Raw genomic sequence first — 144,179 nt, forward strand, 5'->3', positions numbered from 1 at the left:
AATGGAGAAGAAGAGGAATAGGAAAAACTAAACTAATTGCATCATTACTGATAAAATTAGTAGACATCATCTAAAATGATTGAGGATTTTGCAAGTTCTATTTATAAAAATAAAAAACAATCCTTAGAGATTAACCAAGATGGCGGAGTAGAAGGACGTGCTGTCACTCCCTCTTGCGAGAGCACCAGAATCACAACTGACTGCTGGACCATCATTGACAGGAAGACCCTGGACTTCACCAAGGAGGATACCCCACGTCCAAGGACAGAGGAGAAGCCACAGTGAGACGGTAGGAGGGGCGCAAGCAGAGTAAAATCAAACCCCGTAACTGCTGGGTGGGTGACTCACAGACTGGCGAACACTTATACCACAGAAGTCCACCCACTGGAGTAAAGGTTCTGAGCCCCACGTCAGGCTTCCCAACCTGGGGGTCAGGCAACGGGAGGAGGAATTCCTAGAGAATCAGACTTTGAAGCCTAGTGGGAATTGGATTGCAGGACTTTGACGGGACTGGGGGAAACAGAGACCCCACTCTTGGAGGGCACACACAAAGTAATGTGTGCATCAGGACCCAGGGGAAGGAGCAGTGAGCCTGGGGGAGACTGAACCAGACCTACCTGCTGGTGTTGGGGGGTCTCCTGCAGAGGCGAGTGGTGGCTCTGTTTCACCGTGGGGATAAGGACACTGGCAGCAGAGGTTCTGGGAAGTTCTCCTTGGCGTGAGCCCTCCCAGAGTCTGCCATTAACCCCACCAAAGAGCACGGGTAGGCTCCAGTGTTGGGTTGCCTCAGGCAAAACAGCCAACAGGGAGGGAACCCAGCCCCACCCATCAACAGTCAAGTGGATTAAGGTTTTACTGAGCTCTGACCGCCACAGCAACAGGGAGGGAACCCAGCCCCACCCATCAACAGTCAAGTGGATTAAGGTTTTACTGAGCTCTGACCGCCACAGCAACAGTCAGCTCTACCCACCACCAGAGCCTCCCATCAAGCCTCTTAGATAGCCTCAACCACCAGAGGGCAGACAACAGAAGCAAGAAAAACTATAATCCTGCAGCCTGTGGACCAAAAACCACAGTTACAGAAAGATAGAGAAGATGAAAAGGCAGAGGGCTATGTACCAGATGAAGGAACAAGAAAAAACCCCAGAAAAACAACTAAATGAAGTGGAGATAGGCAACCTTCCAGAAAAAGAATTCAGAATAATGATAGTGAAGATGATCCAGGACCTTGGAATAAGAATGGAGGCAAAGATTGAGAAGATGCAAGAAATGATTAACAAAGACCTAGAAGAATTAAAGAACAAACAAACAGAGATGACCAATACAATAACTGAAATGAAAACTACACTAGAAGGAATCAATAGCAGAATAACTGAGGCAGAAGAACGGATAAGTGACCTGGAAGACAGAATGATGGAATTCACTGCTGCGGAACAGACTAAAGAAAAAAGAATGAAAAGAAATGAAGACAGCCTAAGAGACCTCTGGGATAACATTAAACGCAACAACATTCGCATTATAGGGGTCCCAGAAGGAGAAGAGAGAGAGAAAGGACCAGAGAAAATATTTGAAGAGATTATAGTCGAAAACTTCCCTAACATGGGAAAGGAAATAGCCACCCAAGTCCAGGAAGCGCAGAGAGTCCCATACAGGATAAACCCAAGGAGAAACACGCCGAGACACATAGTAATCAAAGTGGCAAAAATTAAAGACAAAGAAAAATTATTGAAAGCAGCAAGGGAAAAACGACAAATAACATACAAGGGAACTCCCATAAGGTTAACAGCTGATTTCTCAGCAGAAACTCTGCAAGCCAGAAGGGAGTGGCATGATATACTTAAAGTGATGAAAGGGAAGAACCTACAACCAAGATTACTCTACCCGGCAAGGATCTCATTTAGATTTGATGGAGAAATCAAAAGCTTTACAGACAAGCAAAAGCTAAGAGAATTCAGCACCACCAAACCAGCTCTACAACAAATGCTAAAGGAACTTCTCTAAGTGGGAAACACAAGAGAAGAAAAGGACCTACAAAAACAAACACAAAACAATTAAGAAAATGGTCATAGGAACATACATATCGATAATTACCTTAAACGTGAATGGATTAAATGCCCCAACCAAAAGACATAGACTGGCTGAATGGATACAAAAACAAGACCCATATATATGCTGTCTACAAGAGACCCACTTTAGACCTAGGGACACATACAGACTGAAAGTGATGGGATGGAAAAAGATATTCCATGCAAATGGAAATCAAAAGAAAGCTGGAGTAGCTATACTCATATCAGATAAAATAGACTTTAAATTAAAGAATGTTACAAGAGACAAGGAAGGACACTACATAATGATCCAGGGATCAATCCAAGAAGAAGATATAACAATTATAAATATATATGCACCCAACATAGGAGCACCTCAATACATAAGGCAACTGCTAACAGCTATAAAAGAGGAAATCGACAGTAACACAATAATAGTGGGGGACTTTAACACCTCACTTACACCAATGGACAGATCATCCAAAATGAAAATAAATAAGGAAGCAGAAGCTTTAAATGACACAATAGACCAGATAGATTTAATTGATATATATAGGACATTCCATCCAAAAACAGCAGATTACACGTTCTTCTCAAGTGCGCACGGAACATTCTCCAAGATAGATCACATCTTGGGTCACAAATCAAGCCTCAGTAAATTTAAGAAAATTGAAATCATATCAAGCATCTTTTCTGACCACAACGCTATGAGATTAGAAATGAATTACAGGGAAAAAAACGTAAAAAGGACAAACACATGGAGGCTAAACAATACGTTACTAAATAACCAAGAGATCACTGAAGAAATCAAAGAGGAAATCAAAAAATACCTAGAGACAAATGACAATGAAAACACGACGACCCAAAACCTATGGGATGCAGCAAAAGCAGTTCTAAGAGGGAAGTTTATAGCTATACAAGCCTACCTAAAGAAACAAGAAAAAGCTCAAGTAAACAATCTAACCTTACACTTAAAGAAACTAGAGAAAGAAGAACAAACAAAACCCAAAGTTAGCAGAAGGAAAGAAATCATAAAGATCAGAGCAGAAATAAATGAAATAGAAACAAAGAAAACAATAGCAAAGATCAATAAAACTAAAAGTTGGTTCTTTGAGAAGATAAACAAAATTGATAAGCCATTAGCCAGACTCATCAAGAAAAAGAGGGAGAGGACTCAAATCAATAAAATCAGAAATGAAAAAGGAGAAGTTACAACAGACACTGCAGAAATACAAAGCATCCTAAGAGACTACTACAAGCAACTTTATGCCAATAAAATGGACAACCTGGAAGAAATGGACAAATTCTTAGAAAGGTATAACCTTCCAAGACTGAACCAGGAAGAAATAGAAAATATGAACAGACCAATCACAAGTAATGAAATTGAAACTGATTAAAAATCTTCCAACAAACAAAAGTCCAGGACCAGATGGCTTCACAGGTGAATTCTATCAAACATTTAGAGAAGAGCTAACACCCATCCTTCTCAAACTCTTCCAAAAAATTGCAGAGGAAGGAACACTCCCAAACTCATTCTATGAGGCCACCATCACCCTGATACCAAAATCAGACAAAGACACTACAAAAAAAGAAAATTACAGACCAATATCACTGATGAATATAGATGCAAAAATCCTCAACAAAATACTAGCAAACAGAATCCAACAACACATTAAAAGGATCATACACCACGATCAAGTGGGATTTATCCCAGGGATGCAAGGATTCTTCAATATACGCAAATCAATCAATGTGATACACCATATTAACAAATTGAAGAATAAAAACCATATGATCATCTCAATAGATGCAGAAAAAGCTTTTGACAAAATTCAACACCCATTTCTGATAAAAACTCTCCAGAAAGTGGGCATAGAGGGAACCTACCTCAACATAATAAAGGCCATATATGACAAACCCACAGCAAACATCATTCTCAATGGTGAAAAACTGAAAGCATTTCCTCTAAGATCAGGAACGAGACAAGGATGTCCACTCTCACCACTATTATTCAACATAGTTTTGGAAGTCCTAGCCACGGCAATCAGAGAAGAAAAAGAAATAAAAGGAATACAAATTGGAAAAGAAGAAATAAAACTGTCACTGTTTGCGGATGACATGATACTATACATAGAGAATCCTAAAACTGCCACCAGAAAACTGCTAGAGCTAATTAATGAATATGGTAAAGTTGCAGGATACAAAATTAATGCACAGAAATCTCTTGCATTCCTATACACTAATGATGAAAAATCTGAAAGAGAAATTATGGAAACACTCCCATTTACCATTGCAACAAAAAGAATAAAATACCTAGGAATAAACCTACCTAGGGAGACAAAAGACCTGTATGCAGAAAACTATAAGACACTGATGAAAGAAATTAAAGATGATACAAATAGATGGAGAGATATACCATGTTCTTGGATTGGAAGAATCAACATTGTGAAAATGAGTATACTACCCAAAGCAATCTACAGATTCAATGCAATCCCTATCAAATTACCAATGGCATTTTTTACGGAGCTAGAACAAATCATCTTAAAATTTGTATGGAGACACAAAAGACCCCGAATAGCCAAAGCAGTCTTGAGGGAAAAAAATGGAGCTGGAGGAATCAGACTCCCTGACTTCAGACTCTACTACAAAGCTACAGTAATCAAGACAATATGGTACTGGCACAAAAACAGAAACATAGATCAATGGAACAAGATAGAAAGCCCAGAGATTAACCCATGCACCTATGGTCAACTAATCTATGACAAAGGAGGCAAAGATATACAATGGAGAAAAGACAGTCTCTTCAATAAGTGGTGCTGGGAAAACTGGACAGCTACATGTAAAAGAATGAAATTAGAATACTCCCTAACACCATACACAAAAATAAACTCAAAATGGATTAGAGACCTAAATATAAGACTGGACACTATAAAACTCTTAGAGGAAAACATAGGAAGAACACTCTTTGACATAAATCACAGCAAGATCTTTTTTGATCCACCTCCTAGAGTAATGGAAATAAAAACAAAAATAAACAAGTGGGACCTAATGAAACTTCAAAGCTTTTGCACAGCAAAGGAAACCATAAACAAGACGAAAAGACAACCCTCAGAATGGGAGAAAATATTTGCAAATGAATCAACGGACAAAGGATTAATCTCCAAAATATATAAACAGCTCATTCAGCTCAATATCAAAGAAACAAACACCCCAATCCAAAAATGGGCAGAAGACCTAAATAGACATTTCTCCAAAGAAGACATACAGACGGCCACGAAGCACATGAAAAGATGCTCAACATCACTAATTATTAGAGAAATGCAAATCAAAACTACAATGAGGTATCACCTCACTCCTGTTAGAATGGGCATCATCAGAAAATCTACAAACAACAAATGCTGGAGAGGGTGTGGTGAAAAGGGAACCCTCTTGCACTGTTGGTGGGAATGTAAATTGATACAGCCACTATGGAGAACAATATGGAGGTTCCTTAAAAAACTAAAAATAGAATTACCATATGACCCAGCAATCCCACTCCTGGGCATATACCCAGAGAAAACCGTAATTCAAAAAGACACATGCACCCGAATGTTCATTGCAGCACTATTTACAATAGCCAGGTCATGGAAGCAACCTAAATGCCCATCAACAGACGAATGGATAAAGAAGAAGTGGTACATATATACAATGGAATATTACTCAGCCATAAAAAGGAACGAAATTGAGTCATTTGTTGAGACGTGGATGGATCTAGAGACTGTCATACAGAGTGAAGTAAGTCAGAAAGAGAAAAACAAATATCGTATATTAATGCATGTATGCGGAACCTAGAAAAATGGTACAGATGAGCCAGTTTGCAGGGCAGAAGTTGAGACACAGATGTAGAGAATGGACATATGGACACCAAGGGGGGAAAACTGCGGTGGGGTGGGGATGGTGGTGTGCTGAATTGGGCGATTGGGATTGACATGTATACACTGATGTGTATAAAACTGATGCCTAATAAGAACCTGCAGTATAAAAAAACAAACAAAACAACTAATACTAAACTTTCATTGGGTTATTTGTATGGAAACATGTTAATATAAATGTTTCAGACATTACATGAAATTTCTAAAAATCTTATATTTGTATTTGTATGGAAATATGTATGGAAATATGTTAATATAAATGTTTCAGACATTACATGAAATTTCTAAAAATCATATTTGTATTTGTATGGAAATATGTATGGAAATATGTTAATATAAATGTTTCAGACATTACATGAAATTTCTAAAAATCTTATATTTGTACTTGTATGGAAATATGTATGGAAATATGTTAATATAAATGTTTCAGACATTACATGAAATTTCTAAAAATCTTATATGTTCTGGTATAATGTTATAAGTAATAATCCTATTTATTACTTTAAAATGTATATCTCAGAAATAACTAATTTTCTTGTCAACTGCATTATTATGAACTGTCATCAAATCTTTAACCGTGGTCATTTTTAAGTCTTTTGTCATTTACAGACAGTTCTGGGTGTACTCTGATGATTTTGCAAATATGTTCCTATAAAAGGGTTTCATCTTCAAGAAATACATGGAAAAGACTCTGACAAGTACAGGTTTCTGGTAACGGACTGTACTGCTGAACTGAATGAATAAGCATTTTCAGAACTCTAATGAAAAACTGATGAACTCATAAAAGTGCTAACAAAAGATCAAGATGAAAAAAAAAAAATTAATTACATGGGACTGAGTGAACTGATGAGGATGAGTATAATTTTTGTGACTTTCTGTCTGAATTTAAAAAAAAAAAAAAAAATTCCACAAGGACTCAGAGGCAAAGAATATACAAATCAATTTTCACTGCAAAGTAAAGGAGCTGTTACAGTGGAGGATTACTGGACTGAATGTCAATACTATGACATAGTATGAGTGTGTTTCATGTTTGGTAATTGCAATCATTGTTGCTTTTGTTGTGGTCATCCATGTACAATGCTTGGTGTCAGTCGATTTATCTCTTGTAAAAATAAAATACAGTGTGTGTGTGTGTGTGAAAAAAATAAATAAATAAATAAATGAAGAAGGGGAAAAAAAAAAAAACAATCCTTAGTAATCATGAAAAAAATATGTATGAAAGAATCACGAAAGATGGACCACAAGTAGAGTATTAACAAAAAAACCATAAAAAAGTAAGTATAACCTAAAATGATATGAGAAGAGCAAATATATTTGTCTTATTAAAAATGGTAGCATTCAGATATTGAAAGAAAAGTATATAGTAAAAAAGCTATGAGGAGATTAAGAGACTGATGTTGCAAATGTCTAGGTGTTGAATCTGAGATCCTACCAATGACTTATTTATTTTTAAGAAACAGAGGTATGTAAATACTAAAAATAGGTATTAAATTCAAGTGCCTCTGTCTTTTTTCAACTAAGTTTTAAGTAAATATTTATTAACCAAATATTTCTTAACTAAATCTTAAGTAAATATCTATTAATTCTCAATATTTTGGTTCCAATGGTTTTACATTTTTTCTGCTCTGGGATTGGGAGTAGAGAATTATGCTTATATCACTCTGAATTCTGTTAGAAGGATTTCCTAAAATAACTGATATGAAAATGGTCATTAAATTATTAAATCCTATACCAGAATTATGTGGTGGTTTTCAATAATATAGGTATCTAATCTATTTTTATCATTCTTATATACATAAATATGCATAATCTAAATGAAAGAAAAGGTAATTCTACAAATATAATCAGGTATTAGAATGGATAACTGAGAAAAGATACAGCACATTTAGCATTGGTAATTTTTAAAAATATAGTAGAAAAAGTCCAACTCAATTGCATGCTTTGAACTTCTCTGATTTTATATTTAGCAGTAATAGGACTGTAGTCTTGAATAAGGAATTTTTTTTAAGAATACAATTTCCTCTACTAAAGAATACTTCTCTGAAGAGTATTCAACAAGAATTTTGGCTGATCTAATTAAAGCTATAATAATCCAGTCACACTTCTCATATAGTGCCCCTTATTAGCCTTTCAGGGAATTTCCTTTGTAATATTGTAAGCCATGGCCAGTGTGGGTTAAGGAAAATTAGATTCATTATGGCAGTGATGACAAATTATCTTCTGCAAGAATAGTTTAACACAATGGGTCAAAAGAGAAGAAACTAAACAAAAGAAAGGAATGTCATGAGAAAGAATAAAGAATAAAATTGCATATTAAAAAAAACAAAGCAATAGAAGAAATTATAAAAACTGAATAAAAAGGTAATACAAAACTGTAGGCATAAGGAGTTTTTCTTATCATTAGAGGTTATTACATTCTCACTGCTTTTATGATCATATGTGGCATATCCCAGTTTTTAAGGGCCTTCAACATATTTAGCAAAAGCAATATATACAAAATTACAGGAAACTCTTAGCTTTGAAATAATGGCTTATAGGAAATAATGAACTACTAATTTTCTTTGGCTAGAGTTGATAGCAGTTAGTATGGGTTAAAAGTTCAGTCTGACCCAGTATTTGATTTGCTCAAAGTTATACTTCATTAAGTAGTATATAAGCACTTTCCTATCTCACTATGATATATTTTACCAATATGAAAAACTGGAAATGGATTTTAATACTTTTGAAATTTCTGTGTTATTCTCACACAAATGATTTTGTTAAATCCAGCATAGGATAAAATCATCCCAGGCATACTTAATATGAAATGGATTTCAACTGATATTTGGATTCAGTGCAAAGTGACATTATAGTGTTAGGTAGAATGGTTTAAATGATTAAGGTAATAAATTGTGTATTGTCTTTATGACGACTTGTAAAATGAGCACATTCAATAATGTGGATTTTACTGCAAAAATGTCTCTGGATCTTCTCAAACTTCATTTGACTTTTGTAAAAATTACTGTGATATACAGATATATAGTACAGATGCAATTATATCTATCATAGATATAAGGAAACTAAATCTCTGAGAAAGTGAAAGAAATTTCTAGTATGCTATATCTGTTTAATAATTTGGCAAAGATTTAAGGTAAACTTTTATAAAAAACAGTTCTGTGCTTTTGCAAGACTATATAAAATATACAGTATATATTAATATGTGATATATGTATAAATGTATTCTATAATATGGACTATAGAACACATTAAATAAGATTTAGACATTGGCTATCCTACGTGTTAAATTTTTAGAAAAAAAATCCAAAACTGGCAACATCTTTGTCTAATATTATTAATTACTTTAAACCAAATGTGAAAGATCACCAATATCCAGCCTCATCCACCAGAACACAGGCACCAGTCCCCTCCACCAGGAAGCCTACATAACCCACTGAACCAAACTTAGCCACTTGGGGCAGACACCAAACACAACGGGAACTACAAACCTGCAGGCTGAGAAAAGGAGACCCCAAACACAATAAGTTAAGCAAAATGAGAAGACAGAGAAACACACAGCGGATGAAGGAGGAAGGTAAAAACCCACCAGACCAAACAAATGAAGATGAAATAGACAGTATACCTGAAAAAGAATTCAGAGTAATAATAGTAAAATGACTCAAATCTTGGACATAGAAAGCAGAAAATACAAGACACATTTAACAAGTACATAGAAGAACTAAAGAGCAAACAAACAATGATGAACAGCACAATAAATGAAATTTAAAAATCTCTGGAAGGAATCAGTAGCAGAATAACTGAGGCAGAAGAACGGATAAGTGACCTGGAAGATAAAACAGTGGAAATAACTACTGCAGAGCAGAATAAAGAAAAAAGAATGAAAAGAATTGAGGACAGTCTCAGAGACCTCTGGGACAACATTAAATGCACCAACATTCGAATTATAGGGGTCCCAGAAGAAGAAGAGGAAAATAAAGGGACTGAGAAAATATTTGAAGAGATTATAGTTGAAAACTTCCCTTATATGGGAAAGGAAATAGTCAATCAAGTCCAGGTAGCACAGAGAGTCCCATACAGGATAAATCCAAGGAGAAACACACCAAGACACATATTATCAAACTAACAAAGATTAAATACAAAGAAAAAAATATTAAGAGCAGCAAGGGAAAAACAACAAATAACATACAAAGGAATCCCCATAAGGTTAACAGGTGATCTTTCAGCAGAAACTCTGCAAGCCAGAAGGGTGTGACAGGACATATTTAATGTGATGAAAGGGAAAAATCTACAACCAAGATTACTCTACCCAGCAAGGATCTCATTCAGATTTGGCGGAGAAATTAAAAACTTTACAGACAAGCAAAAGCTAAGAGAATTCAGCACCACAAATCCAGCTTTACAACAAATTCTGAAGGAACTTCTCTAGGCAGGAAACACAAGAGAAGGAAAAGACCTACAATAACAAACCCAAAACAATTAAGAAAATGGTAATAGGAATATACATATTGATAACTACCTTAAATGTAAATATATTACATGCTCCAACCAAAAGACATAGACTAGATGAATGGTTACAAAAACAAGACCCGTATATATGTTGTCTACAAGAGACCCACTTCAGACCTAGGGACACGTACAGACTGAAAGTGAGGGGATGGAAAAATATATTCCATGCAAATGGAAATCAAAAGAAAGCTGGAGTAGCAATTCTCATATCAGACAAATAGACTTTAAAATAAAGACTATTACAAGAGAGAAAGAAGGACACTACATAATGATCAAGGGATCGATCCAAGAAGAAGATATAACAATTGTAAATATTTATGCACCCAACATAGGAACACCTCAATACATAAGGCAAATGCTAACAGTCATAAAAGGGGAAATCAACAGTAACACAACCATAGAAGGGGACTTTAACACCCCACTTTCACCAATGGACAGATCACCCAAAATGAAAATAAAAAAGGAAACACAAGCTTTAAATAATACATTAAACAAGATGGACTTAATTGATATTTATAGGATATTCCGTCCAAGAACAACAGAATACACTTTCTTTTCAAGTGGTCATGGAACATTCTCTAGGATAGATCGTATCTTGGGTCAAAAATCAGGCCTTGGTAAATTTAAGAAAATTGAAATCATATCAAGTATCTTTTCCAACCACAACACTATGAGACTAGATATCAGTTCCAGGAAAAATTCTGTAAAAACTACAAACACATGGAGGCTAAACAATTCACTACTAAATAACCAAGAGATCATTGAAGAAATCAAAGATGAAATCAAAAAATACCTAGAAACAAATGACAATGAAAACACGACAACCCAAAATGTATGGCATGCAGCAAAAGCAGTTCTAAGAGGGAAGTTTATAGCAATACAATCCTACCTCAAGAAACAAGAAACATCTCAAATAAACAACCTAACCTTACACCTAAAGCAATTAGAGAAATAAGGGGGAAAAAACCCCAAAGCTAGCAGAAGGAAAGAAACCATAAAGATCAGATCAGAAATAAATGAAAAAGAAATGAAGGAAACAATAGGAAAGATCAATAAAACTAAAAACTGGTTCTTTGAGAAGATAAACAAAATTGATAAACTCATTCAGAAAAGAACGGAGAAGACTCAAATCAATACAATTAGAAATGAAAAAGGAGAAGTAACAACTGACACTACAGAAACACAAAGGATCATGAGAGATTACTACAAGCAACACTATGCCAATAAAATGGACAACCTGGAAGAAACAGACACATTCTTAGAAAAGCACAACCTTCTGAGACTGAACCAGGAAGAAATAGAAAATATAAACAGACCAATCACAAGCACTAAATTGAGACTGTGATTAAAAATCTTCCAACAAACAAAATCCGAGAACCAGATGGCTTCACAGGCCAATTCTCCCAAACATTTAGAGAAGAGATAACACCCATCTTTCTCAAACTCTTGCAAAATATTGCAGAGGGAGGAACACTCCCAAACTTATTCTAGGAGGCCAACATCACCCTGATACCAAAACCAGACAAAGATGTCACAAAGAAAGAACACTACAGGCCAATATCACTGATGAACATAGATGCAAAAACCCTCAACAAAATACTAGCAAGCAGAATCCAACAGCACATTAAAAGGATCATACACCATGAGCAAGTGGGGTTTATCCCAGGAATGCAAGGATTCTTCAATATATGCAAATCAATCACTGTGATAAACCATATTAAGAAATTGACAGAGAAAAACCATATGATCATCTCAATAGATGCAGAAAAAGCTTTCAACAAAATTCATCACCCGTTTATGATAAAAACCCTCCAGAAAGTAGGCATAGAAGAACTTACCTCAACAAAATAAAGGCCATATATGACAAACCCACAGCGAAAATCATTCTCAATGGTGAAAAACTGAAACCATTTCCTCTAAGATCAGGAACAATACAAGACTGTCCACTCTTACCACTATTATTCAACATAGTTTTGGAAGTTTTAGCCACAGCAATCAGAGAAGAAAAAGAAATAAAAGGAATCCAAATCGGAAAAGAAGAAGTAAAGCTGTCACTGTTTGCAGATGACATGATACTATACATAGTGATTCCCAAAGATGCTACTAGAAAACTACGAAAGCTAATCAATGAATTTGGTAAAGTAGCAGGATAGAAAATTAATGCACAGAAATATCTTGTATTCCTATATACTAATGATGAAAAATCTGAAGAGAAATTAAGGAAACACTCCCATTTACCATTGCAACATAAAGAATAAACTACCTAGGAATAAAGTTCCCTAAGGAGACAAAAGACCTGTATGCAGAAAAGTATAAGACACTGATGAAAGAAATTAAACATGATGCAAACAGATGGAGAGATATACCATGTTCTTGGACTGGAAGAATCAACATTGTGAAAATGACTGTACTATCCAAAGCAATCTACAGATTCAATGCAATCCCTATCAAACTACCAATGGCATTTTTCACAGAACTAGAACAAAAAATTTCACAATTTGTATGGAAACACAAAAGACCCTGAATAGCCAAAGCAATCTTGAGAAAGAAAACCAGAGCTGGAGGAATCAGGCTCCCAGACTTCACACTATACTACAAAAGCTACAGAAATCAAGACAGTGTGGTACTGGCAAAAAAACAGAAATATAGACAAATGGAACAGGATAGAAAGCCGAGAGATAAGCCCATACACTTATGGTCACCTTATCTTTGATAAAGGAGGCTAGAATATACAATGGAGAAAAGACAGCTTCTTCAAGAAGTGGTGCTATGAAAACTGGACAGCTACATGTAAAAGAATGAAATTAGGACACTCCCTAACACCATACACAAAAATAAACTCAAAATGGATTAAAGACCTAAATGTAAGGCCAGACCCTATCAAACTCTTAGAGGAAAACATAGGCAGAACACTTCATGACATAAATCACAGCAAGATCCTTTTTGACCCACCTCCTAGAGAAATGGAAATAAAAACAGAAATAAACAAATGGTACCCAAGAAGCTTAAAAGCTTTTGCACAGCTAAGGAAACCATAAACAAGATGAAAAGACAACCCGCAGAATGGGAGAAAATATTTGCAAATGTAGCAACTGACAAAGGATTAATCTCCAAAATTTACAAGCAGCTCATTCAGCTCAATATTAAAAAAACAAAGAACCCAATCCAAAAATGGGCAGAAGACCTAAATAGACATTTCTCCAAAGAAGATATACAGATTGCCAACAAACACATGAAAGGATACTCAGCATCACTAATCATTAGAGAAATGCAAATCAAAACTACAATGAGGTATCACCTCACACCAGTAAGAATAGCCATCATCAAAAAATGTACAAACAATAAATGCTGGAGAGGGTGTGGAGAAAAGGGGACCCTCCTACACTGTTGGTGGGAATGTAAATTGATACAGCCACTATGGAGAACAGTATGGAGGTTCCTTAAAAAACTAAAAAGAGAACTACTATATGACCCAACAATCCCACTGCTGGGCATATACCCTGAGAAAAACATTATTCAAAAATAGTCATGTACCACAATATTCATTGCAGCTCTATTTACAATAGCCAGGACATGGAAGCAACCTAAGTGTCCATCAACAGATGAATGGATAAAGAAGATGTGGCACATATATACAATGGAATATTACTGAGCCATAAAAAGAAACGAAATTGAGTTATTTGTAGTGAGGTGGGTGGACCTAGAGTCTGTCATACAGAGTGAAGTAAGTCAGAAAGAGAAAAACAAATACCGTATACTAACACATATATATGGACTCTTAAAAAAAATTGGTTCTGAAGAACCTTGGGGCAGGATAGCAATAAAGACACAGATGTAGAGAATGGACTTGAGGACATAGGGAGGGGGAAGGGTAAGCTGGGATGAAGTGAGAGAGTGGCATGGACATTTATACTACCAAATGTAAAATAGATAGCTAGTGGGAAGCAGCCACATTGCACAGGGAGATCAGCTCAGTGCTTTGTGACCACCTAGAGTAGTGGAATAGGGAGGGTGGGAGAGAGAAGCAAGAGGGAGGAGATATGGGGATATATGTATATGTAGAGCTGATTCACTTTGTTATACAGCAGAAACTAACACACCATTGTAAAGCAATTATACTCCCATAAAGATGTTAAAAAAATAAAATAAAATAATAGTTCTCACATCTTTACTTATGAAAGGAACATTTCCAGCTCAAGATATGATATAAAGTTTATTTTTTATTTTTTTTCAATTAAATAGAAACTATGTTATATTTAAATAAATAAATAAATACAAATTAATTGTAATAAGTCAAGATGGTCAAATGTAATAGGTCAAGATGTGTACCTTGGTAAACTCAGCAGCAGGACCTTACATTATGATGTCTCTTATTATTAAAGGAATAATATTTGTTATTGGCAATTTTATAATTTATTCAACAAATACTACCATGAGCATTACATTGAGGTGTTACTGTAAAGAGACACAAAGATGAAAACAAATGCATGTTAGTATGAATGAGTTTTCGAGTCAGAAAGATCAATTATATACCTGTATACCTAAAATTCAAGGTCTACTTTATATGATTTATGAGGGAAATAAAGTAACTATATAAATCATGAAGATAGAATTGTTATAACAGAAGGCTTTGTAAAATATGTAGGTTTTGTATGTGCCTCATGAGAATGGATAGGTTTTAAATATGTGGAAAAAAGAGAAAGGAATTTCTGTCTGAGAAACTAGTATGGACAAGAAACAGGAAGTAGAAAAGACTGAAAATGTTGGTTCATGTATAGAGAAAATTCTGAGCAGAGGGTATTATTCAGAGGAATAGGAGATAGTGTTGGAGAGTTGCAGCTAGGTTGTGGATGGTATGAAATTAATGATAAATAGTTTCGTATTTATATATTGAAGATTTTAGGTAAGGGAATTGAATGATATCAGCTTTTGCTCTGGAAGGTAGCTATGCCTTTTTTAATTTAATATATTGGAAATGAGACAGATTGTTATATGGAATTCATTTAGGGAGAGTAGAACAAATGAGAATCAGTGCTGACCTAACTTGGGTTGGCATTAGAAGGAATGAGAATGTTGGAAGAAATATAAATGATTCCATATGGTGGAATAAACAGGAATTAGCAGATTATTTGAATGGCAAGACACATCAAAGAAAATAAAGAAATCAAGAACACATACTAGTTTATATTTTAAACCTGAGTGGCCTTATTTTCAAGAAATCACCAAGAGACAATACTGAATAGTAAGCACTTTCTGATTGTTTACTATGTGGCAGTCAGTAGCTTAAGCCCCTCATGCACATTATTTCATTTAATCCTGAAAGAAACCTCCAAAACTTGTGATGAACACATATTTTTTTTTTAATGAGAAATTTTTAAATGCAGTATTTTTTTGAAACTTGCCCAAGATTAAATAGCTTGCAGATTATTGGGATTGGGATTGAAACCCAAAGAGTAAGACTCCAAAGACCATACTCACACTGATTTTTATTGTTGTATAGAAGACGTACAACATGCTTAGGGAGTAAAGAGGACATACAACCAGGATATGGGGAGCCAAGAGGCAAATCTTAGAAGTAATAGAATGCATTGTGTATTTGAGAAATAAAAGACGCTATGTAAGGCCTAAGAGTGGGATGCCAGGTCAATTATGACAGATAATGGTGTAAATAAAACCAGATAATTTAAATACTCTTAAGACACAAGAAAATTGGGCTAAGAGTAGTAGAACGTTCGTTACAAGTTTTAAGTTTTAAGTTTTAAGTAGGGAAGTAATATTAAATTTGGGATTTAAAAACGTAACTCTGGCTGAAGTTAGGTAAACTGAGGGTGGGAAGAAGGAGCAAGAAAGGAGGTAGGGATAAAATTATGTTCCTTTTCTTGTTATGCAATCAGAAGTTGCATAAGCCATGCAAAATAGAGCAATGTTAGACTCCTGGAAGCAGGACCAGCAGGACTTAGACCTGAACTGAATGCAGGTAAGAGCAGAGGAGGGATAGAGAACAAATTTTATGCTCAGGATTCAGGATTGGGCAAGTAGAAGAATACAGGAGAAGGAGCAGGCGATGTGACTGATGAGGCTGCAGGATCACACATATGAACCAAAACACAGCATGCAAAGGAGGAGGCTCTTGGAGACAATAATGGTAAGTTTTGCTCTAGACATACTAATTTAAGATGCTGGTAGGACATTTGGGTAGAAATATTTGTCAGGCATTCAGAATTGAAGGATCTTCCTCAAGAGAAAAAGAAAGGCTTTGTATGTAGATTTAAGTTTTTTAGTGGATTTTTTCCCCCAGATTCTTTCCATGTGGTTCAGATGGCACCTACTAGACTATGAAATGGATATGTGTCATGAGCTAATCAGTGAGTATACATCATTCTACTCAGCCCTTACCACTCTAGGACTGTTGCAAGGATGAACATATGACCCAAGCTACGTCTGCTAAACACACTACATTTAAGCAGAGGCTTTTATCGGATACATCAGGAAAGTGTATATTCTTTCACTGCCATTTCAAAGTCATACGATGTAAACCTGGTGGCACCGCTGGTCTTATATTTTAATGCATTGCTAAACACTTTATGAAAATGAAATACAGAGCAGAGCCTAAAGAAGAAAACCCTTGATAGAACCATAGAACAACTGATTCCAACCATGGCTGAATCCATAAAGTTACCAAGAGTCTTCTTAATTACATGAGCCAATTGTTTTCTTTTATATTTAAGCTCATTTGAATTGTGTTACTGTGACTTGCACCTGACACAGTACTGACAAATATAGGAGTCATTCACATAAGGTTATATTTAGAAACCATACAATTTTCAAAGAAAGGGGGAGTTCTACCTTTGATAAAGGCATCAGAGGAATCAATAAAATTGTGAAGTAAAATACTAGAAAAACACTGAGATAATAGTCTTAGTTGATGATGACAAGGAATGTCAAATTGCAAAGATATATGATACAACTCATTAGAAAGTCAAGTGGTAATCTTTTATTTTTTAAAAGGAAAATACTATTTAAAGAAGTCTGATTGGTAAGTAGACATAGTTAGCTAAGTAGACAAATACCAAAGGAAGGGTTTTTTTAATAATGGAAATAATCTGAGCATATTTATAACTTACAGAAAATAATCTATTACAGAGGGAGAGAAGGAAGAAGCCATAGAGAAAATAAATCATAGTGAATTCTATAACCAGATAGGAAATGTGAGTGCAAAAGGAGAAATGTGATACATGTATTATTAATTTTGAAATAGTATACCCTAAATTATTTATTGGCTCATTAATCGAAGTTGGTGACCTATTTGCATTCCATGTCATACCTTTTACATAATAAACCTATAAGACTCAAATATTTGTTGATTTGCCATATCAAATCTCAATTATATTTAATAACTTCTGTAATAGTGCTTTTTTAAAGCAATGAATGAGATTAGATGCCATCTGCCAAGTAAAATTTGTGTTCCTAGAAGACAGGCATTACCATTGCTTCTATCAAATTAATATATATTCTCATTAAATGTTATTTCTTATAATTAACCTAAAAGAATTTATGTGAAAACTAAAGGTAAAATAAAACTTGATTTAACCATAAGAAATTATATTTTTATGTTTTCTTTATTATCTTGATTAATGTAGATACAGTTGTCATGATAATAAGATGATTTAGTTTAAAAATTAACACTTTTTCTAACTACTTTCTTAAACACTTTTTCAAAAACTGACATAAAAATTCATGATTTTCACCTGCCGGTTTCTTCCTGCGTGATCCAACATTTACATTTGTCTTACTTCTGTATTTTATTTTACATTTAGATTTCTATAGTTTAGGATTTTGGTGCCTATTGGGATTCATCAGTACTTTTGGATTTTACACATCTAACATTATCCAGATTTTTCTTTTATTCATATCCATCTGGCCAAATGATTATAACCATTTCTCTCCAATGTAGACTACACAGTGGGTTTTACCCTTACCTCTGGGTGTCATTAATATAATGCACACAATAGGAAAAGAGTCTGCAGATTAGTTCAGTTTAAGTAGTAATGAAATGTGGTAGCAAGAAATAAACCAAATAATTAATTCTTAATATGGCCAAAATTTCTATATTAGTTTACAATTTTGGTCATTACTTCTTTTTTTATAACTTCTATCAGGATTGACAGTGATTTTGGTAATTGACATATACATGCAATATCTAGGGGGTGGTGGAGAGGGAGAACAATTATATAGGAGAAAGAATAAAACCCAAGGAATTATAATAAAACTGAATAAAAGATGGAATTAGTGGAGTTGTCTTACCGCAATAGCTATTTACTCTTTTTCTTTTTTAATTTGATGTAGTCTTTACTGTTGGTTCAATTAGGTTTTATTCTAACTCAAATCCTTAGGTACACATTGCTGGAAAACAAACTCCTACTTTGACCATCACCTATCTTGTTTAGAGGAAACAGTGTACTCTAACTTCAAGTTTCTTGTTTCCTTTTTAGTCTTAAGAGCTTTACATGTTTGTCAGTTGATGCCACTGAAATGGAGCAGGACCCTATGGTCCTTCCCCTCATGTCCTCAGCCTGACTTTGTCTGTGGAAAAACTTGAACCAAGGAATAAGTTTAATCAGAGAAGTGAGAAAATGCAGAAGCAAAGAAGTCAAACAGGACAAAACAATAATAGTTTAGTCAGTAAGCAAAGTCAAGGACCTTTAGTTCCTTCTCAAGGGCTATAGATAATATTCTGAGCCATATCCTGTGAGCTGTCTTGTAGAGACTGATACCCCCATCAGGTGGGAGAAGTTAACTACATGATGACTAGACTGTAGCCATGGCATAAGCTTCCACAGTTCTGAGAACTGGCCTCAAGGAAATAGGAACAAACTGACCCTGGAACTGAAGATTAACTGTACTTAAAATAATCAAGATGACACTAATCAGACCACCGCATGACCAATTTCAAGATGACGGTCAGAGTTGACTGTGCTGTTTCTGCATGTGGCCCCCTCCCTCTGTCTATAAAAGCTCTTGCCCCCTGATTGTCAGTGGCGGAGAGTCGGCCTTTGGACAGGAGTCCACCCCAGCCCCCCAACCTTGGCGGTTGCCGGCATCTGAAATAAAGCAAGCTTTCCTTTCCACCAAACTTGCCTCTTTATTGGCTTTTGAGCTGCGAGCAGCCGGACCCCACTTTCACTAACACCATCAATATGTTAAAATCAAAAACAAATGTAGACCAACCTTGAAAATTCCCTGAGCAGACAAAACCAGTTTAATCACACAAGCAAAGCTTAATTTAGCTTATTTTGTAAGACTAACTTCACCTGTGTCATTTCTTGCTTAGGCCTCTGGAAATCATAAGCAAAACTTTGACTGTCTCCCAAAATTGATATAAGGCAACCATTAACCAATTCCCTATCATTTAAGAAAATTCTAATATTATAACCTATCACTGTAAAGAAAAAACAGTCACTACCTTCTCACTATATAAGCTGCTTTATAACAAGATAACCCTGAGCCTCATTCCATGTTTTGGTTGAGTGCTCCTGGTTCTCAAACTGTCTTTTTGGTACGTGCACAATAAACTTTTACAAATAATTACTACTTCCATGAATTGGTTTTACTTCTGTTATTTCTGAACTTTCGACAAATATAAAACACAAATGCATGAAACATACCTGGATTTGTGTGAATATCCAGCACATGAACGTAAAGTCCAGTATTCGAAATCCTTCTTAACAGAACTCTCTTCAGGCTGGTCATCTTGGCTTCGGCTTTCAGGCTGCCAGCGGGGGAGAAAGGTGAGGAGGCCACCTCACGCCAGCTCCCCGTAGCTGTGTTTGCCCACAAGAGTGACTCCTGAGCACCCTGGACACCGCCACCTTGGGTCCCAGCCATTACTCTTATTAAGGCTGCCTGGAAACTCCACTCAGTCTTAATTATCTCACCTGTCTAACGGTATTCTTACATTTAGCTGTCTTAAAGCTGAAGATCACTTCTGTAATACTCTCTAATTTTCAATTTTATTTATATTCTGGGTGAAAATATAATACATTATTTGGGGAGTTATTTTCAAATTTATAGAACAATTTGACGATGTAGCCTATATATCCTATGTATATAGTGTATATGTATATATATATACATATACATACTTTTTAAAAAATTTTTATTTATTTATCCATTTATGGCTGTGTTGGGTCTTCGTTTCTGTGCGAGGGCTTTCTCTAGTTGCGGCAAGTGGGGGCCACTCTTCATCGCGGTGCACGGACCTCTCACTGTCATGGCCTCTCTTGTTGCGGAGCACAGGCTCCAGACGCGCAGGCTCAGCAATTGTGGCTCACGGGCCTAGCTGCTCCGCGGCATGTGGGATCCTCCCAGACCAGGGCTCGAACCCGTGTTCCCTGCATTGGCAGGCAGATTCTCAACCACTGCACCACCAGGGAAGCCCCATATATATACTTTTGAAAATGTATGGGTCATTCATGCACTTAAATTTTGGCATGAAATACCATGCCCTCAGGTGTTAAGCATTTCTACAATTGCATACTAGGTTTCTAACCGTCTTCAGTGATGTTTCTCTTGGCAAAGTGAAGTGGAATTGTTAAGGGAGTACCTGTGGAAACTTTTTGATACACATAACTGCTATGGATATTTTAGGTTAAAAGGCTCAGTTTTCCCCCAGGCAGCAGTATTTTCTCTTTGTATATCATTTTCCTCTTACCTGTTTATTCTGACAGTTTCTTTCTTTGTCTTTCACTGCCTCTGATGACAGTTAAGATCAATGTTGATGAGAAATTTAGTGCATAAAATCATCAGTAGTCTGCTTCTACACAGAGCACCCATTCTTTGTTTGTTAAGGGTGGTATAAAAACTTGCTTATTTGTGGGTGTTTATTCAGTTTGGGTTTTTTGTAAAGTAGGTACCAAGAAATGCTGAAAGCAATCTTGTTAAACTTGAAAAAATTAGAGAGAAAATAACCACTTCCCATGTTTTTAGCCATTTATCATCCTAAATACTGATATGTACTTTCTCTTATTTACTCACACAAATGTCTAATTAATCAAATACAGTTTCATGGTAATTGTGTATTTCAACATTTCACCTCTCTTTACTTAATAATCTATCAGCATTAAAATTAAGTGGTTAATTGTCAAATATTTATGTCTGCCTCTCTCACCGTTAATGATCAGCAGCTTCACAGTTTTACACAGATAACTGCAAACAGTAACCTAAGCAAATATGACATGCAGATTTCAAAATATATAAAGATTTTAAAATTATTATCTTCTATTTTTATTTTAAAACTTGGCTAATTCTTACATAATTTTTCTAAAATATAACTGCCTAAATCTAAAAAAATATGAAATGTTAGTTCTTCCTTTTTTACACCTAACCAAAATATAGTCCAGTGCATTGGATACATGCAAGTTTTATTTCAATAAAAATTTTTTAAAATATCATATGTATGTACATATATTTATCTGATAAATTCTTCATTTTAACAGGCTTAATCAATTTTCACAAGTGTATCCTAGGGGTAAAGTAGAGAGAGGATTATGAGAAAAATGCTTCCAAAAATAACAAAAATATTTCTTCTATAAATAACTATACATAGAAGTAAAAACAGATTAAATAATATTTATAATGCCATTATTCTGAGTTATTTTCATAAGTAGATATATGTTCTACATGTATACAACTTTTTCCAAATTTGTAATCATCATATATATAAAATGTATAAATAACTTGCATTCTTATTTTTGAAATTATAAATATATCACCAATATTCCTGTTTCAAAGAGACTTTTTATAATTATCATGTTCAATATGTATAATAAGTCATTTTGTTGATATACCATTATTTATTTTTTATAATGCTACTGAAGGCTCAAATTTTTGAGACCAAAATTGCTATATAAAAAACATGAAATTTGCTAAGAGAGTAGATCTCAAATGTTCTCACAACACACACACACACACACACACACACACACACTAAAGTAACTATGTGAGGTGATGAATATATAAATTAACTTGATCATGGTAATCATATCACAATGTATACATATATCAAAACATCACATTGTATACCTTAAGTATATACAATATTTATTTGTCAATTATACCTCAATAAACCTGGAAAAATATTAGAATCTTTCTGTTTCTTCCTAAGTACTGTAAAATTGACTTCTATAAGACCAAGGCCAATAGAAATGAATAAGTACACCAATTTTTGTTACGTTAAAAAAAATGTATTGTTGGGCCTTTGATTGTAATCGCTTTATACTTATAAGTTAATTAGTAAGAATTGATTTCATAAGATATTTAATTTCCCCATTCAAGCATATGATCCATTGCTCCAATTATTCAAATAATAAAATATTTTAATGTACTTTTTTTATTAAAGATTCTCTGCCTGTATCATATTTATTACCAAATTAATGATTTTTTTAAATGTTGATCACTCACTATGTTTTCCAACTGGATCACAACTTGCAAAGGATATTTAATCCAAGACAATTTGATTAAAAATTGTTTTTATTAAGGGACAGTCAAATACTGATACATACAAATATAAATATCTCTTTTCTCAATTGTTAACTATATCATATCTCTTATTATAATGAGCTTTATATAATAATTGATGGTTTTAAATTCTGATTTTTTATTACAAATCACAATTCCTCATTTTCTCTTTTAAAAGCTGATTAATATATGTATTTACATCTTCCTGTACGTATGCCTTAATATACTTCCAGAATTTTAAGACTTTACATATTTTTAGAATCTATTTTAGATAGTCATATTCATTTTTTATTTAGTCTGTCATTCTAAATCATGCCTTTACATTATATTATCTTCTACATTGTACGTCCTGTAATTCGATTCCCTTACTATGGTATCCAAAGCCCCCTTTATATTTCAGTCCCTAAATCTTTATTGCAGACCCAAATCCCATGGTTTCTGGAGATTTCATCACTGCCAATTCTGGGTGACATAGTTAATTCCAGATTGTTCCCAGGCTGCATCACATTTTAGGAGTACAGTTTTGAAAGAAGATTTAGCACTGAGGCAACAATGTAAAGGGAGTTTCATGCATCCCTCAAATATCATCTATTCAAGCTTGTTTGGCTGTAATACCCATTCTTCACATCTAATATTTTGTCATCATTCCTCCACCTGAGCATCCATTAAATGTCTATATTTCACTCTGCAACTTATTTATATTTTCTATGTGGGTACCTGCTGTGGTGTCCCTTTAATCTGATAGCATTTCGATTCCACTTTTGGTCTAACAGTTGATCAGTGAGAAAGTGTCAATTCTCATTCATCACTCTAAGGTCATAGGAAACTTTGTAAGGCTCACTCAGGTTTACTTGCATAGACACTCCCCACCCAGTTATCGTTATTTTATGGTTACTTTGCTGATATATCATGGCAGAAATTGCGTGGTTTATCAATATCTGGCACTACACCTGTATATGAAACATTTAGTATTCAATTCCCAAGCATATCTCATTATCCAGATGTTGGTGCAGGCTGCATTTTCTCTTCTCCAAAACCGAGGTCACTTCAAGCCATATTGCTTTATTACCAGAGTTTCTCATACCTCAATCCATTACAATTTCTGGGAAAGTAAGAAATTTTTCCACTAACCGATAATGTGATGTTTGTATCTATGAGAGATAGTACCTCAGAAGGCCCAGGTTCTTACAACTCAGAAAGCTCCTATCTTAAAATATTTTTTTTCCTGTCACAAATTTCCCAAGTTTACTTTAAAAAGAAAATAGTCGAGTATCAATTTTTGTTTGTTTTTTACACAATTCTTTTTCAACTACTTTATAGTTAGACCAGTGAATGTCGACTTCTTGGTTGCTAAGGGGCAGTACATACAGTCTGAAAATACTAAGGAAGAGGCACTTATTAATATTAACATATTTTAAGATCTAGGTAGACTATTTTAGATCTATGATTGATTATTAAATCTGGCCTACTTGGTCTTTCTTTTTCTTTAAGGACTTCCCTCATAAAGAAGGATTTTTCTAAAGTGATTTAAACTTACTTAAATTACCTGGATAACAAGCCACCTGGGGACAAAGCTATCTATCTCTTCTTAGTGGGAAGACTTGCACACAAACCCATTTTCTGTAGGAATGTTCTCCCAGTCTTCGCCTCCTCCTCAAATCACAAAAAGGTCTACAGAAATTCTCACATGTCTCAATATCACCTAAGAGTGTTTGGGAGCTAGATTTGTTAAACCATCGCTGTAAACAGCTGACCTTTAAACCCATACAAATTAGCACCCCAGTAATCTATTTGTATCCCCACTTAACACGATTGCTTTTGAACTTACTGTATAAGATAGAAGAGAGGGGGCAATATCTCTTCCCCTGAGTACAAATCCATAGTTTAGTAAGTCTGTAGCTCTTCTGTGGAAATAATGTTTAATTGGGCAACACATGCTTCGCTTTCCTTTTCCCAGAAATTCCAGTGTGAATTTTCTTAATTCACACTGTATCATGGAATTTGTTCTAAATACTGTTGTCTGATAGGTGTAATCACAAAGGAACTCAATTTGCATAATGTACACTATTTTTTATGACTGCCATATTCTCTCACACATATTCTATTTCTTTTTAGTTCTTCAGATATTCTTAAAGTGTATAAAATACTTCACAAATTTAGATCCTTTCATCATTAATTATGTTGTTTCAAAGGTGTATATATGTATATACATATATATATTTGTATATGTGTATAGAAGGACACAAACTATTCAATCCCATAATTAAGTTTCTTTTTTCTCCCTTGAATATATTTCATATCCATTAGTCCTAAGAGTTTAATGTTTACTGCAAAAGAGTAATTTAGGTATTTTTGACTTCTGATCTGATCTTTTCTGTACTCTTTTTCTCTTTTGAATTGTAGAATTTTTCATTAAGGTCAGATAATTTTTTTTGTTTACTTTCTCTCTATTTTGCAGACAGGGGCTAATACAAGATAGATTTTAAAATTTTACATTGTGGTAGGACCATTCTTTCAGTTTGTTCTAGAAGTGATATTATATCAAAGTCTGGAGATTAGTTTGAAGAGTTCTTTCTCTTTGCAACTGCCCCTACCTCCCCCCCCCCACCAAATGATTACTTGTTAGTGCACATTTTACTTAGGAGCTAAACATCATGTTCTCTTTAACCATTTACCCCTTCCAATTCATATGCTACTATAAATCTGGAGCTGAATCTCAGCTGCCCTAGTGTGGTCTGTGGTCTGTGTCTTATGTTGCTTGGTTTCAAGTTTTAAGCTTGAGTTCAAACTGCTGGAGGAATCTCCTCTACTCTAGTACTATTTTCTTAGCCTTCAATCTGTATTTAGAGCTGAATGCAAATTTGGTTCCTAATACAATCCTTACATAAATTTCCATTCATTAATATTGATTTGGAACTGTAATCATATTAGTCTCCCATTTATTGAATCATGGAGCAAGAAGTTTATGTGACTTATAAACAATAGAAATTTATTTCTCACAGTTCTGGAGGCTGGGAAGTCCAAGACCAAGGCACAACAGTTTCCATGGCTGGTGAGGACCCACTTCCTGGCTTATAGATGACTGTCTTCTCCCTGTGTCCTTACATGGTAGAAGGGGCAAGCTAGCTCTGTGTGAGGTTTTTTGTTTGTTTGTTTTTGTTTTTAAATAAGGGACTAACCCTATTCATGAATGCTACCCTCTTGACCTAGTTACTTCCCAAAGGCCCTGCCTCCAAATACCATCACATTGGGGATTCAGTTACAATAAATGAATTTTGGGGGTCACAAACATTCAGTCTATAGCATATGGTGCCCACAATTTTAAAAAAAGAAAGGAAAATGATCCACACAGAGAGAAAAAGAGTTTGACATTTTACAGCAAAGTCGAGAATGTAAGAAACCCAGAGTCACAAACAACTACAGAAGATGGAAAAGGAACTAACAGATTGGTAAAAATGCTTTCAGTCCAAAGATCAGAATCTTTAGAACCAAAAATAAAGACAGAATAGATGTAGAAAGTACACCAGCTTTGTACTTTTACATCTCTAGGTTCAAATAAGACTTTTATATTGAATGGTAGTGTGTTGTTTGGTCTTGGATAAAATTAGTTAACCCTTTTAAGGTTTAACATTTTTTATATCATTTGTTACAACCTAATCATTTGTTACAACCTAATGAGGAATAAGCCTATTGTCTGACAAAATCAGATTTATTGACTTGCTGCAATGAGGGTGGAAATTCCAGAGGACTTTCTTTAAATTTGTGTGGATTCCTTGTGATTCTGGTGGAGCTATCAATCATGTAGTCCTGCTTTCCCTTTCAAAGTGGTGAGCACCTCACCCTGGCCAACCATTTAGTGTTCTTTTCAGAAATTTGAATAGACCCTAGGTTAAAGAGTGCTGCTTTCCTTTCTCTGAGATACCTGGATATAAAGATCATATAAACTTGAAGGTTGAGTGGCCAACCTTGGATCACATGGAGAAAAAGTTTTTCAGAATGAAGATAGTAGAGAAAAGATAAGAGCCAAGACAAGAAAAGATAATCAGCCATGCTTAAAGGGGGCCTGATCTCTTTGTTTTGTAGCTACAAGAAGCAATCTATTCTTTCCTTTTCTTTTTTAAATTGGGATTTTCAAGAGACTGAAAATGATATAATGTTTTAAGGAGGAAGATGCATTTGAGGTGCACTTTTGAGAATAAATAACTTTCCAGAATGGGGTAAAGTCATTGTATGCTGAAATATAGTCATGTATAATGGAATTATCATTAATGTGGACAGCTGTGTGGAAGACGAGGTCAGGAATATAAGCTGAGGAAAGATCATGAAGGAGTTTGAACTTTATTCTATAAGCAGTGAGTAATATCAAAATTTTAAAGCTAAATCATGTACACAAAAGATACTGAACATCTAAGTATGAACAACTAGCTGCCCTTACAACTAAATACTTGGAAATGCCTAGAGCAAGAGAAAAAAATTAGGACATCGATTGAGATATTTGTTCACTTGTGTTGTAAAGACACAATTTTTTATTTTTAATAACTTGGTGGAGATCATTAAAACCTTCTAGTGCTCTTAAGTGTATGATAATGTGTTTTAATTTTCATTAGTATATTTGACACATCTTTCTTGTCACCATGGGGACACAGGCTTGAGTAACTTTCTTAAGTTGATTCATATTACCAACATAAAGGACTCTCTTAAGTTTTTGCATTATCAGACTTGGTGTTAGAAGTACAAAGAAGATTATATGTTCATTTTTTTGTTTGTTTTTTCTCTTATTCAAGTATCAAGTTTCAGTTGTTAGCTATTATGGATTCATATTCAAAGCTGATGTCTGGTAGTGACTTCCATCCCCATATGTAGGTATAGTAAACTGACTTCTTGATTGTTAATAGTGAGCTGCTTGCCCTAATACAAATTCCATTGTGTCTATTAGTTCCTCATAAATTATGTGAGAGAGTATATACAACCAAGAGGTGAAATAAAAGAAAGTGAAAATAATCCTCAGTTTAAAATGAGATAACCTGAAACAGAAAGAGACCCTAGATTTTTAGTCAGCGCTGAAAATTATTTGTGACACGTTCTGTCCATCTTCCTTAAACTCCATAAAAAGAACTAGTTATACATAATCTAGCTTTCTATCTGATATGTGGTCAAGGCATTTGTGTTGAGAGTCCCTAAGACAACCCCAGATTTGGAGATTTGCTAGAAGGACTTATGGAACTCAGCTTGTAATTGTACTCTGGCTAATATTTATTACAGTGAATGAAAACAAAGTAAAAGAAGCAAAGGGAAAAGGCATGTGGGTAAAGTTCAGATGAAACCAGCTTCCAAGACTCCTCTTCCATGGAACCACACAGGACATGCTCAATTCTTCCAGCAACAAACTGTGAAAATATGCTTAAAGTGTTCTCTATCAAGGAAGCCCGTTTGAGACTTTCCATTGGTGGATGGCCATGTATCAAAATTCCAGACTCCTAAAAGGATAGCGGGTGTTCTGCATACACTACATTTTTTGCATAAACTTTGAGGCACAAAGATCTACTCATCGTTTATGGAAACTTACTGATAACCAGTCACATTCCCAGATACCCAACAAAGACCAACCTTGTGAGCAGTCCTTCTAAGGATAGCTTTCTCAGACCTGCGATGTTAACAGTTTTCTGCATTAAACTCTTGTGCTTTTCTGGTGAAAGATACTGCAAATGTATCAAAATGTTAATATAGGGAATTAGGAAGAATGAGTAATATGGTCTTGAATGCTAATATCCTTAATAATTTATGTTGTAAACACTAAAGAGATAATTACTTGTCTTCATAATGGATAAATAATGGAGCCCTCAGAAAAACAGATTTTAAATTTGCATTATTAGGTTTACCCTAGACTGGTAATAAGTTAAAATTATATATCCCCATATATCCCCATATATCCTCCCTCTTGCGTCTCCCTCCCTCCCACCCTCCCTACCCCACCCTCCCTACCCCACCCCTCTAGGTGGTCACAAAGCACTGAGCTGATCTCCCTGTGCTATACAGCTGCTTCCCACTAGCTATCTATTTTACATTTGGTAGTGTATATATGTCCATGCCAGTCTCTCACTTCATCCCAAGTTATGCTTCCCCCTCCCTGTGTCCTCAAGTCCATTCTCTACGTCTGCATCTTTATTCCTGTCCTGACCCTAGGTTCCTCAGGACCATTTTATTTTATTTTATTTTTTAAATTCCATATATATGAGTTAGCATCCAGTATTTGTTTTTCTCTTTGTGACTTACTTCACTCTGTGTGACAGACTCTAGGTCCATCCACCTCACTACAAATAACTCAACTTCGTTTCTTTTTATGGCAGAGTAATATTCCATTGTATATATGTGCCACTCTTCTTTATCCATTCATCTGTCGATGGACACTTAGGTTGCTTCCATGTCCTGGATATTGTAAATAGTGCTGCAATGAACATTGTGGTACATGACTCTTTTTGAATTATATTTTCTAAGGGTATATACCCAGTAGTGGGATTGCTGGGTCATACATTAGTTCTATTTTTAGTTTTTTAAGGAACCTCCATACCCTTGTCCATAGTGGTTGTATCAATTTACATTCCCAGCAACAGTGCAAGAGGGTTCCCTTTTCTCCACACGCTCTCCAGCATTTATTGTTTGTAGATTTTTTGATGATAGCCATTCTGACTGGTGGGAGGTGATACCTCATTGTAGTATTGATTTGCATTTCCCTAATGATAAGCGATGTTGAGCATCCTTTCATGTGTTTGTTGGCAATCTGTATGCCTTCTTTGGAGAAATAACTATTTAGGTCTTCTGCCCATTTTTGAATTGGGTTGTTTGTTTTATTGATATTGAGCTGCATGAGCTGCTTTCAAATTTTCGAGTTCAATCTTTGTCAGTTGCTTCATTTGCAAATGTTTTCGCCCATTCTGGGGGTTGTCTTTTCATCTTGTCTATGATTTCCTTTGTGCAAAACATTTTAAGTTTCATTAGGTCCCATTTGTTTATTTTTGTTTTTATTTCCATTTCTCTAGGAGGTGGGTCAAAAAGGATCTTGCTGTGATTTATGTCATAGAGTGTTCTGCCTATGTTTGCCTCTAAGAGTTTTATAGTGCCTGGCCTTACGTTTAGGTCTTTAATCCATTTTCAGTTTATTTTTGCGTATGGTGTTAGGAAGTGTTCTAATTTCATTCTTGTACATGTGGCTGTAGAGATTTCCCAGCACCACTTATTGAAGAGGTTGTCTTTTCTCATTGTATATACTTGCCTCCTTTGTCAAAGATAAGGTGCACTGATAAAACTATCAGTGAAAAACTAAATAAATATAGAGATATACCATATTTTTATATTAGTAAAAGCCAGTTCTCTTTGAATTTATCTGCCAATTCCTTGCAGCCACAATCTAAGTCTCATAAAATTTTGTAGAAATTGATGTTTATTTGAAAATTGACATCAAAAAGCAAAGGGCCTAGAATAGCTAAGACAAAAGAAGAAAAAATTTGGCGAGTAACATTACTTGATTTCATGTTTTAAAAAAGAGCCACAGTAATCAAGACAATGTGATATTAGCACAAGCACATAGATCAATGGAGAAGTCCAGAAAGAGAAATATAATATATGTCAACTGATTTGCAACAAAAATTCCAAGTTATTTCAATAGAGAAAGAATAGTCTTTTCTACTAGCGTTGCTGGAACATTCATATATGAAAGAAAAAATCAAAACCAAAACCAAAAACAAAAAATCTTAAACTCATATTTCTCATCATATATGATGAAGATTTAGTATTTCCCCTAACCTTCTAACCAACTTTTTCAAATGAACAAATATACCGTCTGTCCCAAGTACTGTTAGTTCACCATATGCCTAAACTCAGGGATCTCTAAAGGTTACCTTTAATCCCAATTTTATGTATGTACATATGTATGTATGTATGTATTTGCACTTGTGTACCCTTATATTTGACAAATTGACTATTTAAGCTTTCTTCTAATTTATTCATAAAGTAGTCAATATAGAAACTATGGCATTCTCCTTTGGTATATATTACAGTGAACACATAGTGTTATTTTTTTTAATGCCATGCTGAAAATATTTAGAACTCTTAAGAAAAGTAGTATTATACTATCTAACTTTTCTGTGTTTAAATATACAATTTATATGGGTTAGGATTTTACTCATATAAATCTCATTCCAAATGGATTTTGATATATTGCTGTAAACTAAAGATTACTTTGCACCATCATAACTCTCAGGCTATTGACTTTAGAGGAACTGTTATATTCCACAATTTTTATGTTTCTAAGAGTTAGTAAGTATATGGTTCTGTGATAAGTGCTCTGTTGTTGTCCACATTTTAACTACTAAATTAGTTTCCTGACTGTCAAAGAAGATCTAATGAACCATTTATAATTTATCTTTTATGGATTTCAAAGAGTCTTATTAGAATTCTGAATAAGGTGGAGAATGTGAATCGAAGTCTCAGGAAAAACAACCAAGTTTAATAAGATATACCCTATATTTAAAATGTTAAGCAATATACACTTACTTATATATTTTAAATTTTAATTAATGCATTAAAGTGCCTTCATCATACAAATATTAAATATTAATATTGACAAAATAATAAGCAAGTTGACTCAATATTTACCTTTAAATATATAAATTTTCCAACTGGTTAAAAAAATCAATACATTCTCTCTAGAAGAACAACAAGAATTGTGTACAAGGTTAGCTTAAAGTACTTCTATATATGGATCAGAATAATGAACAGAAATAACATTATTTTAAAGGAATTCTGCCATAATTACCATATTATATTGCCTAACATTTTCAAGTATCAAAATGAGAGCAATTTACAGTGGATAATGTGGAAATGTAGTGATTATCCAACAAACGCTTATCAAGAGTATATTGTAAAATATATGGTGTATTGAAAAAAATGGGCGTAAACAAAACCTAACTCCCAAATATTTTAGTAGAATTAGACAGACAGAAAATACCAAATAATCTCCAGACTGCAATAAATTATAAAATCATAAACAGATCATTGTAAAATAAAAGGATGGAAATATTAATTCTAATTTGCTCTATTAAGGAAGGATCCTTTGTTTGCCAACTCACATCCATTAGAATGGCTAATATCTTTAAAAGGAAAAAAAAAATCAGAAAATAACAAGCGTTGGAGAGGATGTGGAGAAATTAGAACCCTTGTACATTGCTGGTGGGAATGTAAAATGGTGCAGCCACTGTAGAAAAGAGTGTGATGGTTCCTCAAAAAATTAAACATAGAATTACTATGTGATCCAGCGATTCCACTTCTATGTTTATACCCAAAAGGAATTGAAAACAGAGACACAAACAGATATTTGTATACCAAATCATCATTATTCACAATAGCCAAAAGGTTGAAAAACACATGTCCATCAACTACTGAATGGATAAACAAAATGTGACATATAAAAGCAATGTATTATTACTCAGCATTAAAAAGGAATGAAGTTCTGAAACATGCTACAAGACATATGAACCTTAAAAACATTATGGTAAGTGAAATAAACTACACAAAAAATGACAAATATTGTATGATTTCATTTATATGAGGTACCTAGAATATTCAAATTCATAGAAATGGAGAGTAGAATAGTGGTTACCAGTGGATGGAGAAGGAAGAATGTGGAGTTATTGTTTAATGGGTACAGATTTTCAGTTTGGTATGATGAAGAAGATAGCAGTGGAACAACAATGTGAATGGACTTAATGCCAATAAATTATAAACTAAAATGCCTAAAATGGTAAATTTTTTAATGTATATTTTATCACACACACACACACACACAAAGGTAATCCAAAAGAAGAAGGGGGAGGATCCATGTAGGATATCAGATTGGTGATGGGTGTAGAACTTGAGCTAGCATTGAAAGAAGGGATGACTGGTGAAGAAAATTCTGGCAGAAAGAAAACAGCTGAGCAAAAGTTCAGACTTATGAAGTCCAGGGAACAATAAAATTTTCACTGTGGCTCTAGCATAATATCTACACATGGGTGTGAACTGAACTCTGCCAAAACTCTTGAAGCCAGGTAACTATATTCATGAATGTTTATCTAAGGGTTTGGGCATTATGTATTATGAACTAAAGAGTGGTTGGCTATTTACAGACACCTGCAAAAATAACAAAGGCAGAGACAACTGATAAAAGAAAAGGTGTGATAGGATATATATAACATCAGAATTTGCCGGTGTGTGTGTGTGTGTGTGTGTTTAAGAAAACATACCAGATTAATTGACTAAGATATTGTTTATTCTTCAAATACACGGGAGCAATGATAAAGAAAATTTGGGACTGAATCTTAAGACAAATGTTGCAAAGGCTACATACAGCTTCATAATTTCTACTCTTTAGTCCTAATCACTAAATTAAATTCAAAAATGTTTACTGAGCACACTGTAACATAAAATGTGCTCAATAAAAATATAAATGTATAAGCATAGAATATTGAAGACAAGTAGATGCCCTTCATTCACAAAGTATTTTTTTGTGCAGTCTCCAAATGAAGGTATCCACCCCAGAGTGTGTATATGTCATCAATCAACATGTAAAAAGAATGTATTGGAACATTTATATAGATATTATTTCTTTCTTTATAATTTATACTTTCATGAGTGAGTTTTATAGCTAAATAATATAATAATACAGTCACATATTTGTGAATAAATATACATAGGAAGAGATAGTATACTAAAGTTGTTTAGTATGCTAATAAAAATTTCACAGACAACTAGTTTTTCATTTCTCTCAAGGGCCAGAATTTACTCAGCTTTATTCTCAAGCCTTAAGCCAAGAATAGATAAATATAGGGACAAAAAGAAACATTTTTGCCCTGCAGTTTTCTTCCATGACTCAAATTATGCACACATTTGATGAAAGGAAAATATGTCCTAGTCCAGGAGTCTGAAAGATAATTTTTTAAAATCTTTTAGAATTTTATATCATAGGACAAGTTCTCTTCTCCAGTATTTAAGTGAAAACATACATAGCATGGCTATCCTCAAGAAATATGATGCTTGTAGAAAATATTAATTTCTCTGGTATTTACTGAATTGGTTTTAAAAATAAGAGAGATAGTAACCATATTGATATTCTTGCTAAAATTAAACATACAATCTTTCCCAAGCAACATTTGGAAGAATTCTTGCATACTTTACTGTGTATTCACACATTTAATTTTTAAATCAAATGCTAATTCCCTTCTACCGTTAAGATATGTTATTTAAAATTTTAAAACAAAACAAATATAGTATGTAAGTTAATAAGCAAGTGTAAAACATGACCACAAACTACAAAGATATACGGTGTTTTAAATTTGAAAAATACTTAAATGACTATATTATCTAAGGAGAGTAATTTGAGAAAATCTTTTTTTTTTTTTTTTAACCATGCCAAGCAACTTTCAGGACTTTAGTTCCCCTGACCAAGGATCGAACTTCTGCCCTCTCCCCCCTGCAGTGGAAGCGTGGAATCCTAACCACTGAACCACCAGGGAATTCCCGAGAAAATCTTTTGAACAGGTTTCAACTCTCTTTAATACCTTCAACCTAAATTACAATACCCTCTACAGCAAAATCTAGACACTCTCTGGATAACTCTGGCCATGCTCATGGCTAACTATCCCTTCCAAATGTGCCTTCATTCAGAACTGCTAAACACAATTCCTTAACTCCCATTAAGACATCTTGGTGCTGTGTACCATTTATTCGCTGACTACAATCTGACTTTGTAGGTGATGCGTAATTAATGATTAATCCACCTAAAGATGGTATCCCTTTATTTAAATGTGTTTATCTTTCTCAAAATGAATATTTTCATCGTACAAGTACCTAATAAAGATCATTATTCAACTTCCAAAAATCACAATGTGTGAAAATTTCACTCAGCCTTTTAGAAAACTTGAATCAATCCTCTTCAATTCAGAATCCTGAGTAAACTATCTTTTGCATCACTCATTTCTACATTTCAGAGAATCAAGCCCCGGTACCCAGATGATATTGTTCTTCATATTTAGCACAATAATGGGACTACAAATTACATGTTTTTATATTACTTCATTAGTTAAGTTACTTGAAGCTTTTGCAAGTTTAATAACCTTTATGGATTCTAATCTTGTGCATAGTTCCCTCTCAATAAATTACACTATAAGAATATGATGACTTTAAAATCTTATACTATCTGAGATACTTAACAGATTTTACATAAACCAGTTATTTGGATCTCTAAGTGAAACATGAATTTACCAGGCTGTAGTGTTATTCTCAGCAGTTTGGCTTATTTGTCTTATTTGGATCAAAGGCAAATGGGCCTCCTGAAAAGGAATAAGAACACAAAATTGATTCAGAGATATCTTACCAATAAGGTTTAAAGAACAAAGAATAAATGGACAGTTAATAGTTTAATTTGATATATCCTCTCCCAAAACTCTTCAAAATATGCTGTTATAAAATTACAAGTGGGCTTCCCTGGTGGCGCAGTGGTTGAGAATCTGCCTGCCAATACAGGGGACAGGGGTCCGAGCCCTGGTCTGGGAAGATCCCACATGCTGCGGAGCAACTGGGCCCGTGAGCCACAATTACTGAGCCTGCGCGTCTGAAGCCTGTGCTCCGCAACAAGTGAGGTCGCGATAGTGAGAGCCCCGCGCACCACGATGAAGAGTGGCCCCCGCTTGCCACAACTAGAGAAAGCTCTCGCACAGAAACGAAGACCCAACACAGCCATAAATAAATAAAACTAAATAAATTTTTTTTAAAAATTACAAGTTAAAATTAGCCATTAAAAATATTATATTTTTGATGACAGTATATTATTTATTCCATAGAGTAAGGGTTAAGTTGGGTAATATTAAATTGGATACTTTATTTGTGAATCTAGGGTACATAAAGAGATTATAAATAGATATATGGATAGATGTATAGATGCAGCTGTTGAGCTCTAATGCTAAAAGTGTTCAATATCTGGTATTGAAATGTCAGTTTTTTTACTATATTGATTGATATTTTAATTATCCTTTTTATGTTATTTTGCATAGAAATTTACATATGTAAGGAGTCTTAAAAATCTACAAATATAACTTTTTAATTTTACAAATGATTCAACTGACATCTGAATAACTTGTCAAAGTACATACAGCTATCAAGTATAAAAATACATAATTTTTATTTTCTATCGTCTCAGTATTTCTTTTGCTTTTATTTAAAAACTATCATAAATATAACTAGTTTACTTTTAAAAGGAAAATCTGTTGCATCTAATATTTAATAAACCTGAATTATCCTGAGCATTCCAATCTGTGCTTTTTCAATGAATTCTTATTATTCAAATAATTACATATGAATGGGAATTTTTAAGGGCACCAGGGTATGAATCTCCCTAAAATGTCTTAATAATGTAAGTTCATTTTATTTGCCAGCTATAAAATTATATAACAAACCAATAAAAATTAAACCTCTTTACCATGATGCCCTTTTTGAAGGCAAATTAGGGAATTTATATTCTTGTAATAAAAATTAAGAAGTACATATTCTTACAATTAAAAATCTATAAATATTTTAGTATATTTTAATAATGACATTAAGCAAACTTAACTGAAACTGTTGAATGAATAAAATAAGGGAGAACTTTTTCTCCTATGTCATACCTCAAGCCAACATTTTATCTACATAACATACCATTGTATTAGTAGTCATATTATTCCCTATTATTTACTTTTCATCGAATTTTACTGTGTTCTAGCAGAAAGCAAATTAAACTAGTGCTCACCCACTGGTTTAATAACTATCCCAGCAGTTTGACAGTAAGTAGGAGAACCACAAATGAAGAAATTACTCATAGGCCACATTCTGGATCATATCTTCTTTTAGTCCTAAAAGACTATATAGATTATGCATTCAAACCTTTCAGAGTACAGTTGAGTGAACTAAAGATTATAGTGGCTAATGACTTTCTATGGAAGTGTTAGAAGAAATACTGTAGCCCAAGTCCTCTTGTTTTTGATTCAGAACTTTAACATGCCTTAAGTGGAAGAATGTATTTTCCAAATTTGGCCACCACTACAGCGTATCCCATCCAACACACTCTTCCACTCTGCTCTTCTCATCAAAATCTGGAGCCTAATCCTTTCTTGTTGAATCTTGGCTGGCTTTATGACTGCTTCTAATCAAAAAGAAAATGGCATGACTTCATAGGCTGGGTCAGAAAAGGTGTAGAGCTGCCACCTGGCTCTGCTGGAAGTTTGGTTCTAGAACACACTCTCTCATGATTTTTCCACTCAGATACTGATGCCATATGGTGAGAAGCCCAAGTCACAAGAAGAGGCCACCTATAGATGCTCTCTTTGACAATCACAACTATTCCAAACCATCAGCTAACCCAGCCCAGGCACTAAGTCAGTGAAGAAGTTACCTGGGAAGTAAATCTTTTGGACCAAATTGTTATAGCTTTCAGCCATTCAAGTCTTCAAAGACAAGGGGCTGGATATTGTGGAGCAAAGAGAAACCATCACCACTGAGCCTTTTATGAATTTCTGTCCAATAGAATATGAAGCATTATAAAATTTTTGTGATTTAACACCAATAAGTTTTGGAGTGATCATTATGCAGCAAGTGGACTACTATTCCAAGGAAGACACATGTTGGAGGTAAAAGTTAGAAGAGGAAACCAAGGCCTCAACCTGTAGAACACACATGTTATATGAAATGGAAACCTGAAGTGGTATCTTGGGTGATATAAAGAATAATTTCCTGGCATCCCACTTCTAACAGGAAATGGTTATTTGAAAATGAGTGTATTTTTAAACTACAGTTATTTTTGTTTTTCCCTGACTTACATCTTGGAAATCTGTATGTTGAGTACATAATTCAACTACCCAAAAATTTAAGAATTCAGCTATATTAAGCTAATATTGAAAGAGGGGTTTTTATTCACCAAGTACTCTTTGGGCCCTCAGCAGTGAAAGCACGGAGACACTGGACCGCCAGGAAATTCCCCAGTTAACCTGTTCATGTAGATTTGTAGACAGATGAAAGACTTCCAAAACAGCTGAGCTTGGTTGGGTAGCATGGACTTCATAGAGCCTCATATTGAAATAACACTAACGATAAAAGCTAGAATTTATTCTCTTCCCTAGGCTTATCTTCATGGTAGACTATGTATATATGTGTGTCAGAAATATGTATACGTATATTTTGAATGCTGCCTAGGACCTCATCTGACTATAATCCAGGTATCTCTGAGGTCTACAGTTTTATCAAAGGCTCAAATTGGGAAAGACCCACGTCTAAGATCCCTCAGGTTGTTGGCAGAATTCATCTCCTTGTGGTTTTAGGACCAAGAGCCCCATTTTTTTGCTGGTTGGCAGCCAGCAGTTGCCTCTACCAGTTCTTTGCCACATGGCCATTTGCAACACCCACTCACCCTTGCCATGTAACATAGCCTTATCTTGAGAGTGATATCACATCACCTTCCCCATGTTCTACTGGCTCAGAATCAAGTCACAGGTCCTGCCCAAACTTACCCCAAGAAGGAATTACACAAGATTTTGCAGATTTGGTGGGGTCATCCTAAGGCTTGTCCACTGTAAATGCCTTTGGAAGAACGCATTCAATCACAGGACAAACATGATTACAGACACAGAAATATATAGTGCCTGCTTTGAAAAGAAGAGGCGCTTGAGTTTATATAAAGAATTCAAAGATTTTTTACTTAGTGGATATTTAATTATTAATACTATCTAATATTCGAGTAGTCTTCATATGTCAGATATTATCCGAAGTCACAGTATCTGTATGCAATATGTTTTATTATCATTATTTTATATATGAAGAAAATGAGGCAGTGAGGTATCACCAACTTACTTAAACTCACATAGTTAATAAGCTGTAAATTGAGACTTGAAGGAAGGCAATTTTTCCACAACTCTTCACTGTTTGTTCTTATAATATCTGATGAAGATAATCTCCATTAATTTAGGCTGAATGGATTATAGGCTCTAAAACAACACCTAAAATATGAAACATATTTTGTATGTTCAATAAATACATATTATTTTTCCTTTATGTATGCACAGGCTACTGAAATCAGTTATCAATACCTATGTACTGATTAATATGAAAATAAAATACCATTTCTATGGAAACTTAGGTTTCTGGACTGACTTAAAGTCCATTTTACGTCAAGCACTACCTCACAATGAATGATGTAGAGAATCTAATGTTATATTAAAACCCGTCTTGTACAATTTGCCACAAGCTGACCTTTATCCCTCTATTGATGGAATCAGTATTACAGACTACCTGCTTCCTACACAATGTTTGAAAATTAATTACAACATATTCCTTGACATTTTTACTTTGTGCCTGTGTATACTACCTGTCTGTTCTGTTTCAATCCCGTTTCTTTTAAACATCACATTTCTTATCAGTTGTTCTCTATGTGCTCTATCCTAGGTTGTCTTGCCTCCTTTAATAAAATTGCCTTTGATGCATTGAGTTATTTCAGCTACTAGGTTTATTAGCTAAGAACTCAATCTCTCTCCCCCTTTCTTTCCCTCTGCCTCTCCTTTTCTTTCTCCCTTTCCCCTTCCCTCCATTTCCTCCACCTCCTTCTCCCTCTTCCTCTCTCTGCTGCTCTTGCTCTCACTCTCCTATGCCTCTCAGCTTCCTATTGAGAACTATGCTTCACAAAAAAAAAATCATATATAAAGAATTGTAGATGACATGCACAGTTAAAAAAACATGCTCCATTAGATGGAAATATATATGTATATATAACTGTCAGTCATAATTAATATTACCATAGACAAATTAACTCACTTGAATTCAAACTAAAGTTACTATAATAGTTGAATTCATGTTATTTTAGTTTAAGACTGGCAAGAAACTCAGTTTTTTGTTTTGCATTTTTGGCTTAGAATCAGCTGACTTGTGAAACACTGTGGCAGAAAAACCCCTTATGCATTGACTTCAGAGGAAACCAAAAATATTTTATTATACTTTTCTATCCAAAGACACTTCCTGAATTGTGACATCAGGTCTGGTTTTACTAATTTCATATTTTTTAATTGTTTTCCATATGTTGGGAGGAAGAAACCAAAATAATTTGGTAGAGCATTTAGCAAACATAAAATTAAGTGATGATTCATGCCACATGCAACTTCCTGTGGCTCCCTGAGAAAGTTTTGCACTTTCTATTCATGTTTACAATATATGTTCTAACTTGACATGTGATAAGAACTAGCTGAGTTTCCAACAAAGATTGCATTAGGTGTGAGGCCTAACTAAGACAATGAAGAAATTCAGTGTCCCAGGATTTCAGAAAAAAAGAAAATTAGAAACACAGAAACACTCATGAAAATACGTGGGTTTATTCTAATAGTTATATGGTATCACTTTGAAAAGTTAGTTGAATATACCTTTTCACACATGGATCAGCATAATATTGATTGGCTCTAAGTATTTTAACCTTATCTAATCTTCTCAGGAGTGCAATAGGTAAAGCACTCTGCCACATATTTGAAACAGGTGTTATGTTTTCAAGTTCCTTAACACTACAGCACTCCCAATTAACTTTTCAATTGCCATAAAACTGTTTCTAAACTCTAATCCTTTAAATAAAATTTTTATTTCCACAAATATACTTAATTTGTAATTAATATTTTACCTCTTTGTGTCTAAATTATTTGGAAGTTTTATTTCTTTGTTAGCATCATTGATTATTCTCTTCAACAGACCCACCTAGTTGAAGATACTTGTACATTTTGTTGCATTGTAGGTATATTAAGAACAGATTAGGTGCTTTTAGTTTTCAATTAAATCAATATTTTTACCACCTATCAAGTTTTAGTTTTAATGTATACATTTAAAGTGAGAATAAGGTTAACATTTAGGGAAAGTAGGACACACGATGAATTGTTTTTGAATGAGGGAGCAAATAAATGGAGGGAAGAAAGAATAAATGAAAACAGTGAAAAGTGTTCATTTTTATTAAAAATGACAGAAAACTTAATTGAAATAAAGTAACATATATTATACATTTATTCATTTATACAACAAATGTACATGAAGTGGCTTCTGTAAGAAATGAAACATATATAGATTATATTCTAGTTGTAAGAGTCAGACAATAAACATATTTAAATTTAATGGATTCCATTTATGATATTCTGGAAAAGACAAAACTATAGTGATGGAAAAAAGATCAGTAGTTGTCAAAATTTAGGGTTGTGTGTAGTGTGGTATTGGTTATATGTGGCTCTGCACACACTAAAATTCATAGAAATGCACATCCAAAATTAAAGTCGATTTTACTGAATATTAAAATAAAATAAAACCCAAAGATATAGAGTTTTCACTAAGTAGACTGCTTAAAATTTAATAAACTGACAATATCAAGTCTTGTTAATAATGTGCAAAAATTGAACCATTCACTTACTGCTGGTAGAAACTAGATGTGTATGACAACTTTAGAAAACTCTTTGGCATATCTACTACACATGTATACCTTATAAACCAAAAATTCCTATCCCATAAATATACCCAACAAAAAATGCATTCATAAGGCACTAAAAACTGTGTAATGTATATCTGAGTAGTATTCGTCATAATGCATTTGTGTGTGTGTGATATTTTCAAGGACAAAAAGAATCCCAAGGTAATTTTTTTAAATGAGTTCATAATTTGAATTTAATGTTAATTTCTGAAACATTTTCAAAGTCATTTTCACACTTAAAAGCATATAATGTAAAACAAAAATGTTTATGATTGTTAGAATCCAAGATTTTAAGCATAAAAGAAATTAAAATATAGGTAATACAGTCTTCTTAAATTAAAATTGGAAATATGAGTACCAATTTAAGATGCATTTTTTAAAAATCTATTTTAAAAAAACTATTTCTGATGTCTACTGAAATATGGAAACAATGACTAATACAGTATTGACAAGCATCCTTAGTTACCGGACTATATTCTCTGAACACCATTTTCCTCTAAGGGTATCAGGGCTAATTTAATGTCTGAGGTAGCTGTACCAGTAAGATGAAGCAACATCCTGTTACGCAAGACAGAAATGAACCTAGAAGGGTACCACACATAAATTAAGTTCCATTTATTTATTGCCTGTTAAATAAATGAATGAGTGGTCATTTAAAATAACATCCTAAATCATCATTATAAGAAAGTGTGATATTTTTAATATGCCTAGTATTGCATTGTATCTTCAAAGAGACAAAGTTATTGTCTCCTTTGTAAATTGTCCGTAAAATCACTGTCTATTGATAAAAAAGTGAAGGCAGCATCTTCTAAAGAATCCCTTATCCCTAGACATGATAAAATAGAAGATAGAAACATATTTATTGAGACTTGAATAAACTCTGTTAGAGTAAGCTAAAGGGAAAAATCTAAAAGTTGTGAAGTTATTAAAACATGCATCATAAATTTATTCTTCTGTGTGTTATTGTCTTAATATATTATCAAACCATAATATATTTTTTATCTAAAGAGCAATAAATAGTGTAAAGACAACATGAAATTACTTTTGTCAAGTGTGATCATTTTTTAATGCTAAGGACAACTAACTCAGATAGTACTACAATTTAATCTTATTATATGACCATGGATTTTTTTAACAAAGATTTTCCTTATTGAACAGAAACTGGACTTTACAATGTTAAATATGTTTTATCATATTAATAATCATCATTTCAATCATATTTCAGTAGAACATTCAATAAAACATTTGCAATATTAGGGAGGGGGAACTTTCATATTCTGGCTCTATTTTCCTTGCTGGGGGGTGTGTTTTTCTGAGTGGCCTTGTTGGCCACTTCCCATACTCCACTGCTGTTCTTCCCCATCACAGGAAGATGGGCTTATCTGAGAATGGAGTAATGAGGAGAAGCTGATTATGTTTAGCTCAGCCCCTCCCATCTTCATTCTCTCATGTCTGCCTGTCTGCACAGAGGATCATTCTTATCCTCTCTAGGCCATGGATTAGATTTAGTAAGACAGGTTCCCATTAAGGAAACTGTCTTACTAAACCTCTTGGATTCTAGTGATTTCTGTGCCTACTGGGTATGCTTATTCAGGAGTGTAATGTAAACAAGCCATTTTATTATTAACTCTATAGCCATGTATGCACATCTAGACTTTGTCAGCATATTATTATAAAAATTATTTTTTTTCATCTGCTTGAAGTCTGTGACCCTCTGTTAATAGAGGCTCAACACAGATAAGGGAAAAAATTCATTTCTTATTTGTTTTAATCCTAGATTCAGTTGCACTTGCCTGTGAATCTATAGGCAGAGACACAGAATGATATTAGGAAGTGAAATATACATGCAATGTGACCAGGTACATGCCTTTAAAGTTGAGAGGAACTTGGTTCAGCTCAATGCATGCAGAATTTATAGGGAATTATATTGTACCATTTGGACACTTTTACAAAATTGTGCAGTTGGATTTTAACAATGCAGCCTTAGTAGGTTGACTTTTATAGTAAAATTACTACAGCTTGACTGTGAGCTAGAGTGCTCCCTCCTTCTTAGTTCAGCACTGGGGTGACCAAAGTGAGGGACCTAGAAGAAAATAAGAATCTTCAAATATTCTTGAAGAAAATCTTATTTAAATTAAAGCCTAAGTTTCTCAAAAAGTCAGAAATATCTCCAAAAAATTACAACTGAGACTATTTCTAGGTGAATTTTTATTTCAATGTCGTCAACAATGTGTCACAAATATACTCTTTATGGGCACTTTCTCACATTTAAATTTACATTCCAAAGCTCTGGTCTCCAAGTATCTGGTATAGACTGACAGGCATTCTGGCAAAGCTGAAGCCAAGTGATTTTCCCCATTGATTCTGTTTAACCAAGATACCATTAAGACTTCTAATTTCTTGGGCAATGCTGGGTCCCGGGTTATTAAAGTATAATTTTGCCAGGAATAGTTTTGCTATAAGAACTAATGATACTAAATCACTTGAGTATGAGCCTTTCCTTTTTTATTCATTTGTTGGGCTCTTCGATAGACCCAGGAAATACTTATGGCTGAGTATGACACTAAGCTCTCAAAGAGACTTCAATTTTTTTTTGATATACAATACTATAACTTTGAAGGGACCCGAATTCAACCCAGGTATCCAACATGTCTCAAGATTAGACTGAGTATAGAAAAAAAGAATTTGGGGGGACTTTAATAACTTTATGATCAGATTCTTTATATTTTGACTTATGTTGGAATAGTTATTTAACTTTAGACTTTGTTTCATGAAGGATTTTGAACTTAACCTACCTCAAGGAACTTTAATATTTGATCAATAGTTACTTTTTTCCCTGACATTGGTAATGGCGGAAATTCAAACTGAGGACATATCATGGTTGACATTTTATTTTGGGAGTGTCTGTATGTTATCATTTAATATCATTGTAAAACTTTGATAATGTACATGGATTAAAGTTTGAACATTTTTGTTCTGAGGTTTAAAGTTGCCTTGGAGATACCTGAATTAATGTACTCTGTGACTTTTTAAAAAATGTAGTTTTCTGTGGAAAAAAATTTAACTCTCTCTTCAGTGATATTAGAACGATCAGCAAATGATTGGGACACATGAAGTTACAAGCAAGAGAGATTGCCGTTGAGCAATTGCAATCTCTCTTTTGCTGGACTACATTATTGTAAAATTATGCATTACCCTCTTGTTAGGCTTTTTCCTTTTGGAACTCTCTCTGCCATGTCCCTCTCTGCTAGACCTCTCCATGCTATTAGACCATACTACCATTTCTCAGCCTTGGCTAGGTGAATCTCTTTAAACCTGTGATTCACAACCAGAGACTATATTTTGTCCCCAGGGAACATTTGGTAATGTCTGGAGACATTTTTATTTTTTACAACTTGGGTGTTGGTACTGGTATCTGGTGGGTAAAGAGACCAAAGACGCTGCTAAACAATAATGCACAAGACAATGTTAACTGCCCCCTGCCAAAAAAAAAAAAAATTATCTGATCTCAAATGTTAGTAATGGTGAATTGGAGAAACTCTGCTTTAGACAATGAAATGTGTAAAGGGACATGAACCATTTCTGAGCAGAAGCCTTAAGAACTGGTGTATGTTTCTACCATCACTCCTTTTTCCTCTGTGATGAGATGAGTGAAGGGGCTCAGATAGGAGCTGCTCCCATATCCTAGATCCCCAAATGAAGAAGACAGGGAGCAGGGTCACACAGTCAAGCCACAATGGAAGTATAATGTGACCAAGAAATAAATCTTCTTGTTGTTGTAAGCCACTAAAATTTAGGAATCCTTTGTTACCTTATATTAACATAAGCTGATTAACTACCTATTGTTTTTCAGTGATAAGACGAACAGTTTAATGTCCGTTATAGTGACTTCTGTATGTTTCTTAATTGGTTCCAACAAAAAATCATTATATTTATTGCTCTGCTTGAAATTTTAAGAATACATGCTAAAATAAGGTTGCCGATTCAGAAAAATGTGTACATTTGTATCAGAAGGGTTTTTATGTCCCTATGATGCCAGAAAGTTTTAAATACGCTAAAATTCACCTCCTATTGAAAGGCTAAAGCATGTCAATGGCCAGCTTAACTGAGTAAATTATCTTAAATTTAATGTAGTTTTAAAAATGGTTTAACTCAAATCCCAAGTAATCTGTAACTTGTGAAATAGTTCATGGATACTGGTTCTCAACAGACTTGAGAAAATGAAGATTTGAAAATCATTTTATTTAGGATCCAGTAGACAGCACCCTCGTAGTTTCCTTTCATGAAACCAACACTTATGGGAATGACTGGCAAATTCAGTTCAGTGGCAAAATGTACAGAATTTATCTAAGCAAAAACTCCTGCTCTAGAGTCAATGATTTTGAATTTCAATTAGGGGGAGCAAAAGAGCTTGAACATCTGTGAGATGTTCTTGAGATGTTCTTGTTCTTCAGATGGCTTGAGCCATGTGTGAGAAAATAGTTTCAGTGTCTCTTAAAGTCTGTCTTCTAATCTTCAGTGACCATGTTTTTCTTATCATTTATCAAAATGTATGGTGAACAGACATGAACACATGTGTTTGTGTTATATTCTGCTTGGTCTCCTTGGTGCATCGTTCTTCACCAGACTGCACCTTCCTTTTGGAAGGGAGTTTTGCCTTATGAGTATCCAATTCAGAATACTTGGCACATAGTGAGGCTCAATGTTTGATGATTGAATTAGTGAACACCTATACATGAATAGATGACTTTAATTTATGCTTATTCTCACAAATGAAGTTTTAAAAAATGAGATAAACATGAAAGTTAGAGATTTAGAGCCAATCTAATGTTTCTATTTTTATAATATCTTTGCATATTTATTTCTCTAAATCCACACTTTACAAGAAAGAGAAAATATATATTTTATTGTAACACCATTTTTTTAGACCAGGAGTTGACATCCATTTTTACAAGATTATGAGTGGCTCGTGGCTACTGAATTTTTTAGAATGGATTTCAAGCACATCTATGAAGTAAGCCAAAGAAAGTAGAAGTATAAAGAAAGCGATCAGATGTTGGAAACTACAGTGCTTTTTCCTGGAAAATTCTTTCAAAGAGAGAACCTGTAGCCTATAACCTCTCTTGTCCTCATGACAAGGTACACCATGCTGATGTTTAAAGTTTCAGTCTAGGCTCTTGGCCATATTATGAATGTGAAATATCTTTTTGAACTGTGTGTTATATTCCTTGGTTTCAGTTGGAGAATAGTATCTATTTTATATTTTTGTATTTTAATATAAGAGAATTTGAAGTTACTCTAATAAAAACATAAAGGAGATAATTTTCCTTAGATGTTTAGACTTCATAAAAATTTAGAAGAGTTGAAAGAGTTTTGAACCTCAAACTTCTTTATATTCAGCATAAAATGATTTTATCTTAAAGCCTTGTATATTTCAGAGGGAATTTAATTTTTCAAAAGTCCGTACCCTGGACATTCATAGTATCCCTCTACTGGTGTTATCTTGTTTGTCTCTTAGATTGTTACCTTGCTGAGCAAAGAGAATGCTTTCCCCTGAATACACACACACACACACACACACACACACACACACACACACCTGCTTTCTGATGTTCATTAATTTTGTATAATAATAATGTTTTTCTCCTTCCATCTAATTTATCTACACAAACCAGTCCACATTTGTTGCAAGCATAAAGACTCCAGTCTAAAAAACATTAGGTGAGTAGCATTTTATTGGTCGTTTGAATTTATAGTAGGTAAAGTATAAATCACTATGAGCTCTAATTCTTTGTTTTTTGTAATCATGTATATTCTTCTTGGCTATTACTTGTCCCCTGAATCACTATTCTGCCCCATGTTTTACCAATATGCAAAAAACAATTTTTAATTCTTTGATTTGCATTGACATAATTTTGAAAATATTCATGTACACTGGAAAGTTCTGTTTAAAATCACTTTATTTTGCAAAGACACCTGAAGGTGTTAAAAAAGTTAAAGATTTACTTCCTAATTTGGAAAGAATTCTTATAAAGAGGTTTTTAATTCTTAGAAAGGTAAGATTGACAAGAACCTCAGAATAGAAATTGGATCCAGTGACATTAAAGCATGCCCATCCTGCTCAGGAGAAAGGCCATTCTCACAGGGTCCTCTGGCCAGGTCCCAATGCTGTCCAGGTGGAGTGTGAAAGTACTTCAGCAAAAAAATTCATTTGCCTAGCTTGAGTGAGGAAAATAACCCTCCAGATGTTGCAGAACACTCACATGCTTTTTGTTGCATTATTGCTGTTTCTTGAATTTATTTTCCCTGCTGCAATTGACTTGTTGATTGACTTGTCAGCTCAGTTTTGGGTCAGTTTGGCTTCCCTAATTTAGTGTCATAATCAATCCTTGAACAGCAATCATACATAATATATCAATAGTAACGACTGTAAGAGGGTTTATACAATACAGCATGTTTACTGAGGCTAAGGTATTTGTTTTATGCACCTTCATAAACGAACTCATACTCCTTTGCTCCCCATCATGGATACAACAGAAACAAGCTTTTTTTCTTTTTTCTTTTTCTTTTTCCACAGAGATTTACACCAAATAGTGAATGAGTCTTTGGTATCCTCTGAGCTCCCAGAAACGCTCCTCTTTCTCTTGTACTTTTCTAAAAATTTCAAGTTATTTAACCTGCTGTGAATGAGGGCTTTGACTTTGGGGATGAAGTATCAATGTGTAACATACATGAGACATTCTGCCTTATGCTTATTGATTTGATATAGTACCCATTATGACTCAGGCATTATAATGACTACTGAAGATAAAAACAGGATGCCTGCCTTCAAGGATTTCATAACATAGAAAAGGACACAGCCAAAGAAATTAACCCCCCCTTGAATAATTTCTAAAATAAAATGAGCTATAAATGAGTTTAATTATTTGGTATAAATATGGGTGATTCTTTTTAATACTTTTGCTTTCTTTTGATATTCTATAAATGTACAACTCAACTAAGATCTGATTCTGAGTCTCTCCACTAACAGAGGTGACTGGTGATTCTACCGCAATGATTTTCTTTCTACGAGGTTAGTGAAAGGAGATGACAGATAGAAGTCTCACTGGTTATGTAACTACTCTCTTTCCAGGTAAGTACCTGTTGTGCCAGTTCCCATGGCTCTCCCAGGTCCCCAGGCTCTGCTGCTTCAGGCCATGCATGGAGCAGGGTGAACTTGGGCTTGCCTGGAAGGCCCTGTGCCTGAGAGTCACTCTCCCTAGTGGACCTCACAGTCACCTCCTCAGAAATATTGCTACTTCCCAAGAGTGCTGCTGTTTCTACTCATACTGGTGATTTTCAACCTCTTCCAGTTTTCAAAAACTTCTCTCCTCTGATCTCCTCCACACCACTTACCTTCACTCCTTACAAGAAGCCCAATTAGAAAAATGTAGTTTTTAGAAAAACAAAACAAAACAAAAAGCCAAGAATTAAAGACCTTTCAGCCAGCTTCATCTTTAGTGAAGAATCATAACCTACCCTAGGGGTAATTTAGCACTGGGAGGTCTGCCTGCTTCATGAAAGTGGGCATGAGAGGAGGAGATAGTGTGAGTAAAAAATCCTATTTCATATTTCATCTTTTTCTAACACATTTAATAAATGTAAGCCAAAGATTAGAATGTCATGCAAATGCTATGATAGAAGAAGTCACCAGCCATGTGGCAAAGAGAGAAGATGCCCCTAACTCCTGACCATGAGGAACTCAGAGAAAAATCTAAAATTTTTGCTGGGAAGGACTCCAAAAGGATTTTCAGACATAGCTGAGTCTTCAAAGACAGCGTGAGTTAATCAGGTGGTTGAAAGGGCTGGAGTTTATTCTAAGCAGAAAAAGCAAGTACTACTAGTGAACGTTCTGATCTGTTTAAGGAATCACATTTAGATCAGAACACACACTGTACAGAACATGAAGAGTGGTGAGAGAAGAGACTGGGAAACTAGTGGCCAGACCATAAGTGTTCTTTTCTACTCTACAGATTTTATCTTTACAACAATAAGACATTCACGTACTAGCTCATGGTAGATCCTTTTATTTATTGCTTTAATTATTACACTTTCTTTCAACTGCTCATATACCTAAGTTAAAACTGTGAGATCTTTAAGTAAAAACAAGGTCTCATAACTATTTTCTATGAGTGTTACTACAATGTCATTTAAATAGTAATTCTCAATAATTTGATAACATTTGAATCTTGCTATTTATGTTATGCATTTAGGCATGGTATATTTGTGTATTTTACTGAAGCTCTAATTTCTGTTTCCAAGCCAAATTTTAGTTTTTAAGCCAAATTTAATGTATTAGGATAATGTTGAATTCTATTTTGTCCTCAACTTTCTAGTTAAATAATCCAATTTTATTGTTTACAATTGAAGTAATAACCCCTTTACAGTTAGATGAATATATCTTGATTTCCCTTTTGGGAATTGAGGATATTTTAGCATAGAATTTAACTGTTAGAAAGAACTATAATTTCATTTAGTAGAGATATTTTAAAAAATAGAAGAAAAAATAGAAAAAATGTTATTAAGTATATGTTGAGTCAATTTTAGTTATGGAATAGTAATTATATTTAGCATTTGCTTAGTCAAAGTCATAGTCACTCCAGAAATTTGTGTTGTTTTTTCTTGTAAGCAAATTAATATTATACTACTCCATATTTAAATAGGGAACAGAAAGAATTATCTGCTTATTTAGCATAGCAGAAAGTAATGAACCTAGAGGATCATTAAGAGAGTAGACTACATTAAAAACCAGAGGAAAACTTAACTATCTTATGTGATATGCTGTTATTCTTTGTGGTGTGTATGTAGATTTGGTTCATGGAAACTGCTGAGATGTTTCCTTTCTTCTAATACATAAATCTACCCATCTGTGTGTGTACGTGTTAGTTGTTATAAATAAATTAGTAAAGAGACTGCGAATGCCTCCACATATCTGTTCTCTCTTCTTTTCTTACTAATACCCCTCCCCCCACCTTTTATCTGGGTACAGGATGGATAGAATAATAGAAGTGACCTGGGTCTCTCCTGAATACAGTACTTCACAATCTGCCAGAATCTGTACAGCCACCCCAAACATACAAGTCTCAGAATCAAGAAGCCAGGAAAGGAATTGTGACAGTCACTAGTTCTAGAACCATGCACTTGGCTATGACTGTAACCACACAATGGATGTACTGCACCCTCTCTGTCTCTCTCCATGTAATTTGGCTCTAAATCAAAATCTTGAGAAGAGGAATCTATATCATATCCCCAAACTTGCAAGATAGTTTTAGAAATGTAGTTTTAAAATTGGTAGCCTCTGTATGCTAGAAGAGATCTGCAGTATCTACCAATGGAAATTTTATAAAGCTGTTCAAGGCCACCCCACTGGCCAAAAACATTAAAATCTGTTTTTGATGCTTGTGACTGAACCCTTAGAAAATAAAAACAAGGAGGAAAGCTTAAATAGTGAAAAAAAGCAATAGAAAAATTGCACAGACCATCTAGAATCACAAAGCACTATAAACACCTCTTTCAATTTTGGGTGGTTAGTCCCCAAACATCATTCTCCACTCCTCTTTGACTACTTTGATAGTTTGATTACTAAATTGCTTGATTTATTTTATGCCTTAAATGACACTGGTAATTGTATAAATCATGTGTTAAACTTACTGATTTAAAAAGATGTCTAAAATGAACAGATTTCTACCTTGTTTAAAGTATAAGTGATATCTTCCTAGTATAAAAGAAAACTGTGTCAGAAAAATGCCTATTATTTAACTAGAAGTGTGAGAAATAGCAAGTATTTTGCTAATGCCTTGAATCTTATTTTTCTCAGTTGACTTCTAATCATATCCAATGCCTTGGAATAGTATGATGACAAAATTTAGAAACATACCTGTGTCTTGCTCTACACATACAAAGAACATTTGGTCATGGCCCAGCCAATTCGTCACTTTGACTGACTTACTGGTTAGTTCTGATTCACTCCAAGGCTAGTTTTTCCACAATTTAAATATCAAAATAAACAAATAGATGTAAATGCCATATTAGGCTGTTACTTGTTAAAGAGAGGAGATATACAACCAATTATTAAACAACTTTGAGACACCATTGAAAGTCTGAAGAGAGATGGGATGAAAGAGTGGTTCCTTTAGATTTTCAGCACTTCCACAGCTTCTCATTAGCCACGGTTACCTGGATATTTATATATAGAATCTGGGACCAATTCTCAAAATCCACTTTCTTTTGAGGAAATAAACCCTGACATTGGACCATGTCTTTCAATTTTACTCCCCAGAGCAACGTCTTCTCCTTAACCTATCAGCTTACCACTCCAGGGTCCTGTATTTTCTCCTCAGCCTACACCTGGAATTGCCAATTATTTTGTTCCAACATATTACAATCTTAGATGGTCTGGAATAGGAGTTGAGAGAGAGAAAGAGTAGCAGCTCTTCTTTGGAGCTCTCACGGCACACTGCCAGTTTCTGTTTCTGTCTGTTCCTCTGAATTGAATCACATGAAGAGGTGTTGTGCTTTGTTATCTTGGATATGTGCCCAGCAAGGGGAATGGATTAGGGAAAAAAAAAAAAAAAAAAGCACATTATCTCATTAATATTGCGCTTAAAATCTTTAGGAGAACAAAAAGTGAACAACTGAGAACTATATCAATTTTATCAATCAAAAAGAAAGTGGATAACAAAGAATTTGGTTGGCTTCAGTCTCTGGTTCCAGGGAAGTAACCTCTTATGATTGATTGATTTTATATGTCAACTTGGCTGAGCTATAGTGCCCAGATATTTGGTCGAACATTACTCTGGGTGTTTTTGTGAAAGTGTTTTTTGGATGAGATTACCATTTAACTTGGTGGATTTTGAATAAAACAGATTACTCTACATAATGTGGATAGGTCTCATTTAATTAGTTGAAGGCTTAAACAGAAAAAAGTTGACACTTCTGGAAGAAAAGGGAATTCTTCTAGCAGACTGTCTTTGCACTCAAACTGTAAGTCTTTCCTGGGTCTCCAGCTTGATGTCCTACTCTATAGATTTTGGACTTGCCAAGGCTCCACAATTGCATGAGCCAAATCCTTAAAATTAAAAAAATAATAACTAAATCTATCTACCTATCTACATATTTATTTAGAGAGGCATCTTATTCTGTTTCTCTGGAGAACCCTGACTAATATACCTCTAAATCTTCGGAATTTCCCCATGATAAGAGTGCCTTTGTTATTCATGCTAAGCCCTTCATTACGCAAATGAGGTGACTCATGCTGGGGCCCTATATATTTTATTCTAACAAGATGACCCAGGATAGTGCTGACATGCCAGAAAGACTAATCAGATGATTACAAGGCTCTTTGAGCCCCATGATATCAGCTGGACCTCCAGCTGGAGATCTAGTCACACGGGAAGTGTTTCATTCAATCATGCCAATATAATGAAACAATAAAACCTCTGGACATAGAAGCTCAGTTGAATTCCTCTGGTTGGCTATATCCTTTGAGTATTACCATACATCAGTACCAGGAGGGAATGCTTCCCTGAGGATGATGGAAGCCTCACATGTAGAACCCTTCCAGAGTGTGCTTATAAACCTTTTCTTTTGGCTGGTTATTATTTTATCTTTTTGCTATAGTACAATTGCAATTGTGAGTATGGCACTTGCAGTGAGTCTGTGTACCTTTCCAGAAAATTATGGAATCTCTGTATAATTGTGGGAACCCCCAAATTTGTAAGCCGTCAGTATAAAATGAGGGTAACCCTGGGGACCCCTGAAATTGCGACTGGTGTCTAAAGTGAGGGCAGTCTTATGGATGACTGTGTCATTAAACTTGATTTTGGCAAACTCATTGCAGGAAGAGATATGCCACATTAATTTTTAAGTAAAATATATTCTTATTTAAATTTCCAAATTATAAAAATTACATTACATTTTAGGCTTCAGGAGGCTTATGTCTAGGGACATAAGTTGAATAAGAATCTCATAAAGTTCTGACTACAGCATATTTATGAAATGTTTTTTCTTAGTTTTAACCTTAACTTCAAAACCTATCTCCTCCATATTCTAGCTATCTGACCTGGCCTAAATCATTTAGCCTATATAATGCTCAATTTTTTCATCTATAAAATGAAAAATTTTGCCTCATATTTAAAAACTCATACTGAGATCAATTCATAAAAATCTACAGGCCCTTTCATGAAACAAAATAATAAATATTTTAAGGTCAGTACCACCATTTTTCAATAATTTTGAAGTGTGAAATTATACTCAGTAATTAGTTTACCTATTTTAGTATAATCTTAATTCAGTAATTGTAACAGATAAATAAAAAGAAAACAGATTTAGTTTAAATTTTGGAAACGTTTTTGCTGACTCCAATGGCAATGTGAAAAAACTGAAATAGGCATTTAAACAAAGCAAAAAATAACCGCCCTGTTTATTTTCAAAATAAACCTTTAAAATTCAGTATCATATTAAAAGAAAACAAAACAAAAAACCTTGGTATGTAAGTGTACCTTAAATGCTGGATTGCCTAAACATAAATAATTATTAATGTAATATGACTCTTTTTGAAGTTTTTCTTTAAGAAGATAGATTTTTTAAATTATGAAATAGCCACAGGAAATTACTAATCAAAACCGAGTAAATAATCAATAGGCATGACATAATACTGACATCCAGTGGCCTTTTGGCTAATTGCAGAGCAATGTTCTGTTCATATTATTCAAAGCAGTGTTGGTAAAAGGTTTGTCATGATTATTTAACTTGATGTTATCCATGTGAGAAGCAATTTCCTTATTGATCACAACATAAGTAATAAATGTAAGGTTGCAGATTGCTTGCTATTAGTAATATGTTTTTGTCTAATACTCCCACAATTATTAACAAACTCCCAGAGTATTAAACAAACAAACAAAAAACAATAAAAAATAATTACATCTCTCTTAGGTTAATTCAATACCTATATAGATAATTATCAACATTTCTCTTTCCACAAATAATCCTATGGATATGTTTTGATTTTCAATTTGCTTTTACAGACTTTTTCACATGCTCCTTTGAATACATGTTTCCATTTGTAGCTGAGGCACATGTTTCAGCCAGGATAGGCTGGCTTACATAGTTATAAACATCAATACACATTTATTCCTTATTCAAATTACTGGTTAGCAGAGAAACTGTGCTCACTGGAATTACTTATGAGTCCTGCCAGAGCAGCCACCATCATGAAATTGCTATTTGCTGTGGAGGAGGAAAGAAAGTGTGAGAGAATCTTGAAAAGCTCCATATGTCAATCTGATGCTATAGTTCACAAACGGCCACAAGACTGCATTGGCAGAGCCAGTCACCCAGCCACACTCAACAGCAGGGGTCAGGCAGTGATTCCTACCATGTGCTCAGATGGGGAGAAAACAGTTGGACATCAGCTCCCTTGGAATTACTTTCCTCTGTCTTTGTTCTCTTGCCTTCTTTGGCTAGTCCTTCTCCAACATTCTTCTAAACATTCAGGCCCTACAGTTTTAATCCCAACTTTAAATAACATTTATGCTGATGATTCTTAAATTTATATTTTCAGCCTATAAATTTCTATAGTACTCCAGATCCATTTAGCCAACATTTTACTCAATATATCCACTTGATACTATCAAATCCCTTAAACTAAAAGTGGTTATAATAGAAATTATGGTAATGCTCCTGAACTTTTTTTCTATTTTGAAGTTTCTGTATTTGTAAAAAAGATTTTCATTAAGTTAAACTTGCCAAAAATCTAGCAATCATCCTTGAAAATCCTGGGCTATTATTAACTTAGAAGGCAGTTTTTAAAAAAATCCATCTTAATAATGACATTCCCCTGTCCTCAGTGAGGGATCAAAGCTAAGTTCATGAACCAAGCCAAGCTGCCTAAGAAATTCGGATCCCACACACAATGCTAGAATAGCCAGTGGTAATAACTCTTGCTAGACTTGAATCTATGATACTAAAGACAGCATCTACACCTGTCAAACCTCCACACTATCCCAAAAATAAATACACTGAGGTAAAGAAAGCCAAGTCAACAGATATAGTGAATCCAAATCTTTTTTCACTTGTTTCAACACCTAATACAGCTGTGCTTGAATCTAACTATAGTACTAGCTTTCCATTTATGTGAGTCAATAAAATTTCTTTACTTTGTTTAAGGCAATTTTATTTATATTTTCTGTCACTTGTACCTAAACAAGTTCTAAATGAAATATTTTACACACACAGACACATATACTTATGGTAGTGTTGTAATATTTAAATAATTTATATAATGTTATATATTGCATATAGGACTACTTTAATACATATGTGATAATATTGAGGTATTTATGAAATTTGCATAAAGTATTATATATGCAATTGTATGTATATAAATATATATATATGTATAATGCATGTATATATATATATTTTTACAATAGGTGGGGCATTTCAAGTTAATGCGGAAATAATGAACATTTATAAAATACTCACAGGATTTGTAATATAAAATAAGTTGTGTACATATGTTTAGGAGGACTTTAATTGTAATTGAGTCTGTGGTTCTGGCTTCCATTTTAGGAATCAAATTTATGGAATTATTAGTCTCCAAACTGACCTTTATTTATGTGTTTCTTCACACACAGAATGATTTTATATTTACATATATGTGATATGTATGGTGATTTCTATTTATCTGTGCATGTGATCTGAGGCAGAGGCCCAGGTTCAAGAGACCTAGTAGGTAGAGTATCCACTTTTACATCACTTGTATGAGCCAACACTTACAGGTAAACAGTGGTCAAATTTCTGAATGAAGGCCAAGATTTTCCTATACATCTCTGTATCAGAATTTTTCTTTCCTAACCCCGGTCATTTTATGTTGGAAGTTTGATTGTTGAAAAAGAACTAAACTAGAGAGAACATTTTTAAATACACTGGAAAGGGCTTAATAACAATTTATACAAGTTTTGATTCAAAACATTTATCATTTAGTCAGGCTGAAGAAACTACTTCACCTCTTTCCGATGTGAATATTTGGCTTCATAAGGAAAATAAAAGCCCACAGCTTGCATAAGTCAGATCAATTTTGTCTGTTTTGTTTTTTAAGTTACCTGAGAGCCATAAATTCCTGGTACCTGAAACAATCTCTTCCTTATTTTCAAGGTCAGTGTTTCTAAAATTGTGTTCCAAAAATAAATAACTAACTAAATAAACAAATAAAATTGTGTTCCACAGGCCACAGGTCTCTGAATCGGATGCTCTGAGTGGCTTTCAGGTTTCTGTATTTTAAGCAATGTATTCAGTAATACTTTGTGCCCCTGAATTCAAAATCTAATGCTACAAACCAGGAGCTTAAAAGTTGTGAAAGAAAAAAAAAAAAAAAATCCTGTTTAATCACCATATTTAAAGCCCAACAATATTATTGGTTGAAATCTTGGGATGCTAATAAAGCTATATTTATTTTTGTGTTTTCTTTTTCTTATTAATTCATTTATACCACAGATGAAATTCCTATAAACTACAGCTGGCACTGATGACATGAAAGAAATTGAAAATAGGTATACCCACTTGGGTAGGATCTTCTACCTTATATTCACAGGAAAGTGGGAAAGAGAAGGAACAGAAAAGGTGTTGGTCTGCACCCTGTACTTGCCCAGCTCCAAGACTGAAGAAAGATCCCAAGTCAGTTACAGAAACATCAATGGTTTAATGGATGGGGGATCTTACATGTCTGAACCAAGGTCCTGGAGCAACACCCCACCATGTAAGGCAGACAGAGCAGGCAGGACATGGCAGCAGTCTTTGCTCCAAGGGGGAGGGAGGTTACCAGTTATTGGGGTATTGAGGTCACGTTGGCTCATCAGTTACCAGGGAAACCAGGAGAGCCCCCACCCCCACTGCTCCTTTGATAAGCTATCCTGGTGGAGATGTTCTGATCTAAAGATAAGGAGAATCACTCCTAGAATGATGGAAATAAAATAAAAATAAACAAATGGGACCTAATGAAACTTACAAGCTTTTGCACAGCAAAGGAAACCATAAACAAGACGAAAAGACAACCCTCAGAATGGGAGAAAATATTTGCAAATGAATCAACGGACAAAGGATTAATCTCCAAAATATATAAACAGCTCATGCAGCTCAATATTAAAAGAACAAACAACCCAATCCAAAAATGGGCAGAAGACCTAAATAGACATTTCTCCAAAGAAGACATACAGATGTCCAAGAAGCACATGAAAAGCTGCTCAACATCACTAATTATTAGACAAATGCAAATCAAAACTACAATGAGGTATCACCTCACACCAGTTAGAATGGGCTTCATCAGAAAATCTACAAACAACAAATGCTGGAGAGGGTGTGGAGAAAAGGGCACCCTCTTGCACTGTTGGTGGGAATGTAAACTGAAACAGCCACTATGGAGAACAGTATGGAGATTCCTTAAAAAGCTATAAATAGAATTACCGCATGATCCAGCAATCCCACTACTGAGCATATATCCAGAGAAAACCACAATTCAAAAAGACACATTCACCCTAATGTTCATTGCAGCACTATTTACAATAGACAGGTCATGGAAGCAAACTAAATGCCCATCAACAGACGAATGGATAAAGAAGAAGTGGTACATATATACAATGGAATATTACTTAGCCATAAAAAGGAACGAAATTGGGTCATTGTTGAGACGTGGATGGACCTAGAGACTGTCATACAGAGTGAAGTAAGTCAGAAAGGGAAAAACAAATATCGTATATTAACGCATATATGTGGAACCTAGAAAAATGGTACAGATGAACTGGTTTGCAGGGCAGAAATTGAGACACAGATGTAGAGAACAAATGTATGGACACCAAGGGAGGAAAGCCCGGGCGGGTGGGGGTGGTGGTGTGATGAATTGGGCTATTGGGATTGACATGTATACACTGATGTGTATAAAATTGATGACTAATAAGAACCTGCTGTATAAAAAAAAAATAGAAAAAACCTATTTATTAAAAATAAATAATAATAAAAAAATAAGGCTTTTTCAAAAAAAAAAAAAGTCATGTACCACAATGTTCATTGCAGCTCTATTTACAATAGCCAGGACATGGAAGCAACCTAAGTGTCCATCAATAGATGAATGGATAAAGAAGATGTGACACATATATACAATGGAATATTACTCAGCCATGAAAGGAATGAAATTGAGTTATCTGTAATGAGGTGGATGGACCTAGAGTCTATCATACAGAGTGAAGTAAGTCATAAAGAGAAAAACAAATACCGTATGCTAACGCACATATATGGAATCTAAAAAAACGGTACTGATGAACCTAGTGGCAGGGCAGGAATAGAGACGCAGACATAGAGAACGGATTTGAGGACACAGAAGAGTGGGAAGGGGAAGCTGGGATGAAGTGAGAGAGCAGCATTGACATATGTACACTGCCAAATGTAAAATGAATGGCTAGTGGGAAGCTGCTGCATAGCACAGGGAGACCAGCTCGATGCTGTGTGACAACCTAGAGGGGTGGGACAGGGAGGATGGGAGGGAGACGCAAGAGGGAGGGGATATGGGGATATATGTATACTTACAGCTGGTTCACTTTTTTGTAAAAACAGAAACTAACACAACATTGTAAAGCAATTATACTCCAATAAAGATATAAAAAAAAAAAAAAATGGGGCTTCCCTGGTGGCGCAGTGGTTGAGAATCTGCCTGCTAATGCAGGGGACACGGGTTCGAGCCCTGGTCTGGGAAGATCCCACATGCCACGGAGCAGCTGGGCCCGTGAGCCACAACTACTGAGCCTGCGCGTCTGGAGCCTGTGCCCCGCGACGGGAGGGGCCGCGATAGTGAAAGGCCCGCGCACCGCGATGAAGAGCGGTCCCCGCACCGCGATGAAGAGTGGCCCCCACTTGCCTCAACTAGAGAAAGCCCTCGCATGAACCGAAGACCCAACACAGCCAAAAATAAAAAATAAAATAAATAAATAAAGTAGCTATAAAAAAGAAAAGTGCTTTAAAAAAAAAAAAAAAGATATAAAAAAAAGAAGAAGAATCACTAGCTGGGGCCACGGGCAAGTATGTGGGAAGGTCAGTCTTGTGTGTAGGGTGTAGGTGAAGCAGGCATTGGTTGAGCAGCGGGGAATGTTCAGAGAGCAAGAGAACATCTCTCTTGGGTGGCTTTACCATATGGAAGGATTTAACAGAATATAATTGAGACTATTGGAAGAGTTGACTACTAAATAAAAAACTTTGGGAGAAATTTTACCTACCAAATTTCCTAGCACTATTTTCTTGAGCTGTTTAATAAAACAAAATTTTGTCTAATTAGCACACTGGACACATGAACTAGTGGGCTAATCTAACCACTTGTTCACAACTTATATTGTAAAATTGATTACCTCCAGGAGTTAAGCTAAAGGCTTTGTATCAATTAGTAATTGCAATTGAAGCTGAATGTAATTAATTATATAATTTTAGGGTGTTAATGTTAAATTCCATTCTAATTACATGATGAAACTGAATCAGTATGAATTTACTTAGGTATGAGCGAAACCTCTGTAAGGGATTTGTTGGACATTTTCATTAAGAACAACAATAAAATTACTTTCACCTGTAGGATACATGTTAGACTGCAGGCAGTTATTAATTATAATGAATGGAATCTGCCTTTTTTTCTCATATCATACACTCTTCTCTATTTCCTAACTCTTCTTAAATATAATTGTCTGATTAAGTGAAACCAATTCCTTCCCTTCCCCTATCTTTCTGTAGTAATTTCCTTATAATTTAAAAAATTTTATTCACATAGCTATTTTTAAAAATAACTGCATAGGGCTTCCCTGGTGGCGCAGTGGTTGAGAATCTGCCTGCCGATGCAGGGGACACGGGTTCGAGCCCTGGTCTGGGAGGATCCCACGTGCCGCGGAGCAGCTGGGCCCGTGAGCCACAATTGCTGAGCCTGCGCGTCTGGAGCCTGTGCTCCGCAGCAAGAGAGGCCGCGATGGTGGGAGGCCCGCGCACCGCGATGAAGAGTGGTCCCCACTTGCCGCAACTAGAGAAAGCCCTCGCACAGAACCGAAGACTCAACACAGTCATAAATAAATAAATAAATAAAAGAACGTGAATTTCTAAAAAAAAAAAAAAATTTATAAAAATAACTGCATAGGGTAAGTAGATTAGGTTCAGCAAATATAATACACAACAAATGTATAAACACTCACCCATTCTTTAACCACATTTGGTATTAAAATCTTGGAAAGGACATTTTTCCTCTGTGTGTAGAATTTAAATTTTTTTTTTCATGAAGAGCTCCAAGAACCTATTAACAATAGATCAAGCCAAGCAAACAAAAATGAAAGCTATTTGCCAACCCATCATTAGTTTATTAGCTATTTATATAAAAGAAGAATTTCCCATTTATTTTTGTATTCTCAATGCCCAGCATATTTGGGCCCTATGTTAATTATGCAGAAAGATATAATATGAGGAAATGGACACTCACTTCTATATCTTCTGCCTTCTATATATTCATACCAGAATTGATAATCACTAAAGAGGAAAAAAAAACTCTTGATTGAACACCATAGATTTAAATACAGATTTAACATCACTATCCCTTTCCATGTCTTCCTTGGACCTCTGCAACTTTCCTCTTGGTTTATACCCTTCACTTTCCCATGAATATCACTAGACCTTTGGGTGAAAACATACAACTTATCTGAAATAACAGTGGCTATCTGAATTTTTATTCTTGCTCAATGTTTTTGTTTTCCTTTTTCTTTCAAAATAGTAAAAAAGAGCTGAAACTCCCTAAATTATGGATTAATAATTTATGCAAGTTAATAGCTTTCCTATTTAAAACTGCTTTAAGATAAAAATAAAAATTAATGTGACAGATGACAGTTTTAATTTTGTGACTGGTTAAGGATTACTTTAAGTTTGAGGCTTTATTCAGTATTTTGTATTTTTTGAAGCGCCTTAGTTATACTATTGTAACCGAAAGTGGGCTCCGGCTGCTCGCCACGCAAAAGCCAATAAGGAGGCAAAGATGGTAGGAAGGAAAGTTTGCTTTATTTCAGATGCTGGGAACCTCCAAGGTGGGGATGGGTGGACTCCTAGCCAAAGGCCAACTTCCCCCGACCCCACGGACAATCAGTGGGCAAGAGCTTTCATAGACTGAGGTGGGGAAGGGGGCTAGATGCAGAAACAGCACAGTCAGCTCTGACCGTCATCTTGAAATTGGTCATGCGGTGACCTGACCAGCCCCATCTTGATTGTTTTAAGTACAGTTAATCTTCATTTCCAAGGTTGGTTTGTTCCCATTTCCTTGAAGCCAATTCTCAGAATTGTGGCAGCTTATGTCATGGCTACAGTCTGATCATCAAGTAGTTAAATTCTCCCACCTGATGGGGGTTTCAGTCTTTACAAGACAGCTCACAGGCTATGGCTCGGGATATTATCTATAGCCCTTGAGAAGGAAAAATAGGTCCTCAACTTTGCTTACTGACTAAACTATTATTGTTTTGTCCTGTTTGACTGCTTTTCTTTGTTTCTGCATTTTCTCACTTCTCTGATTAAACTTATTCTTTGGCTAAAGTTTTTCCACAGACAAAAGGCAGGCTGAGGACATGGGGGATATAGACCATAGGGTCCTGCTCCGTTTCAGTATAGTTTTTATAACAACTCCTTACAAGCAAACTCTTAGAATAAATATCCACTGTGTTTCATGGTCTGGGTCTGAGTCTCCATTGCCTGAGTAATGGTGATGAGGATTACTTTTATATAAGGTATTTTAAATAGCATATTGTCTGTGATTATTGTTTGTCAATAAAGTAATAAAAAAGATTATATCTGAGATAACTTCCCTGACCACCAAGATAGATCTATCTTTTCATTCTATATTCTTTTTGCCATGTTTTAAATTTCTTCATTCTATAATCTCATATAACTTTGTACAGAATTATCTAATTGTGTATTTTCTCTTTCCCCCAATATAATGTACACTTTGAGAGGCTTTCTATTTTGTCTTTGCTGTATTTACTATGTATAAATAAAACAATTCCTGGAATATAGCAGACAATTAATATATTTCTTGAAGAAATATGTAGTTAATCCCAAATTGAAAATGTACAAAAAACAGTTTTAATTCAAAACAAATTTAATTTTTATCACAGGTTTGTTATTGTTGTGATATGCAACAAAACAAAAATGATGGGATTATTCTAAAATTCCACATGTCAAATTAAGCTAAAATTTTACAATCCAATTAGATAGGGTTTTAATTACATAAGTAAAATTATCTATTGTCACAAAACTTAAGAGAAAAATTGAAATGGAATATACCTCATCTCTGAGGTTAGAATATTGATGTAGAATTTAAAATACCAACTGAGGCCAAGCTTACCATTTACCCTGTAAATGTTTTGAAAGATACATAGCTAATCATTTATGTTTTCCATTTTCCTACACTCATGGCATATGCAAAATAAAAGCGGATACTATGGTTTGTATATAGTGAGACATTCCCATTCTAAGGGAAGAAAAAAAAATTCCTTTAAAATATATTATCCTAGGAGGTAATATTAGACATGGCAAACACTATTAGGAGGCCATTGCTATTATAGTCTACAATCCTGTTCAACCAGGAGAGTTTGGATATTCAGCAATTTGGCCCATGGAAAATTTTCACCAAGGGTTAATAGGATTGTTTTAAGAAATAGTTTTAGGGAACATGATTAAAAGCTACTGGGAAAAAAGCTCTAACACTAGAAAGTTGTTTTTCCATCTGGGTTGCTTTGTCACTGCTTGTTCAGACCTTGCTTTGTAGTAGGAGACAAGCAAAGGAAAACAGAAAAAGAACAGTTGAAGTTTCCTTTTTATTAATCCCAAATGAAAATAGTCCAGCTACTGAGTTCCTGAGTACATCTTATTATACCAACCAGAACTAATGCTATCAAGTGATAATTCTTATTTCGAGAAGCAGAAAGGGAAGTTAGATGAAGTTTTCAAAATTCAAATTATATTATGGTCTTTCTTTGTGGTGTCAGTGTCTACACAATGCCAAGAGATTAATTCAGATCACTGTATTCTGTTCAACAGTTTTGTTGACCTTTATAAAGAATGTAGCAGGCAGAATAATAGTGCCCTCCAAAGATGCCCAGGGACTAATCCCCGGAACATGTGAATGTTATCTTCCACGGTAAGGAGGAATTTAGGTTACAGATGGAATTGAAGTTGATAATTAGTTGAGCTGGCAATATTATTCTGGATTATCTGAGTAGGCCTAATGTAATTACAAATATCTTTATAAGTAAAAGAGGATCACAGGAGAGTTAATGTCACAGTGACGTGATATAAGAAATAGACAACTGTTGCTTGCTTAAAGATGGAAGGGGGCCATGATCGAAAGAATATGAAGAGCCTCTAGAAACTGGAGTAGGCAAGAAAACAGAATTTCCTGTAGAGCTTCCAGAAAGGAGAGCAGCCCTGCTAACACTTGATTTTAGCCAAATGAAACCCATTTTGGACTTCTGAACTCCAGAACTACAAGATAATAAGTGTGTGTTGTTTTAAGCTACCAAGTTTATGGTATTGTTGCAGGATTCACCTGTAATAGGAAACAGATACAGATATTTGATTGAATTAGATTTTCCTGTTCCAAAGTTTATAGCAGTCACAAGCATGGAGCTGTAAGAGACTTTAACACTTAATCTTTCTTCAAATAGCACTATGTAAATTAACTTCTTTAGAAAAATGGCAAAGAATAATTGGAGTCTAGTGCTAGGTGGAAAGTTCCTAGACTTGATACCAAAAGCATTATCCATAAGTGGAAACTTCGAAATTGGGCCTCATTGCTCTGTGAATGACCTTGTTAATAAGGCAATGTATAGTTTGGGAGATAATATTTGCAACCCACATATCCAACAAAGGACTAGTGTTTAGACTGTATAAAAACTCTGAAAACTCAATATTAAAAATATACAATTGGAAAATGAGCACATGCCGTGGTTAAACAATAGATGCCTGCATCTGTGTACAATAAAATTCATAACTATTATTTTATCACCTTATTTGAAACATTTAGGTTTATATTGATTCAAGGTTCTTGGTTTATCATATCTTCACTGTCAAAAATCAACAATAAAGAGTACCACTTTTGTTTTCTTTAAATACACACACATACATACTTGTATTGGTTTGGACATGGTCTGTAACAGTTGCCATAATTTGATGATTCTGTGTGCCTGGATTGTTTCATGGGCTGCTAGTCAAGGTTTTCTTCAAACCTGACTTCCTATCAAAAACATTCTTCTGTGTTCCTAGAGAGGTGAAGTAGTACCTAGTCTCCTGGAAGTAACTACATTCCTTTCTTCCTTCTATATCCCTCCCTTCCCAAATAGTAACAACTATGGCCTTACGTTTCTCTTAGATTTCACTATTTTTCCAAATCTCCACTCTGCTACCATACATTCTACTTAAAAAAATATACAAGTATACTGGGTTTTTTTTTTTTTTTTTTTTTTTTTTTTTTACTGTGCTTCACTTTATTGTACTTTCCAGATATTTCAGTTTTTACAAATTGAAGGTTTGTGGCAATCCTGTGTCAAGCAGTTATATTGGTGCCATTTTTCCAAGAGCATTTGCTCACTTTTTGTCTTTGTGTCACGTTTTGGTAATCTTGCAATACTTCAAACTTTTTCATTATTATTATATTTGTAAAGGTAATGTGATATGTGATCAGTGATCTTTGATGTTACTATCATAATTGTTTTCACATTTTTAACAATAAAGTATTTTTAATTAAGGTAGGTACATTGTTTTTTAGACATAATGCTATTGCACACTTAATTACAGTATAGTATAAACATATATGCACTGGGAAACCAAAATATTAACTTTATTGCAGTATTTGCTTTATTGCAGTGGTCTGGAATTGAACCCACAATATCCCTGATGTACTCCTGTATGAAAAATAAGTCTCTGATTTAAAATTGGCTAAGTAAATGAAAAAGGAAATGTTGAAGGTTGGAAAATGGGCCCTCAAAAATATACACATCCTAATTCTCAGAACCTGTGAATATGTTGTCTCACATGGTAATAAGGACTTTGTAAAAGTAAGTTAAGGATCTTGAATTAGGGAGAGTAGCCTGGATTATCCATGTGGGCCCAATGTGATAACAAGTGTCCTTATAAGAGAGAGGCCTGAAGGAGATTTGTCTACAAAAGTGGAGCATCAGAATAATGCATTGTGAAAAAAGAGTCAACCAACAATTGCTGGCTCTGAAGATAGAGAAAGTGGCCATGAGCCAAGGAATGCAAGTGACCTCTAGAAGCTGCAAAAGTTAAAAAAAGAAACAAAAACAGACTGTTTCCTTGACTACCTATGCCTTGGCTTTAGCTCAGCGAGACTTACTTCAGACTTTTGACTTTCAGGTAACACATCTGTGTTGCTTTCAGGTGACATGTGGTAATCTGTTTCAGCAGCAGTAGGAAACTACCAGGAAGGATGTGGTAAAGACAGTTACTGGGGATTTAGATTTGGGGTGAATTTTAGGGAAAAAAATACCTAAGGTATAATTATTAAATAAATCACCATTAATATTTATCATGTTTTAATGTATCTCCATATTGTTTTGGTGAATCCAATTGTCAATAATTTAATATAACTTGGAGATAACTTTTTCATTTTTTAATTAGAAATTTTACATTTTAAATGCTTCTGAAGGTATTATTTTCATTTTTTATTGAGTTGTCACACAATTCAAATAATTCTAGCAAAAAATTTAAGTAAAATGAGAGGTTTGCCTTAATATAGGTGTAACTTTTTAAAATATCACATCCTTTTTGGATGTGACAATGTTCATAAAATTTTGCTTTTAATATTCTTTTTCCAAATATAAAGATAATTATGTTTTGATCATTTTGCTGCTCAAGCTGAGATGAATTTCATGTGGTTAATTTTTGTTTATTATTACACTTGTGTAACTGACAAAATTGCATTTTTAATGGTGCTATACTAAAGCACAAGCTAAAAGAAATACCAACAAAGATAATAGTTTTATATATCTTTATAGATACTATTTGAATTACATTTGAGTTTAGATACTGAAGCATTTATTTACTGCCACCATAAACAGAATATCTGAAAAAGCTACTTTAATAACATTTTAACAAATAGTTGATTGCATATAAAAACATTGCTTTATTTGTATGGGCATGATAAACATTTTGAATGGGATTTTACAGTATTTCAAGCACTTGAACTAAAGTTTAAATATGGTTAAATTTCACCAGAGTTTATTGAAAAACTATATATTATACAACTAAAATTCTACAAAAACCCTTTTTACTTTTAAAATGGAAGTATAATAAACACACATCATAAGTGCATTTTAAGTGAACAAATTCATCAAATCCCTAAATGTCAATATAGAAAACGTAATCTGAATCCCAAGACCCTCATTTGTGTTCCCTCCCAGTAATTAATTCCATCAAAGACAGATGTTATTCTGACGTCTATCATTATAATTTGGTTTTGCCTATTTAAAAAGTTGCATGTGTTAGGAATTGTACAACGTATATCATGTTGTATTTAACTTATTTTATATAATATTGTTTGTAAATTCATCTGTGTTGTTGCCTATAGCTGTAATTTGTTATTTTTCATTCTTTATTGATTAAGTTACATGATTATATCAATATGCTATGAGGTAATCATTAAATCTACTTTTGATTGATAGTTGATTTTTTCCCCTAGTTTGGAACCATTATAAATAATGCTATGCTGAATATTCTTGTGTACATCTTTTGGAATAATCTTTTTCATCTGCAGACTATATTACTAAGAGTGGAATTGCTTTGTAGTGGTGTAGATTATGCTTATGATTGGTTTTGGTAGGCAATACTAAACAGTTTTCTAAGGTGGTGATACCAATTTATGTAATCACCCATGTCACATGAGATTTCTAGTTTTTTATATTATTGCTAAACTTGATTTTTGCATTTTATTCAAATTTAGCTATTATTTTTGATTAGTATTATATTCATTGGAAGTCAATTTTCCAAGAATATGTGGAGACATTACATATCCAGGTATTATCTGGAATCTTTGTATGCAGCCCTGGAAGCATAGGGACAGGGAATCCATGTGGAGCAAATTTACTTACTTTTCTGGATAAGTAAAGATAGAGATAGTAACCCCCTCCAGAGACATTGAGAGATGTCTCTCAGAAGAAATTTGCCTACATTTCAGAGTAATAAACATGGGAATGCCTTACTTCCCTCCCCAGAAACATTTGCTTATATTCCAGGGTAATAAAAGTAATTTTGTTTGTCTCTGTAAGTTGTACGGGAAGAAGGGATGAGCAAGTTTGCCAGCAGCTCCTCTATAAGATAAGAGTCTTCCAATCTTGTAGTTTCTATGCTGTAACACACTGTCAATATATGAACAGTTACCAACTGGAACTCACTACATCGCTCTATGGGAACTGGGACTCTAGGAATTAGCACTGTAATTTTACTCTGTTTTCTGCTTTCGCTGTGAATAATCTGTCTTTGCCTCTAAGTGAAAAGTCTTCTATTTTCTCTCTGTGTCACACACACACACACAAACACACACACATACTCTGTGTGTCAGGCTAACTTGCAAATAGGGTAAAATACCTGACACTTCACAGATTCTGACTTAAAAATATCATGGTTTTAATTTGCATTTCTGTGATAAATAATGACATAAGAACCTTATTCTATGTCTAATGATGATTTGGATGTTCTCTTTTGTAAAGTGCATATTTAACTCTTTTCCCCAATTTTATTTGACTGTTTTTATTTGATTTGCGATATTTAGTAACTATTCTTTTAAATTCTTTATATAATTTTTGTCAGAAATAATACAAGTTTGTCTCCGACACTGTGACTTTAATTTTTCATTCTAATAGTTGTTTCATTTGATGATGAGTTCTTAATTTTGATGAAGTCTTTTTGATCAAATATTTTCTTTATATCCACTTTTGTTTTCTGATTAAGTATTATTTGCTTGTCCCATGGTCATAAAAATATTTTCTTTGCATTTTCTTCTAGCTAGATGTTTTACTGATTAACTTTCACATCTTTCTCTAAAATGCTTTTACATCTGACTTTTGTTAATACAGTGTGAGTTAGGTATCAAAGCTTATTTATTTTTCATTCATCAATTTCCATTTAACCTACCACATTCCTTCAAAGCACTATCTTTCTACACCCCGTGGTAAGAGCACCTTTATTATAAACCAATTTATCAGCAGCGTTGGATCTCTCCTGATCCCTCTATTGTTTCCATCATTATATTTTTCTACTCTTATGCAAAAACTTCATTATGTTTTCTGGCTTTATAATTTTCATCAGGTTTTGTAAGTCATCACTTTTCTTATTCTTCATGATTGTCTTGGCTATACTTGGCTTTTTCATTACCATACATACTCTAGAACCAAACTATTAATTATCACATAAAAACTTATTGGAAATTTTTTATGATTTTGTTATATTTATTTATATCAATTTGAAAAAATATTGACATCTTTAAATAAATAATGTTTTTTCTGTGTACATGCTATGTCCCTCTGTTTATTTAGTCTTCTTTCATTTCTTCTAATACATAATATTTTAAAATTTTGGTGACAGAACTTTGCATACTCTTCATCATATTGCCTAGATATTTTAAGTTTAAAAGCTATCTTTTAAATTTTTACTTTTAAAGTCTTTGTTTCTGCTTTATTGAAATAAAAATTATTTTTGTGCATTGAATTTTTAGTAATTTTGATTAACTCACTTAATGCTATATGTATTTATAATAATTCTATGTATAAAATTAAATCACCTACACACAATATGATCCTATTTTTTCCTTTTCAGTTTTTATATCTTTTCTCCTGCCTTATTACACTGGCTAAAACTTGCAGTATTCAGTTAAGTAGTAGCATTTTTATCTTTTCCCTGTTATCAAAGCAAATTATAATATTTTATCATTGAATACAATATTTGCTCCAGGATATTTATACGTGTGTTTTATAGTTTCAGTATAAATAACACTTATCATATAAACGTTTTGAAATTATTTTATTTTCTCATTTACTCTGTCAATTTGATAAATTAGACTGATGATTTGAAAAGATAAATAAACTTTGAAGCCATAAAATATATTAACATTTGTCATTACATTTCTATATTAATATAGAGATAACTTAAATATGCTAATATTTTGCATTTATGATTATGAGAGTGATTGCCTAATTTTCTGGTCCTGTAATATCCTGGTGAGGGTATATACTCAAGATGCTCCTGCTAACTAAATGAGTTGACAAGTTTTCTCATATATTCTCTTTTATGAATGAGTTTATATAAGATTTTATTAATTATTATTTTTTGTCTGAGGATTATAATCTTTATTGTACATATAAGAAGATGGGGCCTTAGAAATCTTATATCACTCACACAAGCCCACTCGGCTAATAAGTGATAGTCCTGGGATATGGACCCAAGCTGTCTGGTGCCCAAGTACATAGTCTAAACCTATGGTTTCCAGTCTTTTGGGTTTCATAGACTTCCAAAACACTTAGGGACAGATAATAGGTTGTCAACTTCATTTTGTGCCTATTAATAACAATGTTTTAAATATCAAACGACCTTCACTTCACCAAAGAACATTTTTTTTTCCTGAAAATGACTAGTGTAATGTACATAACTCTACTTGGAATTTTACTATCTGTCTGCAAATAAGTTGTCTTTTAATAATCCCTTACCCATGTGTCAATAGCCCTGAGAAAATCGTCCTACTGAAAAGGGTTTGCAATAAGTCTCCTGCTTTTCACTCAGGTATGGGCCTCAACTTTCTAGATGAAATTTAAAAATCAAGAGGCCTTTGTTGTATGCCAAAGCCATGATCCACCTTTGCCAGGGAAACTCCTCACCTACCTTCCCAGACATGCTCCTGTGGGTCCCCATGTACACAATGAAAAGCACAATAGGAACATGCACCAGTGTTCTAGAAAATTACTTTGCTGTTACTTATTCTTTGAAGTTTTACTGTTGATGTTATTTGTACCTAGATATTTCTTGGTGGTAACGTTTCCATATTTTACAGTTAATACCTTTAATAGATCTAGGAATTTCCTGATTTCTATTTTATTCCTGTGTCAGTTTTGGTAAGTCATACTTTTCAAGGATTTCATGCAATTCATCTAAATGTCAAATATTGGCAAATTTCCTACAAAATGTACTATTCCATCTTTATATTCTTTTTAAAATCTATAATAATGTTCTCTCCTTGGTTATTTTTATTGCATTTGTCTTGAAGCAGTGAAGAGTATAATTCATGGACATAAGGATGTTTGATTCATCATCATAGCATGGTACACAACATTGTCTAAGATGAAGAAGCTTACTTAAACTATAGGACATGCAGCAATGTGTTTATGCCATGGGATTGTTCAAGTGTTCTTTTTCTCAGAAGCACATGGTTAAAGGGAAGAGTGAAATGGTGCTGTTTCTTCTCATAGTGAAAAGTTATGGGTCTGGTAAACAGTTGATGGAGTGCCAGTACCCTCTCTCATTATTATACCTTATCATTCATTTAGGGAATTTTTGTCTTATATCTCCATGGTACTGGGCTCAGTGGGTTAGGAGGTGTCAGTCAGTACTTAAGTAGTACTTCAATCAGGTAACACATCAGTTGAATTAAAAGCTTAGTCTACCACATTAACATTTTAGGCTGTACTGACTCTAATAGATGGAATGATTTGATCCCAATTTCCAAGAGGAAATTGGATAACTGTTATACAATTGGGGAGAAGGAAGTTGTGAAATCAGGGGATCTGGTTAATATTTCAATTGCTAATATTACTGGTCAATGGGAAAATGATTAAGACCACTAAAAAGTTGGATTTTGAGAGTATTAACTTAGGGTCACACCACTTGGTAAACATCTCTGACTTGCCTGTTCCTAGCAGAAGGTACAGGAACAGGAAATGGGTAGCCCAGGTAGGAAACTATGATTATCAACATAACCTCCTGTTACCAATGAACAGAAGATAAGACTAAACTAGCTGTGCTTTAGGTTAATTCATTTTTTGTCTCTTGCTAACTTATTTGTTAGTTGTTAACATTTTAAGTTTTAGATGGGAGTTGTATTAGTTTCTGGGGGCTAACATAACGAAGTATCACAAAGTGGGTGGATGAAAACAACATAAATTTATCCTCAGTTTTGGAGGCTGGAATTCTGAACTCAATATGCTGGCAGAGCCATGCTTCCTTCAAAGCCTCAAGGAGAGAATCCTTCCTTGCATCTTCTAGTTTCTGGTATCCCCCGGGGATCCTTGGCTTATAGTGGCATAACTCCAGCCTGCCTCCATCTTGTAAGGACAAATAAAAACTTGAAATAAGAGGCTTAGTTCTCCCTGTTGAAAATAAGGGAATAAATTCCTCTCCCATACTTTTCTTACAACATTTACTGTAGAAAACTTAAAATTGTAAGTGCTTTCCCCTCTTTGAAATTTAAATAGATCATTTTGAAAACTAGACAGGCCTTTTGTCAGCTTTCTGAACCAGGAAATGTCTTTCTCAAAGAAATAGAAGCCATCTCTTTGAAATGTAAGCATCAAAGAAGTTTGTTCTTTGCCTGGATAAAGCCAATTAGCTAACAGAAGTTTGCCTCAGTTACCAGGTAAAGTTAGTATGAACTACATTTGACAAATGGTACTGTCAATCCTCTTACTAGAGGACTAGCTATAGTTTATCTAGAGAACATGTATTTAATGGATTGTATCTGCTTGGATAAATAAAAATGAGATTTCTTTCTGTCTTTGAAATCTCTTAGTGCAGGGGTCCCCAAACCCTGGGCCTCAGAGGACCGCTACCGGTCCTTGGCCTGTTAGGAACCGGGCCACATAGCAGGAGGTGAGCTGCAGGCAAGTGAGTGAAGCTTCATCTGCCGCTCCCCATTGCTCCCCATCACTCCCCATCGCTGGAAGTACTGCCTGAACCCTGAACCATACCTCCTCCCTGGCCCCTGTCCATGGAAAAAATGTCTTCCACGACTCTCCCCACCACCCATCTGTGGAAAAATTGTCTTCCACGAAACCAGTCCCCGGTGCCAAAAGATTGGGGACCACTGTCTTAGTGGATAATCTGTTTTGCACATCACATTTTGGTGTAATGCCCATTCAATATTATTTCAGTGTAATGCTCATTCACTAACAAAAAATGTTCAACAATTTACTACCTTTATGGAGAGGATTTCTGGGCTGGTAGAAGATTTTGTTTTTAATTATATTTCCTTAGCAGTCTTCATATGACCATCTTCCTCTGTATCTGTATCTTCACATGGCATTCTCTATGTGTGTGTTGTGTCCAAATTTCCCTCTTCTTATAAGGCCATGAGTCATTTAAAATTAGGGATTTGATGGCCACATTTTAACTTGATTATATCTCTAAAGACCCTATTTCGAAATGAAGTCACATTCACAGGTACCAGGCATTCAGACTTCAATATACTTTAGAGAGGGGAGGGGACACAATTCAAACCATAACAGGAAGATACCTGGGGTAACATCACTACATAATGGTATAGTAGCTGTATCTCTGGTATTTGGAGAAAAAGTTTTTCATCTGGACAAAGCACAGGAGTGAATATTATGAAACAAATGGGTAAATGGTTCTGAGTATTCTTTTGTTTCCTAGATCTATTCTCTGCTCTGCTCTGTGTTCTTGACGTTGATTTCCATATATGGCATTATTTGGAAATTACATGTCTTCTATCTTGCAGTTAGGTTCAAACAGGAGTAGGTGGCAGGAGTTACAATGATGGGAAGAGAAATTGGCTTATTTATTACTGTTCTTCCTGAATGCCAGTGCCTCAGTTTTATTACTAACGTTTACACATGCCATCCAGTGGTCATCTTCTACAGGTACATTTCTTGCTTAATTCTAATAGCCCCTCTGCATACCTCTTCAATTCCAGGGTGATAAAAAATATCTTACACCAATGTTTCCAAATAGGGGAGCCCAACGCTTATTTCGGTGAGCTTGTAAAGTGTTGCCTGGGAACTTTTGATGGTAGGTTATAACTGAGCACAGTGAGCTGCACACTATCCATGTTCATGAAAAAGACTGTGCAGGCCAACCAAGCAATTGGCTCCTAACTTTTCCCTGCTCGTGTATACAATAATGCTTTGTAGGCATTACAAAAACAGATGCTCTAGACGTGTTCTAAACCATGCATGCCAGTCTGATTTTTATTGTAAATTACACATCAGGGTTTCTATTAAATGAGATCATTCCTTCCATATTTACTTATTTGCAGTCTTCATGCTTCCTGGTCATTCAACCTGCACTAGCAATTTCAAATGGTTTATAAACAGATTCTTCCCTAGAGAACAAGTGATATCTCAATCTCTTTACTCTGCTCTAGGATAAAACCTCCCTATGTTTCTTAGGCAACTCATACTTATTTTTCATTGTTCTCCTTAATTTAAAAATAGTATAAAATGTAAAATATTTTTATTATAAAATTCTTTTTGTATGACTTTCTCATCTTGTCATTCTCACACTTACCAAACATAAGATTAATTAATAAAAAACAAACCAAGCAAAAATATCTTTAAAGATTTCTTCTTTCCCTCTGTTTTCTTATTTAACATTGCCTTTTCCTTCCCATCAAGTTGCTTGACTTATCTTTTATTCTACTTCTTACAGAGAATATAAATGCCAAAAAAAAGTATCAATAAACTATAAATTTGAGCTCTTCCTCTACCACTTACTGAATTTTTAATTAAAAGTTTCTTGTTTTGTTTTGCAGACTATGCTTGAATAGCTCTGAAAATTTATGTGCAACTTTTTGATTCATCTCATCTAATTCAAATAAATAAATTTTAATTTGCATACAAACTTCCTTGATAATGAGATTTTCTTCAATCCATGTTACTTTCCCCATAAGTACTGTAATATCTTATAATGATATTTTCATTAATTATAAAGTAATATACTAAATTCATGAGAACTTTTTATATATTCAAGCTTTTCAAAGAGAGAACTTGAATGAGTCTTTGTCTATTTAAGACAAATAAATGAGAAAGGATTTTAGTTAATATTTTATCAGAAATATGACTCATGATTTCAGTGCCCTATTGAACCACATTTTATGTAACAAATGAATTTGAGGAATTGTTTAACAGTTCATAAACTTAGAGTTGTGAATGTCTCTGAACACTATCATTCAAAAAAGATAAAATTTGACCCAGCCTTGCAAGTAAATTAATTTATACCTCAAAACAATATCACTGGGGGAATATAAAACTATAGCTAAAAAAAAAAAAAACACAGAAATATCCAGGTATCACACAATGGCTAGGTTTTTAAAATAATACTGACATTTACACCTAGTCTAGAAAAGTGACTATATCTTCAGAGAATTTCTTTGTATTCCAAACATTCATCCAGGAAATTGAATTGTCTCTGATGTATGCTTTCCAAAAAATAAACAAGAATCTTCTATCAAAATTCAGCCTTAGAAGGCCATTTTTCTGGAGTATTTCAAAGATATAGAATATGGATATATTTCTATTAAGATATACACCACCTGTATGTTTTTGCTTATCTAGCATCTTTGGTAACATGATGTTTGTTGGCAAAATAATTCTATATTAACCCCAATTCTACCTCCCTGGTTGCTGAGCAGCTGGTTGTCATACTTATACTTTCCTAGGGTACCTTTACAGGATTGGGCATGGAAAGAAGACTTATTTGCTATTATTCCAGATTCCTACTTCAGGAGTTATATTAGTGGGATTTTGAGACAAACAGCACTGGGGATAGAATTCTCCTTTTGAACACGATACCACTGCATGGAAATTATTTGGAACTGTCACAGTGAGCTCATGCAAACACAACCATTGTTCTGTTTCCTCTTCAGCTGGGAAACCCCACAAACATAATCAGTGTATGGTCCAGAGCAGACACTCAATAAAATTTGTTCTTGAAAGATGGAGGAACAGTCCAATCCTGTGTGACTCTAAATTTTTTTTTTTTAAGAGCTATTCTTTGGCTACTTAGTTAATTTCATCAGTTGCCCTGGACCTGTCCTCTTTTGGATATGTGCTGCACAGTGAACTGATTAAAAGTGTGTACTTTTTGCTAGACAGATCTGAGATCAAATCTTTATAGGGTCACTGAAATTCTACTGGGTGGGATGGGAAAACTAGATGGAAGCCAGTGGGAAAAATGTAAGAATCTTTCTTGATGCGTCTATATCATAATAGGCCCTATGTTTTAATGTAGAATACCAGTTGATTTGATGTGGGTTTTCATTCAGTGATGTAAACTTCCCTTTCTATTAAACCACTCTTTGATAATGCCATTATTTCTAAGTTGATCAATTGTGAACTGAGCTAAGGAAATCTGGTATTCACAACTTTCAGTTTCTTATAGTGAATACTAATAATTTCTGAAAACAGTATGTAAGTCAGAGCTATATATCTTCTCCTCCACAAGCTCACTAACATGTCATTTATGAAAATGTAAGCAAGTCTGATATGGAGTTCATCCAAGCAAGCACAGACGTGTCATAAAAGGTGTCCTTGAATACACATGAACTTCCCATTCTCATCACTTTAAGTGCTCTGACAAGAACTTTGCTAAAATTTCACTTCTAGGAATACATACCAATATACTGAAAGCTGGATCAGTGAACTTTCTATTCTGGCCAGATGAAAGAGAATTATTTAATGTGGGAGATGTAAGGATTCACTGGAATCCTGTTGGAATTCTATATATGTATATATATGTACTATATACATATTATATTATTATTCTATATATGTAATATACAGTACGTTAGCTACTTATCTATTTTAAATGACAGAAATTAATTTCATTGAATTTTAATTAATTTAAATATAAACAGCTACATGTTTAGCCCATTTCTAAACTAAGAACTCTAAGCTAAAGCCATATGAGCACTGGTTTACTAAATTCTGATAGCTTACACATGGAGGGGTAGAGGTATGTTTATAACCTTTCTAATCAACAACAAATTCTAAATACTACTCATTTCACAAATGAAATCTTATTACTATCATTCCTCATGTTAATTGCTGATGATATTGCCAATTTTACAGTGTGGATTAGAGAGATTAGTTTCAGAACTGCTAACTACCTACTCAAGAAATCAAAATCTCGATAAAAGTAACTAGTCTTAGGTTGTAGATTATTGTACATTTACTCCCCCTAGGTACATACATCATGATGTTTATGTTGAAGTATCTTAAGTACATAGAGTATAAAAAAGCTACATATCTTCATTTCTCAAACAGTAAAATGGTAATAATAATAATTATTTATGTATTATTTTTTAACTTGGTGTTCATGAATTATTTTTTTGAATTTTATTTTAGTTTATTTTTTATACAGCAGGTTCTTATTAGTTACCTATTTTATACATAATAGTGTATAAATGTCAATCCCAATCTTTCAATTCATCCCACCACCACCCCCCCCCCCTCTGCTTTCCTCCCTTGATGTCCATACCTTTGTTCTCTACATCTGTGTCTCTACTTCTGCCTTGCAAAACCGGTTCATCTGTACCATGTATCTAGATTCCACATATATGTGTTAATACATGATATTTGTTTTTCTCTTTCTGACTTACTTCACTCTGTATGACAGTCTCTAGGTCCATTCATGTCTGTACAAATGACCCAATTTCATTCTTTTTATGGCTGAGTAATATTCCATTGTATATATGTACCGCATTTTCTTTATCCATTCGTCTGTCAGTGGACATTTAGGTTGCTTCCATGACCTGGCTATTGCAAATAGTGCTGCAATGAATATTGGGGTGCATGTGTCTTTTTGGATTATGGCTTTCTCTGGGTATATGCCCAGTAGTGGGATTGCTGGGTCATATGGTAGCTCTATTTTTAGTTTTTTAAGGAACCTCCATATTGTTCTCCATAGTGGTTGTATCAATTTACATTCCCACCAATGGTGCAACAGGGTTCCCTTTTCTCCACACCCTCTCCAGTATTCATTGTTTGTAGATATTATGATCTTGGCCATTCTAACCAGTGTGAGGTGATACCTCATTGCAGTTCTGATTTGCATTTCTCTAATGATTAGTGATGTTGAGCATCTTTTCATGTGTTTGTTGGCAATCTGTATACCTTCTTTGGAGAAATGTCTATTTAGGTCTTCTGCCCATTTTTGGATTGGGTTGTCTGTTTTTTTAATATTGAGCTACATGAGCTGTTTATATATTTTGGAGACTCATCCATTGTCCATTGATTTGTTGGCAAATATTTTCTCCCTTCCTGAGCATTGTTTTTTCTTCTTGTTTACAGTTTCTTTTGCTGTGCAAAAGCTTTTAAGTTTCATTAGGTCCCATTTGTTTATTTTTGTTTTTATTTCCATTACTCTAGGAGGTGGGTCAAAAAAGATCTTGCTGTGATTTATGTCATGAAGTTTTCTGCCTATGTTGTCCTCTAAAATTTTTATAGTGTCTGGCCTTACATTTAGGTCTTTAATCCATTTTGAGTTTATTTTTGTGTATGGTGTTAGGGAGTATTCTAATTTCATTCTTTTACATGTAGCTGTCCAGTTTTCCCAGCAGCAGTTATTAAAGAGACTGTCTTTTCTCCATTGTATATCCTTGTCTCCTTTGTCATAGATTAGTTGACCATAGGTAAGTGGGTTATTCTCTGGGCTTTCTATCCTGTTCTATTAATCTATATTTCTGTTTTTGTGCCAGTACCATACTGTCTTGATTACTGTATCTTTGCAGTATAGTCTGAAGTCAGGGAATCTGATTCCTCCAGCTCCATTTCTTTCCCTCAAGACCGCTGTGGCTGTTCGGGATCTTTTGTGTCTCCATACAAATTTTAAGATTTTTTGTTCTAGTTCTGTAAAAAATTCCATTGGTAATTTAATAGGGATTGCATTGAATCTGTAGATTGCTTTGGGTAGTAGAGTCATTTTCACAATATTGATTCTTCCAATCCGAGAACATGGTATGTCTCTCCATACAATTTTTAAGATTTTTTGTTCTAGTTCTGTAAAAAATTCCATTGGTAATTTAATAGGGATTGCATTGAATCTGTAGATTGCTTTGGGTAGTAGAGTCATTTTCACAATATTGATTCTTCCAATCCGAGAACATGGTATGTCTCTCCATCTGTTGGAATCATCTTTAATTTCTTTCATCAGTGTCTTATAGTTTTCTGCATACAGGTCTTTTGTCTCCCTAGGTAGGTTTATTCCTGGGTATTTTATTCTTTTTGTTGCAATGGTAAATGGGAGTGTTCCTTAATTTCTTTTTCAGATTTTTCATCATTAGTGAATAGGAATGCGAGAGATTTCTGTGTATTAATTTTATATCCTGCAACTTTACCAAATTCATTGATTAGCTGTAGTAGTTTTCTGGTGGTGTCTTTAGGATTCTCTATGTACAGTATCATGTCATAGGCAAACAGTGACAGTTTTACTTCTTCTTTTCCAATTTGTAATCCTTTTATTTCTTTTTCTTCTCTGATTGCCGTGGCTAGGACTTCCAAAACTATGTTGAATAATAGTGGTGAGAGTGGACATCCTTGTCTTGTTCCTGATCTTAGAGGAAATGCTTTCAGTTTTATCACCATTGAGAATGATGTTTGCTGTGGGTTTGTCGTATATGGCCTTTATTATGTTGAGGTAGGTTCCCTTTGTGCCTACTTTCTCGAGAGTTTTTATCATAAATTAGTGTTGAATTTTGTCAAAAGCTTTTTCTGCATCTATTGAGATGATCATATGGTTTTTATTCTTCAATTTGTTAATATGGTGTATCACATTGATTGATTTGCATATATTGAAGAATCCTTGCATCCCTGGGATAAATCCCACTTGATCGCAGTGTATGATTGTTTTAATGTGCTGTTGGATTCTATTTGCTAGTATTTTGTTGAGGATTTTTGCATCTATATTCATCAGTGATATTGGTCTGTAATTCTCTTTTTTTGTCTGGCTTTGGTATCAGGGTGATGGTGGCCTTGTAGAATGAGTTTGGGGGTGTTCCTTCCTCTGCAAACTTTTGGAAGAGTTTGAGAAGGATGGGTGTTAGCTCTTCTCTAAATGTTTGATAGAATTCACTTGTGAAGCCATCTGGTCCTGGACTTTTGTTTGTTGCAAGATTTTTAATCACAGTTTCAGTTTCATTACTTGTGATTGGTCTGTTCATATTTTCTGTTTCTTCCTGGTTCAGTCTTGGAAGGTTATACCTTTCTAAGAATTTGTCCATTTCTTCCAGATTGTCCACTTTATTGGCATAGAGTTGCTTGTAGTAGCCTCTTATGATTTTATTGATTTGAGTCCTCTCCCTCTTTTTCCTGATGAGTTTAGCTAAAGTTTTATCAATTTTTCTTATCTTCTCAGAGAACCAGCTTTTAGTTTTATTGATATTTGCTATTGTTTCTTTGTTTCTATTTCATTTATTTCTGCTCTGATCTTTATGATTTCTTTCCTTCTATTAACTTTGGGTTTTCTTTGTTCTTCTTTCTCTAGTTCCTTTAGGTGTAAGGTTAGATTGTTTATTTCAGATGTTTCTTGTTTCTTGAGGTAGGATTGTATTGCTATAAACTTCCCTCTTAGAACTGCTTTTGCTGCATCCCATACGTTTTGGATCATTGTGTTTTCATTGTCATTTGTTTCTAGGTATTTTTTGATTTCCCTTTTGATTTCTTCAGTGATCTCTTGGTTAATTAGTAACGTATTGTTTAACCTCCATGTGTTTGTGTTTTTTACGTTTTTTTCCCTGTAATTGATTTCTAATCTCATAGCGTTGTGGTAGGAAAAGATGCTTGATATGATTTCAGTTTTCTTAAATTTACTGAGGCTTGATTTGTGACCCAAGATGTGATTTATCCTGGAGAATGTTCCATGCACACTTGAGAAGAAAGTGTAATCTGCTGTTTTTGGATGGAATGTCCTATAAATATCAATTAAATCCATCTGGTCTATTTTGTCATTTAAAGCTTGTGTTTCCTTAGTAATTTTCTGTCTGGATGATCTGTCCATTGGTGTAAGTGAGGTGTTAAAGTCCCCCACTATTATTGTGTTACTGTCGATTTCCTCTTTTATAGCTGTTAGCAGTTGCCTTATGTATTGAGATACTCCTATGTTGGGTGCATATATATTTATAATTGCTATATCTTCTTCTTGGATTGATCTTTTGATCATCATGTAGCATCCTTCCTTGTCTCTTGTAACATTCTTTATTTTAAAGTCTATTTTGTCTGATATGAGTATTGCTACTCCAGCTTTCTTTTGATTTCCATTTGCATGGAATATCTTTTTCCATCCCGTCACTTTCAGTCTATATGTGTCCCTAGGTCTGAAATGGGTCTCTTGTAGACAACATATAGATGGGTCTTGTTTTTGTATCCATTTAGCGAGCTTGTGTCTTTCAGTTGGAGCATTAAATCCATTCACATTTAAGGTAATTATCAATATGTATGTTCCCTTTATCGTTTTCTTAATTGTTTTGAGTTTGTTTTTGTAGGTCCTTTTCTTCTCTTGTGTTTCCCACTTAGAGAAGTTCCTTTAGCATTTGTTATAGAGGTAGTTTTGTGGTGCTGAATTCTCTTACCTTTTGCTTTGTAAAGCTTTTGATTTCTCCATCGAAACTGAATGAGATCCTTGCCAGGGAGAGTAATCTTGGTTGTAGATTCTTCCCTTTCATTACTTTAAGTATATCATGGCACTCCCTTCTGGCTTGTAGAGTTTCTGCTGAGAAATCAGCTCTTAACCTTATGGGAGTTCCCTTGTATGTTATTTGTCATTTTTCCCTTGTTGCTTTTAATAATTTTTCTTTGTCTTTATTTTTTGTGAATTTGATTACTATGTGTCTTGGTGTGTTTCTCCTTGGGTGTATCCTGCCTGGGACTCTCTACACTCCTGCACTTGAGTGGCTATTTCCTTTCCCATGTTAGGAAAGTTTTCAACTATAATCTCTTCACATATTTTCTCGGGTCCTTTCTCTCTCTCTTCTCCTCTGGGTATAATGCGAACGTTGTTGCATTTAAGGTTGTCCCAGAGGTCTCTTAGGCTGTCTTCATTTCTTTTCATTCTTTTGTCTTTATTCTGTTCTGTGGCAGTGAATTCCACCATTCTCTCTTCCAGGTCACTTATCCATTCTTCTGCCTCAGTTATTCTGCTATTGATTCCTTCTAGTGTAGTTTTCATTTCAGTTATTTTATTGTTCATCTCTGTTTGTTTTTTAATTCTTCTAGGTCTTTGTTAAACGTTTCTTGCATCTACTCGATCTTTGCCTCCATTCTTTTTCCAAGGTCCTGGATCATCTTCACTATCATTATTCTGAATTCTTTTTCTGGAAGGTTGCCTATCTCCACTTCATTTAGTTGTTTTTCTGGGGTTTTATCTTGTTCCTTCATCTGGTACATAGTCCTCTGCCTTTTCATCTTGTCTATCTTTCTGTGAATGTGGTTTTTGTTCCACAGGCTACAGGATTGTAATTCTTCTTGCTTTTGCTGTCTACCCACTGCTGGCTGAGGCTATCTAAGAGGCTTGTGCAAGATTCCTGATGGGAGGGACTGGTGGTGGGTAGATCTGGGTGTTGCTCTGGTGGGCAGAGCTCAGTAAATCTTTAATCTGTTTGTCTGCTGACGGATGTGGCTGAGTTCCCTCCCTGTTGGTTGTTTGGCCTGAGGCGACCCAGCACGGTGCCTACAGGCTCTTTGATGTGGCTAATGGTGGACTCAAAGAGGGCTCATGCCAAGGATTACATCCTAGAACTTCTGCTGCCAGTGTCCTGGTCCCCACAGTGAGCCACAGCCACCCCCTGCCTCTGCAAATGACCCTCCAACACTAGCAGGTAGGTCTGGTTCAGTCTCCTATGGGGTCACTGTTCCTTCCCCCTGGGTCCTGATGCACACACTACTTTGTGTGTGCCCTCCAAGAGTGGAGTCTCTGTTTCCCCCAGTCCTGTTGAAGTCCTGCAATCAAATCCCACTAGCCTTCAAAGTCTGATTCTCTGGGAATTCCTCCTCCCATTGCCAGACCCTCAGGTTGGGAAGCCTGATGTGAGGCTCAGAACCTTCACTCCAGTGGATGGACTTCTGTGGTATAATTGTTCTCCAGTTTGTGAGTCACCCACCCTGCAGTTATGGGATTTGATTTTATTGTGATTGTGCCCCTCCTACCATCTCATTGCAGCTTCTCCTTTGTCTCTGGATGTGGGGTATATTTTTTGGTGAGTTCCAGTGTCTTCCTGTCAATGATTGGTTCAAGATGGCAGAGTAGAAGGACGTACCCTCACTCCCTCTTGTGAGAGCACCAGAGTCACAACTAACTGCTGAACAATCTCCAATACTATTTTAAAATATATTATTGTTTTTTGACTTGCACTTGAAACGATAAGAGAGAAACTGATATTCGAATATACCTTCCACCATAAATAACTACAAAAAGAACATATTACATGAAAAATTCGAAAAAAATTTCAGATGTTGCAAGTCAAGAGCCCATGGCAGTAATTTCTGAAAGAGGAAAAAACAAAAAACAAGTCCTATTACCAATTCCACCGTTTGCCTTAAGGCTTTTTTGGAACCACACACATGGATGTGAAGCCCAAGAGCATGGCAGTGATTATAATTCAGTTCTGCTGAAGTAACTGGAATTTGTAAAGCAGGACATCTAAAAGGAAGAGTCTATGCAAAGACAGAGCTCCAGGTATAGCAGAGGAATACCAAAACCAAGTCCCCCTAAAATCTAGTTCCCTTGCTGAGTTTGTGATTAACCTCTGTATCTAAAACATTATTCCCTCTCTTGTCCCACCCCTGTTCCCCACAGACTGGATTGAGGAGTATCAAAGAGAAGGGCAGGTTGAAACCCAGCAGGCCCATGCAGGGCCGTCCCTTGTACAAAGGACCCTCTGTGTCCCCCATTTCTAGTCTGTAAAAAAAAAACCTTTAGATTCCAAGGCCTTCCCTGAATTCTAAAAAGCAGATTCAAGCAGTTACTAACTGGGGAAGTGAGAGAATTCAGAAACAAAGGAAAAGCAGTCAAGAAACAAGTTCAGTTATAAAAGAGTCCTAGTTCCTCCTCACGGATATATATAACAATTTGATGGATATCTTTGAGTTGTTCTGCAGAAACTAAGACCCTGCACAACTATAAGATGGTGACTACATACTTATGATAAGCATGTAGACCCTAGACTGGTTGAAACCAGAAGGTTGATGATTGAGATTCTTGAAACACCACCCTCACCATGAACCAATCAGAAGAAAGTCATGAACCCTGCAGCCCTCACATCAAATGTTGCCTTTAAAATCCCTTCCCTGAAAGCCATCTGGGTGTTTGGGTCTTTTGAGCATGAGCTGTCCATACTCTTTTGTAGGCCCTGCAATAAACACTGTACTTTCCTTCCCCACAGCCCGGTTGGCTTTGCTGTGCAACAGGTGAGTGACCCAAGTTTGGTTCATAACAATACCCTCAAGTCTCCAGTTAAAAACTAAGTTGTACATGTTCATGGCTTGACTATAATGTCTGGCAAAACAGCTATTTGGGAATTTTGATCTAAAAGAATCATGGGAGATAAGAGTTTTGACCAGCTAGTATGGAGAGAAATTATTATAACCCTTCGCATAAAATTGATACCTCAGAAACATCACACTTTAAGAGTACTACTTTATATCAGCTCTGACAAAAACTTTTAAAAAGCTTCAAGAGAATTACACTGATTCACAGTTAACTTAACTGCCTTCCAGAATAAAATTCAACATTCTCGGAAAGGAGGACCACATGATGCCGATTCTCAAAAATGTAGTCATCGATGTTCAGCATACAATTGTAGGGAAGCAGAATTTGCCACTCTAAAATATGTCTCTTTGAGTCATTTGTGTATGTGAGAAGGACTCTGAAAACCAAGTAGGATTTACCCTTTGGTAAGAAACATTTACATTTGTAAGGGAAATCATACATAATGGTGTCTCCCTTTCCATACCTGGAAGAGGAGGATGACCAAATTTATAGAAATTCATATCAGTGGAGAAGGCAATAGCTTATATTTGCTTCACAATCACCCTTGCTTACTGAAATTTTCCTGGTAAACCTCCCATAACTGACTCTCGACATCCTCTTTAGTCTTAGGCGAGGATGGCATTTTAAGGTGAGGGGTCTGGCCATTTTAGTGGGTTACTCAGTTTTTCTGGGTCTCTTCCATGTACACACATAATTAAACTTTGATTTTCTCCTGTTAATCTGTCTCATGTCAATTTAATTCTTAGACCATCCATAAGAACCTAGAAGGGTAGAGGAAAATTTCTTCCTCCCCAACAAAATAATAAATTACTGGATAAGTGAAATGTGGGGACATATGACTAAGACCAGAAAAAAGAAACAGATGTAAATATAGCCAAGAAGTTAGAATTAGCAGACAAGTATTTTAAAAGCTACTAAGATTATGTTTAAGTATTTAAAGAAAAAATGTGAAGAAATAGAGATCTCAATAGAGAATTCTAAATCATAAAGAATCAAAATTCTAGACTGAATGGTACAATGTGTACAAAACACCTGAACAACAGACTAGGAAATGCAAAAGAAAAGACTAGGAAACAGGAAGGAAGAATGGGAAATAGAAACTATTCAAAGCAAAGCAAAAAGAGATAATGGGCTACAAACCATGAACAAAGACTCAGGGATGTTGGGAAAATAACAACTTGTCTAAAATTATGTAAAAGAGGAGTCCCAGAAAGAAATGGGAAAGAGAGAGACAGATTTATTTTTAAGAAACATAACAGGGACTTCCCTGGAGGTGCAGTGATTAAGACTCTATGCTTCCAATACAGGGGGCCTGGGTTCAATCCCTGGTCAGGGAACTAGATCCCACATGCATGCCACAACTAAGAGTTTGCATGCCACAACTAAGGAGTCTGCAAGCCACAACTAAGGAGCTCGTCTGCTGCTGCAACTAAGACCCAGCAGAACCAAATAAATAATAAAATAAATAAATAAATAAATAAAGATTTTTTAAAAAAAGAAAGAAAAATAATGATTTTTTTTTTTTTTTTTTTTGGTAGAAAACCTTAACTTAGAGATCCTGGAACCTTAATAAACTATAGACAAAATGAATATTTTTTAAAGTGAATTATATATGTAGCAAAGAAAAAAACCTTCCAAAAATGAAAGCAAATTGAAGATTTTTCAGGTAAACAAAAGATGAGTGAATTCATCTCCAGCAGACCGGCATTATAAAAAATGACAAAGGAACTTTTTCAGGCAGAAAGAAAACAAGCTAAATGGAACTGCAGGACTACACAAATGAATGAGAGGGTCATAACTGGTAGTTGTGTGTGAATCTGATTTTACCTATATTTACATTAGCTCAGTGATGCTAAAAGAAGTGAACTTTAAACAACAAGATGTATATAGGTTACATTTAAAAGATAGCAAGATACATGCAACGCAAGTATTAATAAAAAGAAACTGTAAATCAAAACAGTGTGGTACTGGAACAAAGATAGACATATAAACCAATGGAATAGAATAAAGAAGGAGAGATACAAAGATGATAGCTAGCTAAGTAGATAAAAATAATTTTCAACTAGGGTGCCAAGACCATTCAATGGGGAAAGGGCAGTCATTTCAAAAACTGCTGCTGGGAAAACTGAATATACACATGAAAAAGAATGAAATTGGACGCTTACCTTACACCTTATACAAAAATTAACTCAAAGTGAATTAAAGACCTAAATGTAACAGGTAAAACTGTAAAGCTCTTAGAAGAAAACAGAGCAATACTTCACGACACTGAATTTGGCAATGATTTAGTAAAGATGGCACTAAAAACACAAGCAGGAAAAAAAATAGATAAATTGGACTTCATCAAATTTAAGAATTTTCCTGCATCAAAGTACACTATCAGGGCTTCCCTGGTGGTGCAGTGGTTGGGAGTCCACCTGACAAGGCAGGGGACACAGGTTCGTGCCCTTGTCCAGGAAGATCCCACATGCCGCAGAGCAACTAAGCCCGTGCACCACAACTACTGAGCCCATGAGCCACAACTACTGAAGCCCGTGTGCCTAGAGCCCATGCTCTGCAACAAGAGAAGCCACTGCAATGAGAAGCCCATGCGCCGCAACAAAGAGTAGCCCCCACTCACCACAACTAGAGAGAGCCCTCATGCAGCAGCAAGGACCCAACGCAGCCAAAAATAAATTAATTAATTAATTAACTTTTTAAAAAAGTACACTATCAACTGAGTGAAAAAGCAAACCACAGAGTGAGAGAAAATATTTTCAAATTGTATTTTCTGATAAGAGGTCAATATCCACAATATATAAAGAACTCCTAAAACTCAGCAATAAAACAAAAACAAAAAGCAAATGACCCAATTCAAAATGGACAAAGGACTTGGAAGGTATTTCTCCTAAAATGTATACAAATGGCCAATAAGCACATGGAGAAAATGCTCAACATCACTAAACATTAGAGAAATGTAAAGTAAAACTACATTGAGATACTTCACACCCACTAGGATAGATAGTATCTCCCCTCTGCCCTACCCAAAAAAACCCAGAATATAATAAGTGAGGGGATATGTGGAGAACCTGAACTCCTGTGCATTGATGGTGGGAATACAAAATAGTGCAGCTGCTGTGGAAAACATGACAACAGTTACTAAAAAAACTAAATATAGAAATATCACATGATCCAGAAATTCTACTTCTAGACATATACTCAAAAGAGTTGAAAGCAAGGATTCAAATTGTTATTTGTGCACCAATGTTCATAGCAGCATTATTCACAATAGACAAAAGGTGGAAGCAACCCAAGTGTTCAGCAACTGATGAAAGGGTGGTGGTACACACGATGGAATATTATTCAGCCTTGAAAAGAAATGGAATTCAGATACATGTTACAACACGGATGAATTGCAAAAACATTATGCTAAGTGAAATAAGCCAAACACAAAAGGAAAAAAAATGTATGATTCCACTCATATGGGATATCCAGAATTGTCAAACAGGAAATAGATTAGTGGTTACCAGAGGAGGGAGATAGAAAGTTATTGTTTAAAGAGTACAGAGTTTGGGAAGATGAACAATTCTGGAGATGAATAGTGGTGATGGTTGCACAGCAATGTGAATGTACTAATGCCATTGAACCATATACTTAAAAATGGTTAAAATGGTAAATTTTACGTATATTTTACCACAATTTAAAAAACAAATACTGGAGTGACTATATTAGTATCAGAAAAACTTTCAAGCTAAAGTATGTTACCAGAGACAAAGAGGTAAGTTTCATAACAAAAACTGTCAATTTATCAGGAAGGCATACATGCTTATCCTAAATGTACAGGCATCAAATGAAAGCTGTTCCAAATAATTAAAGTAGAAACTCCCAGAACTAAAAGGAGCAATAAATAAACCCACAATTATATTTGAGGCTTTTAACACTCCTACCTCAGAAATAGATAAAACAAATAAGTCCTACTAACCACTTACACCCATTTGCTATTTATAGAACACTCTACCCCAAAGCAGCAGAACACACACTTTTTCCAAGAACTCACAACCAATAAACTGGGTAGACTACATGTTGGACTAATAGAGGAGTCTCAATAAATTTAAAAAGAATTGAAAGCATCTACAGTATGTGATTTGAATACAATGTAATTGCACAAGAAATCAGTAAGAAAATGATATATGGGAATTCCCTAAATACTGGAAATTAAATAGCACATCTCTAAATAATACATCAAAGAAAAAAATTCGAAATGGAAATTAGAAGATATTTTTAACAGGATGTTTATAAAATAAAACGTCAATATTTGTGGGATATTGTTAAGGCAGTAATCAAAGGGAAATTTTAAACTTTACTTACTTATTTCAGAAAATGAAAAAAGAATTTAAATTCTGTGATCTAAGTTTCTATCTTAAGAAGCTATTAAAGAAGAGTAAATTAAACCCCAAAAAAGTAGAAAAAGGAAACAATAATAAGAGCATAAATTAATGAAATAGTAAAAGGACAACAATACAGAAAATAATGAAACAAAGATATTTTTCAAAAATATCAATAAAATTGATAAACCTCTAGCCAGACTGATCATGAAAAAAATGAGATAAAACATATTTCCAATAGCAGCAGTGAAAGGGAATCTCTACAGTTCCTATGGTCATTAAAGAAAATAAAGGTCTATTTTGAAAGAGGTTATTCCAATAAGTTTGACAATCTGGATAAAATTGAGCAAATTCCTTAAAACAAATAAAACAGTCTGAATAAAAAATAGAATATTTGTATAGCACTATATCTATTAAAGAAATTGAATTGGTAATAACCAAGTTGCTAGCTATCTGCTCCCTCCTTGACAAAAAAAAAAGAAAAGGAAAGATGCAGATTTTTCACTGGTGAATCCCATCAAAATTTTAATGTAAAAAAACGATGAAGTAATTGAAGATGAGAAGACAATTTAACAGTTTTGTTGTTGGTATTTTCCTCTGTGACCTGTTTATTCAGTCAGTCAATTTCCCATTTTGGATAAGAATGTTGGTCTATTTTAACTGTTTTGAGGAGCTTTTCTTAGGCTGGGGTAGTAATCCCTGAATGTGGTGTAGATAGAAAATATTTTTCCCAGCTTGTCACTTTTTTTTACTATATTTACTCAAGATAATGTTGATTCTAAGATGGTCATACATTATGTTCCATAAAGAACCACCATGGGGAAAAAAAAGGTGATATTTATGGTATTATAATATTCTATTTAATTAACTTTTGTTGTCATTGCTTTAAAAATGTATCCTTTTATGCCATTTTTAATCCAATTTATTTTTTTTTTCTAGTAACAAATTTCAGGTTCAAATTTGTAGTTTGGCAAATAAATTATTAAGAATTTTCATTTCAGTTAAAATTTAGAGAAATCTGGGAATTCCCTGGCAGTCCGGTGGTTAGGACTCTGAGCTTTCACTGCTGAGGGCGAAGGTTCAATCCCCAGTCAGGGAACTAAGATCCCACAAGCCACGCAGCACGACCAAAAAAAACAAACAAAAAAAAATTAGAGAAATCTAATTCAAATTGTACAGCTTATGTCAAGAGAAATTTTCTTTTTAGTATATTCATCCAGGAAGCGTCTAGCTACATTAACTTATCTGCCTATATCTGAACAAATCAATGGCCAGAGAAAATGTTAGTCTGTTAATCAGACATCTATTGTATGAAGTAAGTCCTACAGAACAAAGAAAATGAAATAGAGACTTGGTGATTCTCCAAAGATAAAGCAATATAGAATTTAGGTAGGCAAAAGTAACACATGTGCACACACACATGACACAAACAACTGTATTACAGTATTTTTATTTGACAAGAATAGTAATTCATGCTGGGAAAAAAATGCACATACATAGACAACAACATAATTTAAATGAATATAAATGAAGATACATTATAATCACTATAATATGGGGTACACCTTCAAGTTGTATTTGAGCCTATAAAAAAAAGAGTTTTTTAGTATACAATGAATAAAAACATATGGAACATTGCACATCTCAGTAAGTAATTTCCCGAGTGGATAAGATATTTAGGGAACACGTAACTTAATGGTCACTGACATTGCTTAAGTACAGGTTTCTTTTTCTCTTTCCTTCCTTCCTTCTTTCTTTCTTTCCTTTCCTTTTTTCTCCTTTTTTTCTTTCCCTTCCTTCCTCCCTCCCTCCCTCCTTCCTTCCTTTTTCCTTTTCTTAGGCTACCATTATGTAAAGAAAAAAAATTTTTTTATATAGCAGCCATTTATTCCTCACTCATTTAATAAACATTGAAAAGGTTACAATATTACATTTCTAATTCTATACTCATTGAAAAGTAGTTTATCTTTAGTTGTTTAATTATTTAGCTATTTTAATCCCAAGATCCCATTTTCTTAAATGTAGATTGATACACCAGAAGGAAAAAAAATGGCTAGAGAGAATTAAGAAGTTTCAAGAAAGAAAATATTTTACTTTAATCTGGAAAATTCGGGGGAAAAATGCCCCAAGATTTTCTTCTGGCTAAATAGAGCCACTTCAAATCTCTCAAAATGACATCACTGAAAGTATCGTAAATACCTTATATCTCCCAAAATTATACTTGTATAACATGCAAATCAATATGAATTAAGTAATACGTGTCTTTAACCTTTAAAAACTCAAACTTGTTCACAAAGAGTATTCAAAACAATTTAAAAAATTGTCCTATCAGCAAGATCCATTTTATATTAAAATATGTTGTAAGCATTTAATTTTCTTGCAGTTGTTATATGGAAATTATAGAGCAGTTACCTATTTTTCATATAGACATAATCATCAGTAGTTCTCTACATGCAGGTTTATATTTAGATAGCTCCTGCTGTTTTGTCTGCAATATTAAAATCTAAAAGTTAAGCAACTCTCTATTTGGTGATATTTAAGATTTTCTATTTAAAATCTGCTGGATATTTTAATGCAAATTAGCAAACCATCTTTTACTCTTCTCCATATAGTATAGGTTTCAGCATTCTACCTCTATATCTAGAATCTTTAATATGGACCAATTTTCTCTCCTAGGCAATTAAGATTTAATTTCAATATGCCAGGTTTTTGTATGTTTAAAGAAACCGAATCTACGTTTTCCCTTCATTTTGTTTTTGCTCATTTTAAAAAGAAAATCTTGACCATAAAGTAATGAACAGTCACACACACTCACACACACACACACACACACACACACACACACACACACACACACAACATAATGAGGTAATTTTTTTCATTATAAATATAGTTTAAGAATACTACAGATTAGAGGGATAGATTGGGAATTTGGGATTGACATGTACACACTGCTATATTTAAAATAAAATGCCTTTCCATGAAAAAAAAATACTACAGGTTAAATATCTATATTAATCCACCAGTGTATTAGAAATTTTATATTTAAAGTTAATTTTCTTATTTAAATAGCCTAACAATCTATGCTTCATAAAACTAGTCCATGACACACTTTGTAACAATGCAGATATAGAACTAATGGTTCATTAATTATTTACAAAAAAACCTTTAATTCTTTTCCTTTGACAAATTTGCTGATAATCTCACTTTCTTTTTCCAGTTGCAAAAAGGCATTTTATCACAGGCAGCTACTAATCAACTTAGCCAGGCACACTGACTGTTTCTTCTACAAGATAAACTTTTTTGGTTTTTTATTTATTTAAATTAACAATTGTTTCATTGTTTAATTTCAAATACTCATACTTTCAATTAATTCGGATTAAAAAATAAAACATAAAAAATTCAACACTCAAAATTAGAAAGAATAGTATAATAAATAATCATATGTTCATCATTCAGCTTCAACAATTATCAACATTTTGCCAATCTTATGTCATCTCTTTCCCAGTTTCTTCCCCTTCCTCATTTACTGAGTGTTTTTATGGGATATAATTTAAAGTAACAATGTAATTTTTTCCATAAATGCTTTGGTAAACAATATTACTATTTTTTATTGTAGATTGCTGATGTAGAACGCCTATATTTTAATTCTTTCAGTAGAATTAGTAACAATATTTATTTTTCTATTATTTCAGTAGAATGTATGGTATTTTGATACACACGTATACACACATGGTAAGTACTATTTCAGAATTAAAGAAAAAGAATTTAAATGAAATCAGTTCTGTTTTATATGTTTGTATTGTACAAGTCAAGACTCCATTGTTTCTTGCCTAGATTATTGCATTATTCTCTTAAATGATTTTTGACACTTTCTCTTCCTCTGTCTCTAAACACAGCAGCTAAGTAATCTAGTGAAAACATAAGTTGGATAATGGATCTGTGCTTAAAACCATCTAATAACTTTTCATATCACTCCAAACAAAATCCACAGTCTTTACAATGGCCTACAAGGACTGGCCTCCCTAATGCTTCTTCTTCCTTTCTCTTGGATCACTCTGCTTCAGTCTCATGGCCTTCTTGTTTTTTCTCAAACTCACTATGTTCTGAACTCAGGATTTTCTCACTGTCTATTCTCTATGCCTCGAATATTAGTGGCTTGCTTCCTTACCTCCTTCAAATCTTTATTCCAGTTGACATTCCTGTTGAGGGCTTCTTTAAAAAAAAATAATAATAATAGAACACATCTCCACACCCATTTCAGGACTCCAGGACTCCTTATTCCCTTTCACTGCCTTATTTTTTCTTATCATTATCAAGTCTGACCTACTATATTGCTTATATATTTTGCTTAATGTCTACCTCCTCCCACTAGAATTTAAAAGCCATGAGAAAAGAGATTTGGGGACTGTTTTGAAAATGCCTGGGCATGATAGGCAATCAACACATAATGTTTAAGTAAACTGAATAAACAATGAAACTAGGAGACCTTCTTAGTCCTCCTTTTCGATATTGGATATGGGGTTCTCAAAACTCCATATTTGTGATCCCAGATGATGAAGAGCCTGTACAGATTATAATGATTCTTTTCTTATTTTTACCGAATTGCACAGGCAGAATGCTACCACCTTGTTTCTGTTGTACCATTTTTCTTTTCAATATTTTATTATGAACAGAGTTGAAATAATTTTACAGTGACCATTCATAGAATACCAGCTAGATTCTACTATTGATATTTTACCTTAATACTTCCTTTATATTTATCTACCTAACCATCTCTCTATGCATCCATTCATAGATCTTGAATGTGATGTATTTTAAAGTTAGTTTCAATCATGAGTATACTTTCCATAAATGCTTCAGCATGCATATCATTTACTAAAGTTCAATATTTTTAACTTGTCTTCCCTTTGACATGAAATTTACATACAACAAAGTGTACAAATCTTAAGTGTACATTTTCTGAGTTTTAAGAGATCCATGACACCAGAATGTTACCTTATGACCCTTCTCGGTCATTCCCACTCACACCCCTACAAGGCACCCATAATTCCAATTTTTGAATACGGGATATTTGCTTGTTCTATAACATCATATAAATGAAGTAATTTGTTTATACATTTAATATAAAGTTCATTTCATATAGCATAATGTTTTTGAGATTTATTCATGTTTTGGGGTGTATCAGCATTCCATTCCTTTTCATTTCTGAGTAATATTCCATTATATGATACACCACATGCTATTTATCCAATATCCTATTAATAGACACTTGGTCCAGTCCAAATTTCTGACATGGACATCTATCCAAGTCTTTTTGCGGACATATGTTTTCTTCTGTCTTTCATAAATACATAGTATTGAAATGGTTGGGTTATAGCTTAAGTATGTGTTTACATTTATAAGAGGTTTCCAGAGATTTTCTTGATTACACCATTTTGTACTAATACCAGTAATATATGAAAATTCTAGTTGTTCCACATCCTTGGCAACATTTGATTTTTTGGTCTTTCTAATTTTAGTCATTCAGCTAGGTGTGATTTTTACCTCTTTATGATATTAATATGTATTTTCTGATATCTAATGACATTGAAAATATTTTTCATGGGTTAATTTATTATTCATATATCTTCTATTGTGAAGTGTCTCTTCACATTATTTGATTTTTTATTATTGAGTCAAGTTCTTTCTATATTCTTTCTGCGATAAATATTGCATAAGTATTATCTCTCAATTTGTGGCTTTTCTATTCATTTTCTTAATAATTTTAATGAACAGAAGTTTTCAAATTGATAAAGTCTAATTTATCAATATTTCCTTTCATTTTTATTGCCTTTTGTGTCCTTCTAAGGATCTTTGCTTACATGCAAGTCATAAAAAATTATTTTCTCACATTCCCTCTAGGTTTTTAGCTTTTATATTTATCTTCATGAACAATCTTGAATTGATTTTTATTTTTGGTGTGAGGTAGAGGTCAAAGTTCCTTTTTTTAAAAAGTATGGATATTCAGCTATATAAACACCATTTGTTAAAAAAGACTTTCCTTTTCCCATTGAAGTGATTTGTTAGCTATTAAAAAAATAAATGATGATATAAGTGGGGGCAATTTAGGAGCACTATAATATATTCTATTTATCTCTTTGTTGAACTGTATGTCAAAACCACACCTTCTTGATTACCCTGGCTTCTAGTTTCTAATTTCTACTTTTAGTTTGAAATCAGATAATGTACATTCTCTACCTTTGTTCTACTTCTTCAAGATTGTCTTGGATATTCTAATTTGTTAGCATTGCTGTATAAATCTTATCATTAGCTTGTCAATTCCTACGAAACATAACAAAAACAATTTTTCTTTTTGTTGTGTTTTTGTTTTGAAGAACTTTCCAAGATTTCAGACTTATATTTCCATTTAATTAATCTGGTAGAAAAAAATATCTAATCATGATTTCTTAAACTTCATCTCTTGTGTTGTTCTTTTTACAGATACTACTAAATTAATCAGTATACCAAAATAATCATAACATTAGCAAGGCATTACTAAATTTTAATTAACAGATAATGAAATGCTTATATTGAGAATACTTTGATACTAATGGTTTTGTGATTTCTTACTTATTAAGTAGTTTATAGAGATTTTAAACTATCAAATATAAGAATGTAGTTAGAATCACAAAATATATTTAATGAAAATAATTTTCCTATTAAAGCCATTTTTTTGACCCAAAAGCTGCCAATTTCATTTCTTCATAATAAAGTTTCAATTCTGGAAACTAAAATTAAAAGCCATAAACGTATTATTAATCATATTGAAATTTATTTTCAATATTAGCTACAACTATATTTTGTTTTTCTGCAATTTGTAAATATCTGTTGATAACAAGGTAATTATCTATATCGCAATTAAATATTATTGTATGTAGTCATCAAAGTGATGTTGATAATATTGCGTTTAATAAGTACTCTCACAGCTAACCTTTGCAATGCTGATAGATACATTTTAAATTTATTCGTACCTCTATTCCATCTTAAAATATTGGAGAAATATCAGTAAAATCAATTTGTTTCTATGGGCTCAAATTATTAGTAAGATGAAAACACTAATTAATTTTTAAAGCATACATTTACTAAGCTACTATTTTGTGCCATACACTGTGTTTAGCTTTTTTGCACAAACATAAATAAAGTAGTATGATTGGATAGAGAAATACATAAGGCCAAAATAACAGGAGAAATATTAGGCTGTGGAGTATGTGATATGAGTCATGGTAAGCTGAATTCTAAGATGTCCCCACAGATTTTACACATCCTTGTGTACCTGCCCCATAAAATTCCCTGGACAGTAAATTCATGTATTTTACTTCTGTGGTTAGGTTAGGTTATATGGCACCCTTGAGTTTAAGATAGAGAGGCACTAGTGCTTCCGTAACCAAGAAGGTTAAGGTGGTTGAATAGGGATAGATTCAAGTTCTGCTACAACAAATTGAAAATTTTTGTCCCGGCTCCTGATTATGTGAGAGCAGTGAACTTTGCTTACTTAAACATGCAGTTTAGGAAACTGAGAGCTCAAGGATCAGGTTCTCTTTCCTGAATCCGACATCTGAACCTGCTAAATCTCTATACACAGCCCTAAATCCAATGGATGATGAGGCACTTAGCCAACTATCCACCCATCTCCATGAGTTTCCCTCCAGTGAACACTGCTCAAGCCAGCCTAGTGCATTTGATTTGTGGCCATTTTCTTTTGTTTGCATGAAAGTTCAAAACTCATAAGGAAAAACAGATACTACCCACTGGACCTCGCAAACACTGCAATATGCATTTGCTGGTGATAAAAGAATTGGATGAATGATGTTCAACTTTACAAAAATATTAGGTGATGGGTGAACCAAATAATGCTTTTAACTGTATCTACTTATGCATAAATCCTATAAATATTAATCAGAGATGCCTCAAGCCCAGGTTTTGTCTCCCACGTGTAGTTAAATTGTAATGAATCGAGTTATCTGAAAGTCTGGAATCAAATTTTGCCCTAAAAACTGGATCTAGACTCTCTTTATGTTAGCCACCTGCCAGAAAATATTGCTTCTATGACACAAACACCAAAGCTAATCCATTGGTCATCTCCACATCATTGCTCACTGCTTTGCTGTTACTAGACCACAAAATGTGCAAATTCCTATTCAAGCAAAGGTCTCCTGACAGAAGGATGAGTTTTATTTTGCATTTTACTTTTGTATACTTCCTTACTTCCCACCTTTTCTCAACTTCTAAACTTCTGTGATCCTATATCCTGATGGCTCCTTAGAGTGTTTCTTATGAAATAGTATCTCTATTTTCTCTGTCTCTATCTCTATGCCTGTCTGTCTGTCTGTCTCTGTCCATCTCTCTGGCGACTTATTTGACTCCTGATCTCATCACAGACTTGAATTTGAACCTTCTGTTACATGACCACAGTCTGTTCTTATTTCTAATTCTAGTTTCCTCCTTGATCACTGTCTTCTAGTCACATTTCTTTTGTAACCACTAACCTTCATTCACTTCTTTGTCTTGGCTCCAAGTATCATACTTCGTCTGGCCAGTATACTGTAGTCTGTATGCCATAAATGATATTGAGATTAAAAGTAATGTATATACCTTCACTGTCACCAAGTATCTCCAAGGGGATAAATCATCCTCAACAGAAGTGGGTTTCATAGCTTCACTAAAAAAAAAAAAAAAAAAAAAAAAGCAGCAATGAAACAGAAAACTTATACAAAGCCATCCTCAGGATATAGTGTACATGAAGAACAAATGAGTTTAATATAAAATCCCTTGAAAAATTCAGTGACAGACGAAATAATTCAAACTTTTAATGCATCTCAGAAGAGAATGTAAAATTATAATTGACTACTGAGTGTAAAGATGAACAATACCTAACATGAAGATACATGTTTCTGAAGAGGATAAATGGTAGAAATTAACTCTTTTCTTCAAATCATTATTAACTTCAACTTAAAAAAATAAACAAAAAGGCAACAATCCAAAATCAGGCAAACAAGAAATCAAAAACAAGTCTGAAAAATGAACTCCTACTTCTCTCATAAAAATAGAAGATATGTACATTTTAAATCATTAATTTTATCACACCTCCTCCTTTCTTAGCAAACACAATTTTTGCTCCTATGTATCATAGAACAATGATTTTATGTAGAGAATGATTATGTGTTAGTAGATTTTAAAAGGTACCTTATTTTCAGCAGGAAATAGTACAACATCTTAAAGCAACTATACTTCAATTAAAAAAAATTTTTTTTTTTTTTTCCACTGTAACAGCTCCTTTACTTTGCAGTGAAAATTGATTTGTATATTCTTTGCCTCTTAAAGGTACTTTATTTTGAAACAGCTTCATTAAGGTGTAATTGGCATGAAATAAACTAAAATTTAGAGTGCATAATTTGATAAGTGTTTGACATGTATATACATCAGAAAACCATCACCACAATCAGGATAATTAACATATCTGTCACTTGCAAATTTCATACTTCTTAGATCTTAGAGTCTTCCATCAACCCCCTCCGGCCCTGTCCCCAACAACCATTGACCTGCATTACTGCAGACCAACATAGGTTAGGCTGCCTTTTGTAGATTTTTATATAAAAGGGATTACAATATGTAATCTCTTTTTTTGGTCTGGCTTCTAAAACTCAGAATAATTGTTTTGTGATTCATCTATGTCATTGCATGTATCAATAGTTCATTTATTTTTCCTGATGAATCGAATTCCATTATACGTATATGGTATAATTTACTTGTCTACTCATCTGTTGTTAAATTTTTTTCATTATTTCAAGTTTGGGACTAATATAAATAAAGTTACTATGCACATTCATGTATAAATCTTTGTGTGGACATATGTTCAATACTTAGGAGAGGAGTTGGAAGACCATATAGTAGGTATAGCTTCAATTTCTAAGAAACTGCCATACAGTTTTTCAAGGTTGTTGTTCCATTTTACATTCCCACCAACAGTGTATGACAGTTGTAATTTCTCCACACCCTCACCAACGGTCAATCTTTTTAATTTTAGACATTGTAATAGGAATGTAGTGGTATCTCCCTATGGTTTTAATTTGCATTTTTCTTTAATTAATAATGTTAAGCCACTTTCAAGTACTTATTTGACACATTAATATTTCTAGGGTAATGCATCTCCTAAAATATCTTGCCCCCATTTTTTTTATTCTTAGTTTTCATAGTGAGGTTTGAAATTTAAAAATATAATATATATATGTACATATGTGTGTATGTATATATATAAATCTTTTGCAAGCCAAACTTGGAAAACAAATTATGCAACAATTCCTTATAGGGTTCTTTGAAGGAGTAAGGGGGTAGCATATGTAATGCATTTATCACACAGCTTGTCACATACTAACCCATCAGTAAATAGTTACTTTTTAGTTATTTTTGCTACTGTTGCAAGTAAACACAAACTCTGAATGTCACTACTGTGTTGTAGAAAAGTAAGCAATTAGTGCAAGTTTTCTATGCTGTGTCATGAGAATATGGTAGTAATTCTAAAAGAAATAGTAGAATTGAGACACAGAGCCTACTTGAAATTAAAGATATAGAACAATATTTTAGGGATTTTAAGCTGATTGTACACTTGTCTTTTCCCCCAAATTATATAACATTATGATTGAAAATTAAGGAGCATTAAGAGTAATCAACATTTTTTAGTTTTACCTAGGAAGAAAATGAGGCAGAGAATTGGGTGGATGGTGAAATGGGAGCTTTATTACTCCACTACATTTGATTATAAAATGAGTACATAAAAGTGGAAATCACATTTTCGTATTATCTTTAATTTAGAAAGAGATATTTTTATATAATTTGATATGGTATAAAGACTGGCTATTCATTGATGGAGTTATTTGGCTATATCTACTTAGAGCACTTGACATTTTAAATAAACTCAAATTGATACATTTGGTAAGAACATTCTCCTGTACCAACAGTAAATCTAACTTACACAATTTTAATTCAAGTGAGATAGAAGACCTAAACTAACTTTCATCAAAAATATCATTAAGTTAAATTATAAAAGAAGGGGTGAAGTACAAAAACGGAGAGCAGCCTCTTGATCATCTGTATGTCTTCTTTGGAAAAATGTCTATTTGGACCATTTGCCCATTTTTTAATTGGTTGTTTTCTTGATATTGAGTTATATGAACTGTTTATAATTAATCCCTTATCAGATATATGATTTGTAAATCTTTTCTCCCATTTGGTAGGTTTTCTTTTGATTTTGTTAATGGTTTCCTTTGCTATGCAGAAGTTTTTTGCTTTGATGTAGTCCCATGTGTTTAATTTTGCGTTTGTTTCCCTTGCCTGATGAGACATATCCCAAAAGATATTGCTAAGATTGATGTCAAGGAATATATGGCCTTGTTTTCTTCTAGGGGTTTTATGGTTTCAGCTCCTACATTCAAGTCTTTAATCCATTTTAAGTTGATTTTTGTACATGGTATAAAAGAGTGGTCTAGTTTCATTCTTTTGCATGTGGCTGTCCAGTTTTCCCAAAACCATTTATTGAAAAGACTATTCTTTCTCCATTGTATGTTCTTTGTTCCTTTGTTGTAATTAATTGTCCATATATGTGTGGGTTTATTTCTGGAGTCTCAATTCTGTTCCATTGATCTGTGTGTCTGTTTTTTCTGCCAATACCATGCTGCTTGGATTACTGTAGCCTTGTAGTATAATTTGAAATCAGGGAATGTGATGCCTCCTGCTTTGTTATTTTTTCTCAGGATCGCTTTGGCTATTTGGAGTCTTTTGTGGTTCCAGAAACATTTTAGGATTTTTGGTTCTATTTCTGTGAAAAATGTCATTGGGATTTTGATAGGAATTGCATTGAATCTGTAGATTGCTGTAGGTAATATGGACATTTTAACAATGTTAATCTTCCAATCCATGAGCATGAACTATCTTTCTAGTTTTTTGTGTCTTCATCAGTTTCTTTCAAAAATGTCTTACAGTTTTCAATGTACAGGTTTCAATGTCTTTCATCTCCTCCTTTAAATTTATTCCTAGGTATCTTGTTCTTTTGTTGCTATTGTAAATGGGATTGCTTTCTTAAATTCTCTTTCTGCTAGTTCATTGTTAGTGTACAGAGGTGCAACAGATTTTTGTATACTGATTTTGTATCCTGGAACTTTTCTCTACTTGTTTATAATTTCTAATAATTTTTATTATTTCTAGTATTATTTCTAATAGTTTTTTAGTGGAGTCTTTACGATTTTGTACATATAAAATCATGTCATTCACAAATAGTGACAGTTTTTCTTCCAATTTGGATGCCTTTTCTTTTTCTTAACTAATTGCTTATGGCTAAGATTTCCAATACTATGTTGAATAAGAGTAGTGAGAGTGGGCATCCTCGTCTTGTTCCTGATCTTAGAGGGATAACTTGCAGTTTTTCACCATTGAGTACAACATTAGCTGTAGATTTGTCATATATGGCCTTTATTGTCTTGAGGTATAGTCCTTCTACACTGATTTTATTAAGAATTTTTATCATAAATGAGTGTTAAATCTTGTCTAATGTATTTTCTGCATCTATTGGACAATCATATAAATTTTATCTTTCATTTTGTTAATGTGGTGTATTACGTTGATTGATTTGTGGATGTTGAATCATTCTTGCATCCCTGGAATAAATCCCACTTGATCATGGTGTATGATCCTTTTAATATATTGTTGTATTAGGTTTGCTAATATTTTGTTGAGGATTTTGCATCCATATTCATCAGAGATATTGGCCTATACTGTTCTTCTTTTGTGCTGTCCTTATCTGGTTTTGGTATCAGGATAATCTTGACCTTGTAAAATGAGTTAGAAAACATTCTGTCCTTTTCAATTTTTCAGAATAATTTGAGAAGGATAGGTGTTAATTCTTTGAATGTTTGGTAGAATTCACCTTCGAAGTCATCCTGTCCTGGAATTTTGTTTTTTTGGGAGGTTTTGATTGCTGTTTCAATCTCGCTATTAGTGACTGATCTATTCAGATTTTCTATTTCTTCACGATTCAGTCTTGGATGATTCTAAGACTTCATCCATTTCCTCTAGGTTGTCCAATTTATTGACCTATAGCTGTTCATAGAATTCTGTTTTAATCCTTTGTACTTCTGTGGTATCCATTGTAATTTCTCCTCTTTCATTTCTGATTTTATTTATCTGAGCCCTCTCTCTTTTTTTCTTAGTGAGTCTAGCTAAAGATTTGTCAATTTTGTTTATCTTTTCAAAAAAAACAGCTCTTAGTTTCATTGATTTTTCTATTTTTTTTTTAGTCTCTATTTCATTTATTTCCACTCTGATCTTTATTATTTACCTTTTTACTACTGACTTTGGGCTTTGTTTGTTCTTCTTTTCCTAGTTCCTTTAAGTGTAAGGTTAGATTGTTCATTGAGCTTTTTGTCTGTTTTTTTGTATTGCTATAAACTTCCTTTTAATAACCTTTTGCTGCATCCCATAGATTTTGGTATGTTGTATTTCAATTTTTATTTGCCTTCAGGCATTTAAAAAAATTTCCCTTTGATTTCTTTGTTGACACAATACTTGTTAAGTAGTATGTGTTTACTCTCCATATATTTGTGATTTTTCCAGCTTTCTTCTTGTACCTGATCTGTAGTTTCATACAATTGTGGTTGGAAGATGCTTGCTATGATTTCAGTCTTCTTAAGTTTATTGAGACTTGTGTCCCAATATATGATCTACCCTTGAGAATATTCCATGTGCATTTGAGAAAAATGTGTATTCTACTGCATTTGGATGGAACGTCCTATATAAATCTATTAAGTCCATCTGGTATAATGTTTCATTTAAGGCTGCTGTTTCCTTGTGTCTTTCTGTCTGGATAATCTATCCATTGATATAAGTGGGATGTTAAAGTCCCCTACTATTATTGTGTTGTTTTCAATGTCTCCCTTTAGGTCTGTTAATAATCACCTTAAATATTTTGGTGCTCCCATATAGGTGCACATACATTAAAAACAATTATGTTTTCTTGATTAATTGTCCCCCTTATCATCATATGATGATCATTTTTGTATCTTGTTACCTTTTTTTGGCTTAAGTCTATTTCGTCTGATGTGAGTAAGGCTAACACTTACTTTCTTTTGGCTGTCATTTTCTTGGGGCATCATCTTCCATCCCTTCACTTTGAGCTTATGTTTGTCTTGAGATGAGTCTCCTGAAGGCAGCATATTTAGGTCTCTCTTTTTTTTTTTTAATCCATCCATCCTCTCATTGTCTTTTGATTGGTGAATTCGATCCATTTATATCTAGGGTCATTATTGATAAATGAGGACTTAGTACTGCTATCTTATCTTTTGTTTACTGGTTGCTATAGATCTCCACAGTTTCTTTTTCTTTGTGCTTCTGTCTGCCATTTTAGTTTGGTGGTTTTATATGATGTTTTTCTCAGTTCTTTTTTTTTAATGTTTTTTTTGTTACTACTTTAGATTTTTTGTGTGTGTGGTTACCACGAGGTTTGCATAAAACACCTCATAGATAAAATAGTCCTTTTTTTCTGCTGATAGCATCTTATTAATTTGCCTATACAAGTTCCATCATTTTACTCTTCCCCTTCTATGTTTTGTTTTCTCAAATTATCCCTTTTTATGTTCTGAGTTTGTTACCAAATTGAAATAGCTATAGCTTATTTTACTGCTTTTTTTCCCTTTAATCTTTATACTATAATGAAATGTTTAACAACCTATTCTGATATAGAGCTACAATTTTCTGATTCTGTCTTTTTATCACCTTACTCAAAGTTTTATGAACTTTTTTCTTTTTGTTTCAGGTAAAAGGGTTTCTTTCAATATTTCTTGTAAGGCAGGTCTAGTGGTGATGAACTCCCTCAGCTTTTGTTTGTCTGGGAAACCTTTTATTTTTCCTTTATATCTGGATGATAACTTTGCTGGATAGGGTATTCTTGGCTAACAGTTTTTATCTTTCAGTATTTTGAGAATGTCATTCCATTCCCTCCTGGCCTGTAGAGTTTGCTGAGAAATCTGCTGATAGCCTAATGGGGGTTCCTTTGTATGTTGCCTTCTTTTTAACTCAGCTGCCTTTAAAATTTTCTTTTTCATTGAATTTTGACAATTTTAGTATAATGTGTCTTAGAGAAGGTCCTTTTGCATTGAGGTAATTAGGTGTTCTCTTACCTTCATGAACTTGTATCCAAGTTCCTTCACCAGGTTTGGGAACTTCTCATCTATTGTTTCTTTAAATACTCTCTCTGCTCCCTTATTTCTCTCCTCTCCTTCTGTTATACCCATTATCATTATGTTGCCTTTCTAATGGAGTCAGATAGTTCTTGTAGAATATCTTTATTTTTTTAATATCTTAATTCTTCTCATCTTCTACATGTATCATGTCTAGATTTCTATCTTTGAGCTTGCTAATTTTTTCTCCCTTATGGTCTTCTCTATTCCCACTGCTTTCTAAATGCATTCTTTATTTCACTTATTGAGTTCTTCAGCTCCAGAATTTCTGATTGGTTCTTTTTTAGAGTTTCAATATCTCTGGTAAAGTATTATTTCTGTTCATTAATTTCTTTTTGAACTTCCTTTTACTTATATTACTTGATGTATATATTTTCTCTTGATATATGTACTCATTTTCTTCTTATAGATTTGTTAAACTTTTAAATACATTAAGGATATTAATTCTTCAGCTATCGAATGCATTGCAATTTTTTTTTTTAGCTTATCTGTTATATTTTCCTTTTCCTTATAATATTTTTGAACCTCAAGTAATTTTCACTTTTATATATTCCAGTTTACCAATATTTACCCTATGGTTTCTTCTGTTGCTCTTTTCTTTTTCTTTTTTTTTTAAAATATTTTATTTATTTATTTATTTATGGCTGTGTTGGGTCTTTGTTTCTGTGCGAGGGCTTTCTCCAGTTGCAGCAAGTGGGGGCCATTCTTCATCGCGGTGCGTGGGCCTCTCACTATCGTGGCCTCTCTTGTTGCGGAGCACAGGCTCCAGACGTGCAGGCTCAGTAATTGTGGCTCACGGGCCTAGTCGCTCCGCGGCATGTGGGATCCTCCCAGACCAGGGCGCGAACCCGTGTCCCCTGCATTGGCAGGCAGACTCTCAACCACTGCGCCACCAGGGAAGCCCTGTTCATTAATTTTAATCCTGAGCTAATTGAACTGCCTTTCTGAGTTTTCTCATAGCTCTTCGAGTTTCTTTGTGACAGATATTTTAAATTCTCTGTCAGCTAGATCACAATATTCTATGAGCTTAAATTTGGTTTCTCGAGAATTGTTATTTTCTTTTTGTGATACTGCGCTAATGTAATTTTTCATGGTGCTTGATGAGCTGTTCCTCTGCCAATGCATAAGAAGTAGTGAACACCTTTCTTTAGTAAAGCTTTTTTTACTTGATTCTAACAATTCAACAGGTTAGTAATTGAGGCCTTTCTTTTGTTTTTCAGTAGGTGGTGCTATAGCATAAGTTTCTTATTTCTCTTACCTGAGCTATCTCTGGCTATATTTTAGAATCAACATTTTTCACCCTCCACTGCCACCCAGAGATGTCACCCAGTGCCCTCACTGCTTGTGCCTCCAAGGTTGCTGGTGCCTTGCTGCTGCTGGTGTCCATGTTGTCACTGATGTCAGTGCATGGGATGCTGGGATGGCAAGCACCTCCACCACATGTGGATTTGCCTGGGTTGTGGGCTCCACTGCCTTGGGTGGGCGGGGAGGAGGTTGGAGGAGGATTGCAGGGAGTTAGGTGTCACAGGCACGTCTGCCACACCTGGTGTTGTCAGGTTTACAGTGCCACCACTGCAGGGGGGGAAGTTGGAGTGGTGGGTGCCTCTGCAGGGAGGGGGATGCAGTCACAGGCCCCACTGTCACTGCTGCCCATTTCTCTGTGGTCATCAGCATCATTGTGGCCAGGAGGCTGGAGTCATTTGTGCCACCTCCCCTGATGCTGCTGGGTTCTCTAGGGTTGTGGGCTCAGCTGCCATGGCTGGGGGTCCAGGATTGCGTGCACTGCCTATGTTTTCCCCCAGTTCCACCTCTTCTGTGTGTTCCAGTCCACCCACCTTTAGGTGTACAGATGTGTGGAACTCTCCTGCATCCTGGTGTATTGAATAGAGGAATTTTTGTTGAGTTATAAAAGTTTTACTGGTTATAGATTGAAGGAGAGAGACAAAGGGAGTGTCTCATGTCTCTATGATGTTGAACAGAATTCTGTTACTTTAATTTTCATTTCGCCCATCACCCTTTTTTTGATAGGTTTTTGACATGTTTAATTTCCACATAAAAGGGTCATAATACTTTTATTTCAATCAGTAATATCTTTATTAAATTAAATTGTTATTTCCCCATAAACTTGAAATTTGTTTATATGGGAAACTGAATACATCAGCTCCATTTCAACTAATTTTTTAAGCTCTTAAAAATTACAGAAGTGGCATGAGGCACTGATTCTGTTTTGAGCATGTTAAAATTCAGTATATAGCTCAGTGGAAAGAAACAGGAAGCTAGAATAAGAAATTATATTGGCTGAAAAAATTAAACATTAGCTCTTCTGGCAGAATTTAAGCATTATGATGACATGTTTTCTAACACAGTAAGCATTTCACTAGAAAGAAGGATATAATCTAGCAAAAAAAAAGAAAAAAAAAAAGAACTGAGGAGAAAATAGTCCAGGTAGTGGATTCCCAGAATTATTTTTTATATGTAGAATTGTGTTTTGCCCACGGCAGTGAAAGCACAGAGTCCTACCCACTGGACCACCAGGGAATTCCCATCTAGAAGTGTTGTTACTCAATACAGAGTCTCAGTCAGTGACTATAATGCAGGACAAATCTAATCACTAGATGATAGGTGTTCAGTCAAATGGGGTTCAAGGGTATCTTACAGTTGCAAAAGAAAATGGAGTCCTAGACAAGAAAAGAGAAACAGAATCCCAATTTTATGGGTGTATAACACAATCCATAAGAAGAAAGTCAACAATGATATAAGTCAAAGGCTAATTCCATATTCCAAATATGTGCATATGCTTTTACCAAGCAGTTATACTGCAATCCTACACAAGGTACACAACTGAAATTCCTAATATATTTCATGTTTTCTGCCAGACTGACTCAGATATATCAGCAGATAAACTGTGCAGAGAGTACAAGTAGAAGGAAGAAATTCCATAATTTAAGATGTAACATATGGTCAAAAGACCTGTTTGTACCACTAGCCACATTTTAAGGTCTCAATAGCGACATTGTGGCTAGTGGTTACTGTATTGAGCAGTGCAGATATAGAAAATATCCATTATCATAAAAATTATATTAGAAAGATATGTCTTAGATCTTTAATAAAATATACAACATTCAGTGTAATAATCTTAAATGATAATAGAGGGCATTTCTGGTTTGGAACTGCTAAATTTGGCAAGTCAGGAGTCCCCTCTCCACTACCTTCACTCCATTCCTTGGACTAAAAATTGATAGATTTTTCTCTCCCCTTTTATAATTTTGGTGGCAATTCATTAAGTTATAGTTCCACATGAAACATATTTGTAAGAATCATTACAAATTATAGTATAATGTAATGTATTATAATACAAACACATTTTATGTAAATCCATAGTGATTTTAAATAAATGAAATTTGACTTATTCAATTGTTATAGTGCCAGAATATAATTAAAATGCAAGGTCGTTTAGAAAATGGAACAAAAAACCTCTTAGGACTAATATAAAGATTTTGTGTGGTCAAAGAAAAATAATTGGGAAATGATAACCTCTTTCTTCCACAAATTAAACTAATTTAGATAATTGCGATTTCCATAATTGAATTAAAGAACCATTATTTTAATGAAAATCTATTACTTCTAGTAAAATACATAATTCTTAAACAGTCTGCGTGAGTGTTATTATTAGACTAAATTTATCAACTTAAGTGACTTTTCCTGAGTGAAGTACAATAAAGATTAGTGATACTGTGTCTTCAAGAGTGACTTTATTTAATTAATTACTCAGAAAATTTCTCTATGAGAACAAAACCCCCAGGTATACTGAGTCTAAGTCACCCAACATCATCTTATATTCAGTTGGAATTACTTGATAATTCACTACTTTATCCTGTTACTTACTATTAAATTATGTGAGATTTTACTTGTATCTTATTCTTAATAAAGGCAAGTTAGAATAATATAATTGTTATTTCCTGGACCTCACACTCCCAATAAAGTGATATCTCTTAATCATTAAGATTCTAATCATCAGTGTACAGTTATCTTCAAACTGGTTTGGAATAGGTAGACATTTAATGTCAGACAACTGAACAGACAACTGAACTGTTGAACTATTGATTTCATCACATAATTTGTTGTATTCTTAAAAAGTTTATATAATATAGAATTGAGTGTACACCATTGTGTAAAACACACATATCAATGTCCTCATTCACTAGAAATACTTTGTTATGTTATATTTTTAAGGGATATTGAACATAGCTTTGGATGAAGGTACATTTTCCCCAATATTAGGAGAATATTGGCTCAAATCTTACCTATATGACAAAAGCTATATCTATAGCTGTTGTATTCCAATATTCCTCAAAATGAATTCAGAAATGACTGAGTTAAACATTTTTTCAGAGGCTCATCAAAATTTAAGTTTCTCTCCACAGAGCTTCAGGAAAAAATAATTGTGTTTTGGATGTTATTTTTTATTTGAGTCTTATACTTGATTACTTTTGGTAGAGAAATCATATAAAATAAAAATGCATCTTATTCTTTTATGCACCTGTACTTAAAATCCTTACGGTTTATTATAAAGCACAAGAGCACAACCACATTTACACAAACCACAAATGCCTTAAGTCATTGATTCATTGAACAGGAACATGTATCCAAACTCCTGACTAAGCCAAACAGGAAAAAAAGGCAGGGGGGAGTATCTCCTGGCCAAACAGTAAAAGGTTCAGGCATAACAATTATTTTTACAAAGAAAGAAAAGAAGAAGAAACTCAATTTCTGAAAAGTGAACACATTCATTCATTCTTTGAGTGAAAAAAAATAAAAGTTTTATTTCCATATATTATGGAATTTTAACATCTTTTCAACTGACAGTTTAGATAAATGCAAATTAGGGAACAGAAAATATTAAGAAAATCTCAACTCAGTACATTGCTGTAGAAAAGGATAGTTTTCTCTGCTTTGGCTGAAAGTATTATGAAGTCTTTGAGCCACTGAACTTCCATGATTGTAATGGTAACTTTAGAAAAATATCTTTATCTATAATAGAGGGATAATAACATTTGTTTCATGGAGTAATTGAGATTAAAGTGTTACATACAAAATTATCCATGGCATAGCTAAAGTTATATTGTTGTTGTTTTGGTTATAATTATTATAAAGCTACTGTTCTGATATGTTACATGCGTTTACAACACTAAAAGCAGAGTCTCTTATTTAGGGTGTTTCAAATATGTTTTCAGATGAGTATTCCCTCTGGTGCTCTGCAGACCCCATGATAAAACAATTAAGACTCTAAGTAAAGGGATATAGTTTCACAAAAGTCAGAAAGTGCTGCTTGCTACAAAATAGGCAGTGGGGTCTGCTATCTTGACTGAGTTAGTGATAGTAATATAATTGAAGCAGTATATATATATATATATATATATATATATATATATATATATATATATATATATATATATATAGGCTTGGCCAAAAAGTTCGTTTGGGGCTTTCTGTAACATCTTATGGAAAAACCCGCAAGAATTTTTTGGCCAATCCAATATTAATTAAACCCTGGCCTTTGAAACCAGGCTGGTTGAAATTGCTGCTATTCATAATATGAATGACCTTGGACATACATGCCATCAAACCCACTGAAGCCATCATTTCCTTATCTACATAGATTACACCTCCCAAAGGGATCTTTTGTGTGTATAAACTACATATCACAGTCCTTGTCACTTATTAAACTAGCATGCAATATTTAAAAAGAAATAGTGTCCACTATTATTTGAAGGAAGAGAGACTACCTAATAAATGAATACTTCAAAAGTACTTAAGATGCCTAACATTTCTATTCCTTAAAACTTTGAATTTTCTATTAGAAAATACCAGGGCAGTGGAATACATGGGATAGATTTTAATGGTTGTTATTTATCTCACATGTTCTGGTCCTTAGATCCAGAAGTTTCAGTTCCAGGTCAGTACTTTCTGGTTGGCAGGCCAGAGGAAAAAGGACATGAAGCAGAAATTGTGTAAATAAGTTTAAATAGTTCTAAAAACTACACACGCTAGGACTTTGTCTCAAAGTCCCATAGGCAATATATAAGCCACTGCAATATAGGCAAATTATTGGACTTACCTAGTCCATTATTTTTGTGTGAGTAATAGGGAAAAATCAAAGTAACCACAATAAAACCTAGAGATCCTTATATCTACTAAAGAAGACAGAAACTCAGTTTTAGATGTAACATGCTTATTATGTTGATCAAAATTATGTAGACATTTACTTTGAATGATCTCTGACATACAAGTATGGCTGGAATGTGTGTTCATTTGTGTTCTTTAGCTATTAATCCTTAGTATCTTACAACGAGTTAGTCTATTACGTCTCTTTATAATACAAATCGAAATGAGATTACATGTGAATGATACAACATAAATAGGTTCTGAATTGGAGCTGGCATAATAAGATAGAGCCTATGAAGTAATTATTAATTGGAGGGCAAATCCAGATGAGATACCATATTGTGGAGTGATAGCATTGCACAAAACTATGCAAATCTTCTGGGACATTGAGAAGGCAATGTTGTATATAAAAAACTATATTGAACTTGGATTTAGAATTCCCAGTTGCATATCTTTTTGTGTCATTTTTTGGACACTGGGCCAAATCATATAACTAGAGAATATAGAGTTTGATTGTCTAATCTTGACTGAACAAAAACTTTAAAAAACTTGATGCTTTCTCTGGTGAATTCTTATATTTTTCCGTTAAATTTAATAGTTTATAAGATTGTCAAGTATATTTTCCCTTCTAGTAGATGACTCTACTCTCTTCCATGAATAATGCTTCCAATGGATGGTTTGGTTGATACTATCTTTAGGAAGAGTCTTATATTTGTTTGAATTTGAGGCACTTTTACTAACGAAGTACCTAAGATGTCTATTTAATTACAGAATTAATTATTTGTATCATAAGTAATTCATTTCATGAAGTACTATGAGTTATAAAATTTTCCAGTGTGTATAAAATGATCATAAAGAGTATACAGTTACAAATGATTCTCTTATACATTAATTTATAAGGATATCAAGATAATCACTGGCTTGGTTATTAAGTTTTAATTGATATAATAATCAGATAACTACCCTCGGACACTACCTGTCATATTGCACACCTCTGTGATTTCCTCATGCTTCTTCATCAGCCTAGAAGATCCTTCATTTATTTCCTACCATACAAACACATAATCAATTTTCAAGATTCATTTTAGGTATATGCCTCTATTTAACATTATTTCTGAATCCTTCTGGGAGAATTAGCTGATATTTCCTTTGGGATTACACCATAATCTCTGATTACTTCTCTTGCCATTGTTATCATATATTTCACTATTATTGACATACATGTTTGTTTCTCATTTGCAGACTTATTAATTTCCTGAAGTCAGGTTTTGATTTTATTCTGTATATCCCCTAGCCTTAGTATTTACTTTTTGGAATATAGAAGGTATTCTGCAATTGTTTGATGAATAAACAATTCTGTCTACCTCTGTTATTGTGAAAAGTATTGGGTACAATATTGGATTCTTACCCACTAATAATTCCTGAGTTTTTAAAATAAAATAGGTATTTTTTCCTGAAATATCTAGAGGGAAATATGACAAAATTTAAATAATTTTAGTCTGTTTATCAGGAAAAAAATTAAACTTTTTCAACATTTAATTAAATATAGATTTTCACCTTTTGAGGAAACAATCTTTATGCCACGAAAATCCTAATTTCTTTGTAAATTGAATTATTTGTCTTTTTTGTAACAGCTTTATTGAGATATGTTACATACCATAAAAGTACTGATGCAACGCTGGACTTTGATATGAAGTTTGGGGCTATTCTTATCAGTCATTTGAAGAAAGACTAGTCAGACAAGCATGAAGAGTGGGAGAGAAAAGTATCTGCAACTATCAACTATTCTGCTCCTCTTACATCTCATTCATTGTTATACAAGAAAAATATATTTCTGAAATTTCTATTCCAGTGTGACAAAATTAAAAGTTTCACAAGCTTCCTACGTACATAATTAGTTGAAATATTTTGGTTGTTGGCATAGCCTTTCTCTCTTTCCCCCATTCCAATCCTACAATCTCAAAGGAAACTTAAATGCATTTATTTTATTAATATTATTTTTTAATTTAATTAATTAATTTATTTATTTTTGGCTGCATTGGGTCTTCGTTGCTGCGTGTGGGCTTTCTCTAGTCGTGGCGAGCGGGGCCTATTCTTGATTGCGGTGCGGGTGCATGGGCTTCTCACTGAGGTGACTTCTCTTGTTGTGGAGCATGGGCTCTAGGCACGCGGCTTCAGGAGTTGTGGCACGCAGGCTCAGTAGTTGTGGCTCTCAGGCTCTAGAGCACAGCCTCAGTAGTTGTGGTGCACGGGCTTAGTTGCTCCGCGGCATGTGGGATCTTCCTGGACCAGGGCTCAAACCTGTGTCCCCTGCATTGGCAGGTGGATTCTTAACCACTGTGCCACCAGGGAAGTCCCTTAAATGCAATTTAGAAAGATGTGACAAAGATATCTGCTTATAATGAAATGGTGTATTGCAAACCAGGCAGAATGCAGCATACTGAAGATGAGATTCTAAGTCTTGCCAATATATGTAACTACTGAATGTATTTCACCCTCTTAAGAGCAAGGGTGGGTTTATATGACTCCCCCACTGATTTTTCTTGTTTATCATGTCTCATTATTTTTTATCAATATTGTAATTATTACCTCTGGTTTTTTAATAATTGGTAGTCAACTCTACAGGATTTCGAAGATCTTAAATAATTCATCTCTTGTTTTGATCTAAAATATTTTATTCTAGCCTCCTAGACTTAGTAGTTAATGACATCATGAAAAAACTTTATTTCAACGGTATCCTTAGAATGTTTTTTTCCTCATACCAAACTGCTAACCTTAACTCCTCTGCGTTTTTCCTTTGCTGATGAGCAATATCTATTACATCTCATGAATTCACACCTAATTACAGTTCTACAGCACTTAATTTTATAGCATATTTGTTTGAAATGAGGACAGAAAAGCATTTGTCAGAAAGAGAAATTGTATCTATAATCTTTTTACTAATGACATTGTAAACCTATTTCTGGACAGTTATGTGAAAATATGAGAATTTGTTTTTTCTCTACTCTTTAGTTTAGAAGACTACTAAAGATATTTTGAATTTTAAGATATCCAAATCCATATAGGAGGAATTTCAGAATTAGAATAAATTAGCATATCTCTCTCAGGTAGCTTTAAGGAGTGAGAGAGAGTGAGAGAGAGAGAGAGAGAGAAATATTTGAATTCTTTATATATATATATATATATATATATATATATATATATATATATATATATATATATATATTCAATCACTAAAACCAGAACTATGGGGGTTAGCATTGACTTTTTCTTTTATCTTATCCCAGGTGTCTAATTGCTATTGTAGTGTTCTCAATTCTATCTCCTTACTATCCCCTTAACAACTCCTAGAATAATTTTCTCCTTCATATCTACATTGACATTACTTTGGTTCAAGTCATCAGCATCTCTTATTTGGCTTGTTAGAAATGCACCCTTACTGACATTACTGTCTCTAACTTCACCATCTTTCAGTTCATCCTCCCAGACATGCCAGAGAGGTCATTCTAAAGAATAAATGTGATCATCACATTTACCTATTTGAAATTCTACAATAGACTGCTATTGCCTAATATAGAAAGTTCAAACAGTTTAGCTTGGCACACAAATATCTCCCTGATCTGGTCCCTAGGAATCACTGTAGCCTCTCGCCAACTTGGCTTTCCCTATATTTCTAGAATGGGAAATTACTTACTGTTCACTGAAATATCATGCATTTTTTAGGAACTTTTTTTTTTTCCCCCCTCTGAGGTTTTTTTTTTTTTTTTAAGTATAATTGATCTACAACACTATTCAAATTCCTGTTACACAACATAGTGATTCGATATTTCTATACATTTCAAAATGACTTCCACAGTACTTCTAATTATGAATGATTACCACTGTAATGCTATCTTTGTATGTCACTATACAAAGATATTACACAGTTACTATATTCCCCACAGTGTGTATATATATATATATATTTTTTAACATCTTTTTTTTTTTAAATCAAAGTATAGCTGATTTATAGTGTTGTGTTAGTGTCTGGTGTACCACAACTACTGAGCCTGTGCTCTAGAGCACACGAACCACAACTCCTGAGCCCGCATGCCACAACTATTGAAACCCGCATGCCTAGAGCCCATGCACCGCAACGAGAAGCCACTGCAATGAGAAGCCCGTGTGCCGCAACGAAGAGTAGCCCCCACACGCAGCAATGAAGACCCAATGCAGCCAAAAATAAAGAAATTAAATAAATAATTTTTTTTTAAAAAGATAAGCATTCTCTAAGAATCCCTTGAAAAAAAGTTTTTTTCTTGTTTTCTTATTAAATAATTTTGAAAGGTTCTCATTTATTTTGGATAGGACTTAAACATAAAATATGTAGCATTAATATACAGTTTTATTTCTTTCTCATCCAAATCTGCTATTTATTCATATTCATATTCATATTATTATTATTTTGTCTCATTGCACTTGCTAGGACCTCCATATGCTATTGCATAGAAATGAAGTGGGCAGACACTTTTGCCTTGTTTCTAATCATAGATAGAAAACATTTTGTCTTTACCAGTAAGTATGATGTTACCTAAAGGTTTTCTTAGATACCTTTTGCAGGTTGAGAAAGCTCCTTTATTCCTAGTTTGCTGGCAGTTTTTATAATGATTGCATTTTCAATTTTGTCAAATTATTTTTCTCATATATTTACATGAATTGTTTTTTCTTTTTATGTTTCATAATCAATTACTTTGATTTTCAAATGTTGTACTAATGTTTAATTCTCAGGATAAACCCCACTGGGTCATGATATTCTCTATATGCAGTTGAATTCTATGTGATAAAATTTTGTTGATACTTTATGTACCTATATTCATGACAAATACTGGTCTGTAAAATTATTTCTTTGTAAAGTGTTTAACTGGTTTTAGTATCAGGGAGATGCTGCTCTCATAAAATGAGTTAGAAAGTGTTCTGTCACCTTCTGGTTCCTGAAATAGTTTGTGAAGGAGGCGTAGCATGTCTTCCTTAAATGCTGGTAGAATTCGTTAGTTAATCCATGTGAACTTGGAATTTTCTTTGTTGAACAGTTGTTAAATAGAAAATTCCATTTCTATTTTTCATTTGAGGAAAGCTTTGGTATATCATGTCCTGTAAAAAATTTGCTTATATCATTATAATTTTCAAATTTATAGCTATAAAGTGGTTTATAATATTCCTGCATTATAGTTTAATGTTTGCAGCGTTCAGTGGTGGTAGTGATGTCCCCTCCTTCACTTTTGATATTTTGGACTGACTTGTGTTCCTTTCTCTCTCTGTCTCTCTGTCTCTGTCTCTCTTTTCCTTCCTCTTTGTGTCTCTTTTCCTTGGTCATTCTTGCTAGAGGTTTATTAATTTTATTCATCTTTTTGAAGAATCAGCTTTTAATCTTATTGATTACCTTTACTACTGTTTCCTGTTTTCAATTTTATTGATTTCTGCTCTTAACTATCCTACCTTTTTATTTCTGTTTTTTATTTTGGGGGTGTGTGTTAATTGTTCTCATGTTTGTTGTTTCTTAATGTAAAGGCTTAAGTTAATGATTGGGGATGTTTTTTCTTTTTTAGTATTAGCACTTAATGCTATACATTTCCCTGTAACTATCACTCTAGCTACGCGCCCACCAATTTTTCTGTGTTGTGTTTTATTTTCATTCTCTTCAGAAATATTTTATAATTTCACTGTGACTTCCTTTTTGAAACATGGAATATTTAGAACTATCTTGTTTAAATTTAAAATTTAAATTATCTTGTTTAAATTTAAAATATTTGAGGATTTTCTACATACCTGTCTGTTAGTGATTTTAAGTATATCTTGATTGTGGTCTGAGATGGTACTTTGTAAGCTTTTAAATTTTGAAAATATGTTAATGTTTGTTTTATTTTTCAGAATTTAATCCTGGTAAATGTTTTATGTACAATTAAAAAGAAGGTGTATTCTGTTGTTACTGGGTGAAATATTCTGTAATTGTCAATTAGCTAAATTTTTTTTTATAGTGTTGTAGAGGTTTTCTTTATCCACAGTTATTCTCTGTCTTGTTCTTTTTATTACTAGGAGATGTGTGTTGAAATCTCCAACTATAATTGTGGATATTTCTAATTTCTCCTATCAGGTTTATAATGTATTTTGAAATTCATTTGTTAGTTTACTATAAATTTCTAATTTTACACCTCTGTAAATCTTTGGGGAATTTATCTTTTTATAATAATATAGTATTCCTCTTTATCCCTGGTAATATTTCTTGTTTTGCTCCCTTCTGCTAATAAGTTAGCTTGTTAGAATTTTAGTTTTTACAAAAAACAAACCATACACATAAACTGATTTGAGCATTTTTATGTAAAATCTGAGAGTTCCACTATTCCTGTAAAATAATTGCCTAGAAGTAGAATCAGTGGGTCAGAAATGTTTGTGCAATTAAAATGCTTACACTTATTTTTAAATATCCTTCCACATCATCTATCACTAACTTATACAACCATCATCAATATATAAGTGCTAAATTTCCCTAAACCATCAACAGAAATTGTTCATTTTAATGTCCCTATTTATGAATAAGATTGAATATATTCTTATAAGTGTCTAAGTACTTTGAACATTTTCAACTATCTAAATTCCCATACAGTATTTCCATTTTATTGACTTTACAATGCTTTTAAAATTGTCTTCTTATGGGCAGGAAATTTTATTGTATTTATGAGATAATATGTTTGTTATGTGCATTGATTACATTTTTCCTATTAGGGCATGTGTTTCGGACGTATTTACCCTCTTTTTTCTTTCTTACTTTCTGTTTTAGTGTATATAGTCTAATTTATGACACACAATTTAATCTCTGCCCTAGAAAGCCACTCTCCACCTTAAAATAATATTTAAATGAAAAATAATATATGTAAATATAAAATTATATGAATATACATATGTGTGTAAAAATTTAAACTCTTATAGTACTCAAAGATGATAAATAATTTTTGCGTAAAATGTTAAATAATGGCATAATAACGCAAGTTGTTATTCTCCAGATGGTTAGCCAGTCATAATTAACAACATTGAGTTTAATTAATTTGTAAAACTTTAAACATTTTTAAATATATTTTACTATCTGGTAAGACAAGAGATCCTTATGTTCTCTTTGGTTTCAAAATGTTTCATAATATCTGTTCATATGTCTGAATTTTCATTTAGCCACCTAAATTTAAAAATAGTTAATCAATCCCCAAAGGGAACAAAGAAATCTCAAAGAAGCATTTCTAATTAGTAATGTTTTATTTGTATTTGTTTGTTTGTTGTTTATCTGTTTTTCAATCTTGACTAGTTCAACAGGCCAAAAACAGTATAATACCTACCCTTTGGAATTCAGGTAATATAAACTATTATACTATTTTTTAATTGTAATTTATGTTCCCAAAGAATGTAAAACATACACAGATCTGTTAGCAGTGGGTGAAGGTCTATATTTTTCTTCTTATTTTACTAATAATCATAAAAAACACTAACATTTACATGGGGCTTATTGTATTATAGATACTCAGATACTCCAACTGCTGAATATAAATAAAAGTTTAATTTTTACAATACCCTATGATGCAGGTAATCTAATTATTCTTATTTTATACATAAGAATATTGAGGCCCAAGGAAGTTAGGTTATTAGGACAAGCTATACAATATTAAATGGCCAAGTTGACAGTCAAACTCAGTTATTCTTACTCCAAAAGATGAGGTCTTAACCACTGAGCTTTACAGTGTATGATACACAGTATATACACACTGTGTGTATGTATATACATACTATATACACACATATATGAATACCTTTATGTATGCATATATGTCTTGGGTCAAATTTGTAAAAGAGTTTCATTATCTTATGCTTGAATAATTATCATTATTTTTACAAATATTACTTGTCTGCTCCCAAATGTCAACAGTGCTGAAGCTGAGTTTATTTTATTACATTGTATAAGGAAAGGATATATGAATATCTTTTCCCAATACTTTTTCTTCTCCACTATATCAGGTGCCACATTTTGTACTCCATTAATTCTGGAATTCTTTTTTTATACCTTCTATGTCATTGCTTTGTGTATTTATTTTATGCAAGTGTACTACATTTATAAATTATTGATGCCTAAGTATATACTTATATATTAGAGGAAAATTCGACCTGTATTCATCATTGTCTTCTGCAGTTTTTCTAACAGAATAGTGTTCTTCTTCTTCAGTGAACAAGAACACTATTGATTAATATGTATTGAATATATACCAAGATAGCCTGTTGATCAATCATATTAATTCATTTCTTTATAATTAAAAATATTTAATCGTGCTTATTTATTTCAAAAAAAATGTCTAGTGTCACACTTGTCTCATTGATAGGATTTAACACTGAACCGCATAAAGCCCCTCTGTTCTCATAGCATACCTTCTATTGAGGACAGCAGAAAGTAAATAAATATATAATAGAATGGTAGATAATACCAAGGGGGAAAAAAATAAAGTAGGGCAAAAGAATTAAGCTTTATGGATGTGGTTTGTTATAGTAATTATTTACTATTGTTTTTAAAATTAGGATATTCCTTCTATTTTTAGTGTTATTAAGTTTTATTCACATAAATTGTGTGTGTGTGTGTGTGTATTTCCTTTCCATGTTAGATTACTTGGTGACATTTTGGAGAACTCTGGTCTTTCTTCTTAGTATTTTCCTTTTAAAGTTTACAACTTGAAAGTTCTAAGCCATGGTGTATTTAAGTGTAGTGTATCCAACACTGTCCAGTCTCTCCTTCTAAAATTCTCTTAGATGTATATGGTAATTTGGGCACTGTCCACCATTTCTGACCTCTTATTTTTTCCAATTCTGTATCCCACTCTTTGACAACTGGTGCACTTCCATAAAATTTATTTGCCAGTTCACCAATTCTATCTTCACTTTGCACCAACTTTTCCTCCTGCCCATCTTTATATTATTCTTTCTTCAATTAATATATTTCTATTAATAAATAATCAGTGATTATTTTATAAACTCACCTGCAATGATTTCATAATTTATCAGTGCGGTTTTAGTGACAATTTTTGGACTTAATAGATATTATTCCATCCTTTATTTCTTGTTTTAAAATTCTTTCAGATTACCTTAGTATTTCTGATGACTTTTAATCTGCACATTTGCAAACCCTATTTCAGGTACCCATATGTGACTTCTATTTTTCAGATACAGGAACAGAACTTAGAAGAAAGTGTTGAAATATTGAGATAATTTTCCACTGGCAGGAGTCAGTGTTGCAGCTTCATATTGTTAGGCTTTTTTTGATAGATTGTTCTAGCCATCTTCCACGTATAGTGTACCTTTTGCTTCCTTTATGAGGGTTTTAAACACTGAAACCATACCAACTATACAACTTGATTTGGAAGTCACATCATTATATTTTGAGCACACTTAATGCAACAATAAATGCCAAATAATTATTCTTTTTTCTTTTTGGTGAATTAATATGTTTCTAAAGTATATTTATTATTCCTTATTAACCTTTTACACATATAGATACACATAGCATTTATATGTAGTTTTATTATTCTGTTTTTAAAAATCAAGTTTTTAAATGACTGAGAAAATAAATATTTCCAATTTTTTCTGAACCAAAGAAAAATTTAAATTTGCTTAAAATTATTTGTTCCTTGATGGGTTAAGAAAAGTATTTTTCTTAACTTTGGCCTGGTACTTTGTATTGAAGCACCGTGATTCTTTGACATTGTTTTTCAATTGAATCAAATTGTTATAAAGGTTTCTTATATTTTTCACATTCTCCTTGGTATGTGTTGGTCACTTAAATTTTTCTACACTATAATTAATTTAGTTCAACATTTTTATATATTTAATGTAGATGCAAACATATTGTCACTTTAAAAATCTACTACATCTCTTGTAATTTCAGTAAACAATAGAAACAGGATATTCTACACTTGTTCTTCATTGAATAATTTTTTGTGACAGTAATATTTTAAATTTCAAATAATCAACACTGATTCATTTGATAAGTATCTTACATATTTTTTGTTATGTTTTACTGATGTTTTCAACTACTGCTCTATTCCTTTCTATTTTATTGTTTTCCTTTATACAATTTTATTTATAATAGAATCAAACTGGAAAATAATCTTATACATGAGAACTAATGAGATAAATATAAATATAAATACATATGCACATGTAATGGAACACAATGCATTTTTAAAATATGATATTGATATTATGTCATTAGATTTTATATATTTTTTGAATCTATATTTCATCATTTCTTAAGAATGAACTGATTGAAATATCAGATTAGTAGATAAATGAGTAATAAATATTTTGATACATTTTTACAAGGAATCTATGGTCATATTGTTTCAAGTTATAAAAACAGATCAAGACATTATTATATGAAAAACTAGTTTCTTAAACAATGTAAATTTACATAGCACATTTGGTACTGTCTCATAGTACCAAACTCTTAAATATAAAGTCACCTCCCACATATTTCCGTCCCCACTCCTCTACACACACACATATACACACACACACACACACACACACACACACACATACACAATATATTAATAAAAAGACAGTTGCATTTTCTATATATTTTTGATATTCCTACGACAAACAAAATAATAGTTGCAATCAAATAATTATTAAAAATATAAATGTAGAAATATATAAATGCACACATTCTTTCCATATGAATAAATATATAGACTGCCTTCTATAAAGTACAAATATAAACTTTTAACATTATATACTGAACTGATTTGGCAGGATTTCTACAAACAGACTTGGAATTTTAACTTACAGAGTTACACATTTATTGTTTACCTATGAATGCTTTTTGGTACCTTACATTTTTTACTAAATGCCAAGAGAGACAATTTGCACATCTTCTGTTTTCAGTGATACTTTTTTAAAAAAATTAACTGAATAAAATATCCAAATTAAAAAATCTGTATTCATAATGCCAGTATACATTTGAATACTTCCCACTGTGAAGTATATGTGAATGGATATCTCAGAGGACTTATTTGGAAAGAAACCCCATCTGAGAACAATACATTCGCAGAGAAGTAAGACATATTTAATTACTGTTATAGAAATAATTTAAATGCAGGTAGCTCAATTAATGCAAATGACATCTAACTAAAATTTCCATTTGCTACAATTATGGTCCATTCCAAAATATTTTTTTAAATTCCAAGAAATTAAGCATGCTCAATAGTCAGATTTTTCCTGCTTAAAGAAAAATCAAAGCTTTACATTCATCCATGCTTTTGGAGAATTTAACATGCTTTATATAAAAATGTCATTTTCAACCGTTTCCATATGTATATTACCTTTTGAAATGATTAAGCACTCATATTAAAATGACAAATTTAAGATTCCACAAAAAGAGTCACTGACGTAGAAAACAAACCTATGGTTACCAGGGGGAAAAGGAGGGGGGAGGTATAAACTGGGAGATGGGGACTGACATATACACACTACTATACATAAAATAGGCAACTAATAAGGACCTACTGTATAGCACAGGGAACACTACTCAATACTCTATAATGGCCTACATGGGAAAAGAAACTAAAAAAGAGTGGATATATGTATATGTATAACTGTTTCACTTTGCTGTATACCTGAAACTAACATGACATTGTAAATCAACCATACTCTAAAAAATTTTTTTAAAACGTGACAAATTTAGACAATACAACATAAAATAAACTCTTAAAATTGTATTAAAGTATAATAAGAAAAAAAAGAAATGCATGTAATATAAGGATACTAAAATAAACACAGAGCAAATAGCATGGTGTTGGGTAGTAATGAGAAAATGTATATACAGATTGAATAAAATTAATTTTCCCTACTTTGATAAAGTGAACTAAAATGTATTGAATCATAATTTTCTGTTATCACTCTATTATTTTTGCATTTTAAAATATTTATATAAATTACAATATTAAGAAGCATATAGAAAAGATTGTTTTTGACAAGTATAATCAATTATTCATTCCAAGGTATCATAATCTGTTGAATGTCAGCATATTCACATAGTTGGTTTTCAATAAATATTGATTTAATGTTTTTCCCCTTCTAAAACTATAAATATAGGAAACATAATGGGTTATTGCTTTGAATAAATTAATCTGATCCTCTTTATGTAGATTATAGCTGATACAGAGGTACTGAATTTATATGAGGTTTTATTTTTCCCTTGAAAAGAGACTGTCACAGACAACTCTCAATTATGTAACAAGTGCTTAGTCCTAAGCACTAATAATGCATTATGTGCTAAGTCCTAATACTCTTTATTATCATACAATTCTACAGGCCAGAAGTCCAATATGGGTTTAACTGGGCTAAAATCAAGGTGTCAGCCAGACTGCATTCTGAGGCTCTAAAGGAGAATCAGTTTCCTTGCCTTTTCCAGCTTCCAGAGGCCACCTACTTTCCTTGGTTTAAGGAGGCCACCCTCTTTCCCTGGCTTGTGGCCCTCTTCAAAACCAGGATTATTACATCACTCTGACCTTTCTTTCATCCTTACAGCCAAGAAAGCTTCTCAATTTTTTATGACTCAAGTGACTAGACTGAGCTCCCCTGCATAATTCAGTATAATCTCACCTTCTCAAGGTCATGAAACCTTAATCATATCTGCAGAGTACCTTCTGAAATGTAAAATAACATATTCACAAGTTGTAGGGATTAGGACATTGACACCTTTGGGGGCCATTGTTCTGTCCAGCACAAATGATAATCCTGAAGATCAAATCCAGACCTTTTCTCCAAATATAAAACACTGATGAAAGAAATTGAAGAAGACACAAATAAATAAAAAGATACCCCATGTTCATGGATTGGAAGAATTAATATTGTTAAAATGTCCAGTCTACTGAAAGCAATTTACAGATTTAATGCAATCCCTATCATGATTCCAATGACATTTCTTCAGAAATGGAAAAAGCAATCCTAAAATTTGTATGGAACCACAAAAGACCCCAAATAACTAAAGTAATCTTGAGCAAGAAGAACAAAGCTGGACAAGATCCTTTTTGACCCACCTCCTAGAGAAATGGAAATAAAAACAAAAATAAACAAGTGGGACCTAATGAAACTTAAAAGCTTTTGCACAGCAAAGGAAAACATAAACAAGACAAAAAGACAACCCTCAGAATGGGAGAAAATATTTGTAAATGAAGTAACTGACAAAGGATTAAACTCCAAAATTTACAAGCAGTGCATGCAGCTCATACCAAAGAAACAAACAACTCAATCCAAAAATGGGCAGAAGACCTAAATAGACATTTCTTCAAAGAAGATATACAGATTGCCAACAAACACATGAAAGGATGCTCAACATGACTAATCATTAGAAAAATGCAAATCAAAACTACAATGAGGTATCACTTCACACCAGTCAGAATGGCCATCATCAAAAAATCTACAAACAATAAATGCTGGAGAGGGTGTGGAGAAAAGGGAACCCTCTTGCACTGTTGGTGGGAATGTAAATTGATACAGCCACTATGGAGAACAGTATGGAGGTTCCTTAAAAAACTAAAAATAGAAATATATTTAGAACATATGACCCAGCAATCCCACTACTGGGCGTATACCCTGAGAAAACCATAATTCAAAAAGAGTCATGTACCACAATGTTCATTGCAGCTGTATTTACAATGGCCAGGACATGGAAGCAACCTAAGTGTCCATCGACAGATGAATGGATAAAGAAGATGTGTGGCACATATATACAATGGAATATTACTCAGCCATAAAAAGAAATGGAATCTAAAAAAAAAAAAAAAAAAAAAGGTTCTGAAAAACCTAGGGGCAGGACAGGAATAAAGATGCAGACGTAGAGAATGGACTTGAGGACACGGGGAGGGAGAAGGGTAAGCTGGGATGAAATGAGAGAGTGGCATGGACATATATATGCTACCAAACGTAAAATAGATAGCTAGTGGGAAGCAGCCACACAGCACAGGGAGATCAGCTCGGTGCTTTGTGACCACCTAGAGGGATGGGATAGGGCGGGTGGGAGGGAGACGCAAGAGGGAGGAGATATGGGGATATATGTTTATGTATAGCTGACTCACTTTGTTATAAAGCAGAAACTAACACACCATTGTAAAGCAATTACACTCCAATAAAGATGTTAAAAAACACACAAAAGAAAAAAGCTGGAGGCATCACACTTCCTGATTTCAAATTATATCATAAAGCTATAGTAATCCAAACAGTATGGTACCAGTATAAAAAGATACATAGACCAATGGAACAGAATAGAGAGCCCAGAGATAGATCCTTGCATGTAAGGTCAACTAATCTTTGTCAAAGTCATCAAGAATACGTAATGGAGAAGGGATAGTCTCTTCAATAAATGGTGCTAGGAAAACGGGATACACACACACACACACACACACACACATATGCAAAAGGGTGAAACTGAATTCTTATCTTACATCATACCCAAAAATAAACTCAAAATGGATTAAAGACTTAAATGTAAGACCTGAAACCTTACTGGTTATATTTTAATCCTTTAATATTTAGCCATGCTATTAAGTGTTTCTCATGTTTTATTTCAAATAATGACAGCAACTCTGTAAAGAGAAATTATTATCTCCTTTTTAATTTAAGAACACTGAGGTGCAATAGTTGGAAAATTTTCAAGTACTCTGTATCACTTTTCAAAGAGAAATGATGCATATAAAACACCAAATCATAGTCATGTTTCATGAAGAAAATAAATAAAACAAAGATTAGTAAGTTTATGTAGAGTTAAGCCAGCAGATTGCTCTCCATCATATTCTTGTCAAGTAACACAGCTGAATTTACTGAAAACTTATGACATTTTAAATTCACCTAAATTAGCATTGAAATCAAAACATTGGCACTCAACACCATATTTGATAATCATCTGGCTTTTGGAAAAGCATTAAAAATCTTAGATGCAACATTATTCCATTAAAAATGCTTCTGAATTCACCAATTCAAATTATGCTGTAGATACAAAGATTAATATTTTTCTGACATACAGTTTAATAAAAGAGATTAAATACTCTGTTTTACAGTCATTGGTAGATTGGTACAGGTGTTTTGGTCTTGCATTTGAATATGCTTGTTAGTAGATTTTAATTTAAATTTAAAAATATATAGGCAGCCTTTTTCAATATTCATATATTTGAAGTTCATCATCATTCTGAAGTTCAATATCATTATTTGTTTAAATATAAGAATGTGATTAAAAATAAAGAATACCACTAATTTACATAGTTTTGTAACATCAAAATTAATAAAATGGGCTTGATTATGATTGAAACAAGTTTATTAATATAAAAATTAATTTTGCTACTTCCAATTTCAGCTCTGATATGTAAAGAGCTTTGAAGTTGCTACTCCCATCCTTACACAAGAAAAATCTGAACAAACTAAAATTCAGTGACTTCTCTTAGACTCATGAGAAAACTGAGATTGTAGAGCAAACAGCTACCTCAAAATCTGGAGAGATAGGCAAATTCAGAGAGTCACAGCCAAGATCTCCTCACTTGAGGTAGAAGCTACTCAAAACTTAAAATGGTAGGAATATTTAAATGGTATTTTGATGAATTTCTGGAGCCTGAGTAGATAAGCATGGATGTAAGAAACTCCTTACTATCTTAGTCTTAGGGGGAGGTACTTATACTTTTGTTGGTTTTACCTCTAGAACCACACCAGGTTCTCAAAGTGAAGGTCCAAGAATGATTCCCCTCATGGACCTGGCGGAAGAAGGTGAGAATAATGTCCCAAATATACGCATAGTGTTCTCCATAACAAAGGCTGGCTCTCCAGTGAAAATGACTCTACCAGAGCCTTACCCAGCACGGGGCAGGGTTTTTCTTCAACTATAGCTCACTCTAGCCTTCCTGTCTCATCTCACTCTAGCCTTCAACTGTAGCCCACTCCAGCCTTCCTGAGACGGAGAAAGAAAAAATCTATGCCAAGGGAGAAACACTTGTGAGATTATAGAATGACTGAGATGTAACAATAAGACTACAGCAAAGTATCGCTTCCTCTAACTTTACCACTACACCAAAAAGGCTCAGTCTAATAACAATGGATTACACAGGAAGAGCTGCGAGATACAGATTCTGAGGAGAAGTACTCAGGGAAGCCCCAAGCAAAAAGAGGAGACTAAAACAAGAGAACTAGAGTAATTTAAAGCCTTTTCTACATTCAGCTACAGTAAACATTAAACACAGCCCACTCCTAGCCAGATTAACCTAAATCCTCACACTGAAAACCTAATTACACTTCCTACTGTCAGATATAACACATACAGGTTTCAAGAAAAAAAAATATAAGATACGCCAAAAGATAATAAAAAAACACAATCTAAAAGCAAGCATAAGACAAAGCAAACATAAGAACCAGAACCATATATTGGACAAAGATACTGGAATTATCAGAGAAGGAATTTAATATAACTGTGAATAATATGTCAAGAATACTAATGGGAAAAAGAAAAATATGCAACAGATGGATAAGATCAATGGGGAATAGAACCCCTAAGAAAGAATTTAAAAGAAATTCTAGAAGTCAAACACACTACAGCAGAAATGAAGGATGACTACTACGGCCTCACAGTAGACTTGGTCTTGGCCAAGGAAAGCATCAGTGTTATTGAAGACAGGTTAGTAAAAACTTCAAACTAAAATGCAAAGAGAAAAAAATGGAAAAAGATAACAAAGAATTTTCAAGAACTGTGGGGTAATTTCAAAAGGTGTAACATTCACATGATTGGAATACCAAATGGAGAGGAAGAAACAGAGTAAAAGAAACATTTGAAGTAATGATGGCTATGAATTTTCCAAAATTATTCACCAAACCACAGATCTAGGAAACTCAGGGAACACCAATAAAGATGAACACCAAGAAAAATACAGATAGTGGATTTTTCAAATTAACTGGCACATTTCTAAATAACAATGTGTCAAAGAAGTCTTAAGAAAAAATTTTAAAATATTTTAAACTGAACTAAAATTAACAACTTATCAAAATTTATTAGATACAGCAAAATCAGTATTTAGAGAGAAATTTATAGCATTAAATGCATATATTAATAAAAGGATAAATATCTAAAATTAATAATCTAATCCTTGATCTTAGGAAACTAATAGAAGAAGAGTAATTTAAAGCTAAACCAAGCAAAAGAAAACAAATAATAAAAATTAGTGTAGAAATCAATGAAAAATTGAAAAAAGAAAAATGATAGAGAATATCAACAAAACAAAAGCTTATTCTTTGAAAGCTTCAATAAAATTAATAAATATCCAGTCAAGCTAACAAGAAAAAAAGAGAGATGAGACAAATTATCAATATCATATCAGAAATGAAAGAGGGGTCATCACTACTGATCCCAAGGACATTAAAAGAATATTATGAACAACTCTATACCCATAAATGTGACATTAGATAAAATGTATCACTCTGTTGAAAGACCAAAAAATATCAAAACTCATACAAGGAGAAATAGATAATCTGAATAAGCTTGTATCTATTATAGAAATTGATTAAATAATTAATAACCTTCCAGAAAAGAAAATACCAGACTCAGATATTTTCAATGATGAATGTCACCAAACTTTTAAGGAAAAGTTCTCCAGAATTTCTTCCAGAAAATAGAAAACACTTCCTAACTCATTGTATGAGATAAGCATTACTCTAATAACAAAAACAGGGAAAGGCTTATAAGAAAGAAAAATTACAGGTCAACATCTCTCATGAATATGGCTGCATATACTCCAAAGAAAAATTAGCAAACAAATACAATAATGTATATAAAGGATTATTATATACCATGGCCAAGTGGGATTTTATTTCCACGTTTGAGAGGCAGGTTCAATATTTGAAAATCAATCTACATAATCCACCAAATCACAAGATAAAAAGAGAAATTATATGATCATATTAATTGATGCAGAAAAATGCCTTGTAAAAAATCCAATATTCAATCATGGGGAAAACTTTCGCCAAACCAGGAATAGAGTTGAGCTTCCTCTACTTGATAAAGAACAGCTACCAAAAAAAAAAAATACTTTGCAGCATAATTAATGTTGAGAAACTAGAAGTTTTCCCCTTAAAACTGAGAACAAGACAAGGATTCTTTCTCTCTCACCACTTCTATTCAATATTGTACTGGACTTCCTAGGACAATGAAACAAGAAAATAAAGTATATAGATTTGATGGGAAGAAATAAAATTGTCTATTCACATAAGACATAAGTGTCTATTTAGATAATCCCAAAAAACATAAAAAATAAAACACTTACAAACAAACTAACAGATATAACAAGGAAAGGGGGCACAAGTTTATTGTACAGATCAATTTTTTTCCCAATACATCAGTAACAAACAATTAAAATGTAAAAAAGATAAAAAGCTATATAATAATGCCAAAAAATGATATACTTAAGGATAAATCTAACTTCACAAGCTCACATGAAATATTCACCAAGATAGATTATATTATTAGCCATAATACACATCAACTAATTTTTTAAAAGTTGATGTTGGACTTTATTAAATCTTCTGCTCTATGAAAGACAGTATTAAGAGAATGAAAAGATAAGTCAAGAGACTGGGAGAAAATACTGATAAAACAGATGCTTGATATAGGACTTATATCTAAAATATACAAATAAATCCTAAAACTAAACAATAAGGAAATAAACCCAACTTAAAAATAGGTAAAAGATGTGAACAGACAACTTGGCCAAGAAGGTATACAAATGGCAAATAAGTATATGGAAAAAATGCTCAATATCTATTGTCATCAAGAAATTTCAAATTAGGACAACAGTGAAATACCACTACACAACTATGACAATGAAAAAAGAAGAAAAGGGGAAAAAACGTGCAACACAAATTGCTGGCAAGTATAAAGAGAAAAAGGAACTCTCATTTATGCTGCTGTGAATGCAAATGGCATAGCCACTTTGGAAGGCAGTTTGGCAGTTTGTTAAAAAATTAAACATATTCTTACTATATTATCTCATAATCATGCTCCTAGATTTGGAAATTTATGGTCATGAAAAAACCTGCACGCAAATGTTTTTAGCAGCTTTAATCACAATTTCCAAAAGCCGAAAGCAACCAAAATGTCTTTACATAGTTGAATGGATAGACAAGCCATGGTAGAGTCTATACATTGAATTACTCTTCAGCAGTAAAAAATAATGATCCAACAAGTCTCCAAAATATATGGGATGAATTTTAAATGCATATTACTAAGTGTAAAGAGCCGATTTAAAAATACTGCATACTATACATACTGTATGATTTCAATTATGACATTTATAAAAGGCAAAAACACAGATTGGTGATTGCCAGGCATTCTGGAAGCAAGGAAAGTGAGTTGGTGAAGCAGAGGGGATTTTTTTTTTTAGGATAGCAGAACTGTTTTTTTTTTTTTTTAGAACTGTTCTTTTACCATAATGATGAATACAAAAAGAGAACCTTGATGTATGCAATTAAAAAATAATTTAAAAGGTCACGAGATCCCAGGATGGAATGTAAAATGTGAAAAGGAGATTTAATCATATGACAATCTTATGAACAACTTCACTGAAAGAGATGGGAGAAAAAAAATGTGTTGACCTAAGTAACTTTGGAAATGAGTAGTCTGTAAAACTAAATCCATATGCAACTGCATACAAGTATTGTCCCTTGGTTGATAAAGCCATTTTCCAAGGGAGTATGAATTTGATTCTATTACCTTTATATGTGTATACTGGAATTGAAATATTATATAAATGGATGATGGATGGTGAGAACCAGGCGTCTCAATTTTAGAGTGGGAGATTATGGATAAAACAGAGGTGGAGGCTAGAATGATGTCCTATGGTAATGGATTAGAGTTGGAGGTGTCATTAATGAATTCACATTCATCTTAATATAGATGCACGTAATCACACAGATAAATATCTACAGATAACTGTATATATATGGGTTAGTATATACACATATATTTCTTAGCAGGGGGGACCTAGAAATAATGACATCCCAAAAGCAACAAGCATATCTAGCACTCAGATACCAGTTATTAATACCATTCTGTAACAAAAAGAACTGAGACTCTTTGGATAAATGGTTGTTTCTAAGTATGGGGCAGAAAAGAAACAAGATAAGTCTGGGATATTTTGGAGTGCCTAAGACAAAGGAAGTACTAACACACAAACAGACACACACACACACACACAAAGGGACACAGGAACCAACTAGAAGATCTTCCCCAATGTCTAAAACTAGAGCAATTTGAGATAGATGATAGATATATGGATAAATAGATGAAGTAGTAATCAATTATAATCCAAAGTATAAAATAAATATTCATGAGTCCATAGTGATATAAATAAATAATTGAATAAACAAATAAATGAGGGAGAAGAGACAAAATTCCCATGCAGTAGAATTCCAAACAATTATTGTAGATAATTCACTCTCAAGGCAGTTAAGGAAAACTTCCCACAACTAAGAGTGGACTGTGCACAGTCTTCCTTCTAAACATACAGTATGGAAAGGAAGGGGGGCAGGGAGTGTAACTTTTTTACTTTTTTCAAACACTACCTCAGCCAGGTAATAAGGGTTAATATCAATTGTGAGGGGTCACACTGTTAGTGTGTTCTCTTTCTATGATGTGATAAAATGACACTTTACCTCTGTGGTGGTGTTTCCAAGAACACATAATCTAATCATGACTAAACCATCCGACAAATCCCAGTAGAGGAACAGTGTACAAATATCCAGATATTCATTCCTCAAAACTGTTAAACTTATCAAAAACAAGGAAAGTCTGAGAAACTGTCACTGCCAAGAGGAGCCTATGGGGCCATGGCAGCTAAATAAAATGTGGCTTCCTAGATGGGATCTTAGAACAGAAAATGAAGATAGGTAAAAACTAAGGAAATCTGAAATGAAATACAGATTTTAGTTAATGATAATCTAACATTTTGGTTAATAATTGTAACAAATATATCATAATACTGCACAGAAAAGTTTAAGTTGAATTTCCTTAATTCAATATGTTCAAATAGAAAGTCCTTGAAGAGTTACTTAAATAACAGGATCATCATCCTCCCAAATGCTGAGGCTCAAAATCTTAGGTATGACATCTCTCTCTTAGCCATTATTTCTCTTTGGTCACTAGTACAACTCTACAAGTACAAACTCACATAGTTTTCTATGTGAACTATAAATATGCACTTTCCTTTATATTCTTATTAGTAACCACCTATAAGCCCTTACCATTCTCTCCAGAGAATAATATTTTTATTTTCAAAAGTAAGAGAGTATGGTAAAAATATACAAGGCATGAGATTTAAAATCAGAAACAGATTGAATTAAACTTATAATGTTGCTCTGTACAACCTGAAACCTTGGTGCTACAGACTGAATGGTTTTGTCGTCCCCCTTCCCCCAATTTATATGTTGAAATCTTAACCCCCAATGTGATGGTATTAGGAGGTGGGGCCTTTGGTAGGTGGTTAGGCATGAGGGCTGCACCCTTGTGAATGAGATTAGTACCCTTTTAAATGAGACCCTGAAGAACTCCCTCACTCCTTTCACCATGTGAGGATCCAAAAAGTTGCCAGTCTGCAATCTGGAAGAGGGCACTCACCCAAACTCAACCATGCTGTCATCCTGATCTTAGACGTCCAGTCTCTAAAACAATGAGATACATTTCTGTTGTTTATCAGCCACTCAGTCTGGTACTTTGTTTTAGCACCCTGAACTGACCATAACACTTGGACATGTTGCCTAACATACTTAAGCTCAGTAATATTATATATAATTTTTTTAATGTACATAGTATTGCTATAAAGATTAAATGTGATATCATATGTGAAAGTATGTGTATATATATATATATATGTATGTATATATATACAACCAGCTTAAATGTTTACCATGTCCTTTTGAGTACAGCATAATAATTTACCCTATTTTCTTTTCCTCTACCCACCATGTTGACTTATATCTGGACTAATTTACATGAGGATATGTTCCTATAATTATCTGAAATTGATATACCCTTTAGAGAAACATCATAGCTGATTAAGCCTAGATAGGGGCATCCTAGTCTATTTAATAAGAAACCTCACTTTTTACATAGTTAGAACAAATATATATATATTACATAATCATCTAATCTAAAGAGATGATTGCTCTGAGATAGGATTATCCTAGATGTGATATTTTTGCCAAAATAAAAAAAAAGTTGTACACATAAAAATTAATAATAATAACAGCATCCATGGCAGTAACAGTGACAACTGTGCTAACTCTATGCTAGGCATAGTGCAAGTAGGAAAATCACCCTATATATTTATCACAGTCCTTATGCTGAATCCCATAAGTTTGTGACAAGCAGGAAGGTTAACGAAACAAAAGGCTTCCTTTGTTTATTCCCCAAGATGCATTATCATAGCTATTTCCTATGCAAGCCAGATTTACAAAGTAACGTGTCTTTTCCACTGCCCACTCATAATTCTTGCTTAAAGGCTGAGAAGCACGTGAAACATTTTATGTAATAAACCAAGTGTTTCACATAAGGCAAACTTCCATTTTCCTGCAGAAAGATGTCAAGGTGAATGCCTTCAAATGAATTCAGTTAAATTCAATAGAAAAAATTTTTTCAGTGATTATATGAAACACATTAGTGGAGATTAGAAGTGGTTGGATGGTGGTGTTGATGATGTATAAGCAGAATTAGACGTGGTTTTTGCATTCATTCTACCCAAGAACCTGTCCATTATGGATATGTTACCAAAATCTTGGACTGTCTTAGGCAAATTACATTCTATTCTTTTTAAAGAGAAATGGGGAAGTTTTGAAAAATTGAATATTAATTTTGATTTACAAAGATAGCATTTCTTAAATGTCTTTTACCTTTGATATGTCTTTCTCTTTCCTAATCCTTTTCAAATAGAATTGCTTTAAGCATTGTTACATAGTTCATTTTTAGGGAGGAGAAAAAGCAAAATAAAAAAAGAATTATTTAATACATATAGGCATTACATGGAGTCCAATCACACAGTATAAATATTTCTTTTGCGTCTTTTAGAATCTGATTCCTGAAGAGGTAAAGACTATATATTCTATTTTATATTGGTATGAAGCTGGGATGAAACTAAGCTGTTTCATGACTTACCTCAGCACTGATTAAATTTAAAATATGTACCCCTATACTTGAGCATAATTAAAAGTTAAATGTTCTAATTAAAAATACCAACAAAAATATTGTATGTATAAGCTAAAGAAAAATTTAGATCAGTTAAATTTTCCATCACTAAATATCTCATGGCCCCCACATGAACTCTCCCAGATCTTCTTTCTTTCATCTCCCCATATTCCCTCAACTGTCTTTCAAATCCACTCCTCACTGCTCTATTTCTTGCTTGTTCAATTCTAGTCCTTTCCTCCTGAATAAAGTCCTCTGTCTTACCAATGTTAGTCAGTCATATTGGTTTCCATTCTTTCAAAGTCTCCCACTAGAATGTTCTTTATCAGACAGAGGAGTCAGAGAGTTGTGATAAATTAAATGTCGATCGGTTTCTCATATGCTATGTTTAAATCAGTATTCAACAAGGTGTCATTCTCCTGGTTTTTCACAAGTACGCCAGCACCCATAGTGTGCAAGTTTTATCAAATCTGTATTGTGGTTACAAGTATCAATGTATAATCTTGCATAAAGATTGGGATCAGGGAATTTATCAGATCAGACTAGATTGGATTTACCCAAATAATCTAGTATACTCTCCCTATTTTAAGGTCTATAATTTAATTACACCTTAAAGGCATTTTTGGCAAGTAAAGTAACATATTCACATGTTTTAGCAATTTGAGCATGAACACTTGGAACTTTGGCAGTTAAGGCAGTAGGGCATTTGCCTGCAGCCAGAATCAAACCAGAATCAAACTCCAGCAAGTAAATGCCATATTACTGATAAAGTTCAGCAAGTAAAACCAGGGCACCACCTGGTTTATCCTTTTTTTGTTTGTTTGTTTTGGTTTGTTTGTTTGTTTGGTTTATCCTTTTCATGTCAAACACCAACTTCAGAAAATCAGTAGCAGGACTTTAATGAATGGCGTCTAAACCATTAAAATGTTATAGTTTACACAAAAGACATAATTCCTAATTGTGAAATAATTAGGAAAGTTTGAATTGCATCTAAGTGAGATTCCTATTTACTTATTTACATAGGAGCCATTTAGATCACGGGATATCACCATTTTAAACTCAGATATTTATGTAACCTCAGCATTTTTAGAATACATTGCTTAAAAATTATACAAAATGCATATCATTTTAAATGTTATGTGTTTTTATGCTTTGATGTTATTGTGATCGATAAAATTCTTTTTCAGAATTCGCCTTAATTAAAACCTCAAAAGAAAAAAATGAAAAAAAAAAAACCTCGACTTTACATTTATCTAATAAGCCCTATCTAACATAATCATGTAATTATTCACAATCATTCAAATCAAATTCTATCTTGGGTTGTTTCATTGAAAACCTTTAACAAGAAGAGTGTTCAACTGACATCTATTTTCAAACGTTTAATTCGGCATCCATTCTTAAATTTTTGAGTATCACACATCATGAAAGATAATTACAAAAAGCAGTTTTAAAATTTTTTAATTAGGATTTCTTATTTCTCCTACAGTGATATGGAGATAATGTGCCTGATTTTTTAGCTGTGGCCTTATTAAGCATGGTTTAGAAGTAATTTCTTTCTGAGTTACTATCTCAGGAAGTCAGATTTCCTCCATTAACTCCAATATAGAAAGCAAGCTCTGAAAATGGAAAATAATAATTTTAGGTATATCAAATAACCTTTTAAAATTTCCATTGTAACCTCAAGAAATATTCTGACCAAACTATTTAATATTAAACTTCAAAGAAAGAAGACTAATGTTAACTTTCAACATCTGCGTCAATGGAGAATATTATTGTTTCCGCTACTTATTATAGTCTATTAATCTGTTTGGAACTATGGCTTCATCCCTCTCTCAAATCCTAAACATGATTAAAGTAACATTTCAGGGATTAATGCAACATCCTTAATTTAGTGGAGCTGAGTTAAAACAGGTACAGGTGTTGTTATCTAAAATGTGATCTTTACAAACTTGTGTATTACTCAATCCAAAAATATTTTATAAGTTGCTCCTATGTGAGAGATACTGATGAGGTCTGTCAGAGAATACAGAAATAAATTTTATATGAACTCTGGTCCTGATCTTTCATGGGTCTGGTTTTTACCACAGCTACTAGAAAGAGTAAAGAAATAGAAATATTCACATATATTCCTTTTAGTGTTGTACTTCTTAACTATCCATTTAGCCAGTTTCCCTGAATTAAGCCTATTTCCCCCGCCTCCTCCAAATATCACCGGTAAACTTTACCCCTCACTCTTCACATCCAGTCTTCATAATCTTTCTGAAATTTTCCACATATTAATACTAAGGGGCTAGCCATTCTAAAGCCATCCTGACATTAAGTCCTTATAGTGTTTTATTATTTTCTCTTTATTTCTTGCTGAAAAGTATGTTAGCAATTATGACTCATGGTCATAAAAGACAATGCTGTTTACAGCAGCAATTGGAGATTTCACAGTAGATCAGATTTCTAAATCAGACTCCTCCCACACATCAGGGATATTGTTTCAAGCTTTACCAATAATTTTTAAGGATACAAAAATTGTGTGACACAAATGAAATGGGCAAGTGCAGGATCCCCTACATAGTTCCACAGTATTTTTTCTTTTCCCATGGAGCAACTCTGGCCTAGGCTAACAGATTGAGTTTCTGAGTGAGATATGTAGTCACCTTATTTACACAGGAGCCATTTAGATCATGGAACATCACCATTTTAAATTCAGCTATTTAAATAACTTCCATGATATTTTCCACAGGTCCATGTCCCATAAGTTCTTAGGCTCCAGGTTTTTTAAAGTAAGTAATTCAGACAACCAGGTCTATTCTGCTGAAAGCATTCTACACATAGAGACTATCTTCCTAGCGAAAAGCATTTGGTTATTTACCAGGAAGTTTGTCATAAACATAAACATGTCTACAAAAAATGTGACAGGTTTAACTGTCTTATTTTTTTCATGTGTGTCTCACTCCCAAAATTTCAGACCAACTTTTTAATCCTTTTAACATCCTCTTTTAATGTTTTTATTTTTAATTTATTTTTAATTTAATTTTATTATTATTTTTAATACAGCAGGTTCTTATTAGTTATCTATTTTATACATATTAGTGTATATATGTCAATCCCAATCTCCCAATTCATCCCACCACCACCACCACCCTCCACCACTTCCCCCTCCCGTTGTCCATACATTTGTTCTCTACATCTGTGTCTCTATTTCTGCCCTGCAAACTGGTTCATCTGTACCATTCTTCTAGATTCCACATATATGCGTTAATATACAATATTTGTTTTTCTCTTTCTGACTTACTTCACTCTGTATGACAGTCTCTAGGTCCATCTATGTCTCTACAAATGACGCAATTTTGTTCCTTTTATGGCTGAGTAATATTCCATTGTATATATATACCACTTCTTCTTTATCCATTTATCTGTCAGTGGGTATTTAGGTTGCTTCCATTACCTGGCTATTGTAAATAGTACTGCAATGAACATTGGGGTGCATGTGTCTTTTTGAATTATGGTTTTCTCTGGGTATATGCCCAGTAGTGGGACTGCTGGGTCATATGGTAATTCTATTTTTAGTTTTTTAAGGAACCTCCATACTGTCCTCCATAGTGGCTGTACCAATTTACATTCCCACCAACAGTGCAAGAGGGTTCCCTTTTCTCCACACCCTCTCCAGCATTTGTTGTTTGTAGATTTTATGACGATGCTCATTCTAATTGGTGTGAGGTGATACCTCACTGGTAGTTTTGATTTGCATTTCTCTAATAATTAGTGATGTTGAGCAGCTTTACATGTGCCTCTTAGCCATCTGTATATCTTCTTTGGAGAGATGTCTATTTAGGTCTTCTGCCCATTTTTGGATTGGGTTGTTTGGTTTTTTAATACTGAGCTGCATGAGCTGATTATATATTTTGGAGATTAATCCTTTGTCTGTTGATTCGTTTGCAAATATTTTCTCCCATTCTGAGGGTTGTCTTTTCGTTTTATTTATAGTTTCCTTTGCTGTGCAAAAGCTTTTAAGTTTCATTAGGTGCCATTTGTTTATTTTTGGTTTTATTTCCATTACTCTAGGAGGTGGATCAAAAAGGATCTTGCTGTGATTTATGTCAAAGAGTGTTCTGCCTATGTTTTCCTCTAAGAGTTTTATAGTGTTCGGTCCTACATTTAGATCTTTAATCCATTTTGAGTTTATTTTTGTGTGTTAGGGAGTGTTTTAATTCCATTCTTTTACATGTAGCTGTCCAGTTTTCCCAGCACCACTTATTGAAGAGACTGTCTTTTCTCTATTGTATATCCTTGTCTCCTTTGTCATAGATTAGTTGACCATAGGTGCATGGGTTTATCCCTGGGCTTTCTATCCTGTTCCATTGATCTATATTTCTGTTTTTGTGCCAGTACCATACTGTCTTGATTACTGTAGCTTTGTAGTATAATCTGAAGTCGGGGAGTCTGATTCCTCCAGCCCCGTTTTTTTCCCTCAAGACTGCTTTGGCTAACACCTCTCTTTTTAAAAATATTTTCCCTAATTTGCCATTAACACAAATAAAAACAAAACAAAGAAAAATTCATTTTATCATAGTAAGTGTTCTTGAAAGATTCTGGTTTCTTCTCATTTTATGCAACACAATTTTGACTGCATTTTTCTATGGAAATTAACTTGTGAATTTTTTTTCTCTGTGTACTACTAATACATTCTATCCTACTGACTGTAGGGATCCTAGGGGGAATAAATACAAGTGGTATATGACTCTGATAAAATATTTTTTCAATATTTAATAAGCAATTCATTGATTTTACTTCCTATGTTTAAGCATCAAATAGTATACTTATTTCTACCAACAGGAGTAATTCTGTTAAATAATTTTATTCTTCTATGAAATACTTATTTCATTTAGCATAATATCCTCCAGGTTCATCCATATTGTGGCATATAGCAGGATTTTCTTCTTTTTCAAAGTTGAATAATCCATTGAGTGCATATACATTTTCTTTATTCTATCATCTGTTGATGGACATTTACAATGTTGCCATAACTTGGCTAATGTGAATTATGTTGCAATGTACATTGGAGTACAGATATCTCTTCAAGATTCTGACTCCATTTATTTTGGATAAATACTCAGAGATGGGGTTGCTGTACCATATGGTAGTTTTACTTTTAATTTCTGAGGCACTGTGATGCTGTTTTCCATATTGGCTGCACAGTTTTAGATTCACCACCAACAGTGTCCAAATGCTCCAATTTCTATGCGTCCTCGACAATAATCGTTATTATTAATTTTTTATAATATCCATCCTAACAGGTGTGAAGTGATATTTCATTGTGGTTTTGATTTGCATTTCCCTGATGATTAGTGAATTTGAGAATCTTTTCATGTACCACCTGTACATGGTGGCCATTCATATGCCTTCTTTGGAGAAAAGTCTATTCAAGACCTTTGTCCATCTTTTGATAGGATTATTAGTTTTTATGCTATTGAGTTGTAGGTGTTCCTTACATGTTTCAGATAAGAATCGCTTATCAGATATATGGTTTGCAAATATTTTCTCCCATTCTGTAGGCCACTTTGCTTTCTTTGCTGTGCAGAAGCTGCTTAGTTTAATGTAGTTAATTTGATATAGTCTCACTTTTCTAATTTTGCTTTTGTTGCTTGTGCTTTTGTTGTCATATCCAAGAAATCACTGCCAAGCCTAATGCATGAAGTTTTCCCCTACATTTTTTTCTAGGAGTTTTACAGTTCAGGTCTTATGTTTAAATCTTGAATCTATTTTGAGTTGACTTTTCTGTATGGTGTAAGATAAGGGCTCATTTTCATTCTTTCCCATGTAGATATTCAGTTTTCTCAACACTATTTGTTGAAGAGACTGTTCTTTTCCCATTATATATTCTTAGCACTGTTGTAGAAGATCATAACCATTTATAAAAAGTATTTACAACATTCACATTCAAAGAAACAGAGATTAGAATAGTGGTTGCCAGGGGCTGGGGAGAATGTGAAAGGGAGAGTTGCTGTTCAAAAGATACAAAGTTATAGTTATGCTAAGATAAATAAGTTTTGGAGATCTGCTGCACAACAGTGGGCTTATAGCTAACAATATTGTATTTTGCATAATATTTCAACCTAAAAATTTGTTGAGACTAGATCTCATGTTAATTGTTCTTACCACATTAAGAAATGTAAAAATAATTAAATTTGGTTCTATACACTTGAATATATTAATTTTAGCAACATGTTTTATCACAATTTTAAGTGTTTAAGACTTTTTCTCAGAATTCTAAAAAATTAAAAAGCATAATTTTCTCTGTAGTTGAGATAGGACATTACTACTAAAAAAATAACCAGTGGCGTATGAATGTTAATTCACACAGTATGTAGAAATTCACTTACTCTCTCACCCAGCAATTCATTAAGCTGAACTGTAATTTGTCTCAATTTTATGATGTCTATTAAGTAAGTCAGGTAAAATTTTCATGCCAATGGGCATTCAAATTCTTATCAGTTTGTGCTTATTCCTCTAGTGTTCTATTATTCAAACTTCAAACCTATAATGGGCATTTTTAAATGTCACCTTATAAATATACACTAGGACAAAATCTTTCATTTATGACTTTTTCGTGAATACACTTTTGAATTCATAAGAAATTGTGTTTGGATACAGATTTGACCCAAAATATAAATAGTGATTGATTTTTTAACTGTTTGTAACCACTCAATAAAATGTAATTATTCTTACGACCAAATACTTAAAGGCTATCCAGTCATCTTATTTGTTTTAAAAGAGTATTTTACAGACTATTATAATTTTAAAGTAAGATGTCCTAGAATCAGTTATCAATCTTCACATGCTTGCCTGGGGATATATCATAACAAAACAGTGTAGTTAAGAAAATTTCAAGTTATATTCTTAAACCCTGTCAATTGTTACAAAGCATTGAAGATTTACACACACACTTTTTTAGCAAAAATAATGTTTCAGCTGTCCCTCATTGTTTTTCAGACAGTACTGAGTGACTGAAAACAGTAAAGATTGTTACTTTTCCTTTCAGTTCCTAAATACCCATTTAAAGAATGACTCATTATGCCTAATGATCAAATCTACTAAGTTGTCATCTTTTTTTTTTTCCTATCCCGCTTTTCTTAACCATTGAGCTTCATGTTAGTTAAAATTACTTTTTTTAAAAAACATCTTTATTGGAGTATAATTGCTTTACAATGGTGTGTTAGTTTCTGCTGTATAACAAAGTGAATCAGCTATACATATACATATATCCCCATATCTCCTCCCTGATAACAATATGGAGAAACTAGGTAGACATATGGATGCAATTAATTTATCTAAATGTTTGAAGAAAATTAGGGATCCAGGACAACTGTAAGATTATGACATTATATTGACAAAATTAAGTATTTGAAAAAGAAGAAAATTAATAGATTTGGTAGTAATTTTCTTGATGAAATGTTATAATTATGTTGTCTTTTATTTCTAAGTTTTTAAATTTACATGGAAGTATGTAATTAGAATGGTCTCACTTTGTTTCATCTATATAAATTTTCATTTCTACAAGACAGGACATGTTCAATTCACCAGGAAATAACTTTTATGTAAATAATCTTTTATTATAGAGAAGTACAACATTATTCTTACTTTCAAATTTAGTGTCATTTATATTCCAGAAACTTGGTAGGTTTTAACAAAGATTGTATGGACTTTGGATTAATCTTAAAATATAGTCAATCTTATTTTTTCATTTAGTATTTGATTTGTTAATGCTGCATTTATTTTAGTTATTTTTGTTATCTTCAGTGAGGTTATATATATACATATTTGACAGGAATTCACCTGGTTCAAATGTGATTACACTGTGATGCATAATACCTAAAAGACTATAACATATTGGGTTATTGATAAATGCTAATATTCTTTTATTTATTAACTTTTGTTGAGCTAGCATGCTATATTTGGAAAAAATGTTTCCTGAAATTTGTGGAAAGGATAATTGATAGAAATAATAAGAATTTTTTAAAAATCAAAAATTATGTTAAAAAGCAATTAAGACTGTCTTCCTCACTCTCAAATTCCAGTTTTCACAGATAAATATATTTAATTACATATTATCATTCATTATGAATAGTATATACACAAGCACACACAGATACACATTATGTGTATGTACACTGAATAAGCCATTTGTATTGCTCTTTATTAAATGTGTGTAACTATAAACCCTTGGTTGAAATCTTAGGCAAGATTCATGAATTTTATGTGCACTTTTAAAATTTCTATTTTCAATTTCTGTTACAAAAGTCGAGTCCCAAAGAGAAACTCAATCAAAAATTAAAATGTACAAGATATCCATCAACATCTGAAGTTGATTTAATATTCTATCATCTTCCCCAGTGTTAGCCTTCTTTAGATTGGAAGTCATCACAAGGACCATAGAACTTGTTATTTCTCCTCTGTTCCCATGGTATGTCTACTTGCTAGACAGTTTTTTTATACCTCTAGGCCTGGGATGGGAGGAATAGAGGAGTACTAAGATTTTAATCACATCAGTTCCTTTCTTCATAGGCTGACCCTGTACTCCCTGGGCCTTCAGCTTTTCATGAAACCACTAGAGATTCCTGATGAAATGACTCTCCAAGATTACTTTACCCCAGTTAACTCTATTGCTTGTAGTTGCTTATGACGCATTCCTAACAACCACCATTCCCTCTTAGCCTTTTGCTGCCAGAATTGCTCCTCGTACTTAGATTAACACATTTGTCAGGATTCAATATGTCTTGATCTCAGTTCTTTCTCCTGTGTGGTACACATCTTGCCCTTGGAGCAGGGCAGTGGAGTTGAGGGAGCAGAAAAATTAAAAACAATTACAGGCATACTTCAGGGATATTGTGGGTTTCGTTCCAGACCACAGCAATAAAGGGAATATCACAATAAAGTGAGTCACACAAATTTTTGGTTTCCTAGTGCATATAAAATTTGTTTATACTATATTGTAGTCTATTAAGAGTGCAATAGTAGTATTCTTTTTAAAAAAACAATGTACACACCTTAATTAAAAAATATTTTACTGCTAAAAAATGCTAACCATCATCTGAGCCTTCAGGCAAGTCATAATCCTTTTGCAATACTAACATCAAAGATCACTGATCACAGATCACCATAAAAATATAATAATAATGAAAAAGTTTGAAATACTGTGAGAATTACCAAAATGTGACACAGAGACATGACCTGAGGAAATGCTGCTGGAAAAATAGTGCCGACAGACTTTATCTATGCTGGGTGCCACAAATCTCCAATTTGTTGAAACAAAACAAAGCAAAAAAAACCCTGCAATATCTTCAAAGCACAATAAAGTAAGTGCAATAAAACAAGGTATGCCTGTATTATTGCTTTGGAAAACTCTGTATGTCCAGGAAAGCCCAGAGCACCTCCTTCTACTTTGTTTCCATAGCTGTACTTTCTCAGGAGTGAATTCAGCACCAGTATTTTATGTCTCTCAACCACAGGAATATATGTCAAAGCACTCTGGAAGCCCTTCTTACAAGAACAGAGGTAAGGAATTAGTGCACCAACTTCTCCCACCATGTGGCACTCATAACATAACATAACATAACATAACATAACATAACATGGCAAGGCAATAGCTGCCTCTCTACTCCTCCCTTTCCTAGAGGCTTTTTATTCTTAAGGTGATGAATGGAATCAAGAGTCCAGGGGGTGACTTCTCAGACATTTCCAATTCTGCAGTGATCTGACTTTGGAATTTCATGTATTTAAAAATCTTGAGGTCTACTGATGAAATTCAGTATTAATACCCTTTACACATCCATACATCATCAACTGAAACTATTTATACAGAGTTTCATATGTTGCTATATTTCATTAAAAATTACGTGTACATTTTCCATATTAGCACATATAGATCTTCACCTTTTTTTATAATGGCTGTAGACTTTTCATTATATGACTACATATTTATATATTTACTCTGTCCCCTACTAATAATTTATCTTGTTTCAAATTTCAGGTCATGAAAAAAATACTGCTTTGCATATTTTATTTATAAGCTTCCAGTGTTCTGAAATACTGTAGCTTAATTTCCTAGAACTAGACTCAGTGGGTCAAAAATTAATGAATGTTTAAAATATTAATAAGTATTTGATATCCTTCTGCACTGTATATCATCAAATTGTACAACTATTGGCAATATATGCCAGTGCTGAATTCCCTACATTATAACCCAGATTGTGTGTCATCAAATTGTGGAGCCTTGCTAATCTGGTAAATTATTTCTGTATCAATAATTGTTTTTTAATTTGAATTCCCTTTATTATGAGTCACTTTGAAGATATTTTTGTGATTTTTTAAGCATTTTAGAAATTTCAGTAAACTGTCTGCCCATGTATATTGTCTGTTTCATTTTTCCCAATCCATTTTTGTAATTGTCTTACTGTTTAGCAAGAATGTTTATTATATTAAAGAGATAAAGTGTTTTCTACATGTATTGTCAATATTTTTTCCTAATATGGCTTGTACATTTGGCTTTGTTCATCATATATTTTTTCCTTGTGTATATGTCAAATTTATTACCATGGGTTTAATCTTTACCTTAGCTAGGATCTCAGAACTACAAAATAATATTTAAATAAATAATGTATGTACATAAAATCATATGAATAATAAATAGGTTAAATGTATAAATATTAAATTATATATCTATATGCATATGTATATTTAAATACACAGATTACTCAAAAAAGGCTGAAAATTGTGTAAAATATTCCATAAAGGCATAGCTTTTTTCTTTTTACCAGATGGTTACTCAGTTGGGATTAACAGCATTTAGTTTAATTGCTTTGTAACATATTTAATATATTTAAGCATTCTGTAATATAGTTTACTATCTGGGAGGGCAAGATCTCCTTATGTTACTCTTTTTTTTTCTTTTTGGGAGAATTTTCCATACAATCTGTTTTTATTTTTCATATTTACTTATCCACATCAAATTTAAGAATAATTAGGTAAT

The sequence above is a fragment of the Balaenoptera ricei genome, chromosome 17, assembly GCF_028023285.1.
Source record: "Balaenoptera ricei isolate mBalRic1 chromosome 17, mBalRic1.hap2, whole genome shotgun sequence".
Classification (NCBI taxonomy): Eukaryota; Metazoa; Chordata; class Mammalia; order Artiodactyla; family Balaenopteridae; genus Balaenoptera; species Balaenoptera ricei.